The 140,430-nt window shown below is 47.5% G+C and overlaps 9 protein-coding genes, 2 long non-coding RNA genes and 2 pseudogenes across 29 annotated transcripts in view; 9 read left to right on the top strand and 4 right to left on the bottom strand.

Moving 5' to 3' along the window:
• Positions 1-4,749, bottom strand: part of LOC120660698 (cellulose synthase A catalytic subunit 9 [UDP-forming]) — a 4,806-nt gene extending 57 nt beyond the window's left edge. The window contains exons 1-12 of the mRNA XM_039939320.1: positions 4,259-4,749; positions 3,918-4,156; positions 3,735-3,831; positions 3,505-3,625; positions 3,132-3,398; positions 2,666-3,011; positions 2,281-2,544; positions 1,920-2,132; positions 1,615-1,810; positions 1,311-1,507; positions 834-1,187; positions 1-739 (exon numbers count right to left, since the gene is read on the bottom strand). The exon at positions 1-739 is cut by the window's left edge and continues 57 nt beyond it. Of these exons, the coding sequence (XP_039795254.1) occupies positions 152-739; positions 834-1,187; positions 1,311-1,507; positions 1,615-1,810; positions 1,920-2,132; positions 2,281-2,544; positions 2,666-3,011; positions 3,132-3,398; positions 3,505-3,625; positions 3,735-3,831; positions 3,918-4,156; positions 4,259-4,529 (3,153 nt within the window). The 5' untranslated portion in view covers positions 4,530-4,749 and the 3' untranslated portion in view covers positions 1-151. The remainder of the gene's footprint in view (positions 740-833; positions 1,188-1,310; positions 1,508-1,614; positions 1,811-1,919; positions 2,133-2,280; positions 2,545-2,665; positions 3,012-3,131; positions 3,399-3,504; positions 3,626-3,734; positions 3,832-3,917; positions 4,157-4,258) is intronic.
• A 24,008-nt stretch (positions 4,750-28,757) lies between these two features.
• On the top strand, positions 28,758-41,553 carry LOC120660696 (putrescine hydroxycinnamoyltransferase 1-like). Its single transcript, XM_039939318.1, has 3 exons — positions 28,758-29,683; positions 39,582-40,069; positions 40,952-41,553. Exons 1-3 carry the CDS (start codon positions 29,273-29,275, stop codon positions 41,322-41,324), a joined length of 1,272 nt encoding a protein of 423 aa, XP_039795252.1. The 5' UTR covers positions 28,758-29,272; the 3' UTR covers positions 41,325-41,553.
• On the bottom strand, positions 30,559-34,134 carry LOC120660697. 3 transcript variants are annotated; one of them, XR_005669704.1, is made up of 5 exons: positions 33,511-34,134; positions 33,243-33,423; positions 32,493-32,553; positions 30,905-32,081; positions 30,559-30,786 (listed from the first exon to the last, which is right to left on the bottom strand). It is a non-coding gene; the product is annotated as an uncharacterized LOC120660697 (long non-coding RNA). The 3 variants fall into 3 exon arrangements; XR_005669706.1 differs by having other exon boundaries at positions 30,905-31,816; XR_005669705.1 differs by lacking the exons at positions 33,243-33,423; positions 33,511-34,134 and adding an exon at positions 32,920-33,180.
• A 7,374-nt stretch (positions 41,554-48,927) lies between the features above and the next one.
• Positions 48,928-51,101, top strand: LOC120660695 (annotated as a pseudogene).
• Positions 51,102-57,072: 5,971 nt separating this feature from the next.
• Positions 57,073-57,623, top strand: LOC120662671 (BTB/POZ and MATH domain-containing protein 1-like). The gene is made up of 2 exons (XM_039941768.1): positions 57,073-57,366; positions 57,489-57,623. The coding sequence occupies exons 1-2, from the start codon at positions 57,073-57,075 to the stop codon at positions 57,621-57,623; spliced, it is 429 nt and encodes a 142-aa protein (XP_039797702.1).
• Positions 57,624-63,719: 6,096 nt separating this feature from the next.
• Positions 63,720-67,070, top strand: LOC120660693. Of its 8 annotated transcripts, none has more exons than XR_005669702.1 (7): positions 63,742-64,415; positions 64,492-64,550; positions 64,794-65,123; positions 65,348-65,504; positions 65,644-65,707; positions 65,823-66,052; positions 66,192-67,070. It is a non-coding gene; the product is annotated as an uncharacterized LOC120660693 (long non-coding RNA). The 8 variants fall into 8 exon arrangements; XR_005669700.1 differs by having other exon boundaries at positions 66,171-67,070; XR_005669701.1 differs by having other exon boundaries at positions 63,743-64,415; positions 64,794-64,839; positions 65,050-65,123; positions 65,823-67,070.
• A 14,463-nt stretch (positions 67,071-81,533) lies between these two features.
• On the top strand, positions 81,534-82,148 carry LOC120662670 (glycine, alanine and asparagine-rich protein-like). The gene has a single exon (XM_039941767.1). The coding sequence runs from the start codon at positions 81,534-81,536 to the stop codon at positions 82,146-82,148; it is 615 nt and encodes a 204-aa protein (XP_039797701.1).
• A 508-nt stretch (positions 82,149-82,656) lies between these two features.
• On the top strand, positions 82,657-85,408 carry LOC120660691. Its single transcript, XM_039939316.1, has 3 exons — positions 82,657-82,771; positions 83,410-83,807; positions 84,121-85,408. Exons 2-3 carry the CDS (start codon positions 83,424-83,426, stop codon positions 85,222-85,224), a joined length of 1,488 nt encoding a protein of 495 aa, XP_039795250.1. The 5' UTR covers positions 82,657-82,771; positions 83,410-83,423; the 3' UTR covers positions 85,225-85,408.
• A 2,314-nt stretch (positions 85,409-87,722) lies between these two features.
• On the bottom strand, positions 87,723-89,837 carry LOC120662669 (zinc finger RNA-binding protein-like). Its single transcript, XM_039941766.1, has 3 exons — positions 89,750-89,837; positions 88,920-89,191; positions 87,723-88,614 (listed from the first exon to the last, which is right to left on the bottom strand). Exons 1-3 carry the CDS (start codon positions 89,835-89,837, stop codon positions 87,979-87,981), a joined length of 996 nt encoding a protein of 331 aa, XP_039797700.1. The 3' UTR covers positions 87,723-87,978.
• Positions 89,838-90,506: 669 nt separating this feature from the next.
• On the top strand, positions 90,507-92,626 carry LOC120662668 (UBP1-associated proteins 1C-like). Its single transcript, XM_039941765.1, has 3 exons — positions 90,507-90,594; positions 90,735-90,922; positions 91,451-92,626. Exons 1-3 carry the CDS (start codon positions 90,507-90,509, stop codon positions 92,414-92,416), a joined length of 1,242 nt encoding a protein of 413 aa, XP_039797699.1. The 3' UTR covers positions 92,417-92,626.
• A 117-nt stretch (positions 92,627-92,743) lies between these two features.
• Positions 92,744-94,921, bottom strand: LOC120660692. The gene is made up of 4 exons (XM_039939317.1): positions 94,298-94,921; positions 93,548-93,618; positions 93,257-93,452; positions 92,744-93,142 (listed from the first exon to the last, which is right to left on the bottom strand). The coding sequence occupies exons 1-4, from the start codon at positions 94,652-94,654 to the stop codon at positions 92,951-92,953; spliced, it is 816 nt and encodes a 271-aa protein (XP_039795251.1). The 5' UTR covers positions 94,655-94,921; the 3' UTR covers positions 92,744-92,950.
• A 7,045-nt stretch (positions 94,922-101,966) lies between these two features.
• On the top strand, positions 101,967-128,856 carry LOC120660689 (kinesin-like protein KIN-7I). 10 transcript variants are annotated; one of them, XM_039939306.1, is made up of 32 exons: positions 112,109-112,431; positions 112,535-112,624; positions 113,562-113,680; positions 113,981-114,094; positions 114,186-114,267; positions 114,345-114,412; positions 114,478-114,552; positions 115,064-115,209; positions 115,295-115,397; positions 116,149-116,229; positions 116,321-116,389; positions 116,466-116,525; positions 116,605-116,766; positions 117,040-117,096; positions 117,491-117,721; positions 117,870-118,043; positions 118,117-118,221; positions 118,398-118,487; positions 118,659-118,808; positions 119,316-119,429; positions 119,510-119,596; positions 119,682-119,885; positions 119,973-120,119; positions 120,598-120,804; positions 120,907-120,996; positions 125,716-125,853; positions 126,062-126,165; positions 126,693-126,753; positions 127,307-127,426; positions 127,505-127,576; positions 128,056-128,382; positions 128,759-128,856. In XM_039939306.1, exons 1-31 carry the CDS (start codon positions 112,305-112,307, stop codon positions 128,287-128,289), a joined length of 3,681 nt encoding a protein of 1,226 aa, XP_039795240.1. In that variant the 5' UTR covers positions 112,109-112,304; the 3' UTR covers positions 128,290-128,382; positions 128,759-128,856. The 10 variants fall into 10 exon arrangements, with proteins under 10 accessions (XP_039795244.1, XP_039795249.1, XP_039795240.1 ...); XM_039939307.1 differs by having other exon boundaries at positions 117,867-118,043; positions 118,398-118,451; XM_039939305.1 differs by having other exon boundaries at positions 112,110-112,431; positions 117,867-118,043.
• LOC120662667 lies at positions 102,012-104,021 on the top strand (annotated as a pseudogene).
• Positions 128,857-140,430: the final 11,574 nt, after the last annotated feature.

The following is a 140,430-nucleotide window of genomic DNA, read 5'->3' as shown; positions in this document are numbered from 1 at the left end:
CAAACCTTGTCCTTTGTTCGATTCCTCGTCCAACAATTCTGGATCCCAGAACATTACACAAAACATAGCATAAGCTTCAAAACATGAACAATACAAAATTTCTAAATTGTTCTTTCTCCCTATGCACAAGCTCCAGAATTTTTTGACGCGCTCAGCAGTTGATGCCACACTGCTTGACGTCCGGCCCCTTGGTCTTGACGATGAAGGGGTCGATCCTGACCCAGAGCAGGGAGAAGATGGAGGCCAGCAGCACGGACCAGATGACGACAATGGTGGGCGTCCTGTTCTGGCGGCCCATGAGCCCCTTGAGGAAGGGGTAGAGGTGGACGATGACCCAGAAGGCGAAGAAGAGCTTGCCGAAGAGCGGGCCCCAGGACTGGTAACCGTTGTTGATGGCGTCGGAGATGCCGGCGACGACGCCGATGATGTTGATGATGAGGAGCGTGGTGGGCGGGATGAGGAGCGTGGTCCACTTGAAGGCGTAGAGCTCGGCGAACTCGTCGTCCTCGTCGCCGGTGGCCTTGGAGGTGACGGTGAAGTTGGTGTCGATCCCGGCCAGGACCTTGAGCAGGCCCTGCACCACGGCGAAGAGGTGCGCCGACACGCCGCCGATGACCCAGAACTGCTCGTTCCTCCACCACTCCTCGATGCTCACCCCGCTCCACCGCATCTCCAGGATGCCCGTCGCGAAGATGGACATGAAGAGCGCGATGAAGAAGAGGCTGGCGAACGTGCTGATCTGCAATTACGTATAGCGGCCGGGGATGTGTCAGCACGACTGCAGTGCAGAGAGTTAATAGCTAGCATCGATCATATCTGAACTTGTCACTCACCGACGGCATGATGAACTTGCCGGTGAGGAGGCAGACGGCCGGGAGGGTGCAGTAGGCGAGCAGCGGCAGCGAGGTGAAGGGGTAGATGGTGGTGTTGATGTAGGCGAAGCGCTCGAGCCACTTGAGGTTGCCGTTCTTGTAGCCGTACAGCAGCGGGCTGTGGCGGCTGAAGAAGATCTCGACGGACCCCAGCGCCCACCGGAGCACCTGGTTGAGGCGGTCGGAGAGGTTGATGGGCGCCGACCCCTTGAACGCCGCCCGCTTCGGCATGCAGTAGACGGAGCGCCACCCTCGGCAGTGCATCTTGAACCCCGTCAGGATGTCCTCCGTGATGGACCCGTAGATCCACCCGAGCTGCCCATGGAATCAGAGCAATTCGTTTTCAGAGCTTGGTTTCAGAGGTTGATGCCGAGGAAAATGCAGAGAGCAGAGGAGAATTGATGGTTGGTTTCAGAGGTTGATGTCTCTCTTGATTACCTCCAGACCCCAGTCGGTCTTGTCCTCGTAGCCGCAGCTGATGACGTGGATGGCCTCCTTGAGGAGCGCGGCGGGGCTCGACGACGGGGGGACGCCGCCCTCCTCCATGAGCGTCGACGTGACGAACGCCGCCGACTGCCCGAACCGCTTCTCGAAGTTCATCTGGGACATGAGCACCTCCTTGTCGCTGTCCATCCCTGAAGAATTGAAGAGCAATCAAGTTGCCATTTCCTTTCAACAATCTTCGAGACTACACCTGAACTGAACAAGTGGTAATCCGGCCGCGGGAGCTCAAGAAACTCACCGACATCGCCGGCGCCCTCCGGCATGGCGTGCTTGCGCTTCTTGCGGCCGAAGCAGGGGCAGCAGTCGCAGGTCACCATCTTGGGCCGCTTGGGGCCCTTGGGCGGGTTGTAGCCGTAGAGCGCCTGCCGCCGGAACACGCACCCCGTGCCCACGTACACCGGGCCCTGGATGCCATCCAGCCCCTTCATGTTGATCTGATCCATTGCATCACCGCCAACAACGAACCACCAATGTCAGTCAGATTGCTCTGATCGATCAGGAGGAGTGATCTGATTCTGATCAGGCGGCCAGCGGCAGGCTTACGTCGAAGAAGACGGTGTTCCTGTTGGCGTATCGGTCGTGCGCGTCGATGCCGTCGAACCTCTGCGGGAACTGCACGTAGCAGACCTTCCGGCCGACCTGCGGGTCCATGAGGAAGCACATGGCCTCCCGGATGGCCTTGCTGTTGTTGATGTAGTGATCACAATCCAAGTTGAGCATGAAGGGCGCGTTGGTCAGCACGGCGGAGACACGGATCTGACGGCCGGGAAACAAAACAAATAAATGTTCAGAGAATTGATCATCGGCAAAGTCTGTTACTGCTTCTGAAGGAGCTGAAGAGATCTCAGTCAGCTGCTGGCGTGATGCATGTGCATCAGACGGAGATTCTTATGTGCCAGCGTACCAGGGCGTTCATGGCGCCGGCCTTCTTGTGGTGCTGGAACCCCGGGCGCTTCTCACGGGAGACGTAGACGAGGCGGGGCAGCTCGTTGCCCTCGGTGTCGTGGCCGCCGCTGTGGCCCAGGAACACCTGGATCATGCCGGGGTGGTCGCGGGTGTTGTTCCCGGGCCACGGCGTGCCGTCCTTCATGATCCACCCCTCCGCCGGCACCTTCATCGCCTTCGCCACCAGCGCGTTGATCCGGACCTTGAACTCCTCGTACTCTCTCTGCGCAATCCATCAGAGTGTGATCAGGGATTCCGTCCGATTTTGGAGCAGCCATTGATTTGATTTGATGCGCAGGTGATCCACTACAGCAGCAGCAGCAGCAGCAGCAGCAAGTACTTACCTTCATGGCGCGGCGCTCCTGCACGAAGGTCGGCTGGACCTTGTCCTTGAGGTAGTCGACCTTGAGCGAGAAGTAGAACTCGGGGGCGCGCGGCTCGATGCTGAACTTCTTGCAGAAGGGCACCCACTTGCGCGCGAACTCGGCCGTCTCCGACAGCGCCTCGAACGTCAGCATCGACGCGCCGTCGTCGGAGACGTAGCAGGAGACCTTGTCGACGGGGTAGTCCACGGCCAGGATGGAGAGCACGGTGTTGGCCGTCACCAGCGGGGGCTCCTTGAGCGGGTCCACCGTGCTCACGAACAGGTCCACCGCCGACAGCAGCGACGGCTCCCCTTCCCTCTCGTACCTGCAGCAGATGAGCTCGATCGCCAGTCAGAGCTGCCATGCTGGGACCGAATCGACCGGCAGGTCAGGAGCTCGCGACGGATGGATGATGTCAGTCGAGAGTCGAGACTGACTCACTGACCTGAGCGAGAGGCGGTCGAGGTAGGTCTCGCGGTCGATGGGGAACCACTTGGGGAACTGGTCGAGGATCCAGGAGATGGCGAACCAGATCTCGCAGATGATGGAGACGAGCCACAGGCCGATGGCGTCCGGGACGGGGTGCAGGATACGGTAGCGGAGGAAGAAGGCGAGGACGACGAGCCGGACCACGATGACCATGCGGTAGGGGTTCACCTTGCTCGACGCGATCGACACCTTCCTCGACAGCGGCTGCCTCGCCTCGTCGTTCCTGCATGCGCGCTCGCTCGTCAGAGTTGAAATTCAGTTCCTGTTCTTGGGGAAATGCTAGCTGCTGCTGTCATGGATCGGCGGCTAATGGAGCTGTAGATACTTACAGCGGCACGTCGGCGTCCATGTCATCGGGGTCGGCGCCGCCGAGGATGCCCTGCTTGGACTTCCAGTCGTCCATCCTCTCCTTCCAGCTCACTTCTTTCTTCTCGTCCCACTTGGCACTCCCTGATGAAATCAAACCCATCATCATCAGGAAGTGATCGATGTTGTCTGATTTGTAATAGATTGAAGCCAACATTTTCTTCACTAAATTTGATCGTGAACAGAAACGAACCTGGCTCAGACACAGGGTAGGGATGGATGCGCTTGTGCAGGGAAGACGAGAGCTCGCCGTGGCCATAGCCGTTGGTTATCGGAAACTCACCGCTCACCTAGAGACCGCGGTCGGTTAGAACTGTACCTAGAAATCCTGACGAGGAACGGAAGAACGAGAGGGAGATAGGAGAGGCATGCGTACCGGCACGGAGCGGGAGCCGGTGATGATCTGCGGGATCTGCGGGGTGTTGTTGCCCTCGCCGTCGTCGGGCCCCCTCCCGTAGCTCATCTTGCCGTGCAGCATCGCCTCGGTGATCTGGCTGTTCTGCATGCCGCCCGCCTGCAGCTGCAGCTGCTGCTGCTTCTCGTCGTCGATGTTGAACTCGTGCTCCAGGTCGTCGATGTCCTCCTCGTCGTCGTCCCCGGCCACCCTCGGGCTCCCTTGAGGCCAACGGCGGCGAAGCAAGTCAGCATCATCGTGCAGGGAAGACGACGACGAGGCGAGGAGGGCAAGAAGAAGAAGAAGGAAAGAAATGCGCGTACCCTTGAGGCGCTTGTAGCGGGTCTTGCACTGGGGGCAGTTCTGCGTGCCCTCCCGGCGCTCGTACTCGTAGCAGGGGCGGCACACGGGGAAGCCGCACTCGTTGCAGGCGACGAAGAGGTCGCCGTCCACCGTGAGCCCGACCTCGTCGCCGCATATCTCGCAGACCTGCCCGCTCAGCGCGCGCAGCGGCTTGGGCTCCTCGTGCCCCCGGATGAGCACCAGCTCGTTCCGGTTGTGCGAGCCGGCCACCAGCCCGGCGCTCGCCTCCATGGCGAGCAGCAGAGGCTGCAGAGGCCCGACGGCGGCGGAGGCAGGGGGCGACGCCGGGCGGGGCAAGTGTGAGCGAGCGATGCTCTCTGCCTTGTGGCAGGGGCCGGCTTGCTGCTATATGAACGTGAGAGGAAGGAGGCGGGTGGGAGAGGTGAGGGGTGGCTGTTCGATCGATCGGGCTGGCCGGAGTGCGATTTGGTGGGCGGCGACGGGGGGTGCGGGCGTGGCGTCGGCGCTCGCGTCGCGGCGGGTGAGGCCGTGAGGGGGAGCTCGGGTCGGTTCGGTTGGGTGCGGCGTCCCCGTTGCCGCTCAGTGAAGCGAAAGCCTCGCCCTGCCGCCTGCGCTGGCTTGCGCCTGGTGCCGCTGCTGCGGCCGTTGTCAGGCTGCGTCCGGACCAACCCCCTCGACCTACCGAGACTTGGCTTTCCCGCCATCTCATTTTTTTTAAAACCTGCTGGTATTGCTTTTTCTCAGAAAGGAAAAACATCTTTGTTGAAACTAAATCAGCCCGGGTTTGTTCATTAATATGGTTTTTTTTTTGAAAAAACATGTACGTGGGATGCCACTTTTTGTTTTCCCATGGGACCCGCTAGGAATTAAGAAAATAATTTTTATTCTAATATAATAATGGCAGATTTCCACACATGCGCTAGTATTTGTAATTATACTTAGAGACTATTTCAAAAATCTTTTTAATGAGAATTAGAACACCTGAAGAACGCCCTTCCGTTCTTCTTTATAAAGCGTATTTTTGCTTCATTAATACAAGGCGCTGACCGGCAATTACTCTTTTAATACGTCACTTGTGTGATGCAAAATTATGTCACTTATATATTAATAACAGAATAAAAGATTTGAAACAAACAAAGCAAAGGAAATCATACAAGTGAGTCTAGCTACTCTACACTTCCTGAAAGTTATGTCTTCTATACCACATTGGCGCCGAACAATCAAGTGAGGCTCATGACCTGGCAAATCCAAGTGCTCAATCTCGCCATTCATCCAGAAAGGTTTTGAAACGATCATCAGTCTAATTTTAACTCTGGTAGGCCTTGTTCGATGAAATGGTGCCTTAGAGTAGGTGTAAGAACCGCCCAATTTTGATACCGCTTTAAGCAAACCGCCGGCCATCATTCTTAAGATGGGAGCTAGCACACGTTCACCTAAGGGCATGCCACATGCTAGCCCACATCTAGAGACTCCGACAATTGACACGACATTCACTTAAATTGATATCTAACCCGGTAGTCTCGGAATGTGCTCCATGGCATGCCAAAGATCATGCACACATACCGTTACAAAATATACATCACCATTGAACCATAAAGAGCAATTTTAAGCATTACAAGTGTTCAACAACTAAATATTACAAATTCACCATAGGAGGGTTCAAATCTGAAATTATAAAGAGGTTCAAGCTTCCATTACAAACCTTGGGCTCACGAATGACATAATGAGACATGAAATTATAGTTTAGTGTTTCATCATGCTCTCCCAAAAGATGAGTTATGCAGTGGATAAATTGATAAAAACACAACAAAATAAAGGCATCTTGCTCAAGGACACCATCACGGGCACAACGACCTACTCCCCCGCAGCAGGATTGGTGGGATAGAAGTGGCCAAACACAACTTCTGGCTCACCTGCAACTTAGTTTAAAAAGCAACATGAGTACAAAAGGTACTCGCAAGACTTACACGATTAGATAACACAAGGATAATGCAAGAGGGCACAAATAAGGCTTTAAGGTTAAGTTGTTATTGCATAAGCATGAGAACGTAAACCAACATCTAGCTCTCTAGTAAATTAATTGATCTTGCCCAACCCACCAAAATTTTTAGTTGATTATGACAAGGACAAATAATTAATCATAAAGGTGGCATGAACCATTTCCAACGTAATCGAAGCTTTCTACGAAGAATTCGGAGGACAAAGAGCTTGCTCATAACTGAGAGCGTGGCAATTCGAATTGATTTTTTTAACCTTGCAAGTAGGAACGAAAGTGGGATGGGAAATTCCCGTACCGACCGACACCGTTTTCCGTTTTATTATATCGTACCCGACCGTTTCCATTTTTAGAAAAATATAAAAGTTATCATTTTCAGTTATTTTTTAGTCGTTTTACACCGTATTTGATTTTGTTAGTTTCATAAATGCGGAAAATTACTGTACCGACCGCCACCGTTTTTCGTATTATGATACAGAGACCGAAAATGTTTCAAGGTTTTTGTATAATCTCAATGTAACATGTTGACTTTAATAAAATATCCTTTTATTGAAGCCCAGGTGATTTGCTTTCAGTTTTGGCCATTTGTTCCTGCTCTCAGGCCAGGTTGAGCCGCGCACCTAGCTATCTTCAAAACAGAATGGAATCACTCAAGTTTTCGTCAGACTTGTACTCAAAGATGGTTCCTCTCAGGTTCTCGCCCAAAGTACTAAAAAAACTAAATCACCGCCACGCAAGCCAGCACGTCCGCCAAATAAAACCAAAAGTAAGACCGTCTAAAGCTGTCTAAAAATTGGGCATTTTTAGGGACGGACGAAGAAGATGGGGATATGCGCAACATCAAGAAGATATATGCTACCGCAGGTCATTTTGAGTGTCTAACACTTTCACATGTCCATGTCCTTTGCAACCATGTTGATGATGTTTTTATAGGTGTTTCTATCTTATTTCCTTTTGTTTTCATGCTTCTGCAGTAAGCAGCATCTCGTGCTTTCATGATGTTTGTTTTTTGGACTCCTTATCGCTTCTAGTCTCGCTGGTTGCTTGTGGTGTGGTGTAGCTGTTTGGTGTTTGCCATAACCTAGGTCTGCCTTAGAGCAGGGCTAATAACACAAGCGGCCAGCCGGCTGCGTGTGCGGCCTCTGCTTGCTTGTGCGCCCGCTGCTGGCTGCATGCTAGCGGATGAGTGCATACAGGTCCACGCGCAGAGATTAAAACGCCTGCTTGAGCCGGCGGCAAGCGGAACGCCTGTTTTTCTCTCTTACTCTCTTCTCTCTCCTCCACATAGAATTCAGTCTACTTAAAGCCCACTATAATACTTTCTCTTACAATGTTCCCCTTCATAGAGAATGTGTATTCCCCTATTTTCTAGTATGACTAGTGAGGAGACCAACGCAATTGCGTGACTAGCATAAAAAACTATAAGTGTGGACGTATCATCCTGATTTTATCAATTTATATTTTAACTTACTGTTGATATTCTATTTGCCACCAGTAAGTATGCTCCTTGCATTGATAGCCATAATTTGAATTTGTGCCTGTCATAATTTTTTGGGCTATACTATCACAGTTTTGCTCTATTTCATAAAGATTCATCGTTAGATACATCGTTTCAAATCAGATCAACCCAGAGTTGCTGGTGGATGAACAAGGTTCTAGGTTTTATTTAGATGCACCATGTAAAGTTTTTGAAAGAGAATCTTTTCATAGTTAAAGTATTAAACATAGACTAATCATAAAACTAATTACAAAATTAGTCTGTAAAATACGAGATGAATTTATTAAAACTAATTAATCCATCATTAGCATATATTTACTGTAGCAATTTAATATATAATCATATCCTAATTATGCTCATTAGATCCGTCTCATAATTTACAAGCAAACTTTGCAATTAGTTTTTTATTTCGTCTAGATTTAATACTCCATGCATGTGCCGCACACATTCATTGTGATTGTTTTGGAACTTTGAACTTTGCATCTAAACCAAGCCCTGTCAAACATCTGTATTGATGGCCAAAAGAAGGCAAGACCTCTCTATTGGTGGCCAAAAGAAGGCAAGCATTCAAGTGGAAGCTTGGAGCGCAGGCATTCATTTGGACAATTACACTAGAACAAAGGAGGAAAATCTCTGTGCTTAAATCTTTTCGTAAAATTTTTTGGAAAGTGATCTTGCTATTTAGGAGTATTAAATAAAATCTATTTATAAAACTTTTCACACGAATGGGTTGTAAATCGTGAGATGAATCAAATTAACCTAATTAATCCATGATTAATTCATAATTAGCTGATTGTTATTGTAGCATCACTGTTGCAAATAATGGATTAAGTAGGCTCATTAGATTCATCTCATGATTTACAACTCATTTGTGTAAAAAGTTTTGTAAATAGATTTTATTTAATACCCCATGCATGTGTTCAAACATTCGATGTGATGTTTTTTTTGTATTTTTTTTTGGTTTTTTTGGATCTAAACACGAACACAGAGCTGCTCAAAGCAAGAATAATGGTTTCGCCCACGCGCCGGCGTCTCACGGTCCAGCTCACGAGTTGGTTGCAGCAGGCCCCATAATCATTTAATGGGCTACGCAACTCAGCAGCGAGGGAGCGAATGGGAGACCAGAAAGCGGTGATGGCGGCCCCACAAACGTGTATTCGCCTGCATTTCGTCGACGACTCGCGAAACGTCGGCTGAGGGAATCTTTCCCTCCCTCTCTTCTCCACTCAGCTTCTTGGCTGACGAGGCAGGCGAATCGCCCACCATAATACTTGCTCTCAGTGCAGAAACAACACTAAATGCCGGAAATGTTTGCATTCGGGGCACAAGGCCTTCTCCTGCCCCTCTTGGAGGAGCCAATATAAACAGGCTACACAAGAGATCCAATAACACAACAACAGCATAGCCTCTGATTCTTCATACCAGGCTACCAGCAAGCAGCAACACAACTCCGCTCCTCAGCTTCCCCTTGGTCGGGCCGCTCGGACGGCCGACTGCTCCTACCTCCAGGCAGCGAAGGGGGAGCCTGCTCCTATGGCGATGTATCCAGGTGACCCCGTGCGAGGCCGGACCACGCACACTGCGTGATCTCAGCAACCGGGGCTGGCTGGATTGCCACCTTGCTGGCCAGTTCCACTTCAAGAATTTTTGCTAAATGAAGTGCCGGGGAGAAAATTGAAACACGCTCGGGGATTACGCCAGGGCGACCCATTATTGCCGATGCTATTCATCCTTGCAATTGATCCACTACGCAAACTGATTGAGCTGGCGGCAAGTAGAGGTCTGCTACATCAGGTCCTCCCTAAATCAGCTAAACTACATTGCTCCCTGTATGCGGATGATGCAGCAATCTTTGCCAATCCGGACCGTAGAGAGTTAAAGAACATTAGCCAAGTGCTCACAATCTTTGGAAATTGCTTGGGGCTTAAAGTAAATTTGAACAAGACTGAGATCTTCCCAATTAGATGTGTCGAGGAGACTATTTTGGAGGCTTTGTTGGATTTTCTTGGTAAGGTGTGCAAGTTCCCTGGAAAATATTTGGGTCTTCCCCTGCACACGCGGAAGCTCTTCAACCCCTACTTGATAAAATTGGAGGGCGCCTCCCAGGATGAAAAGGAAAGATGCTAACCATGGCTAGTCGAGACACACTTGTCAAGTGTGTACTAACGTCACAACCGATTTATCACCTCACAGACTCCCCGGTGCAAAAATGGCTCATCAAACAAATTGACAGAATGCGACGAAGTTTTTTTTGGAAAGGGGAAGAACCGGAAAAAGTGAGTGGGGGTCACTGTCTTGTAAACTGGCCGACAGTATGTACACCCAGAGACCTTGGAGGACTTGGCGTCCTCGACCTGGAGCAACTAGCAAGGGCCTTGCGACTTCGTTGGTACTGGTACAAATGAAAAAATGATGACAGACCTTGGGCAAGTCTAGACAATCCTTGTGACACCACGGACAGAGATCTTTTTAACGCCTCAACGATAGTCACAGTTGGAAGAGGAGACAAGACAAGTTTTTGGCACTCAAGCTGGATCAATGGGATAGCCCCAAAAAATATAGCCCCCAGCCTTTTCTCGAAGGCTAAAAGGAAAAATGAGAAAGTGTTTAAAGTGCTACAGAACAACACTTGGGTTTCACATGTTTGCCCCCTCCAGACTAGCGAGAAGATACATGAATATGTAACTCTCTCGGAGGAAATTAGATTGTTTCTACGAGATGATGGAGCTAAAGATGAAATCACTTGGAGATGGACAGCAGACGGAGAATACACCACAAGCGGCGCTTACCGCATTCAATTAAAGGGCCGATTTAAAAAAATTTCAATCACCCCAGTTTGGAGGGCAAAAGCTGAACCAAAATGTAAAATTTTTGCCTGGATCCTTCTCCACTGTAAAATAGTCACCGCTGATAATTTAAAAAGAAGAGGATGGCCACATGACCCATTGTGCAAATTGTGCAACTCCGCACCTGAAACGCCTACTCATCTTTGCAAGGATTGCCCCTATACCTGTGCAGTTTGGACAAATGTAGTCAGATTGCTTGGTCTTCAACAATACTACCCAGTAATTCAACAAGCACAGTTTACCGATGGTGGAAAAGGTGCCAAAGGTTTTTAGTAAGGAACAGAAACCAACTTTTGACGGTCTAATGATGTATTTTTGGTGGATTATTTGGAAGGAGCGAATTCGACGAATTTTTCAGCAAGAATCCAAGGAAGTTGTTGATGGCGCGTACCTAATCAAAGAAGATTTTCATCTTCATTAGGCGGCTACCAGTCTAAAAACAAGCTCTCGACCATCTCCCCTAGTGGTGTTTTTGTGGTTTGTTTCTGTGATTTTGCTGCTTTTGGTTTTCCTAGGTCGGAGCTCTTTTGCTTCTTTTCTAGTCGTCTTGAGGCATGATAAGACTTCAGTTGTGTTGTGGTTTGAAGTTGTTTGCATCTCTATTATCTTTCTTCTTCTAATAAAAATTACGGCAAATCTCTTGTCGTTCCCTTCACAAAAAAAACTTGTCTCGTTGTTCTTGCAAGCATGCCTTTTTTTTTGGTTTACGAGGTCTCCAGAAACTACGCTGATGAATGGTCATGTTTGTGCGTGTACTATTTGTTCTAAGAAGAATTAAATCATTTGTCTTTAATTTGTTTCTTCCGCACATTGATTTTATTACTTACACGTTGCTTTTAGTTTCTAATAATCAACAGCGTGTTGTGCTAGGACGTATTTTGTAACACCCCAGGTGTTAATCTCTTGTAATTAAGGATATGCCCGCGATTAACATGATTATTAGCCTTAAACACGCATGAACAAAATCACTAAATAAAATTTTTGCTAGCAAGTTAACTTATGCGAGAAGGAAATAACTTTTAAAATAGTTTTCAATAACGGTTCGAGCCACGTTTGAAATCCAAATCGACCCAATATCAATTTTTCTCCTCGGAATCAACCTAGGCCCGGATAGTCCGGGTATTAGCCCGGATAGTCCGGACTAACGTCCGGATACTCCGGACCTGGATTTTTCTATTTTATAATTTTTATTCTCTGGGCCCCACAATCATTTAAATAGAAAATATCACACACTCTCTCTCCCTCACTCTCACTCTCTCCCGTCACCTCTCTCTCCCTCACTTCCCTCACGTGCACTCTCTCCCTCTCCCTCATGAGCTCCCTCTCTCTCTCGACCTAGAGTGCAAATCCTCCCTCCCAACTTGATTCCAAGGCTAAGGAAGCTTCAATCGGCGTGGAGAACCCTTTCCCTCATGTGCTCCTCCTCGGGGTGGCTTTGGATTTCAAGTTCTTCATTCAAGAAAAGCTCATCCTAGGTATTCAACTTGTGCCGCCCCGATCTATGTTTCTAGGAGGTTCTAAGTGATCTCTTTTGGTCAATCAACTCTATATGCATCCCTCAACTAGGATCTATAAGGGTTTTGATTTTGGTGGGTTGGTTTTTGCCAAAATCAAGATTTCAGTTTTTGGGGGCGAAAATACTGTCGGGTCCGGAGACTCCGGGTATAAGCCCGGATACTCCGGGTTTTGAACACTCCGGGCGAAACTCCGGGTATAAGCCCGGATACTCCGGACTTGGAACACTCTGGGGGGAAACTCCGGGTATAGGCCCGGAAACTCCGGATTTGGGAGTCCGGATACTCCGAGAAGGTGCCCGGATACTCCGGATTTTTGGTCTCGAATCTGAACGGTGGTGAATGTAAAACAAGGTTTATTAGCTTTATATTTTCATGCTCGGTAGGATAGAACTATAAAGTGTGTTGTTTAACAATTTTTACATGTAATTTTTAATGGTGCTAGATAAAATACTTTTATAGTTTATAAATGCATAGTTGGAGTTAGGAGAATTCTAAAAATACAAAACCAGTTGGGTTAACTTTGTGTAGACTCATGTAAGGTTTAATTAACCTCTGTCGGTGTAGTTGTTTATAGTTAGACAATATCGACCTTGTGCTTGTATTGCTCCACTTTTTATTGCATTATCCATGCATTCATACATATGCATCGTTGCACCTCATTTAGGTAGCTAGATGTACGACGTGTGGACGTGAAGCACGCGGTGTAGAGTCGAACCACAAGACGGTGTTTGGCGGATATCTCCAGAAGAAAGAAGGACCCTAAGAAGCAACCGAAGACCCGGCCCAAGGTCAGAAGGGCCCAAAGCCTTGATACCTTTAACACTAATTTAGTGTTACCCCGAAGGCAAGTCCCGGTGCATGTCCTATTATTTTTAAATTTATGACACCTACATATGTTTCTAATACTTGTGCATTAGGTTCAGGAATTGTTTGGAACCCTAGTTGCATGATCCTTAGGTTTTCCTGAGTTATAGTAGTATGTATAGGACGATAGCAGTGCTATGCTTAATGGTTCCCGATAGAAGACGAGTGATCTCTTCTCACTCGCGAGATATAGGATGTTTAGAAGTCGAGTAATTTCCGGTTACTCGCGAGATATAAGATATATTTATATTCCAGTACATGGGTTATTGAATTTGATATGAAAATTGAGACCGGACGGGGGAATGATGAGGATGTTTAGGGATGGCAGCAGGACAGAGTTTCTGGGTGCCTTATCCCCGTCTGTGTCGATTAAGGACCGGTCGTTGTGGCAGTGCTGATCGGGGATTGAACTGTACTAACCGCATATAGGGAGTAGGAGGTAGTCGAAACCGGTAAGCCTAGTACTGCCTCGCTTCGAAAGTACAGAACTTCATCACCACCCCTTAGGGCGAGTCGAGTAGTCGCGGAGAAACGGGATGCATATGTTTACTTTTGGTGGTCTCACGTTGAGCTCGACTGACTATATGTAGGTGGGGCGGTTCTGTAGTTCGAGGCGGGGAGGGGAAGGGTTGGCGCATGGGGTCTGACGGGGCGTGCCGTGTTGGTTAGGTCCACCTTGTAAGGTTAAATCAGATCGATTCGCCGTGTCTCGCGGTTATGAGAGCCATTAGAATGTGAGTGAAATGTGTGTGTGTGTGTGTGTGTATATATATATATATATATATATATATATATATATATATATATATATATATATATATAACACTGAATTATGATTGATTGCACCACCATGATGCTATAGATGGTTTATGCAAATAATAGATTATGGTTAATACATATATATAATCTGGAGCTAAAATAATGAAAGTAAGGATTTATTTTAGTCGTGTTTTCTGAAAAAAACCACCAGCCAAATGTCTTACATGTCTAGACATGTGGGCTAAGTTATACCCACTGGTCGGGTAAGTCTTACTGAGTATTAGTTGCTCAGGGTTTGTTGTTATCCTATTTCAGGTTTAGGAGCTAACTAGGTGTCATATCGGTGGGCTCGATATGGCGCCTTGTCTTCACGTCTCGGTAGTTCTCAATTTATTTAGTTTGTTTTATTTATTCTCTAGTAAAAATACTCTGTAAGTTAGATTCTTCTCCGCTGCAATCTTTTCTTTTGTAAATTTTAAATTTAAAGCGGTTTTGTAAAAGCCTTGATATTATTTATTATTTTTTTAAGTTTTTATCATGTTGGTATCTTCTGTGCTCGCCTTCGTACGAGACTTCTGGTGTGTTTCGATCGGCCTGTGGGTTGAAAACTGTATGTCAAGTTACACTTAATTATGTTAATGCGATTGATGTGTTCAAATGATGGCGGTTATGATTAATTAAGCGATTTAACTGGGCCGGTCTGTCACATATTTGTACTTCGGTCGACGGAAGCGACGCGCGCGACAAGACGATGATATGATTTGCTCTTGAAGCATCGAGTGGGTAGCTAGCCCCTCGTGATGGATCAGAAGCTAGCTTAACGAGTAACGAGGCGTCCTCCCTTTTTCTATGAGAGCAGAGGAAACGTGACCGGGCACCTCGATTTGGTATGAGCGGGCCCCCTCCACCTACCACGTTACGACCGTGTGCGGCACGCACGCGTGCCTGCCTGCTCGAAGCTTCGCCCTTGTCAGAAAAACCGTCACGAGGAAACTAACCAATGTGCAAGGGCATCCCCTTTTCGCGGTCGTTTGGAGAAGAAACGTCCCGGTTTGCGACGTGTAGGTGCGCGGTGCGTTGCAGCATCTTATTAAGTAGGTGTTAGGTGTTTGTGCTTTTCTTATTTTTTTGGAAACGAACCAGGAGAGCTGCCGATTATTATATTAAAAAAAAGAAACGTCCAAATTGGCATGTTTTTACTGCTTTATTTGTTACTATATATGGTAAGATCGTCGTCGTTAATTCCAGCTCGATCAATTGGGCCTCAGATATGATTGAAGCCAAATATGATCAGTCGCATGCTAGCGTCAGGGTTAATTAAAACGATGCCACGGTAGGAAAGTGACTTGCTCCCTTAATTTGTCTTGTCTTGCTTGCTCTGGTGTGGTGTGGGCTTATATATACTAGGTAGGTAGGGAGGCGCGCAGGGTTTTTTTTCCCAACCGGTAACCCCAAACCGGAGCACTCCGGTTCCGGTAAACCGGACCGATTATCGGTAGAAACCGATCAAATTCAAATTTGAATTCAAAAAACTCAGTTCAACCGGTTCGTACCGGTATACCGGTCGGTTTCACCGGTTTGAATTCAAATCCAAATTTAAAATCGCATGTGTAACCGGTTTGGACCGGTATACCGGCCGGTTTGACCGGTTTACCGGCCGGTTAGACCGGTTTATCAAGTGGGCCTTAATGGGCCGTCTCATTTTTTTTCTTTTTTCTTTTAACTTTAAATGCCTGAAAAGTATGTTAAACGAATGAATTTTTGAGAAAATTTGACACTATTAGATTCGTCGCACCTTGAAGTATTTTTAGGAATTTTTTAGGAATTTTGTATTTTTTTGAATTCAAATTTGAATTTTGAATTTGGGCCGGTTTGGTACCGGACCGATTCCCACCGGTAAGGGAAACCCTGGGCGCGAGTTGCCGCGCCTGTGGATGGAGCTGCTGCACTGGTGAAGTGTTAACAGTACAAATATTCTTTTTTAATAGTTGCACACTGTTTTCTTCATGGGCCTGACACGTGATGCATTGATGTATACGCTACACTATCGCTGGTTACATATTGATTGAAGATGTATTCCATCATATTAGCGATGCAGATAATTCTATGATTCTAAGGTGCTGACATTCTACCTGTTCGGCTGGGCTTTCAGCCAGCTTTAGCCGCGGCTGGTTGGCTCAACTGTAGAAGGCTGAGTACTATTGCTACAGTAGTTTCAGCCAGCTCCAGCCGGCTGCAGGGGGATTGGTTTTTTGTGTATATTTTAATGGTTTGCGTTGGGGGTGTCTTGAAAAATCTGAGTACTACGATTCGTAGTTGGGCCTTTTTCTGTGGTGGGTTTGTTGTGCTATTATGCAGGATATTTTTTGTGCCAGGTAATTTAGGCTATTTTTAATATTTCAGTGACCGATGCTTAAAAAAATAATATTTGGACCGCCACGGCAATATTGGTGTGCGTGTATCTAGTGGCCCCGTGTTGGCATGGACCGCTGGCCACAATGAATTATCTCGCATTTAGGCCACCCTGTATAAGTGGGCCTGTTATCCTAAAGCGGTGGCTACCAAAGAGGTTACTTTTCAGAGACATCAAACTTATTATTTCTGGAGGTATCCATGGTTGCGACGATTTCGGGATGAAAAGGGCTGCTGAATGGAATGGGTCCTCACGGCCGGCGAAGCTCAGGCGTCAGGTAAGTTTTGCGTTGCCTGTGTAGTGATGCATCTGTTTAGCATGTGTCGTGGTGACACAGTGGACATCCTTTTCTATTGCTGCTTGCACGTTCTTTTTAATTGGCATGAACATGGTGGATGTCCTTTTCAATGTAAGGGAAGTAGGCCTAGTGACGTATCTGATGCTATGGCGATGGATGTGATTTTAACTGCAGTGGGTGGTGGTATAGGGCGCGTCTATTCCTCGCATGTGCGAGGAATCGACGGCACATCGCATCTGCGCTCCCCCGCTGCCCCCGGCACCGGCGCCGCCCCCGGCGCCTCCGCCGCCGCCCTCCACCGCCGCCACGCTAATCGAGCTCACCGTCGCGCCGTCTAGCCGCCGCCGCGCCGCCTTCTTCTCGCCCCCGCCGCCGGCACCGCCCACTAGGGGTCTGGCCCCCGGCCGAACCGCCGCCGCCGAACCCTCCTCTAGGTCCGGTGAGCCCCCCTCACCCCCAGCAACCCGGATCCATAAACTCCGCCGCCTCCCGCCACCACCCCGGCCGTCGGCGACATCCAGCGGCCGCTCCGCCCACCTACCACCAGTCCCCCCACCCCACTCCCCTCCCGTCCTTGCTTGCTGGCTGCACCGCCTCCTCCCCTGTCCGGAGGAAGAAGATGAACAGAGGAGAAGCTCGCGCGCGCTTCTACGATGGCGCGGCCAAAAAATCGCGCGCGCGATGAATAGCTTTTCCGGTGGTATACAGACAGGCTTCGAGGGGGAGCAGCGGCCAGAGGTGTCGGCGGCGGCATAGGACCAGCGAAGCGAAGGAGCAGCAGGATGAAGGTATGACACAGCAGTAGAAATCTTCGGCAGGCACCGCCGATGGAAAGGGGAATGGGCCACGACATCAGTGAAGGAAGGCCCAGAATAAATGGAGCCCATATTCGCATAATAGAGAAACACCGTTTGGATTGGATAAGGGAGCGTCAGTTTTTTTAGGCGGGCAGCACATGCGTCAGGTAGCGGTAGGAGCAAAAGGCAGGTGAGCTCCCGTTGCTTGGATTCCTTCGGGCATAAGAGTGAGAATATTGGGCTACATGTACTGCTCCCAGTCCCAGTCCCAGTCCCAGTCCTGGGCTAGATAGACGACGAACTTGGCAGCACCTCTATTTGGTGGTGCCGTCGTCATCACGCTCAAGTTCCTGATATCCCCTAAGGCTTTTTCCAACCATTCCCCCCATCCAACTCCCCCCAAACGTACTATTTACTATATTTTACTACCTCCCTCCAAAAAATACCTCCCCCTATAACTCCTTCTCTCCAACCATTCCCCTCATATCCATTCCCCCTATACACTATACCTCACTCTTTAACTATTTATTTATCATTTTTAAATTCTGAAAAAAATAGTACTGTATTTGTACTACTATAATACATATTGTTATCAAATTACGAAATTCAAATAAATTTTTTATCATAAACAAATGACGTGATTTGAGTATAGAGGGAGTTGTAATCTCCCCCTATATGTGGGGGAGATTCAACTCCACCCCTACGTAGGGGGAGCTTTAGGGGGTGCCGTTGGAGGCACCCTTCCCTCTAAAGCTCCTCCCACACAGGGGGGAGGGGGGTTTGGGGGGAGGCGTTGGAGAACGCCTAAGAGAAAAAAAAAGAGAAGCTTCTCCGCTTAGAGTCGATCAATGCGTTGTTTCGATGTGTTTGCCCTATGTCTTCAAAATTCCAAAACTTTACAAGATTTTCCATCACATCGAATCTTTGAACACATGCATGAAATATTAAATATAGCAAAACAAAATAACTAATTACACAATTTGTCTATAATTTACGAGATGAATCTTTTCAGCTTAGGGGCCGTTTAGTTCCCAAAATTTTGTGGCCAAAATTTTTTGTCTCCCTGTCGGTAACTTGTAGCAGGGATACTCACCCCTACTGCAGCAAGACAGGACTCGCGTAGTCATTTGTAACTACGCCATAAGGGGCGGAGCAGCCGGGCCCCATGGGTCAGGCTCTTACCTCACCGGGCCAACGGTCCCGTACCCGCTCCCCGCTCTGGGACGGGTCCGGTGAAGCCACGTGTCTTTGAGGAGGGGAAGCTCTGAGCCAACAGCCGAGTCATGCTCCGGGTAGGTCCGGTGACGCCGCGTGTCCCGAAGAAGGGAGCGCTCAGCCAAAACAGCCGGGGGCCCCGGACCTCCCACGGGGTCCCGGACCACCATATACTATCCGGACCCCTCAGCGGGGAGGGAACAGACACCCCGCCTGGGGCAGGTCCGGAGCCGCCACGTGTCCGCAGGCGCAGGCACGCGAGCGGCCGCGAAGCTTCGTCGGGAAGACTCGCCCACCTACCGCATTCAATACGGGAGACGAAAGTGCGCTCTGCCACAGCAGAGCCCGAGACGACTTTTGCCAGGCTGCACTGTTGATCGCGCGTTACCAAAGCACACAGTGTAGCAGCTGGCGCCGCCCTCACCACGCATGTCAGTCTGCTACGCCAGTTGAACACGATGGCTCGCCTTCGCCCATCATGACGCCTACGCGGTAGACCCAACAGTCTACGCCGCAACCTACACTACCTCAACGGGCGCCTCGCCGACGGGACAGGTCAATCCACTCCTCGGTCAGAGAGTCCACAGGGCGATGAAGCGTATCCGGGGAGAGATTCTCAACCACTGTAGCACCATTAATGCCTTCTGCGCAGTATACTATACATCCGCGTTGGACCCACCTGTCGGGGTCTCAACGCTTGTGTACGCGTCCCCTTGGGTTATAAAAGGGAGACGCCCGTTAGACAAAGCAAGGGCCGAAGAAGTCCCGGCAGAGGCCAGTACCCAGCCTGGGCAGAGGATATATTCATTTATATGCAAGAGCAATACAACTCACAGTGGATGTAGGGTATTACGCTCTGACGGCCCAAACCACTCTAAATCCTTGAGTGTTCTTGTGTTCTTGCTCTCTAGGTAGACCTGCCGAATCGCTTAGCGCTTCCCTGAGTACTCACCCTCTGGGATTAGCCGGGTGCACTACGCCACCCGGCTGTGGGTCTCCACAAACCACAACATTTGGCATTGTCCGTGGGGATGCGCGCAGGCGTAGGCCATATCTCCGCTCACCTCTAGGCTTCTGAGGTTGAGCTCATCCTCTGCAACGACGACGAGAAGATGAAGAAAGGCATGGCGTCACCTACGCCCCATGCCCCGGCACAGAGGCGGCAGTGCCCTCGGTGCGGCGGCGCACGGCAGTGGCGCCTGCTGTGCGTCGCCACTACGACACCTCAGAGCCGGCGCGGTGGCGCGCAGCGGCGACGCCTGCTATGCGTCACCCTACGACACCCCAGCGTCGGCTCAAGGTTTTCTCTCAAGCAACCACCGGGGTTCCCCTGCGACGGCACGGCGTCGGCTCAAGGTTTCCTCTCAAGATGGAGCCTGGAGCCGACGGCTGTGACTCGAGAAAGATGACGGTCGCCTTCTCCCTCACCTGGCTCAAGCCTCTCTCGGTGCTGCTGCAGACAGGCCTCGACCTCTGCCACGAGGTGCGGGGGCCCTGTGTCAACGCCGGGGGGAAGGCGGCGAATGACCGCCCTTCTCCGCGCTCCGTGCTCGTCCAAACGAGCACCCGTCCTTCCGCTGCGCCAGGGTGTCAAGCCGGCTTCAGCTCACTGTGAGCGGCCACCGGGCTGGCTTCCTACGGCAGCCGACGACGGCTGGGCCACTCCCATTCAAAGCCAAAGAATTTGTTCCCATGCTATCTGAGCATGGGAAAGTTCTTGTGCTGAGAAGAGCCCTGCAAGCTCCCGAGATGATGCTGGATGATGCTGTACAGGCATGTCTAGGTCGCCTTTGCCTCTGACGATTGAGAGGAACCCCCAAGGTGGCGATTCCACTCCGGCCAGGATTGTACATGCCTTACGGGATGGCGGCTGTAGGTTGCCCCTAGATAAGATTAATAGTGCTCCTCCTTTGTAATAACGTGGTGCCTACGTGCGGTCCAGAGCGGTAAAGTTCTGCCCTTGTAAACCCGACCTCTGGCTTCGTCGCGCAAACAGGCGACACTAGCGAGTGGTCCAGAGCGGTAGAGGTCCGCCCTCGTAATCCCGACCTCTGAAGTACACCACGCTAACCATATGAATCAAGTAATAAAGGAGGCAAAACTAATTGCACAGTTTGGACGTATACGATGAGACGAATCTTTTGAGCCTAATTAGTGCGTGATTAGCCACAAGTGCTACAGTAACTCACATGTGCTAATGATGCGGTCAAAGGCCTTAAAAGATTCGTCTCGCGGTTTCCAAGCAAATTCTGAAATTAGTTTTTTAATTAGTGCCCGAAAAGCCCTCCCAACATCTGGTCAAACAATCGATGTGATCTTTGAACCAAAAATTTTCACTAACTAAACACCCCTTAGTTAACTTATGGCGGGACAATAATTACCAAATACAAACGAAAGTGCTACCGTGTTTTATATCCAAAACTTTATGCATCTAAACAAAGAGCTTGATCAGGGCACTGTTGCTTGGGTTGTGACCACGGTGAAGAAGCTCAAACACGGCAGGCGGCAGCAGCGGAGCCAGCAGTCTGGCGAGTCATGGCGTCTGTCAGACCTGCCGCTGGCAGGAACCCCATTCCTGCCCCCTTAGAGCAACTCCAGCAGACCCTCTAAACAGCTCCCTATCCCGAGTTTAGAGGGCTAAGCCAAAAAAAGGACTCCAGCAGGCGCTCTACTTCACCCTCTATTTTAGGGAGGCTTCCAAAATTCCTTCTCCACCCTCCATTCCTAGGGGGTCTTTAGGGGGCCCTCTATTATATATTGAAATTGGGGGCTATTGCTGAAATTGAAACAAATTTAGAAGCCCCTAAAAAATAGAGGCAGCCCTCATTTAACATTTAGATGGTTTGATTTAGGGGCTATTGCTGGAGATGCTACACGCGTGTTCGGCATTGTAGCATGGTAGTTGGCTGGTTCAATCTTTTCCAGCCGCATGAAAGTAAATTTTGATCCAAGCTACGCCACTGCAACAAGGCAGGTTAGAGTCGCCACATTGGTTCAAGGTAGAATTTGCTTGAGACGCATCGGGTGGGGGAGCCGCGTATATAGGAAATATCAAATATGGAATTGATCTTCACTGCTCTCGCACCATCGTTGCGTTCCTCTCCGATGTTAGTTGCCACTGTAGTTGTCCATGCAGCCCGTAACCCATTGGCCCAACCCAAGCACAGCCTGTATCGCTGTCCACCGTGCCCGGGCTTGGGCCGTCACCCCAGCCCGTGGGCTGGCATGGCCCGGCACGGAATTAGCAGGGCGGCCCGATGTTAACCTGATGTTGGGAGCCCATAATGTAATCCCCCAAGGCCTCAATCCTCCGGTCCAACCCAGTAGCCTCCGCCTCCCTCCCTCCCTCCGCGCCCTTCCGCTAACCCCCCCCCCCCCCCCCTCCTCATTTCCTCAACCACCATTCCACCAATGCCGCTCACCCTCCTCTCCTAGTCTCTGCCGCCGCCGGTGCCGCTCCCCCTCCTCTCCTCCAGATCTCCACCTTCGGCGCCGCTCCCCCTCCTCTCCTCCACCTCGGGCGCCCGTCGACCGCTCCCCTCCCACACTAGACCGAACCGCTGCCTCCCTCCCTCGCGGTGGTTGCCTCCCCTCTGCGGCTCCGCCCAAGCCTTCCCTCTCCTAGTCTCCGCCTCCATCGGTGCCTCTCCCCCTCCTCCACCTCCGGCGCCGCTCGGCCGCCCCCCCTCCCACACTAGACCGAGCTGCCGCCCCCCTCCCTCGCGGATCCCTCCGCCCGAGCCTTCCCTCCACAGATCTCGACTGCCGGCTCCTCCATAGACCTCAACGGCCGGCGCTTCCACAGATCCGAGCGGCCGGCTCCTCCAAAGACCCCGGCGGCCGACGCTTCGGCCAGATCCCGGCGACAGGCGCCTACCCCAGTGGCGCCTCCACTGCTCCACCGGGCCTGGGCTGGCCGTGCCAACCAGGGTGGCACGGCATGAAATGGGCCCGTGCCTAGGCCATTGCTGCAGTCTATGGGCGAGCACGGCCCGGCCAAGTGGATTATAGTGTCGAGCTTATCCCGGCACAAAGTTAGTCGGGCCCGGGCTAGGGCCGGGCCGGGCCGCCCGTTTGGACATCTATAGTTGCCACATGATGCGTCGCTTCAATTAACTGAGCGAGTGGCTGTTTTGCTCATTCAATCGGTTGACACAACAGAAGAGCACACGTAGAATATCTGAATATGCAACAGCCATTATTGTCATGAGTTATCAATGTATTAGTCCCTTGTCTCAAATTTTGCAATTCCTACATAGAAGAATAGATCCAAGGACGAAGAAGCTAACTAGGCTCTTGCGCCGTCCACTTGTTTCAAACTTGGCAACACTAGTAGCTTAAAGGATTGAAACAATAAATTTCCAGACTTCAGGAATTGAATCGTCCAGGGAATTTAAAAAAAACAAAATCCTAAGATGAAACACCTAATCTATTCATCACCTTTTTTGAGGGGTAAAATTATGGGTTAATTGGATTGGTACCATTACAATTTGTTAAAGTTGGAGATATACCATTACAATTCTTCATAATGGAGATATGCTATTAGAATAGTATGTTTTTTCACTTTGGGTCCCATGCAGTGTATACGAGCTTTGTATTTTTCACGTATAGATCTATTGGCCCCTCTCTATCGATCAATCAGCGCGCCCTGCTCAGGAACCCTAGCCGCCGCCGGTCGCCGGAGTAGGTCGTCGGAGTGCCGCACGGTGCAGACCGGAGCAGAACAGGCGCGCCCCAGTGCGTTCGCCCCCGACCGGAGCAGAGCAGCCGCGGGCCCAGGCCTGCCGCGGTCGCCTGCCTGCCGCGGGCGCAGGCCCCCGCGCGCTTGCTGCCGGTGGAGCGCCGCGCCGCCTGCAGCGCCCGCTCTACCTCCTGCTGCCGGCCGCGGGCGCAGGCGTGCAGCGCCTGCCTTGGTTCCTGCATCGGAGGGCGCCTTGGTTCCTCACGCCGGCCACCTGCTGAGTTAATTATGCTCTTGTCTCTCCGTCAGTCAAGCCTCTCTCTCCCTCCCTCTCAGCTTCAGGCCTTAGGCTTTTAATCTCACCGGCCAGCTGCATCCGATCCTCCTGCATCTGTATGGACGATCACTCCTTCCTGCCATTGCCATCTGGAGCAGAGCGAACGACGTATGGAAGAGAGGATCGATAGGGAGCGGCAAATAGATCCATACGTGAAAATACACAGCTCGTATATACTGCGTGTGGATCCAGAGTGGAAAAAGATGTATTCTAGTAGTATATTTTCAATATGAAGAATTGTAGTGGTATATCTCCAACTTTAATAAATTACAATAGTACAAATCCAATTAACCCTAAAATTATCACTGCTGCAGGTCTGCGACCGAGGGATCGACGAGAGAGAGGCGGCGCTGCTCTCAGCCAAGTCAGCCTTGTGGCCAGGCGATCCTGTGGGCCGTAAGCCCATTTCCAGCCTATGGGCTGGGCGCCTGTCTGTTGGTCCGGCAGGGCTGCTGGCTGACGGGCTGAGCCAGCGGGCAAGCAGCAGCAGCGATCAAAATAACATGTTCTCCAGATGAGCGGGCCGCGGCAGGGGAAGCCCAAAGCTTTCGTTTTGTTTTTCTTTTGTCACAAGTGAAGAGAAGAGCCCAAAAGTCTGACGCGCAGGTGATATCTGCAAATGTTGCTGCTCCGAGAAAGAAGGTCATCGATGGCGTGAGCCCGTGGCCGCGGCGGCCACTCTCCACTAGCAACGCCCGTCCGCGCGGGATGCCGCCGGGTGGGACGCGCGTCCGCGAGGTCCACGCCTCCAGACACAGCAGCTACCCACAGCGCCGGTCGCCCTCGGCCGCCCGCTGCCGACGTCGGGCCATCCCCGCCAGCTCTACCCACCCGGGCCGGTCACGGTCAACCGGTGGCATTAGCCGCGCGCGACGTGTCCTTCCCCCTCGCGCGCCGGCGCCACAAGTCGTGGCTCGCGACGCGACGACGTCAGCGCGACGGGGGGTCCAACCGGCCAAGTTTCCAGCGGCGCCGGCGCCAGAGCGGGCGGCGAACAAGGAGGCGCGCGTGGCATCGCCGGACGCCGGGCGGTCGTCGCCTTTTTCCTTTCGTGTGATCGTACGACGACAGTCAACGTTGACGTCAGGCGAGAGCGAGACTGGCTCTCACTCGCCCCGCCGCCGTGTGTTCCTAGCTCGCCGGTCCTGCTCGTCAGCTGTCAGCTGGACAGCACGCGCTGTGCCCGTTCCAGACTTGCATGCTTGCAGCCACACCATCACCATAGCGCTGGACTCGGACACCTGCTGACCGGCAGTGCACGTTTTCAGTTTTCACGACAAAAGGGTGGCAGTGGACTTCTCGGTGGCTTATCTCTATCTACGATTTCTGCACCAAAAGCGGGCACCCGATAAGGCCACGTCACCCGCTAACCTGCTAGCCGTCGGACCAAAAGCGGGCACCCGATAAGGCCACGTCACCCGCTAACCTGCTAGCCGTCGGATCAAGCCATGGAGCAACCTGAACTGTCTGATGCGGTTAACGGGTCTCTCACCCATTAACCGTTCGCCCCGCCCCGCCCCGCCCTGTGCCGGCGTTCGTCCCCACCGCCTCGCCGCGAAAACATGATCATCGGCTCTCTCGCTTCGCCACCGGGCTCCTCCTCGGCGCGACCGGCGAGGCCGCGCGGACCGCCCGCGCCTCGCGGAGATACCGCCAGGCCGCCACGGAGGAGGAGGAGCCGCAGCGTCGACCTGCCCGACGGACACCCGCGCCGAGCTGCCACGATGACGTACCTCCCGCCCCTTGCCGGTCCGACTCCCCTCCACTTCCGCTACAGGCACGCGGTGCCAGGCCGGCCGGTGGCGTCTCCTTTAGTCCTTCTCCCCTTCCCCGCGGTTGCTGTCACGCGGAGCTCGACTCCATCGGCGACCCGGGCCAGACGAGAGAGGCGGCGGGAGGCGCACGCAGCGGCCCAGCGGCGCGACGCCAGGAACAGGGGAAGCACCGGCCCGCTTGCGCCGGCGTGGCGGAGGCGGCGCCCACTGAAGGGGATGATGCCGGCGGCGATGGCATTGAAGTCCCGATTTCCTCCTCCCACAGATCCAATTCCACTTCAATTGCAGTGGTTATAAAGATCGGCGGGGGACGATTTGGTCCATAGAGGACGCCGTCGCGGCGGGCGCCCATGCATTCTCCGAAGTCTGACCTGGAGCTCGAGCCCCTGCTCGTCGCCGGAGAGCCTCCCCGCTGGCCGAAATCGGCACTACGAGCCTGTTCCCTTGCTTCTCTGCTCGTAAGGTTCCAGCCGGCCCTGGGACCGCGTGGGCCCATCGCAGCTCGCCGGCGACAGCCGCCGCCACCATGTCCGGCCTTGGCACCTGGGCGGAGTGAGGCCTCCTGGATGGCCGGCGGCAGTCTGCGATGCGGGGGTTGTGGCGCAGCTACTCGAGAATCGCGCGGACGGGCGGCGGCGCGGAGGAGCAAGAACCACAGAATGGCTGCGACGCGGCAGCACGGGCGGCGCGTACGCGTGGGCTGCGGCGGCGGGGGTAATCCGACGATGACCACGACAACGTCTGCCTCAGCTCCTACTGTCCTAGCACCTACACGACCATCAGCGACGTGCTCATCGTCGGGCATCAAAGAGCCCACGCCGTATGCTGCTTCCTCTGGCACAACCCCATCATTCTCAATCTCACTCACTCACAGCAGCGGTACGAAATCGTTTTGCCCATGAGCCAAGCTTTCTCTCCCATCTCGAGATTTCTGTTTGAATTTGTGCTGTCCCACTGTACTTCTAAAGCACTATTGCCTGCTAGAAACCAACCCTCACGCAACCTCTAATCAGTTAAGTTCAATTTTCATCTTTCCAAAATTCCAATCCTCTGATTTACACATTAATGTTAAATTCTAATGGAATCCTGATGTTCCGCTACATGTTGTGTACATATTTCTTTACCTTCTTCCTCCTATGTTATGCTCATATACTTCTTCAACAGTTTACATTTCAGATTGATTTACCAACATAATTCGGGGTTATATATATATATATACATAGCCCTCTATTCAACACGTCATATTTCTTCAACAGTTTACATTTCAGATTGATTTACCAACATAATTCGGGGTTATATATATATACATAGCCCTCTATTCAACACGTCATATTTCTTCAACAGTTTACATTTCAGATTGATTTACCAACATAATTCGGGGTTATATATATACACATAGCCCTCTATTCAGCACGTCATATTTTCACTAGATAGTAATTATCCGTTTCAATGTGTATTTAAAAGAATTGGTACTAATGCACTCATTTGCATTTCAGAGAAAACATTGTCTGAATCAACTGAGAAAACATCTTTGCGAAAAAGGTATTCAAACTCAATATATAATGAGAACAGAACTAAACTATTCATATTTGCTTTGGCTGTCACGAATTATCAATTGATTCCAGATTGTGTTCATACAATGTGACCACATCTGAGTAACAAATAAATGGTAGTGCAATGCTTTCTGAATTTTATGCCTAGCATTTGCAGACCAAGAAGCACTGTTTTTTGTCCAGTCACTGACATGGCATTGTGAATTTGCTTGGTCAGATTTCTGAAGTAGGATTTGAAGGTGTCATTGTAAGTTTTTTTTTGGATAAATCAGTGTAATTATTATCTCAAGCTAATGTCTGAATGCTTATAAAAATCATTCATTCATCAACCTTGTGCAGCAATACCTCCATGAACTTTGTAACAGGAACAATACGATATCTCGTTCAGTTGTCACAATTTAAATGAGTCATCATGATTGATCTTTCACTGTTTTATTCAAAATGATATCTTCCAGTGGAGCCAAAGATCTTGATCCATAAGTTGATCTTATTTGTCTCTCCGGTCTCCAATGAGTAGCAATGCTACTTTCCCATTCCTTGCACTCTAACTTTTAAACATTTGTTTCATATATGAAGCTCTGAATTGGTCTATCTGCCGTTGCTTACAACAGAAGAGTTTTGACCTTTGAACCTTAGGAACCATGTTTTTGATAATGTGACATTCATCAACTAGTTGGATCACAGTTCTTCTATGGCTTCTCATGACCTCCACAATAACACATCATGTTTTAATATAACTACTACTTTCTTAAAAAAATAACATGTCGAATAAATTCCAATATGATTTCAAAAATACATTAAGTTTCCAACCAATTGTCCTCCGCACTCCCTAATAGATTATTTTACCCCTTCTTTCACCTTAATAAAATACAACAACAAATATCATAGCCCCATTTTAATACCCAAAATAATATACTACTTAAACAATAGCGTGGCGATAATGAAATGCCCAAAATATATACTAAATGCAACTACGGGCTTAAATACCCAAATATATACGAAGTGCAACAACAGGCTGCATACCATGATACTTATGTGAAAATAACGAAACGTCATATTTATCTTAACTATGTTGATTAAAAAACTACTACACGTATCAACTAAAGTTCGCATCGACTACAAATACTACACACGGTATACGAGCCCCGCGCGGCAAAGCCGCGGACCTTTCTAGTTTACACGACCAGTGCTAGTCGCCGTCCCAAAAAAGGACTCGCGGAAGCAAAAGGCCAAAAGTCTGGCTTATTACAGGACCAATGCTCTATCTTTTTCTTTTACCATTTTTCTAACTGGTGCTGGCTCTCATCTATTATTTTATTATTTGGCTAATAAACGGAGCCTCCACGTTCGCTCTCAAGGCTTAGAAATTCTCACGTTAATCGGAGAAAAATATAAAAATAAAAATTACCCACCACTACCATTACAATAAAAATTAGCCTAAAATACATGTGTGCCTAATTAAGAATTACCCACCAATGTCATTATAAAAAATTAAATATAAAATATCATTTAGCTATGTATCAGTTACAAACATATTGTTAATAAAAACTAAAGCTCACAACAATCAATCAAAATAAAAGAAAATAAGAATGATTATATGCATAATATTATTAAATCTCAATAAATCCAATTGTTATTAAAGGTAGATCATATTTGAATTGTTTTAACCAACAATAAGACATAATTTAAGATAATGAAATGGGTGATGTATGGTAATAAATAGTATAATTTTTTTAAAAATAGTAAGAATACAACAACATACAAATTTTTGAATTTTCAATACCAGCCGCGCAAATGCGCGAGCCATATTAAGTAAGAATACAATGACATGCAAATTTTTGAATTTTCAATATTAGCCGCGCAAATGCGCGGGTTATACGTCTAGTTATTTATTTATATTTAAGAAGAAGGAAACAAGACGAGTAGTCAAGTTCATAGACAAGGTTCTGATCCTTCCACGCGAAGAGAACCACTACTGGAACACAAGGAATCAAAGACGAGCAGATGACCTACCTGTTCCGGGAGCCAGCTCTCGAAGTTCACGGGCGGCGTCCAATTCGCCAAAGATGCAAGCGCGGCACGATCCAGCTGACCAGCAGTGGCTGCAAGAACCAAATCATGGCACCCGCAATCAATCTACAATCGCAATGAGAACGAAACTCCATAGGAGTTTTAACGGTGTCAACTGGATGGAAAAATCCGTGACGTGCGGATCGTTCGCAGTAGTAGGAGTAGTAGTGAGAAGCCGGCCTGCAGTCCCCAGCCAGACTTTTGCTTGTCCGATGGCCATCAGCGACGACCGCGTCAGACGACTCAGGGCTGCCCTCCAAGTTGCTCAAAGAGGTTCTATGTATCTCCCTACTAAAATCGATTGCCTACGGCTGCCACCGCAGCAGTCCTGCCTGAATTCTTCGTTTGTACTCAGAGACATCCGCGTCCGAGTCGAGAGCGAGCGAGAGCGAGGATGAAGGTGGAGGTGGTGGAGACGACGCTGGTGCCGCCGAGCGAGGCGACGCCGCGGCACGCGCTGTGGCTCTCCAACCTGGACCTGGCGGTGCCCAAGACCCACACGCCGCTCGTCTACTACTACCCCAGGCCCGAGCCCGCCGGCGCCATCGACCCGGCGCGGCTGCGGGGCGCGCTGGCCCGGGCGCTGGTGCCCTTCTACCCGCTGGCGGGGCGGCTGGCGGCGTCCGGCCCGGGCGGCCGGCTCGAGATCGACTGCACCGGCGAGGGCGCGCTCTTCGCCGTCGCCCGCGCCGACTTCGCCGGCGACGACCTGTTCCGGGACTTCGAACCCTCCCCCGAGGCGCGCCGCCTCCTCGTGCCCTTCGCCGAGTCCGGCGAGCCGCCCTGCGTGCTCGCCATGGGCCAGGTGAGGTGGTGCGCGCCCTGCTCTCCTGCTCTTCTCGCTGTTTTTTGCCTTCTCTTTTTTACCTTTTCACCGTCGACGTCGACCGGTTACCCTGCCCTCGCGGGCAACTGAAAGTGAGCGTGGCGGACATGCATGCCCCGCCGCTGCAGCTACACCTACACGCCGGTCACGGCAAGATGGTGGCGCCACCGGATCCGGAGGGGGGCGTAGGTTTCGCCGGGAACGGAACCGTAGCGATGGCGCGCCTTCCGCACCGGTGGACGCCGGGGTGCGTTGGCGGTTGGCGCGGCCGAAGGCGGCGACGCGCGCGTCTGACCCCTAAAAAGGGTTAGGGTCACATAGGAGTAGGACGACGGTTCACTGACTGAACATGCAGTGCAAAACGATGGGACCGACCGGGAACATGCGCAACTGTTGCGTGCTGGCCTTCTCATTCATCTAGCCTGTAGCTTTTTGAAATGAGCATCCAACCAACTAATACCAGGGCCTATGATGAGATCATGAGGACACTGATGGACTCCGCCGGCTGTTCTCCTCCTACTAGTAAATGACGCGCGCTATCGCGCGCGAGCCTGTCAAAGGTGCAGAATTTTCTTGACCTAATGCAATTTGAGATTTCATTGCTTCATTTGTTTTATCATTGTTTGGTTTTCTACGTTAGTTTTTGTGCCAAACCTTCAAATATTTGTTCCATGGCCCAATAATCCCCTCATTTGGTACATACAATGGATGTAATCCATGTGCGTGAACGCATCAGTCATGTTTTTTTCTCTAACTGGTCATGTTTTTTTTTCTAATCTATCATAACTTATTTGGTAATTGGTCTTCTATCTGAATAATGGAATTTGTAAATTTAGTAGATTGAGATTGCAGAGGAGAAAAATTTCCTGGTTATATTATAACAAAATATTAGAGTACTTTACAAGAAGTTCTAGCATTTGCAGTTATATTACAATAGAACATAGGGTTCTAGCATTTGTTGAGATAACAGCTATCAGCTTCATAGTCTAAGATAGAAATCTAAAATATACATATGGTTATTCTAGGTAAACAAAGAGTTCCGCAAGGGGCCTGTTTTTGTTCACAAAAGGAGTGAAGATGTCCTGTAATATTATAATGCAAGTACCATCAGTACTATAATTAAGTTAGAGATATTTTGCTATTGTGGGAATAATAAAATCTAAATTTGGTGACTTGGCAGTTGATGGTGTAGAAACTTACCAGGAAGTTAGGATCCCTGTGAGATTTGGTGTTGGAGCAACATTATTGTCACCTTTAGTAAAATAGTTATTAGGTGGGTATTTCTGAAGAAATAAATTAGTAAGAAGTAGAAATATGCAGATCATAGTACATGATGCGATGGTAATAAAGATTTTCGTTTCAAGCTGCTGAATGCCACTACTCATCTTTGGTGACGCAGCTGTTAGAAGCTGAATGATCATGGAATGTTAAAATTTTATCTTAAGAGCAAGGCTTCTTGGCTTTACACAGAATCGTTTGAAAAAATTATTGGTAAAAAAATTACCAGAAGAGGATACATTCGGAATAAACAGTGAGAGGAGAACCTGGAAAAAGCGCAAGTCCACTTGTATGCTACGGATCTGGAATAATTTGTGAGACGTGTGCAAGGTCATCATGGGCCAAGAAGTCTTCTATGACAGACCATATATATGATCAGCATGGCAAGAGAAAGCATAACTTGTCAATGTTTTCATACTTGGAACACAAATAGGTGCGAGTAAGTAGTGAACCGTGTTGTCAGTGATCATACAAAGGATACTTTTTTCCCCCCGATTTTACACCCTTGCACACCTGTTTTCACACTCTTTTGTACCCGGTTTCACACAATCAGCTGAGTAAGCAGCTTTTCTGTCTGCTACCATTGCATCTCCACACAGCACCACATTGCGCACTACAGATCTAGCTGCAGTCAATCATTCCACCTTGCACTGCTGAAATAGAGTATGCAAATGCAGAAAAGTACGGGTAGAGGATTAACTAAACACAAGAGAAGCAGGTAAATAAAGAAAATATGTACTCGATCCTTTGTCCTGGCCATACAAACCAGAATCGAATCAGAAAGAAGGAGATGCACACCTGAGCTACATGTTAGGCTTGTCCTACTGGTGCCTTCTGCAAAGATCAAGCAAGATGTGAACTTATCCATTCAATCTAGACCTTTCTAGAATTAGTACCACAAATAGTATCTCCATGTCCATGAAAACTAAGAGCTAAGAAAATAAATGTAGGTAAAGAGTAGTTAAAATCAGAGCTGTTAGGTAAAACCAAATGTGTGGGGTTAGTTTAATAAAGGTTGACATAAATAATGATTTTTAACAAACTGGAGGAGCTTAGCAGCAACCTCCCTTTTCCTTTATCTGCTGCTATAATTATGCATCTGCAAAAAAAAATAGAAATACTTTTGTTGAAAAATGAATTCCTTCTTGTGGTGAGTTTTGCATGGTTCTGTTGAACCAACTGTTTGAAAGATACTTAAAGGTGCAAATATCGATCTGCATATGTGTATATCCCTATCAGTCATAAGATTAGTTTTGAACATCATAAAAGTATTAACTGTGATTTAGCATTCTAATAAAAATATTTATAACACAACTTTTCTAAGTTTCCCTTTGCCTAAAAAAAAGAAGTGTCGCCATCTGATGTTCTGGCATGGAAACATATACAATAGGTGTACTATTAAACTAAAATGGTCTATAAGGATAGAAGAATAGCAGTAGCTATGATCGAGGTGTGGAAGCACTCAAGAAAACTAATTGGAAAACGTTATGATTAAGGATAGTATCATTACCTTTACAACCACGAACTCTCCTTAGCTAGAGCTAGTGGTACAAATCTTGGCCAGAAAATCTCTGTTTATATGAAATGAGTATGGTTACATCAGATAAGGCCATGTCACAAAAGCAAATGGTGAGCTTAATCGCAAAGGGTAAAGAATGATTGTTCTTTTGTTAATGCAATTATGTGTTTTTCTCAGAGTTTTTTTTTGTGTGCGTGAGACCGACAAAGGAACATCATATCCAAGGTATTTTTAACATGTTTAAATTATTGTTTCAAATAAAAAAGGGCACACCCAGTGCCGTAGGCTTCCCGCACTGTGCGGGTCTGGGAAAGGGTTGTCTTTAAGCCCCAAGCCTTACCCACATAAATGTGCAGAGGCTGGGGCTCGAAAATTATTGTTTCAAATATAAAATTTATATTCGACTTCGAAATATTACCATAGACAAGGCAAGTAGCTTGAATGTGTCTTCTTTTCATCAAATAGGACTCCTTGTTAGCTAAATCTTAGCATGGTTAATTGGTCAGTGTTGCAGAGGCAAACCATCAAACACATAGCCTGCATCCTTCATGGCCGAAGCACAGGTTGCACAAGCAAACCATGAAACACATGGCGTAAATCATACATGGACGAAGCACTTGTTGCCAGCAGGGGGTGGAGTTGCAGCAGTACAGCTGCATGCTGGTCTTGCTACGTTGCATCAGAGAGGCACAAAAGGACGGCCGCGAACAAAGAAAACATGAAGTGTAAGATGCAACTCACTGCTGCACGGATGTTGTTGCTGACTTGCTGTGGCTCCTTTGGCATCAAATGAAACCGCATGAAGGATAGGGGCAATTGCGTTTGGGGTGCTCGATCCAGACCCCTTTCGGCACAATTGTTGTCCCTGTCAAGCTGGCCGTTCGTGTGTTAAGAGGGAGCCCAAAAGGTCTGAACCTGGACCCTGAATTTGAAGAAGAATGATGATCTGTTCATGAGTAGCAAGGAGAGACTGCCGATTAAGGATGAGAAGTATACAGATTAGACATACCTGTAGTTGTACAATTCGTCGTATATACAGCGAGCATGTGCTCGGGTAGTAGGCAGACGGCCTTCCACGGGGGCGCCAATTGCAGCACCGGCGACAACTCCAGGAACACGGCCGCGCGCGGATGCGAGTTCCTCTAGCTTGGCCTCCCGAGCGCGGCGGCGCTGGTCGGCGGGGAGGGTGCGGCGTACGCCTTGACGGCCGAGGCCGCGACGGCCCAGAACGAGGATCTAACAGTGGTGTCTGGGCGTGTGCTCACAGGCGGAGGCTTTGGAAATGGAGGAGGACGCGCCGGTGGGGACGTCGGGAGGCAGCTGTCGGAAGGATAACCGCGGACCTCGGCAGCGCGTCGCGTCCGCCAAGTAGCCGTGTTAGCCGCACTATCTTCTCGATGTGGCTGCACACGTGTCCACACCGCTCCGCGGAAGATAGCTCGCCGCCGTCGACGAGCTGCACCGAATCAGCTACAACTCATCCTCGAGCTGCAGTGCCGCCATGGAATCCACCAGCTCCTCTAGCAGTGCGGCGGCACGGGATGCCGCGGACGGCGCAGAGGCCAGGCGGAGCCGGGAGATCAGCGCGTCCGCGCCAGAGTCCACGCCTCCATCGGCGGCTGAGGGTGCCGGCGTGGCGAGGAGCTAGGCGTGCGTCGAAGGCCGTGGCAGGCGGGGCTCATGAAGTGCCGCAGCCGGGCCCGACACGGGGAGCTGGTGAACTATGAAGCATCGAGGAGAGACGAGAAGACTCTGGAGTTTGAGATATTTCTTGCAACAGTACAGGAGAGGTGGGAGGAGCGTGTACCACTGATTTTCGATCGGATGGTTGGAATATTTTGAGCTGACGTGGATGGCCTCCCTGTGCGCCGTGGGAATCTATAGAAACTCCTCACTGTAGACTTGCTTCGTATAGACCATCATCCACCGTGAGCGCTCAGCGGAGGACAACACGGGTCGGGCTCACTGATTGCGGACCGCGTCGTCGCGTCCTGTCGTCCTGCGCTGTGCGAGATATTTTCACGGCCAAGATTCCTTGCGCCCAGGGAAAGCAGCGAAAAGCAGGACTGCCAGTTCTTGCAAATGGTAGCCGATCCCGTCTATAGTTGTCGCTGGTCGCGGTACTGTACTGTGTGATGGCCAGGTTTTGTCCGGAATTATAGATGTCCATCCGGGCCATCCAGCCCGGTCGAGCCCAGGCCCGCCCTGGTATGGTCACCTTCGGGCCGTGCCTGGCCCGGCCCTATTCCTTAGCGGCCTATGTCGGGTTAGCCCACGGACTGCGCCGACATTTCAGGCATAGGCCCACGGACCCGTTTCATGCCAGGCCTGCTTGTCGGGCTCGGGTCCCCCGCGGCCCACGATGGGGGCGCCAGTACTCGGCCGGCGAGGTGCGGGTCGTGGGAGGCGGTGACGGCGGCGGAGAGGCGAGAGGAGAGCGGGAGCGGGCGAGGAGAGGAAGTGCGGTGAGGCGCGGGTCGCGAGAGGAGGCGCGGCGGAGAGGCGAGAGGAGATCTAGGGGCTAGCCGGCTAGGGTTGCGGGGCAAGGGGCAGCGTCGGGGAGGCGGCGGCCGGCGAGGCGGAGACGAGGAGGCAGCGGGGGCAGACGAGGAGGCGGCGGTCGTCGAGGAGGTGGCGGGGGCGCAGGGCGCGGGGCGGAGACAAAGAGGTGGCGGGGGCGCGGGGCGCCGACGAGGTGGTGACGGGCTGCGCGGTCGCAGACTCGCGGTCTCGCGGAGACGAGGAGTCTGGGGAGAGGGGCGCGGGGCAAGGGGGCGGCGGGGCGCTGTGCCTGTGCGGACGCCGGACAACGGGGCCGGGGACTCGGGGGGGGGGGGGCGCTAGGGTTTGGTGTTAGCTGGGCTATGCATGTGCTGTGAGCTGGGCTGTGGTTTGGAGTTAGCTGGACTGTGCCTTTGGTGTTAGCGGGCCAACATCGAGCCGGCCTGCTAACTCCGTGCCGGACCGTGCTTGGTCCGGGCCAACGGGTCGACATGTGGCGCCCTGCCCGCCGTTGCTTCTTATCGGTTACTTCCTAGCCTGACTGCGACCGGCGAGTCGGCGACTGCCTCGCTTTACCTCGGTCTCCACTCTCCAGGATCAGGATCAGGAGGCATTCTGGATGTGCTCTACCGATGGTGACGCAAGGAGGTCTGATAAGAGCCGGGTACACAAGGGCGAAATAACCAGGATTGTAAATCAACTTGGAACTCATGTTCCCCGACTCCCATCACAGTCACGGTTGGTTCCAAAATCTACTCCAAAATAGTGATTCATCGATATCCCGTATCCGGGTAGGGTTCCTTTGACTAAGCAGCGGCTAGACTAGGCATCCACAACATGCTATGCATTGGTATCCAAGCAAGGTACCCGTAATCTATCATGCACCTGTTCTGAAATGTAAGGTATTTTGATTTGTCCTAAGTCAAATTGTTTCAAATTTGATCAAATTTATAAAAAAAGATAAAAACATTTTGAATGTCAAATGAGAATAATTAAATTCATTATGAAATATACTTTCTTAATTTATTTATTTGATGTGTTAGATGTTAGTATTCTTCTCTATAAATTTGGTTAAACTTAGACTATTTGACTTAGGACAAAACAAAACGGCTTACATTTCAGGACGAACAAGTATTTTATATGATACGGATGCACAGTTTTACTAGTGCCTTCTATGCGTAGTGCAAGACTTCCAAACAAATCTTGATTTTTCTAATGTTCATCTTCATTTGGTGATGATCAAAGTTGTCTATTAGGCAAATAGTTTCAATGTGTATGTTACAAATTTTCAGTATGTCATTTGTAATATTTGCGAGCAAAAAATATGCATCCAAGTATGCTACACTATTTCTTAACTTATTTGATTGTTGAATTTTTTCACACAAATATATGCATCTCGTATGTTCAATAATTTAATACTTTTTATTTGCATAAAAATATGTGCATCTCACATATTTTTTTTGCATGAAAATATATGCATCTCATCCTTCATATTCTTGATTTATTTAATAATTTTTATTTGCACAAAAATATGTGCATCCTGATTGTTAAAAATAAAATAAGTGCATATCATCTTTGAATATTTATATTAGCGTCAAATTAGGATGTGCAGATTTATATGCATCTTGAAGAATAAATACGTTTGTGATTTTGTTATTGTATACGAATATATGTGCGTCACTATGCTGTCAGAAAAAAATGCACATCAATGTGCATCCCTTTTATCGATGCATATGTGCATCTCATCATTACAAAAATATGCACCCAAATACAACTCCGTACACATAAAAGCAGTTACAATAAGGTCGAATCGCCTAACACGTCAGCCTTATCTCCGAGCTGAATGAGAGAGAATCCTCAACTTGGCGCTGAATCTGGCGACTAGCTGAACACAGTTTCCAAGAACTTCAAATTTATTTGCTGGATCAGCCGAATGAGAGAGAAAGAAAGACAATAGGAAAATGATGAATGACAAATGGGTCCAATATAATAAAATAATATGTATTGAAACAGGTGAAGAGATAAGTTATTGTATGAGTTAGACTCCAATCTGACTTGGAGGCTTTTGCAGCCAAATGCTTGTCGCAACTATTAATCGTGCTCTAAGGGCAGGTATAATGGGACACAGTCAGCGAAACACAGAGCACCACGTCAGCCAAATCTGAGGTGGAGGAGTGAGAAAAATAGAGAGCTGGCGGATGCGCTGCTTTTTTTAGTTGCTGGTGTCGCTCTCAGTCTTTCTCCAACCATTCCCCCCATCCAACTCCCCCCAAACGTACTATTTACTATATTTTACTATCTCCCTCCAAAAGATTCCTCCCCCTATAATTCCTTCTCTCCAACCATTCCCCTCATATCTATTCCCCCTATATACTATCACTCATTAACTAACTATTTATTTAACGTTTTTGAATTTAAAAAAAGCATACAGTATTTATACTGTCATAATACACATTATTATTGTGTTACGGGGCTCAAACGGGATTAATATCGTAAAGAAACGGTGTGATTAGAGATATAGGGGGAGTTTCAACTTCCCCCATACATGGGGGGAGTTGAAGGAGTTTCAACTCCCCCCAATATACAGGGGAGCCATGGGGGGAGCCGTTGGAGGGCTTCCTCCCCCCAAACTCCCCGTACGTGCGGAGAGGGAGCCTTACAGGGCACCGTTGGACATAGCCTCAGGCTCTCATTGGTCACCTTTCCTGCGCAAGTCTGAGCAGCAAATTAATGGGACGTGGGGCCTTCGACCACAGCTCAGCAACTCAGATGAGCTGGCCTGCGACATGCCGGCAAGCGAGCGACACTAGCCGTGTTTAGATTTAAAATCTCAAAATTCAAAAATTTTATAAATCGTCTGCATGGTGTATCAAATATAGTTGAAAAATAAATCGTATTATATAAATGGATTGTAAATCGCGAGACGAATCTAATAAGCCTAATTAGAACGTGATTAGACACTAAATTACTACTATAAAGTTACAATAAATATATGCTAATGATGAATTAATTAGGCTTATTAGATTCGTCTCGTAGTTTACAGACGAGATCTATAATTAATTTTGTGATTAGTCTACACTAGTCTATTAACTCGTATTAAAATTAATATAAAAATAATATCAATAATTTTAATTATCTATCTCACATCTCTTTTATGTATTAAATATTCTAACACATACTCTAAAATATATATTTATCATTATCTAGTTATAATAGATTTCATTTTGTATCACACCTCTATATGTATTCGATGTATATTTAGTTGAACTATTTGTTTGTGAATTGATATTCTTATCTCTTCCATCATATATGAATATATGGTGACATATATCGTATGTAGTAATATAAATAATATATTAATAATGATAGAAATAGTAATTTATAATTTTATTTTGGTGCACCTTAATATTTTATTATAATTATATAATTAAAATTTAGATTTAAGAGTAATTTAACTTGTAACAATAATAACATAATTGGATAATTTATATACAAATTTAGGGTGTATTTGTATTATTTTATAATAATATAGGTGGGTCATTTACATAAATATTAGGGGTTACTTTAAATTTTTTATAATAGCAGAGGTGGGTAATTTAGATACATGTTTAAGAGGTTACTTTAGTCTATTTTCATAATGGCAGATGTGGGTAATTTATTAGAAAAGATAACAGATCCGATGGTTATTATAATTAGAGTTGTTGGATTGAAGGCCGGATGTTTCTGATTTTTGTGAGAATTTATCGGGTTTCTCTATTTTTTTTACAGTGTTCACCTAGGATTCTAGGTGGCTTCATGTGGTGGCTCAAAAGGAGCCCACAATTAGTTATAGTAAAATTTAATACTTCAAATGTTGAAAGATTTCTTTCTAAAATCTCAAAATCTAAAATCCAAAGTGAACTAAACAGACCCTAACAGTGGGAGGGATCTCGATTTTTGTGCTGCTTTCTATAGGATCTCCTAAACTAGGCCTTGTTTATTTTCTCCACGCTATTCCATTCTACAAAAAGAATCTTGTATGTATGGTGTACTAAATGAAGTCTATTTGGAAAACCTTTTCAGGTACGGGTGTATCTTTTCGCGACGATTCTAACGACGGTAATTAATCAATAATTTGCTACATTGATGCTACAGTAACCATTCGCTAATCGCACGGTCAAAGGCCTGATTAGATTCTTTAGGGTCACTAGCGCGGGGGCTCTGAAGTTGGTTTTGTAAACTGACTTTGTTTGACACCGTAATTAGCGGTTAAACTATCTCTATTCACTAGCATAGCATAAACCAAACGGGGCCTAGGATACTGTGCGGCTGACATCTCCCATTGTCTCAATGTAACGTGTCACCAATCTGTGGCTTTTGGACCTGTGCATCTGAACGGCTGCAAAGATAGGAGCCGGGGATCCAAAGTTGCGTATTTCTCGTTCTAAACACACAGCCGACAGCCCAAATGCGTGCCAGGACGATGGGTAATGTGGAGATGGGTTGCTAGGGCACGACGAAGCGCCGCCGGCTGCCGCCCGTGATCAGCAGATGTGTCTGCAAACGAGGGTACTGATCGACGTCAAACTCTCTCTGCAGGTCACCTTCCTCAAGTGCGGCGGCGTCACGGTGGGCACGGGCATGCACCACGTGACGATGGACGGCGCCGGCGCGTTCCAGTTCATCCGGGCGTGGACGGCGCTGGCGCGCGGGGAGGCCCCGCCCGCGGCGGCGCCGCCGTTCCACGACCGGACCCTCCTCCGGGCGCGCTCCCCGCCGCGCGCCGCCTTCGACCACCCGGTCTACTCCCCGCGCTACCTCAGCGGCGCGCCGCGGCCCTTCGTGACGCGCGCCTACGCCGTCCCGCCGAAGCTCCTGGCGGGCATCCGGTCGCGGTGCGCGCCGGGGGCGTCCACCTTCTGCGCGGTGACCGCGCACCTGTGGCGCGCCATGTGCATCGCCAGGGGCCTCCCCGCCGGCGCCGACACGCGGCTCTGCGTGCCGGCCAACGTCCGCCAGCGCCTCCGCCCGCCGCTGCCGGCGGCCTACTTCGGGAACGCGATCGTGCGGGACCTGGTCATGGGCGGGCCCAGTATATATTCATGGGTATTCAATTGAATACCCAAAATTTTTGGTCAAAAAATTTATATACATAGTATATAACATATATATGTATCAAAAAATAGAAAATAAGAGCATCTCTAGAAGAATTTTTAAATCCTAGTCTCTAACTCTCTATATCTTACGTAGAGAGTCATTCTAAATATTACTTCTCCTTGTATTATCATATCCCCGTGACAATTTTCTTATACTGCCCTACCAGATATCTTGTATTGTTGTGTTTCCATTACAGTTTTCTTGTACCGAATATCCTATTGTTTGAACCTTGATATAATAGGAAACGTGGCCCACAAATTTGAAGGATGAAAGTTTAAGATCCAGTTTAAAATAACAAGTGTTTGGGGATAGGGTGTGTTTTTTGTTTAACAAATCTAGAAGGGAAGAGATGATTTAGTATGTTGTTACCTTAATGATTGGTTTTAGATAACTTTTGAAGAGGTTTTCCACTAAAAATCCTAAATTCATAATTAGAATAGCCTTTAGGGTGTATCTTAGAGATGATCGAACATTATAAAACAATCTTTCCAATCTCATATTGCCTCTTAGGCTCAAATGGCTTACTCTCCTCCACTAGATCCAGTCGCGACTCCAAACCGGTACTGACCCTGTGTCCCCACACTATCCATCCCGATTCCACTTCTCCTTCTCGTGGCTGCGTCCTTTCCCCTTCCGGCCGGCGGAAATGAACTCTAGCGACACAACGGGTAAATGCTGCTTGCGATGAGACGCGAGCGACCTGCGGCTAAAAGAACGGTGTAGTGCATAGCTACGGTAAAAAAAATCCTTTGAAAATGTTGAATACCCAAATTTTAAATCCTGGGCCCGCTCCTGGACCTGGTGACCGCGAGCGTGGGCGACGTGCTGTCGCGGCCGCTGGGGTTCGTGGCGGAGCGGATCAGGCGCGCGGTGGCGCGCGTGGACGACGCCTTCGTGCGCTCCGTGGTGGACTACCTGGAGCTGGAGGCGGAGGAGGGCGGCCAGGCGGCGCGCGGGCAGCTCATGCCGGAGTCGGACCTGTGGGTGGTCAGCTGGCTGGGGATGCCCATCTACGACGCCGACTTCGGGTGGGGCCGCCCGGGGCTCGTGGCGCCGGCGCAGATGTTCGGCAGCGGCACCGCGTACGTGACGCAGGGCCCCGACAAGGACGACCCCATCAACGTGCTCTTCGCGCTCGAGACCGAGTACCTGCAGGCCTTCGAGAAGGCCTTCTACGGGGAGTGATGACCCCCGACGAGCTACCGTGGCGAGGCTTGGTAGAGGAGGATGAGTAGTAGGAGAGCCAGCCCTCTGCGCGGCGACGTGATGCCGTGGTGACCTCCGTCGGGTTCGTGTTGGGTTGGTGTGCCAAGCTGCTGCTGGTGTCTCCGTGTCTGTAGCATATGAGTAGTTACCAGCATGTGTTGAAGATGCTCCTGCATGCATGCTTAGTTGCTTGCTGTGACATTGTCGTCTTGGGTGTTTGTACGAGTGTGATAACTGATAATTAAGGCGCTTTTTAGCTCGCAAAAAATTTTCTACTGTACCCGTTACATCGAATTTTTGGACAGATGTATGAAACATTAAATGCAGTTGAAAAAAATAACTAATTACACAGTTCAACTGTAAACGACGAGATGAATCTTTTAAAACTAATTAGTTTATGATTAAATATTAATTGTCAAATAACAACAAAATTGTTACAGTACCAAAATTCAAAAAAATTCGCGAACTAAACAAAGGCTAAGGTGCTTGGTTCCAGGCTTCCAGCTTCCTCGTACGCCAGGTCACCAAACACATTTCTGTCCAGGTGTCTCTATACAGGAGAAGAACAAATGGATGGAAAATGCATGGCTGAAGGAGGTCTGCACCTTCGAATAGTCCTCCAGGTCCTGTTTAGCTGACGCAGCAGATCTCCAGGTAATTTGCATGCTCATCCATGACGATTTGAGGCAAGTGTGTGGATGTGTATAGCTGGCCAGATGAGTCAGGCCTGCTGGGCTGGCACTAGCACGGCCCGAGAACGGCCCGGTCCGTGGCCATTTGGGGTAGTGCCGTGCCCGTGCCAGGCCCAGTGCTGTGCCTAGGCCGCATTCGCGGCACGCGGCCCAAGATCGAGCACGACCCGTTTAATGGACCGGCACGAAGATGGCCCGTTTAACAGCTCAAAAGTTTAATAGCACGGGACAGCAGCATGTCCAGCATCTGAAAAATGCCCGAAGCGCTGCTTGAACCTGTCAGAAACCTCCAATCCGGAGAATCGTCGCCGTCTTGCGGCCGCGGCCGCAACGATCTACGAGCAGCCAGGCTTCCAAGTTCCAACCGAGAACCGTGACCCAGGGGCGGCGCCTGACGGATTTATTGGCCTCGCGCCGGCTGGCTTGGAGTCATCGGCTCGTCGCAGTCGCGGGTAATATGACCGGAGACCAAAGATTCATTCGCATCTGGTCATCTCCGATCCATCTCCCTGGTTGAGTACTGGGATCCATTCATCTTCCGCGGCCTGGATCCCGTCTCATTCCGTCCCCGGCGGGGTCTTCCGCGGCCCGGTTGGTGGGCGAGGGTGACGCCGATCACGACGGCACGGGAGACGGGTGGCGCGCAGGGCGTGGGCGGAACCAGATCCGCTGCAGTTGAGTGCCCTGCAGTGGTGTCCCTGACACGTGGGCTCCACACATGCAGGCCCACCTGTCAGTGGCCCAACCGCACGCTGCCGAACTGCAGCGGATCCCTTTCCGGCGTGGGCATGCGCGCGTCAAAGAGGAGTAGGAGGGTTGAGGCGCGGGCGTGGGAGTGGAATCTAGCTAGAGGGAGCTAGCTAATTCGCGCGCCCGCCCCAGCACAAAAACTAACAAACTATCAGACAACTTAGTACATTCCTCTAGCTTTCGAGTTAATTCTCTTTCTTTTTTGGACCGCCCGCATCAAATGCGGTGCACGTTAATTTTCTTTCCCTTTGCACTGCGGCGCCGTGTGCACAAATTTTCTTTCAGCGTTTTGCATTTTTTTTCTGGAATGTGGGCCTCCAAAGGGGTGCAACTAATCAGCGGGCGTCAGGAGTCGTACCAGCTTCGATCTCAGACAGCTGATGATTTTCCTTTCCAGATAAATTTCTTTCTTCGTAAATTTATAATTTTAGAAAGTTAATTATAATATGTCTGTACAACTTTTTTCAGACAACTATCGACTGATATTTTTTCAACATAACTACTAAATGATATTTTTTCAGCATAACTTTTATGATACTTATAATTTTTACACATAATTTTTTTCAATCCAACTTTTTATAGGATAATTTTTTAACACGGCAGGTACAAAATTTTACGCATAACTTTTTTTCAGCCTCCTTACTAGATGATAACTTTGAACATAAACTTCTGTCGGGTACCATAATATAGGGCACCCTAACCTAGGGACTAAGACGCCCTCAAAAGCGCAAAACGCGATTAAGTAACAGGGGAAGAAGGACTACTCGACGGCGATCCTAGAGAGGAAGAAGTCGCCGAAGCCACCAATGATGACAACTCCGTCATCGCTCTGCACCCGGACACTATGGAGCACCTCCAGCTCTTCCGCGGCGCCCAAATCCTCTTCAGGCTCCAAAGAGGCCCAAACACCCCTTGGCCCACGGCCCAATACCGATGTACGGCCCATCTGAAGCCCCCTCAACCCGCGGGGCAATCTCCGCCTCGCTCGAGGTCTCCCCGCCGAGGCCTCAGGCAGCGCGCTCCATCTCCGCCTCGCTCGAGGGTAGGAAACCTACCCTCGGAGGGCAGACAAACTCCGCCTCGTTCGAGACCCCCTCGACCGAGCCCTCCGCGAGGCCTCGGCTCGGGGGGCAACTCCGCCTCGGTCGAGGCTACCCCTCGACAGATGAAACTGCTACTCATCTGCTCGATTGACAAGCGCATTTAATGTCAACTACTCCACCGCGAAGCGCGGGAGTCAGACGGCGTCAAGCAGCCATGCCCCACAGCGGGTGTGACCGGGGGTCCCGTCTGCCAACTCCGGTGACTGTGCCGCCATTCCTAGCGCTATTCCATCCCTGTGTGGATGTGCCTAACACTGCTCTCGCCGCTGTACCGCCAACTTCTTGTACTTCTTCTTCTGCAGAACCCTCGGCAAGCATGGGGACGACCCTCGGACGCCGTACGAACCTTAACCAGCACAAGACCGCCGCCAGAAGGACCCTCGACGCTCCGCCAAGTCAAGCGCAGAGGACAGTACTCTCACAGTAACCGCCATGCCACTCACTGGAGCCGCATGACGCCGGCGCGATCTCTGCATGGCTAAAGGGCTTCCAAGGACGACTGCCATGCCCGACGCCATGCTCTCCAGTACACAGCAACAGCGACTATCCACTGTTCTCCCCCGATTCGGGGGGAAGACGACGACTTCAGCGTTCTCCCCGTACATGTACCCCGCCCCTCCTTGAGCCTATAAAAAGAGGAGGTGGGCTCCTTCCCAAGGACACGACAGTAGCACACTCTCACACACACACGCTCTTCTGAGCCCGATATTGGCACTTGCCTCAATCAGACCTAGCACACGCAGAGACTTGGGAGCCTCCCTCCCTCTCTCGCCTCGCTTGTACCCCCTACCACAAGCACCCCGGTGCAAGATAATACAGTGCTCGCACACCCTGCTGGACGTACGGCCCATGGCCGGAACCAGAATAAACACTCCTGTCATTGTGTTAGCTCTTGCATCAACCATCTAGGGACTGAGACACGCAGCATCATCACTAGTTGGTGCCAGGCCGCGAGGTCAGGACACCGACAACTTCTCACACAACTTTGAGGCACAAGTTCATCATAAGCTTGTAAAAATACAACTTGTCGAGATAACTTTTTCTAAAAAAATTTCGTAGAGGATAATTTTTCAGCACAACTTCTATGAAAAATGTAATCAGTAAGACTTCTCGGACAATTTTTTACGTGTAAGTTTACCATACAACTTTTAAGGACAATGCTCAATATAATTTTTAAGTACAATTTTTCCAAAATCTTTGTCAAGAAAATTTCTCGAGGGAAAACATAGTACAAATACCTTAACATTAGTGACGTACGGTAGTGTTTAAAAAAAAGAAGAATGATAGTTGCTGCTATTCAGAGGAAAAATGGGAAAAAAAGCAAACTAATACATTAGCTTGTCACGTGGGTGGTCACGGACAGGCGGACAGCTTGGATCGCGCGCCACGAAGCTTAATAGCGCACGATCGTTGTTTTGGCGCACCGCTTCAATCTTCTTCTTTGTTCTCGCTTCAATCTTGCAATATTTTCACACAGTATCAATCCATCACATCACTCACCTGCTTAGGAGCTTGATTTGCATGCCATTTTCAATCTATGCTTGCAGATGATTGCCGAAACATCCCACATAAGCCGATTTCCACCAAGATGATGTGCACAGGGTGAGGAGCCTGCTCCAACTGATGTTGGCCGAGGCTTTCGACCAGCACCACCACATTCACCCCCGCACATCACCTAAAATGCAGCAACCAGCACTGTGAGCACCACCAAGAGCGATCACCGCTGCCACTACTACAGAGCACCTCATGCCGCACAACCATGAAAGATGTGTTGGGGGGATGCGACACCCTCAACAGGGAAGATGACGCCCACGGGCACCGCCATTGTCGAGGCTTTTCGCCCATGAAGCCCCAGCACAAATCTCAAACCAGAATGCGAACCCCAGCTCGCCACCACCGCCGTCGTCATCGCCCTATCGTCCCATAGCAGCCCTGCCAGGGGGCGAATACACGGAGACTGGGTGCCGTGCACACCCTACCTCCGGACATTGCACCTCACCGCCAAGGCGCCACGCCTCCCTCCGGCGGGGACGCCGCCGGATCCTTCAGCTCGCGGCATGCCACCGCGCAGACCCCCAGCCCACGACCTAGCCACACCACTACCGCACTCCACAACTGTTGGTCTGCAGTCCTCCTCGCACCACGACCGCCGCCTAGCGCCATCGTCTATGGGCGCTAGGCAGCGGCACGGCACTCACGCCTCAATCCGCCTGACGGTGGGTGAGTACCGCGATCAAGGATTCATGTGAACTCCCGTTTAGAGATTCGGCCAAGGGTATAAACCACGCAAGGATCTCCCCTAATGAAGCGAGTTGAGATGGTGCTTTTCAGATAGGTTCAGGCCGCCCGGAAGCGTAACACCCTACGTCCTGTGTGCGTTGTGATTGGTTCCTTTCTGATCCCGAGTTGGGGAGCCCAAGCCCAAAATGCATGAGTCAGATACCGAAAGAGCCGGTCCCCTTACATGTCTTAGGATATTTCTATTTTATAAACTACAACTGTCTTCTCTATTGCTCTCTAACTTGTGTGAACGCACCCTTTGCACGGCGGGCGCCGTCTTCCAGGCTGTCCTGCCTTTGTCAGGCAGGCAGGCGGCTTGTCGGGCCCACTGTAGCAGGCCTTGGGGGATCCACCGGTGTCGGGGGCATTCCGGGATAACCTCGGGGCATCCCAGGGTGCTCCGGTGCGGCCGTAGGTGCTGACAGGTGGTCCCCTCGCCCCGAAGTAACCCGGGGCAGTCAGGCCGGCCCTCGTTCCCCAGGGTGTCCCAGGGGACATCCGGGGTGACGCGAGGCGGCCGCGTGGCGATCTCCGGGGCTGCCCCGTGGACCCTTCTGGTCCGGGGTGACCCCGGTCAATCCCGGGGTGTCGCCCGGGATGGCTCTGGTTTTTACCACGGTGGGTGCGCGGTAACCGTCCATATTCAAGGGGACGAGTAGCCCAGGGATAAGCTATCCACCGCTTATCGTCTTATCTTCTGAGTGCATGGCATCTCCGTAATTATGATGTTCTTATGGGGAAGCCGCGCACCCCCTCGGGCTCTGCACCGAGCCCGACGGTTGGGCGCCGTACCTGCCTGGTAAAGACATTTTTACCAGGCGGGTGTCTTCGAGGAAAAGGAAACGTCCTTCCCGGGCCAGACCCAGCCTGCTCCTAGTGGGTGCCCTCAATCGTGGGCGGACGTCCCTGGTGGGGGGCCCACAGCTGTGCCCGGCTGACGTCGCTGGCTGACACGGCTGGTGGGTCCCCTCTTCCTTAATTGCGCATAAGTCCGGGGTCATGGGGACCCGTCCTCGTTACACTAACACCACCCGTCCTCACAAACGCCCAGGTCTCACGCCCGCAGATCCGCTAGAGGAGGCTTCGGATCCGCCCCTGGGGGCCACAGATCCCGCTGGCGGAATGCCAGAGCAACCCCAGAGCCGCCGGTGAAGAACGCCGCCGCCGCGCAGCGCGCCAGGACGCTCCCAATCAAGATGCCCCCCCCCCCCGGCGCCCTCCTTAGCTTGGGCAACGGCGAGGAGTAGGGGGAGGATGCCTTGTGGCGGCGCTGGGAGGAAGACAGAGGGAAACACTCGGCGGCGCTTGGTACATTTAATTAAGTTTATAAAAAATTTAGCATCTAAAAATAATAAATAGATAAACTATCACGACATATCTTATTGTGGATTTAGTGAAAGTAATTTGATACTGTAAATATTGATGCTTTTCTTCCAAGAAAATGAGAGCAAAATGAGCTAGAATTTAGAACTGAGAGAATAGTTATTTACTCCTACCTATGTATAGTATGTGCCGATGTGCTTGCGGTTAGCTGCCATGATGATCCAAAAAAAAAAAATCGTTGGGCATACGTCACTGGTCGAAGAGGGTTTGGTGGGGTGCAAGCATGGCACTACGGAAAGGGACGCCACTACGCAAGTCCCAACTGTCGCTCATAGCTCCACGCCTCATTGCCACCTCCACGCCGTTGCTTATTTTTGCTGATGTCACTATCTTCAGTGCCTGCCAACGTGTTGATCGACCGCGCGCTCAACAATAATTGCTGCAGAAATCTAAGGTAAGGTAGGATGGGATAGATGGAGGGGTTGGTGTAATGGTGTCAGGTCCTCCTGTTTAGATTTTTACATGTAAATACAAAAAAGCTTTAAATGCATTAAAGTGAAACAGAATCTTGCTAATTTGAAGTACTAAATGAAGTCTATTTACAAAACTTTTTGTATGGATGGACTGTAAATCGCGAGACGAATCTAATGAGCCTACTTAATTCATGATTTGCAACATTGATGCTACAGTAATCATCCGCTAATTATTGATTAAACATGAATTAATTAGCATCATTAGATTCATCTCGCGATTTATAACCCATCTATACAAAAAGTTTTGCAAATAGACTTCATTTAATACTTCAAATGTCATGTTTACATCTTTACAAGTTTTTGCAAAATGAACTAAACACACGAGCCAGAGCCACGCGGCTAGTAGCGTGACACAGTGACACTACTGTGGCTGACACCATGGACGAAGCCTGCCTGAAAGGCTCGTGAAACAGTGTCCGATGGGGCTGATGAACGGTATGCCAAGAAATTAGCAGCCGGCCATCCTAGCTTAGACTTCGCTAGCTGGCTAGTCGATCGGTATCGTCAGGCGCCCAACCACAAGCTCCAGTATGTTCTGATAGACCTGGCACCTCTTCGCCAGGTTCGCGTCGTCGCATCCAACTACTCATGCCCAGTGTCTCTCATTATCTGTATGTATGCCTGGGTAAGGACCAAAAATGACATCTTAACAGTGTTGAGAGCGGCCGTAAAAAATCAGCGTGTACGCTTTTATGATGCGTGCGCAATCTTGGATGGGTTGAGTCGTCTCTAACCACAAAGCCAGCTTCTGTCCCAGACGAAAAGGCTCGAGCCCAGCCAAGATCAGGGCACGACGCTTCATGTGCTCGAGACGGCGACATTCTTCTGTGACCGCGCTTGAGTGATCGTCGGCCATGACATGAGCAGGCCAGCTGCTGATTAAAGCACCAAAGCAAGGCCGACTCAACAACCCCCTCTCCTTGGAAGATTGTTGCCGGACCAAACCCACATTGCAACCCCTATAAATCCCCTGCCCCCTGCCATGGAGTCGTTGCACTCACTTCCCGCGCCACACTAACTGGAAGTAGCTAGGGAACCACAGGGCCAAAAGCCGCCGGAACACTCTCGACGCGCCACAGACATCCGGTCGACGATGGCCGTCGTCGAGGTCGTCACGTCCGAGCTGGTCCCGCCGAGCGAGCCCACGCCGCGGGGCGCGCTCTGGCTGTCCAACCTCGACCTCGCCGCCAGGAACGGCTACACCCCGACGGTCTACTTCTTCCGCCGCCCCGACGACGGCTTCTGCCGCGGCGGAGCGGGCGGCGGCTTCTTCTCGGCCGACGTCCTGCGCGCGGCGCTGGCCGCCGCGCTGGTCCCGTTCTACCCCTTCGCCGGCCGCCTCGGCGCCGGCCGCGACGGGCGCGCCGAGATCGACTGCAACGCCGAGGGCGCGCTCTTCGTCGTGGCGCGGTCCGCGGCCGCGCTCGACGACGTCCGCGAGGGCTTCGCGCCGTCCGAGGCCATACGCGACATGTTCGTGCCGGCGTACGAGTCCGCCGGCCACGGGGCACCCCTGCTCCTGCTCCAGGTTCCTGCTCTGACGACTTCTCTCAGTTTGAACAAACTGATTTCGTTTATTTTTGGATGGAGTTCGTGCATACGTGCATGTCATAGTTCGTGTGAAACAGTGAAAGTGTAACTAATCCGGATAATAATCACGTGAACTGTGATAAAAAAACATAAGAAATGGGCACTTTTGACTGAAAACGAAACTGAAGACGAATGAGGAAGTGCTTCCACGAGACGAAAAAGTTGGTCAAAGGTGAAAAGGAGCTGAGACTACCACCAAACATGGTTCACAAAGCAGGTCGTTACGTGTCTTCTCGACAGGTCACCTTCTTCCGGTGCGGCGGCGTGGCGCTGGGCACGGCGATGCACCACTTCGTCATCGACGGGCGCAGCGCCTTCAACTTCATCCGCACGTGGGCCGGCATCGCCCGCGGGGACGCCGGCGCCGCAGCCGTGGCACCGTCCCTCGACCGCACGCCCCTCCGGGCGCGCCCGCAGCCGACCGTCCTCTTCGACCACACCCACGAGTACGGCGGCGGCCCGCGCCGGAGCCAGGGCGGAGTACCCCAGCGCCATCCTCCGCGTGAGCGGCGCGCAGGCGGCCTCGCTCCGCGCCCGCGCGGGTGCGGCGTCCACCTTCCGCGCGCTGGCGGCGCACGCATGGCGGTGCGCGTGCGCGGCGCGCGCGCTGGCGCCCGGCGCCGAGTCCCGCCTGTACACGATGGTGGACATGCGCGCCCGCCTGTCCCCGCCGCTGCCGGAGGCCTTCTTCGGCAACGCGGTGGCGCGCGCCTCGGCGTCGGCCCGCGTCGGCGACCTGCTGGGCGGCCCGCTGGGGCTCGCCGCGCGCCGGCTGCGCGCGGCGACGGGGCACGGGGACGCGTACGCGCGGTCGGTGGTGGACTACCTGGAGACGGCGGACCTGGCGGCGCTGCCGCGCGGCGGGCTGCCCGGCACGGACCTGCGGGTGATCAGCTGGCTGGGGATGCCGTCGTACGACGCCGACTTCGGGTGGGGCGAGCCGGCGCTGCTGGCGCCGGCGCTCATGTACTACCCGGGGTTCGTGTACCTGCTCAACTGCCCGGGGAAGGAGGGCGGCATCGCGGTGGCGGCGGCGCTGGAGCCCGAGCGCATGGAGCGCTTCAAGGAGCTCTTCTTCGAGGAGCTGGCCACGCTGGTGTGAGTGCGTGAGATGGACGGCTCATGTGTCTACGTATATTGCGCCCGTCACTTAGATTACAAGTTGTCACGATGTTTGTAATGACCATTGTCTGTATCGTGTACGTCTGCATGTTTGAAGCATGTTCAAACGTGCAGTGTACCCATGAATCAGAAGCATCTTGTTCATACGCAACCATGCAAATATGCAATGAACTAGCAAGGTGACCCGCGCTAATAGCGCGGGTAGCTAGTATTTCTTTAACATTTTTTTTATTTTTTTTAAATTAACTGAAGAGATGTATTTGGCATTTTATTTATCTTTGGTTCGCTCTCATAGAGTACTACCTGCAGTTTCCATGTATAGGCGTTCATATCAATCATCAATTTTTAAGTTGCTTTGTTTCATATCATGTTGACATATTTTAATACTTTAACTTGCAATATCTAAATTTGAGGATTGAATTGAATATTAGGTCACCATAAGTATAGGTGCATATTGTACCACGTAATACTAAGTTTGATGATTAATAGTAATATAGGGTCACCTTGAATACATGTTTGTCTTTTTCTAATTTTTATGTAGTTATTAGATACATTTATATATGTGTGCGTGTACGTTTTATTTTCAAAGCCTACAACATGTAACTTAGATGGTGGAATTTGATTTGTGCCTTGCAATAATTTGATTTTTACTAAGCAAAAAGTCAAGCCTAGTTGGTCTAGTTTTTAGAGCATATGGATAGCATCGAACAAACCTAGATTTCACTCCTCATTACAGTAATTAAAACAGGCATAGATTAAATAAAAAGTTATATTAAAAAATAGGTTGGGGTTCTCAAAAATATTATATTTATTTATTTTCACCTACCGTAGAAAAATTATATATAGCATATATTCTACATTAATATATATACATATATATATAAGTTTTTTATTCGGTCTAACCTATTTGTATTTTTCACACTTTGGTTTATGTACATTTTTCGTCTTTCGCCCACCTAACTACAGAAATTGGCTCACTTCAGAGTTGTGTCATATCGACAATGGATAGTTTCAAACATGTCTTTGTTGTTATCTCTAACTCTTTTCTTGACTTTCATTTTCTCTAGCTATTTTTACCAATTTCACTCTCTGTCATTTTCTTCTTCCACACATTTGAAATCGATTAGTGTGTTTCGTGTCTGATACACCTAAAAGAAAAGTTTCCTGTGGAGTTCGATTCAGTTGGTGAGTTTAGATTGTGTGTCAGAGCTTTTTTCTAAGCTCTTTATTATATTTTATGGTATATTTTTGGATAATAATTTAGGAGAAAATTAAATATTTTTATGTAAACACTGGAAGTACTAAATATTTATATATTTATTTACTATAAATATTATTTTTTAGAAAATACTTGCGATGTACATTTTTTTCTTGATTGTTCTAGTTACCGTACGTGATAAACAAATCACCCTTAGACTTGAAGAATTATATTTAGTTAATTGGTTCAATACATATACCACACCAGAAGTATAATTTACTTTATTTTTAGGGAATAATGTGTTTCTGCCCTTACTCCAAACCTCAATGGTGATTTTACCCCTTATTTTTAAACTTTATGATTTTGCCCTCGTCATTTTCAAACGAAGCTGCCATTTACCCCTGGTCAACGCATTTTTACCCCTGTTTTGACCATTTTCTTTGTTGATTTTGCCCCTGTTTTGTGAAGAGTAAGGGTAAAATCGCAAAGTTTAAAAAATGAGGGCAAAATCACCATTTTGCTTCAAAACAGGGGTAGAAACGCTTTTGCCCCTTATTTTTATTATCCTCCAACCACTCATTGATATAGCCATGTGATGCATGTTCTCATATTGTCTTAGTTATAGTTATCTCCTGCCATTATGCTCCCAAATTCTTTGCACGCCATACCACGATAATCAAAGATGCGTCATTGATAGTGCACGACTGCACGTCACTATGTTTTGTTGAACACTACCTGTGGCATGCAATGGATGAGTGTGCATGTCATATCGATTTTCAAGTTGATTTGTTCTAGATCTCGCACAACACTCCACAATGGTTCTCATCTATCATTTTCTCACTTGTAAAATTTTTTAGCTCTCTATCATCAACTTATGATAATGCTATTGGTTGTTTCATGTAAGTTGTTGCTATTAAGTTGTGCTTCTCCAGTTATGCCCTAACAATGTTCTCATACCTCCAAAAAAGTTCTCATAACACACTTTGCCCAACTTGGCAAATGTTCTTTTCCATTGCGCATCCACAATACAATGAGCTTACTAAATTATTTTAAAAATTTTAATTTAAAGTTATGGTAATAAATAAAATTTTACAATGTTTAATCCTTAATTCTAAAATTTAGCTGCCCTTCATGAGGTGTGCTCCCTCTAAATTTTACCCTAGGTCATTCGAGACTTACTAATGTGTGAGGATGAAGAAGTCTGCAATTAAATCTTCTTCATCATTGGAATATATATGCTAATTAGCTTATATCATTATTTAGGGTTAGAACTCGAGTATGTGACCATCATTATACAACGGTGATCCGTACTGTAGCTATCTATATAATAAGTTAGTTTGTACACTACACACTGGTAAGTAGGACTTGTGGGTGGTAAGAGATTATAGCCCTATTGGTCTCTTCATAATCTAACATGGTCCTTATATTTTGAGCTCAAATTATATAAGATAAGAGCTCGGACCTTTTTGACCATGACACCTAGATTATCTAGATTAAATTTTGAGGCTATCCACCACCCTTACTTGTGTTACCTTCCATGAGAATATGCTCTATGGCAAAAATGGCTGGAGGTCATCTTAGAGACAGGTTTTCTCTCAACCAATGGAAGTTTGGTTGAGGATAGCTTTGTATGTCAGTATTGCCGGCCAAGTCCTGCAAATGCATTCTAAGTACCATATTGTTGCTAGCCTAACAAAATTATTATGGTAAATCATTAGTTGATAATCCAGTAAATTATTATAGATTCTTCTCTCCTCTTGCAATTTTCGATTAGTGCAGTGGATGCTGGCCACCATACAAATCACAGTTTACTTGTCATAGTTTCATTTTTCTGCTATGCTCCAATATTTCTTTAGCCCATAGCTTTATTCGGACGGAGCACATGATAGCATGATATTTTTTTCCCTTCAACAGTTTTCTGTCATGATTCACCGTTTCCGGTTAGTGGCTGCGGCGTGTTAAATAGCGCACCCCTATATATTTTACTCAGCGGAGTCTATTGGTATTTTTCTCTTTGGTTATTGTACTTTTCTTATTTATTTTTTAGCCCATTTAATTATCTGCATAAATTGGTCCACTTCAGACTTTTGTCCTCTCATCGATGTATAGTTCCGGGCATATCTTTGCTGTTGTTTCTAACTCTTTTCTTTGACTTCATTTTCTCGAGCTATTTCGGCTGATTTTTCCATCTTCAATTTTTTTCCTCCATACATTTAAAATTGATTAGTCTGTTTTACTGATGTACCTAATGGAGTTCACTATTTAGTTCAACTCAGTTGCTGAGTTTATATTGTGCCTCAGAGCTTGCTATTTTTTCTGAGCAAAGAGGAAGAACGGCACTGATGTGAATAATTTGTTATGTATCGCAGATTCGTAGGCTATCGACTTAGGGCTATTTTTTCACTTTGGTTACTGTACATTTCTTATTTATTTTTAGCCCATTTGATTGACTGTATAAATTGGTCCACTTCAGACTTTTGTTCTCTCATCGATTTATAGTTCCATGCATATTTTTGCTGTTGTTTCTAACTTTTTTCTTTGACTTCATTTTCTCAAGCTATTTCGGCTAATTTCTCCATCTTCAATTTTTTCCTCCATACATTAAGAATCGATTAATGTGTTTCATGTCCGATGCACCTAATGGAGAAGTTCCCTATTTAGTTCAACTCAGTTACTGAGTTTAGATTGTGCCTCAGAGCTTCTTATTTTTTCTGAGCAAAGAGGAACAATTGCAGCGACTGATTTGAATAATTTGTTATGTATCGTAGATTCGTAGGCTATCGAGTTAGAGCTAGTTAGGCAGGGCTCCAGTTGCAGCTGAAACAACTTTGGTTATATATAATTTCGTATGAAATAATAAAGTAATGAATATAGTTATAGAGTAAACATTTATTTATTAATGAGGGTGAGCATATTTATGTCCAGCGTTGGTCAGGGGTCAGAACTGATCGACCTGACCTTGATTTGCTAAAAAAAAACAGGAATGTCCTTTTTTGATGTTTCCTCTTTTATTTGCGCCTAATTAGAAATGGAACAGACATGTTTTATGATGTCAACTTTTCTTTTCTTTTTCTTTAAACCTGAACGAAGACATGACTACGGAAAGATGGAGTCAGAGTCCTTTTCACATTAGAAAAACTAATAAAGTCTAATTCTAATAGGAAATACCATATTAATATGGACATACTCTTTGGTGTAATATCCCTCTCCTTTTTAGATTAACGTGGAAGTCAATTAGTGTGCGAGTCAATTGTTCAAAACTTGACGTGCTATCAGCTGATTGATGCTCTCCAAATTGATATAGGCTCAAAACTTGATGAGCTAGCTGATTGATGCTCTCTAAATACTTGTGATTCAGTTGTGGAATCCCTGGGCCAGTTGTTTGAGAGATCTAGTTGAGAAACGATTGAGAAATTCTTTCGGCTCGAAAAAGCTGTGCAAGACAAAGTTAATTGTACCAATTATTTTAGTGTTCTTATTATATATACATGACAGAGTCGGTCTTGGACCTGAGCTAAAGCTTTGATGAACGTGAGAATATACGTGATAGAAACGGATATATTTATGAGAATATTAAAAAAATAAAGAATATACGTCTTGCCATAAACCAAGCATGATAGAGTCCTAGTACATGTTTATGATGTGACATTTTCTTATTTTCTTAATCCTAGCTGTATACGAAGCATGATAGAGTTCTAATCCAATGTGGATTTTTTTTTGTGATATGAATTTTTTAATACGAAATGAATTCTTAGAATAATATAGACCGTTGGATCTTCATAAAATCCAACGGTGCAAATCCTTCTCTTTTTTAGATTAACGTGGGAATTTCTAGACCCTCTCAACGAACGTGGGAATCCCTGGGCTAGTTGTTTGAGAGATCTAGTTGAGAAACGATTGAGAAATTCTTTCGGCTCGAAAAAGCTGTGCAAGACAAAGTTAACTGTACCAATTGTTTTAGTGTTCTTATTATATATACGTGAGAGAGTCGGTCTTGGACCTGAGCTAAAGCTTTGATGAACGTGAGAATATACGTGATAGAAACGGATATATTTATGAGAATATTAAAAAAAATAAAGAATATATGTCTTGCAATAAACCAAACATGATAGAGTCCTAGTACATATTTATGATGGGACATTTTCTTATTTTCTTAATCCTAGCTGTATACGAAGCATGATAGAGTTCTAATCCAATATGGATTTTTGGTGTCATATGAATTTTTTAATACCAAATGAATTCTTAGAATAATATAGACCGCTGGATCTTCATAAAATCCAACGGTGCAAATCTTTCTCTTTTTTAGATTAACGTGGGAATTTCTAGACCCTCTCGACGAACGTGGAAGCTTCTTTTGGCTTCTTTTAACACTCCTTTAATAATATAATAGATGTACTGATGTACGTGACCTACGTCCGATCCTAAGCTTAAAACGGACTCATTTGCACGAGCCGCAGGATATCAGTCCAAAGTTCAAATCTGAAATAGGGAAGATTTGTATTGTAGCTACAGTGGCAAATACAAGGTGGTAAGCACACTGAGATTGCAATTCCAAATTCCAAAGCTGTAACATGGTTTACGAATAAACAATCGGGCCGAGCAGACCCGCGGGGTCTGCCCACACCACACTTGACTTACTGATAAGCTTGAGCTCAAGTTCGCACCGGGTGCCTGGACCCTGGAGTGCCTATGCCTGCATCGGGGTGGAGCAAAGGAGGCGTGACGAGTGGGAACTAGGGGAAGGAGAAAAAGGGACGAGGGTGAGGGGCAGCTAGGGCTTGAATTGTAGGGATTACAAAGAAAAATCTGACGGAGAGTTCCTGCAAATGTATCGAAGTCTATATATATACTATAAAGATCGAAAACAATTGAAAACTTTTCTTACCCGGATTGGTCCCGCCGTACCCCTCACGCTGGACCTACTTGTCAGGACCGAGGGAGGTGGGAAGGGGTGGAGACCCATAAAAATCGAGAGTTCGAGGACGTTTCTGCCCAAAACTTAATTTTTTTTTCTCACCGTCCGCTTTGTACCCGCCAGCTATACCCGCTTATTACTCTTTTTTTCCTCCTCTGGTCTCCCTACGATATATCCCCTCCTTGTTCTTTTTTTTCGCACAACCGCCACTCCTACGCTACATGTACACCGACGCCTTGCCGGGCGGCGCAGACGACGTCGACGGTCAGGTTGATGAGGACGCGATGGCAGTGACATCACATCTGCTGGTGGCCGCGGATCGCTACGGCGTAGAGAGGCTCAAGGCCCCGTGCGAAGCCGCCGGCAGCCTGGTGAAGATGCTGCTGTTCGCGGAAGAGCAGCACTGCGACATGCTCAAAGATGATTGCATCGAGTTCATGGCTTCTTTATTAGAAGGGATTGTGAAAGTGGTGGCAAACAAAGAGTACGCGCAGCTGTGGAGTACCCACCCTTCGGTTTTGATAGATGCGCCAGAGAAGTCGAACGAGTTTGCGTAGAGAGTAGATTGAATCTTTCTTTCGGAGGGATGATTATCGTGAACTGATCTTATAGATATGATTTTTTTTTTGCACAACAGCCAGCGCGCACGCCGCATGCCATGATCGGGGACAGGTTCAGCTGGCCGGACGAGTTCCTCGTGTCGCTCGAGGAGGACCTCAAGCTCGTCTCCGTGTTCAGCCTCGGTGACCTGTTCCATCGTCGCCGCTCGTGAACTTAATTCTATTCCTCAGCGGAACGGCACGTACGGTGAGCGCACGCCAACCACCAGAAGAACTTTGAGCTCATGGAATGCATCATCAAACAGCACGAGGAGCGGAGAGCCACCGCGGCGGCGAAAGGCACTGACCAGGAGGAAGGACCTGGTCGACGTGCTCTTGAGAATACAAAATTAGGCTCTGACATGTACTATTAGGGGAATTAGTAATGGGCTATTGGGGATATGTGCTGATTTTTTAGGCTCCGATAGACTGATACTTCTTTTTTTAGATAAAGTATAGTCAATCCGGCCTCTATGACGAGGCATACACAGCCAAAAGAACAAAGTTTGAAAAAACAGGAAGAGCACACCAAACTCTAGAAAGACACATAACTATTGGAAGCGATAGACATGCTTTCACCCTCCTTTAACTAAATCTAGAGCAACTGTCTCAAGATGTCTGCTGAAGCTGGAGAAAGCGTCCTTGGTGTGCACAACACGCTGCAACTGAGCCCAGAACCGAAACCAGTATGTTCCCCTGAAGATGACCTGCAAAATCGAGTTAACTTTGATTTTGTTAAAAATAATATCATTATGATATCTCCAAATCGCCCAACAAATAGCAGCAACCCCCACCCAGATGACATTCCTAATCTTTTTAGATTGATTAGACAGCCAAGAATTAAACATATGACTAATACTTCTAGCTAGATGCTGAATTGTTTCATCATTTATAAGTTGTGCCCAAAGAAGGAAACTGTAGTAAAGCAGTGGCAACATTCCTCTATATAGTTGGTGTTAAGGGGAAATTTCCTAATGCTACTGGACAGATATGTGTATGTGTATGTACCTTTTTATAGACTTGGAGTAAGAAAACTTTTCCATATGATCCAGAACTAATATTTCCTTGACATCCACTTTACCTTTTTATTCACGCTCAAACTCTTTTACACTACTTTTAAAACACAGCTTTCTTCACGATTAAGAACTTTCCTCCTCTCACATTATGGAGTCCCCATCTACTGCTGGGCCTGGTTCTGTGAATATTCCTCATCGAACTTCTGGACTGCAAAGATTGTGCCTATTCTCCCAAGAAAGAGGTCAGTCATTGATTTTTCATCACCTAATATCGCAAAGGAAGTGTATTTTGGACAATCTACTATTATTGAAGATACATTATACCAGGCATGTTTAAGTTCCCAAATCTAATTTTCTGCGGCGAAACCATGTAGGAGATTGGGGTGGGTTACTGGGTACACAGGTAGCAAGCTTCTACATTGTAATCTAAATATTTTATCACTTGCCTTATGTGAAACAAGATGTACTTACGGTTGAACTGCTTTAGTACTTGGTTTGAGGATTGTAGGTTTATAAGTTATCCCCCCATCATTAATCACTTATATATACTATGATGTATGGACAATAATCATTAGTTATAGTGTTCTCATATCTTTAAATCTTTAAGTGTCTTTTTAAATACGTGTGTGCTGTACATACATCCATCTTACCTGTAAGGAGTGAGGGAGGTGGGAGAAAGGGCAGACATATACAAACCGCGAGTTAGAGGATGTTCTGCTCAAAATCTATTATTTTTTTCATCTGTTGCCACCGTACCCACCGGCCCACAACCTCCAAAATCACCACTCACCCCAAACGGATGGAGGCCAGAGACAATATGGTCACGAGCTCGCTTGCAGGGTGACAAAAAGGGCCTCGGCTGCTCTCTCCAACGGCTGGCTCGGCTCGACCCTCAGGTCCAACTCCAAATTTCCGGACGTTCTCATTAGGTGATGTTTGGAGGCAGCAGCGGCGGTCGATGGAGACAATGACGGTGGTGGACAACATGGCCCATGAGTGGCGCGAGGCAGCAGCGGCGGTCGATGGAGACAACGACGGTGGTGGACAACATGGCCATGAGTGGCGCCAGTGGGTAAGGCACAACTGCGTCGAATGACGACGACGGCGTGGCATATGACAGCAAATTAAATATATTTTAAATTAAAATCTAATTATGTTTTTTAAATCACATGCGTGCCGCACGTGCATCTATGCTAGTATTTGTTAATTTTTTTTTCTTTGCATTGAAAAGAATAAAACCGAGGCTATACTTTAGGGGTGTTTGGGAGAGCTCTGCTCCACAAAAAATAGCTCCACTCCACAAAAAAAATACCCAAATTGGTCAACCAGCTCTACTCCACTTCAACAAATATTAACTCTACTTCATATTTTTTAGAGCTCCTCAATAGGTGCTCCACCAATTTTAGGAGCTGGTGGAGTTGGAGTTATTTACCCACTGTGCCACTGATTTGTGGAAGAAAACGGTTCGATCTTCTCTTTTCTTTTTCTTCTCCCCTCCGACGCCTACTACCTCACACCTGCCGTCGTCGAGACACCTCGCCGCTGCCGAGCTCCACCTCCGTCGCCCCAGAGATATCCCTGCCGCCACCGAAATCACCCCCCCGGCAGGGTCCCTCCTCCACCGCCACTCCCTCCTCTGCGGCTCATCTCGCGCCGCCGGATTTCTCGCCGCAGCCTATCGGAGCCGCCAGATCCTCGCCGCCGCCGTGCTACCCCGCCGCCGCACGCTCCCTCCTCCTCCACCGCCACTCCCTCCTCCACGGCTCATCTCGCGGCGCCGCCCACCGGAGCCCTTGCCGCCGCTCGCCCTTCTACTGCCGCACCAGCTCGGGTCTTACCGCCTGCAGACCCCTTAGTTGGTCGCCCGAGCTCGGCCCCCCGCCCACCGGTCGGGGGCCCTCCTGCCGCCCGAGCTCGGCCCTGAGTGCTAGCACCTCACTGATTGGGACAGAAATGAGTGGAAGAAGAAACATGACATGCGGGTCCCGGATGGAAGTGAGGTGAAAGGCGGATGGGCTGACCTGGGTCGAGATGGGCTGGTTGGATATGCTGGGCTAGCGGGGTGAAAGGAGCTGGGCTAGCCTTTAGAGTTGTGGAGTGGAGCTAGACGCGTTAGGCCCAAGTGCAGCATGCCCAACTTGAGGAGTGGAGTGGAGCCACAGAATTTCCAAACAGAATGGACTACAAATGGTGGAGTGAAGTGGAGTTGGCGGAGTGGAGTGGTTATTTTGGAAGTGGAGTGCTCTCAAACAAACCCTTAAAGTCTTGTTTGACAAGGCTCCAAATGCAGCTTCAAAAGCAGCTCTAGCCGAAGCCCTACCAAACGGATGGAAACAGACAGCTCCACCGACGAAGCTCTAGGATTCCTCACTCTCTGGAGTTATTCCGTGGAGGAGGAGCCCCAAATCATGGCTCCGCACGGTTCCTTTGTCTCGCCTGTCGTCTTTACCCCGAGGCCTCTTCGCGTGCTCCACCTATGCGTCGTCCTGCTGCTTCTCCTCAGCCTCGCTTCGAACACCGCTGCTCGGTGTAGCTCGAGACTGTAGTGGCGGGCACGACAACGGCTATACAGGAGGAGAGAGGCGTGTGAGGAACCGGCAGCGACTGCGCGAGAGGTGAGCGGCGACGGGCCGCACAGGAGGCGAGCAGCTGTGGGCCGCGCGGAAGCGATCGAGAGGCGAGTGGCGGTGGGCGAGGAGGGCAGCAGTTGCGCTGGAGGGTGAGCGGTCGGCACTGCGAGAGGCCTTGCGGATCGATGAAGCCGATGGGGGAGTCGGGAAGAAAAAAAAAGGATAAGGAGTATAGAGAAGGCGAGTAATGAAGAAAATATATATATAAAAAGGAAAAGTAAGGGTATTATGGACATTTGATTTATTGGAACAACATGAGAAGATATTTTGCTAAATATTTCTAAAAGAGTAAATTCCACTGTAGGTCCCTAAACTTGTTTCGAGGTCTCAACCAGGTCCATATATTCAAGAAGTGTACCATTTAGGTCCCTAAACTTGTCTCGAGGTCTCAACCAGATCCAAATCTTCTCCAATCCACTCTAACCTGCCAACGTGGACAGCCAGTGTGGCACTAACATGTGGGGCCCACAACATCATCCATCTCCATCCACACGGCACTAACATGTGCTCTGGTGCACGCCGGCCACCGCCGCCTACCCCTTCTCTGCCCATCCTCGTCTTCCGCCGCCCACAGCCTGCTGCCCTCGCGCCCCGGGCCACCGCCTCCAGCCTTTTCTTCCGCCCCTCCTCCTCTTCCGCCGCCCGCGTTCTGCTACCCCCTCGACCCCGACCAGCGCCGCCCACGCGTCACCTCATCGCTCTCGGCCGATGCCACCCACGCCTCGCCTCCTTGCCCCCGGCCAGTGCCGCCTACGCCTCACCTTCTCGTCTCCGGCCGGCGCCACCCATTCCTCCCTTCACCTCGCCTCGCCTCGCCTTCTTCTCTCTGGCCGGTGCCGCCGACGCCTCGCCTCGCCGCCTCATCCCCGGCCAGTGCCACCCACGCCACGCCTCATCCCCTCGCCCTCATCCACCACAACACCATCACCCTAAGCAGCACCAACAGCACACCCGCGCGCGGCCATCCTCCTCCCTTGTCGGCGTCCGCCCTGGCCGGTGCTTCCCTCCTGTGCTGGATCCGCGGGCGGCGGCGGCCGGATTCGGCGCCGCGGCGTGGCCCCAACCGCGGCAGCGGGCCTCACGGCGGCCGGCGCGCAGTGTGGCCTCGCCCCCGGCGGCGGCGGGCCTCGCGGCGGCGCGGACCTTGGCCATCCCACCTGAGCCCGCCGGCGTCGCCCCTTCGGCGCCTCCCCAAGCGGCGGGGCCATGGCGAGCGTGGTGGAGCGGCGGGCTCCCCCTCCCCTCCTCGTTCCTCCCGACGGGCGGCGGGCAGCGTGGCCAGCCGAGCGGGCACGTGGCCCCGCGAGCGTGCGGGCGGCGCACGACGAGCACGCGGACGGCGGAGAGCGCGCGGCGACCATGCCGCGGCGGCGCTCGGCGGGGCCAGCAGAGGCACGTGACGGGGCCGGCGGCGGCGTGCGGCGGCAAGGCCAGCGGATGCGGTGCCTTGCACGAGCCCCTCCTCCTCCTCGCTCCACCCTCCGCCAACGCTCCTCCTCCACGGTGTCGCGCGTCCATGGCGGCCGGCGAGCCCGTGCCCTCTCCCTTTCCCGCCGCCGAACACGCGGCACGGCGGCGCGCATGTGCCGCGGCAGTGGCCTACGGCCCTCCCTCCCCACCGGTGGACCCCCCGGCAAGGTGCGCGAGGCGCTCCTCCGGCCTCCCTCCACCTCCTCCTCCCTCAATTTGGGGTGGGCCGGCGCGGAGGCGGCCGGCGAGCAAGGAGGACGAACGGCCACACGGGCTGGACGGCGGGGACGTGGCGGCCCTCCTCCCCCACGCGCGCGGGCGAGCTCCCGCCACAGGGCAGCCTGCTCAACGCGGCGGAGCGGCCAGATCTGGCAACCCGGCCTGGCGGCGGCGAGTCCGGCGCGGCGCCGCCTTGTGCAGAGCTCGGCGCGGCGGGGCGGCCCGGCGGCGGCGGGGCCTCATGCAGAGCGCGGCAGGGCGGGGCCTTGTGCACTCTGTGCGGGCTGGCGGCGGAGGCTTGAGCGCCGGCGCAGGAGCGGCGGCGGTCGGCTGAGGCGAGCGCGAGCGCGAGCACGGCGTCCCCTTCGGCTCTGTCTCTGGCAGGCGGGCGGGTGCGAGCGGAGCTGGGGCCGTGGATGGGCAGAGAAGGGGTAGGCGGCGGTGGCCGACGTGCACCAGATCACATGTTAGTGCCACACTGGCTGTCCACGTTGGCAGGTTAGAGTGGATTGGAGAAGATTTGGATCTGGTTGAGACCTCGAGACAAGTTTAGGGACTTAAATGGTACACTTCTTGAGTATATGGACCTGGTTGAGACCTCGAAACAAGTTTAGGGACCTACAGTGGAATTTACTCTTTCTAAAATGGTTTCGGCTCCACTAGAGAAGCCTTTTTGAAGAGTCGGAGCTCTGCCTAATAGGCCCAAAGTATTTGTGCGCATTTACTGTTCATCAGTGGTTGTGTTGGCCTGTGATGGAAGGTTATCTATCTATACTATAAAAAAAAGAAAAGAATTGAATACAATTCTCATCCACTCTAACCCACCCACTCCTCTCACAAAGTATTTTTTTAGACCCACATGAAAAATCTTAGTGTTTGAGCAAATCACAAAACACCGTCAAGGAAAATGTTTCTGCCACAAATCGCTGTTTTTTCTCACCACCGCGCACCCTTACCCGCCCGCATACCCACATCGCTAATTGCGCCGCCTCCCACCGCTAATCGCGCGGCCTTCCCTCGCGACGCCGCCTCCCACCGCTATCCGCGCGGCCGCCCTCGCGGCCTTCCCTCACCTCGCCGCCTCTCCTCGCCCTCCCCATCTCCCGCGACCTCCCTCCCCATTCGCTCGATCCTCCACAAGAAGCTGCATGGAGGCGGGAGGCGAGCCATGGCGAGGAGGGGAGACACGGTCTCCGTCTCGCTCGGCGACCTCGCCGCGCGGACGCCCTCCACGCCGCCGCCGCCCACGAAGCCCGCTCGTCGACTCGTCGGCACCTTCCTCTGCGGCCGGGGCGCCCCTCCTCTCGGGTCTTTCTCCACCTCCGTTTTGGGTCGCCGAAGGCTGCCAGGGTCCGGATCCGCCCTCTCCCTCGCTGGATCTACGCATCCCTTGGCCGGATCTACCTCGATGCAAGGTTCCTCCGTCTGGGCGACATGGAGCCGCTCTATCCTTTCCAGCGGCGCTGGCGCGGCCTCCTGTATCGGCGCTCGCTCGCGAGGAGGTGCTGGCCGGCCGCGCGGCAGACCGGCGTTACCTCTATGCCGCGCTCGCACGCGCGGAGGCGCTGGCCGGCCGGCCGTGACCCCGGTGCCCGGAGCCTGCCCGGGGACGCCTCTCTGCCAACCTCCTGTATGGCCGTCGTCCAACGTAGCCTGCGTGTTTCCTCTTTTTAATCTGACGCGAGGTACGTGCTTCGTTTCTGCAGTTATCAGGAGGAAGGAGGAGAATGGTGCTTCTCAGGAAGGCGATTACTTCAAAATCGACGTGAGTTCTCATGAACACTCTTGCAGTAGCAAAATTGGAGTTCGTATGGTTTGGATAAAGATCCAAACTATTCTTTTTTGTTCAAAGTTTGCAGGCTCCAATTATTGAACACTAGGAAATCTACAGAACCTGAACAATGCTTTCTCTTTTTTTCTTAATTGGCATTCTTGGTTATGTATATTCTAAATTCGTAATGTCGATTGCCTGAAATCCGAACTAAGCATTGCTACTCTTGTTCTTCAGGTGCGCACATTAGCACCGTTCACATATCACAACTAAAGCTTTGAAGGTCAAATAACTGTTTCAGTTAGCCATCTCTGAAGATAAGGCCTGTTAATAAAATAGTCATGGCAGATTTCAAGATTGGTAGCCTGGATGGCCAGCCACCAAGGACCAGAAATGTGCCCATTTATTATCGTTTGTTCTTTTGAGTTTCCTTTTTGAATATATAATTTAGCATTTGATATGTTCCAGTAATCGGTTGAGTTTTTTGTTTCAGTTCTCGGAAAGTGGATGCCAGTTGTTTCAATATGCTTATCATGGTGTTCTCAAAAAAAAAAAATGCTTATCATGGTAAGTTGCATCCAGTTTGCTATTCTATTTTTACTCTCACGCAGTGTTGCATACCTGAATAAGTTAATTGGCTAATTGATTTATGTGGTATGCCTGCTTCAGCTGTGCCAGCAGCTTTCCTGGCTAATAGCAACAAGAACATCTAATTCAGTTATGATTTTTGGCCAGTCTGCTCTCTTACGGACTTAATGAATGTTTTCCCATTTTCTACTAATTCAATGCAGGTTACGTGATTGATCCAGTAGCATCTTGAGGGTGTTACTGATAGAGTGATCTGAAGCTACTATGAAAAAGCTTGAACAAACACTCTTGCCTGGGAAATCCAAAATGTTATAACCGAATCTTGCCAAGTGATCTATTAAAGCTAATCTATTAAGCGAGGTCCTTGAACTCTCTTATGTCTACTCTTGCCTCCCTGTTTTTCATTTCTTTGCACCTTATGCTTTTTGTTTGGAAGATACATATTCTTTGCAGCAACGATGTCTCACTGTTATTATTCTCTTCCTTGAATAATATACAGGAAATCACAATCTTGGAACCTTGACAGATAAGAGTTGGACCCTGCTTCGGGGAGATCTGTTGAGGTAATTGAATACGTGTTGTTGTGTCATTCATTTGTACAATTTCTTTGTGGCCATCGTGCTGATATTTAAAAGTAATATAACATGTCTACTATTCTATTTTCCAATAACTTTCTAGAATGGAGGAGGATCTCCAAGAGTGGTTGGAGACTACATGCTCCAGGTGAAGTAAATTTGATGCCTTCCTAATTTCATGGGTTTCATATATTGAGTACTGTGAAGCTTGGGTTTTCCATGTATGATTTGTTTTTGGAAGAAAGACTGGAATGCTTCATAGTTCTGAAGCATGACGTCGTAGCTGAGCAGGTCAAGGCCCTGGAAAGGTTCAGGACATTGCATCTCACTATGGTACTATAAGCCTGCAAATGATTAATTTCGAGGATCACATGTATTTAGTTCAGTATCTCTTTTGAGTCCTCTAATTAATTCATCTATCGCAAATAGTCATTCATCTAATTGTATGAAGGTTTTTTTGTGAGGTGTGAAGCTCCTGCTGGTTAGATTTATACACATGATATTTGTTTGGTAAAGTGGTACTGTCTTCAGGAAACAACTGAACGGTTTGCATACTATGCCATGGGCAGAATGTCACATGTTGTGTCGGCGAGTGTACTTTGACCACTAAACTCCAGTGTCCAATTCCTTTCACTTGTTTCCTTATAACTGGAAACTTTGACTAATCGATGATATGATCCATTTAGTCCCCCACCTATGATTTTCTATGACAAAAGGAAGGAACAATATGAAGTTCTTTATCTGAAAGATTCTCATTTTGATGTTTTGCAAATCATCTATGGAAAAAAAAGCAATGCAAAAATGCTAATTTCTCTACTTATCATGGTTTAATCTGTGTGCAATTTATTGGTTCCATGTTGAAATGGAAATATGCTTGTATAAGAAATTTGCACTGAATGTAACTTATTCATATTATACTGTGAAGCACTGGAGCTTTTGATATAATAAGAAATAAGCTAGAAAGGACTAGGGGAGAGCAGGACATTGGCACAACAACAGAGCTCAAGATGTCGTCAACTTATTCTGTTCTACCATGGTCTCCACTGGCCTTGGAAAGTAGAGGACCATTGATGATGGCAGTACTGATGGCTGGCAATAGATAGTTTCAGTCAAGTTCTTTTTTTGGAGTAAAAAAATTGTAGTTAACTGTTCTTTTTCATGCCATGGTGATGAGAGATTGTAGTTCCTGCCCTGTCAGATGATTTCAGTGAGTAAATTAGGTCTTCTTACTGGTTCTGAGAAAACACGCTCGTGTTCTGTTGCGCTTCAGAGATTGTTTTGGCATCGCAAAAACGTGCCGGTGCATATACTATCTTGTTCTGCTCATTTAGCTATATGCTTGGCATGCTTAGACTGGCTTCTAAGTTTCTAACTCTTGCAATGTACTTTTCATTACAATTATTTGTATGTTTGGAAAATATTCTAACTCTTGTATGCTTAGCCGCTCTACATTCTTTCTGGTGGCAGATTATAGTCTCAGATGCTCTGCAATGCAAGTCTTTTAGTTGTCTCCATTGGTTATCAGTGTAGTGTATCACGGTTCGTATGGATGAATCCATATCTTAGGAAGTATGCATGCATCTATATCTTAGGAACCGTGCAACTGCTAATGTTCGTTTGGTGCTCGAATTTATGGGCTCATATGATTGTGGTGAGTTTTTTTTTTGATATGGGAAGGACGTTTGGCCCCCAATTGAGTTAATTTGTTGTATCTGAATAACTTGGCAATGTACTATCTCAAATCTGAACTCTGGATACAAGTTTTGTTCCACGAGAGCTTAAAGTACAAAGATTTACTATTCTATTGCCATATGATCAACTGCTTGAAAAAATTTGAAAAGAATTTTTCAAACTGTTACTAAAGGGAAATATGCAAAACCACTAAATTAACACGTGCCTCGGCACGTACATAACCACTTTTTGTAAACAGCCCAAAGACGGCCAGCGACCTCTATCGTCCTGGTGGACTCTCGCGCTCCCGGGGCCACGTGGCGTCGAGCAAAGGGTCGAGCGGGGCGGCCGCCGCTCTCTCTGTCTGATGGGAGGAAACAGCGCCTCTGTTTTAATTTTAATTTTCCCGATAACCTCTGGCTCCCGTTGTTTCGGTTTTGAGTAAAGTTCATGGCCGGTCCTCAAACTTGTGGATGTGTGTCATCCCGGTCCTCAAACTCATAAAGTGTGTCATTTCAGTTCTTAAATTCTATTTGGGTCTCATATTAATCCAAATGGGTATAGTTCCACATGTCAACTCTATCCTCTTTTTTTTTAACATAAGGCAGGAGCACTGCCGGATCATATAAGAAGGAGAAGAATGCGAGTCCGTACAATAGTTGTGATTACATAAATAAATAACATACTCAAACTCTTAACTAAGAAATACATAAGAGTATTTAGGTGACTCTTCCCTCGCATGCTTGTCTTCGAATGTCCATTTCTTGTTTGATCAGACTGAGGATTTGTGTCGGGGATTGTGAAGTCCCTTGGAAGATACGACGGTTTCGCTCGTTCCACATATTCCAGGAAGTATAAATCAAGATTGCCGCTATCCGACCCCTGTTTTCATCATTTGCTGCCCGCAATGATGAATTCCAACATTCCTCAACGTCGACATTAGGCGAAGGAGTGCAGATCAAGCCATCTGACCATAAGTGCACTTGCCACCAGACCTCCTGTGCAAAACAACAGTGAAGACAAAGATGTGCCGCTGTTTCCGGTTCCTGATCACACAAGCAACAAATTGGATTGCACTACACTCCCTTTGGCAGCAGGACGTCAGCTGTTTAGATCCTCCCCTGAACTAGCAGCCAAGCAAAGAAATGGTGTTTTCCTTCCGTTTTAGCCTTCCAGATTGCCTGGGTGTTGAAGGTGCAGTAGCTTCCCGCAAACTGGATCTCGTATGTAGACTTTGAGGAGTAGAGGCCATTTGCTGTCCATTTCCAAGAAATTTGGTCCGGTTCATGTGAGAATTGAACCTCCTGCACCACCTCCCACAGCATGATGTATTCAGCCATTTCTTCAGCTGTCGACATCCGCCAAAGACCTGTTCCATTTTCAATTTCTTGTCTGACCGACAGTCCCTTTCACCAAGCAAGTCTGTATAAGTTTGGAGCTAGGTCCCTTGGGGCGTGACCACGCACCTAGGAAGAATTCCAGAACTGGGCTTTAGCGCCATCATCAACTGTCACTATGGTACTGCACCGAACAATTGCTGATTCATTTCTGAACAAGGGACAACAGAGCCGACCCAAGGCCTATCTGGATCGACCCATGTATACCAAAGCCACCGCAACCTCAGGGCCCTACTGAATTTTTCCAAGTCCAGAACACCCAAGCCACCTTTAATTTTGGGCCGTTTTACTTTGTCCCAGGCCACCAAACATTGAGCACCGTTTGCATCTGCAGTGCCATTCCACAGAAAAGCGTGTCTGATCTTGTCGATCTTTTTCAAAGCCCATTTCATCTCCCACCACCTCTCTCATGGCCATGGCTAGCTAGTCAGCGTGCCGCTGTGCGGCTACAGGCAGCTGCGGCGGTGCTGTGCTGGAGCAGGAGGCGTGCGATGGTGTAGGTGTCGGTGAGCGCGCTGGTTACGTTGCGCTGCACGCCGAGAAGGATCACAGCATGCACCGCACGCGCACTTGATGCAGCTAGCAGCCTTCCTCGCCATCCGCGTCGTCTTGCTGCATGCCGTGCGTGTTTCCTGCACACAGCCATATGCATGTATCGATGGTGGTGCATGCGTTTACGTTTACTTCAAAAAAAAAAAAAAGATGGTGGTGCATGCGGAATGAAAAAGCATGCACGCTGACCGTAGAAGGGGAGGACGTGCTTGAGGATGTAGTCCTCGATGTATCGGATCCTGCGGCCGGAGACGGTGTGGTCGGCGTAGAGGAGCGTGCGGCGGCCGAACAGCATCTCGAACACGGCGTCGCGGCAGACGAGCTGCAAACGCACCCACTTGGCGTCCTGGAAAAGTCCGAGCTCGCGGAGGTCGGCGAGGTCCGCGACCAAGCGCAGGAGCGCGTACTCGCGCGCATCGGCGGCGGTGCTTGCCCGTGTGCCGGCGGCAGTGGCTGCTCGGCCGCGCTACCGCGGGGGCTGCTCGCGCGTGCCTGTGCGCGGTGGCGACGGCTCATCTGCGCATCCCAAGTGGTGGCAACGGCAGCCGCTCACACGCACGCCCGCGCGGCCGCGGCGAGTGCTTGTGTGGCGATGGTACCTCCCCTGCGTGCCTACGCGACCGCGGCGGTGATGCAGTCACAAGATGAGAGGAAGAAGATGATTTTTTTTGTTCAAAAGAACTCTTATAAAGTTATAAATATTTGTGTAATTTTTGTGTTTGGATGATTTTACATTTAACCTCTCACTAATTTTTTATTTTAAGCAATCAAGTCTATTATTGATATGTGGGTAGAGATCCATACCCATTTGGATGAATTTGAGACCTTAACAGAATTTAAGGACCGAAATAACACACTTTTTTGAATTCGGAGACCGAAATGACACACCGCCACAAGTTCGAGGACCGGCCATGCCCTTTACTCCGGTTTCCCTCTCCTCCGCGCCGCTATCAAACACGCCTCCCGCAAATCCGCAATGGAGTTCGCCTACCTCCGCCGACCCACCCCTGCAGCAGCCGACGACGTCGAAACCGGCTGTCTCCGCCGCTTCCCCGACCTTCCGCCGCCGCCGCCGCACGGTAATGGGACTACACTCCCGCCGTTGCCCTGATCTTTGTGAATATCTTTCTCCTCTACGACTTGCAGATTTCCACGAAAACGAAGATTTTTTTAGGGCGGTGGATGTTTTCTTTGTGGGTAAAAACTTGGGGTTTCTTGCGGCGTCGATGAGTGGTGACCCCGACGTTTGCACTGTTGGTTCAGTTTTCTGTCTCCGTGTTTCTTTTATCACGAGATCGCTAGATGTTCGATTCGACGGTGAGCATAGAGAGATCTAATGACATCGAAGGATTTTTCTATGTGTGTGTCGAAGAAGATGATGAGTTTAACTTGGTAGAAGAATTTGTTCCTTTTAATCCCGTTCATCTGACAGTGCTCCTGCCTCCGGGAAGCAGGCGACGCCAATGCATCCCCGGTGGACGCCGCGCTGGCGAGGACGAGGAGGAGGGAGGAACTGCTGTGGGAGCTCCACAAGGCGCGCATCCACCAGAGCACGATCTTGCGCGAGCTCGCCGAGACGGAGCACGCCATGGGCTTCACCGCCGCCGGCCACAATCCTGTGCCAGCGCTCCCATCGTCGTCGCAGGACTACTGGCGTTGCAGGACGCCGTCGGTGCCTCCGTTGGAGGAGGAGCCTCCTCTCCGCACGCCACGCTCAAGTACCGAGCATCCTCCTTTCGGCTGCAGCAGCCCTGCGGCGGTGAGAACGCCTCCAGTATACCCGCACGTGGAGTGGTTGCCGTCACCGGTGCTGCAGCCGCGGCCAGCCAGTGACACTGGAAAACAGCAAGATTGGAGATCGTCTGGGGCCAGGATGCATCCATTTGAGGACAATGTAGAATTGTGCCGGTCTGGGGACAAGCGGGCTCCGGTACAAGAGCCCTCTGTGCCACCGGGGGCTAATGCTGGGGCCCAACCTACGCTGCATGAGGTGCCACCAGGACACAACGATGCTGGTGGTGGAAGACATAAGGATGATGAGAAGGATGGCCGTGACATGCACCAGTTGTGTGAAAGTGGAAGCCAGAGCAATAGGCACATGAGGATTGCAGAAACCACTCAGGTGGATGAGATCAATGGAGCAATGCTGCAGCCTGGTCAGTACAGGATGGTAGCTCAAGAGAGCGCTGCATTCGATCAGCAGAAGAAGGGGCCAGAGTTCATTGTGGTGAGACTACCATTTTCAGTTGTTACACTTTCATTATCGTGTTTTCTTCCTAATATTTCTGCAGGAGAAATTGATTAATGATTATCTGCTGCATGTTTGTTGTGGTAAAGTACACTCTTGAACAATACCAGTCCTTGAACCATGGGAAACTCTTGTGATCATATATGTAAGACTAGCTTAAAATTGGAAGTTTGGAGAAACGTGCAGTAACATTCGTATTGAGCTATTTAGGCATATTGAAAGTAGAAGCTGTATTAGTTTTTCTAGTTCACTAGTGAAGTTTGGAATGGATCAGGAGACATCCAATGGAGTTTACCTGGAATCTATCAGTCAATACTAGATTGCTTGTTCTCTCCACTTTTTGCAAGGCTTCAATATTTTTTACTTAAGTGTAAAAAAAACTTTTGTTTCATACAGGTAGTACCTAAGAAGCGACAGCTGAGCAATGGCGTTGAGCAGCAGCAGAAGTGCAGGTCACCTGGGGTGGAAACGGGAGCGCATTTGTTTAACGGCAATGTGATACTTTGCCTACCACCAAGCAAAAGGTCTCTGGTGGGGGAGACCTTGGTTCCAGTGGCAGCCAAAGCCGAGGAAGCGGCATCAGGACACCAACAGGTCTTTGGTGGGGAACCTAAGGCCGATGTGGAAGATGGACATGGCTTGCAGCCATTGGGCGAAATCAGGAACCAGAGTAGTGGGCAGAGGAAGGATGCGCAGTCTGTCGTGGAGGGTTGGAGTGATAATCCTGCCCGACTGCCTGGTCAGCACATGCCGGCGGAAAGTGTGGATTGTAATGAATGGGCACTTTTTATATTATTTTGAGTGATTTTGATAATCGTATGACAACGCAATCAATGTGACTAATGGTTTTGTTAAGTGAACATTTCTAGATTCCAGAGATGAAGTAAAAATGTCATACAAAACAAAACACGAAGAAAGAACTCAAAAAAACGCTGAATTGGACGAGTTCTACTGAAATCAGTAGCACCGGAAGAACCGATGCCCATAGCATCGGTGCATCCGATGGTTGTCGGAAGATCCGACGAGCGCCTCTGGAGATCAAGTGAAGAAAGAAGTGAAGCACCGGTTGAATCGACGGTGTCAAGTAAAGCATCGGTGCAATCAACGTACTATGTTTCAGAGACGTTGTCAAGCGTGCAGCAGCCAAACTTTCAACACCGGATGAACCGATGCCCCATCGGAGCAAGCGTCGGTGCAATGACGTCAGCAAGGTGCAACAGCTATCTGCGGATCAAGTGTCACCGGAAGAACCGACGCCTAAGCATCGGTTCAACCGATGGTTCCTGAAGTTGCTGCAACCATATCAGAGAAGCCAACGGCTAGTTCAGTGCACAGAGTGACCGAAAGAACCGATGCCTCTGCACCGGAAGTTCCGATGCCTGCGCAGAAATCTGTCAACGGCTACAAATGGCTAGTTTGACTTAGAGGCCTATATATATGAGCTCCTCCGGCCATTTGAAGTTTGCTGGAGTTGCTGGACATCCTACACACACCCAAGAACATCTCCAAGCCATCCAAGAGCATAAAGATCAAATCCTTAGTCATTAGCACAAGCTTTGTGAGTGTTAGTGCAAGGTTAGCTCTTGAGTGAGTGATCAAGCAAGGTTTAGATCCTTGTGCTGTGGTTTTAGATTGAACTATTCTTGTATTTTGGTGCGCCGGCCTCCTTGGAGCTTTGGTGGCTTGCTGGCAAGTCAACGACCCTCCGGCTTGGTGTGGAGCGGCGTCGACGACATTGTGCGGGGGATGGAGACCCCTCCTTCGTGGGCAATCTCCCTTAGTGAAGATCGGGATCAAGGTGACCATGATTGTGTTCACGGAAGAGACTTGATTGCCGGGAAGCGATACTCTTTGTGAGTGCTTCAATAACGTGGACGTAGGGGCGCCTTTGTGGCAATCTGAACCACGGGATAAATCCTTATGTCGAGAGTTCGCTTCCTCTCATCCCTCTCTTTAAGTTTCCGCATTTCATATTGCAACTTGTGTGCCTTTACCTTCTTAGTGTAGTATCTTGCTAGGATTGGCTATAGGTTGCAAAACTCTTTTGAGATGAGGGTTACACACTGAGGTGAACTGTAGTTGCACACCTAGTTAGCTTGTTTTAGTTTAAGTTTTGTGCAAACTAGTTGGAGCCATAGGTTAAGGTTTTAATAGTGTCTAATTCACCCCCTCCCCCTCTTAGGCTAGAGCACCCAATCACTTTCAATTGGTATCTGAGCCGGAATTCACTTCTCTCACAAAGAAAGTCAATTCCATTGGCAAATTTGTGTTTACCGGCTCATTAGATCGGTAGGCTTCACCGTCTATTGAGTTAGCTCTTAGTGGAAAAGGATGGATTCTTTTAGACCCGCTCTACGGTTCGACGGCACGGGCTTCCAACGATGGAAGGTCTTAATGCAAGCCCATCTCCAAGCAACCGGGCTAAATGTTTGGAGAGTAGTAAGTGAAGGGGTAAAAAATAATGGTCAAAAAGAGAAGCAATATGATGTCACCGCTAAATGCATAATCTTGTCTTCTCTTTGTGATAATGTGTTCAATCGTGTTTATTCTTATGAAAATGCTCAAAAGCTATGGTAGACTATAATTGAGAACCATGAGGGCACGGAGGATGTTGACAACGAAAGATATCATATTCTCCTTGATAAGTTTAATAGTTTTAAGCAACTTGATGATGAGAATGCCGAATTAATGTACTCACGCTTGAACACTCTTGTGAATGAGATTAATTCTTTAGGTGGGAAGCAAATTGAAGATTTGGAACTCATTCGCAAGATCCTTCACTCATTTCGAAGGCCGGACTATGATTTGCTGACCACAATTCTATATGAGAAAGAGCTCGACACAATGACAACAAATCAAGTCCTCAACAAGGTGATCGCCCATGAGCTACGCAATGACATCAAGACAAAAGCGACATCTTCTTCACCAACACATAGTGCACTTGCATGCAAATAACTCAAGAAGTTGAAGATGGCCATCAAAGGTAGCTCAAGTGATGAGGAAGAGGAGGATGCAAGAAGCTCCTTAAGTGATGATAAAGAGTCAATGCACCCCAACCTCTACAGGTAAGTAAAGAAGATGAACAAATGCTTTAAGGAAATCAACTCAATGGGGTATATGGTCTTCCTCAAAGATGGGCCTCACCATCAACTTATGAGGATTGAGAAGAAGTTCAAGAAGAATAAGCAAAAGAAGGAGAAGAAGCCCATGCATGAATCATTTGTCATATTTGGTGAATGTGTTAGCGGTGGTGAAGAATCAAGTGTAAGTTCAAGTGATGAATCAAACAAGAAATTCACCACCCGCATGGGATCATCATCCAACACTTACTTTATGGCCAAAGATATGGATAGCGATGTAAGTGATGATGACTCCGATTCTTCTTCAATTGACAAACTTTTTGACCTTGTTCATGAGCACCAAAAAGTCATTAAGAAGCAATCAAAAGAAATTAAAAATCTTAATGCTCTCAATGATCTAAATGCTTCTCTTGCCACAAATTTTGAAGATTTAATGTGCAAATTCAAATTGCTTAGTAAGGAGCATGAAGAGCTCAAATTAAAATTTAGGAGCATTAATGATACAAATGACTCTTTGGAAATGAAGCAAGCTATCCCTTGTGCAATTCCTATCTCTAGGGTAGATGCTTCAACTTCTTGTATTGATTTAATTGATGAATCTTGCTCTAACCCTTGCAATGAGAAATACAATGAGAATGTTGTTGTAGAATCATGTGATGATCTCATTGCCAAGGAGAATGATAAGCTCAAGTAAGAAGTGGAAAGGCTCATGAAGGACTTGTATAGATTGAAGGGCAAAGGCATAGAGAGCAATATCCAACCTTCTCAAGATAATCGTGAAGACATGGTGAAGAAGCTTGAGAAGGGGTCCACCGTGACTTGCTCAAAGTGCCACAAAGAAGGCCACAAGTCCAACAAGTGTCTTCAACTCAGGAAGAAGCTTCCGGATGAGAAGAACAAGAAGAAGCTCACAATCAAGAGTTCTCTCATCTACACCAAGTCCAACCGGAGAAACAAAAGCAATAGCACCTTCTATGTGATCAAAAAGAAGACCAATGTCAAGGTGGTTGCTCACAAGGTTGGGAAGAAGGAAATGAGTTGGAACCACTCCATTTGGGTGCCCAAGGATATCATCACCAATATGAAGGGGGCTCAAATGGTGTGGGTTCCAAAGGAGACTTAGCCAACAACGGTTTCAGGGAATTTGGAGGCTTAGCTTACATGGTGAAGTGAAGGTTCAAGCCAAAGAAGCTAAGCTCAATACTTGGTCATTTGTTACCCAAGTCCCCATAATAGGGTAATGGTAGCTAGATTTCAATTCAAGCATCATGTATCTCTATTGCTTTTGCTAGGATGTTTGCATGCATTGCATCTCCTAGTGTTATATATGGTGGGTTGCTTGTGCCATGATTCTAACCCATAAGCATCCTACATGGTTTGATAAGTGTGTAGAAAGCTACACAAGGTTACCCTTTATGGTACATGGACTTCATGAGGTATGTATTTCATATGTGTACCATGAACACAAGCTATAGGGTAAACTTCCAAATTATGTCAAAATCAATGTGCATACATTTGCTTGGTGATTCAAACACTAAATGCACACATTTAGGGGGAGTTCATCCTATGGCTTGTGATTTTGAGACTAACATGTTTACAAGTTTATCTTTTATAGTCTCACGTGGAGTTAACACTCTAAGAGAATGTTTCTCACGATCAATGTGAACAAACAACTCTATAAGAGTGATTAGATAAATTGTGCTTTCATGCATATTGAGTCATGCTCTATTGAATTTAAATGCTCATATCTAAGTTCATAGTCTATGTGCTTATACATTTATTTAATCTTGGTGTACCAAGTACTCTTTGTTTAAAAACTTTCAATTGGTTGCAATTCATTTTCAATTAGTACATGCAAGGTAAATAAAGTGTCCCCCGGAGGTATGCAAGGTTCTAAACTCATTCAATTGGTATAATTGTCAATCTCTTATCAATTTTAGAGCTACCTCCGTACATGATATGGCCTAAGCTTTCTAATTAAAACTTATAGTTGTGTACTTGATTTTCACATTATTATTTTGTGCACATACTTATGGAAAGCTTAGCTCATGTCATGCTAGTTTCGTAATTTTGTGATCCACCATAGTGAATTTTTCAATTGGTATCTTCATTGATATCATACAATTGGATCATGAGTCATGGAACTAACTCCCTAGGCTACTAATCTTCTCTTGAGTTATATTGTTTTGCAAGACCTTTTAGGTGCAAGACCTTTTAGATGATTTGATTCCAAAGGGGGAGAAATGTGGATCAAAGCAAGTCATGTTCCCGAAAAGAGTTCGAGATGTTCCCAAGAAGGAAAAGTATATTCAAAAAAGGGGAAAATGCCGACTGGATCAAGTCAACATATGAGAGAAGAGTAGCAAATAAGGGGAGGAACAAAGGGGATCATGGTTTTAGGGGGAGCCCAAGCCATCATTGGATAGTGGTAAACATCCAAGCGAGGGTAAGTGGTTCAATTTGTTAATTTTTTGTAAATTTTATGCTTGTTTTGATTGTGTTGTCATCAATCACCAAAAAGGGGGAGATTGTAACGAACGTGGCACCTTTTATACCATTTCGAGTGATTTTGGTGATCGTATGACAACGCAATCAATGGGACTAATGATTTTGTTAAGTGAACATTTCTAGATCCCAAGGATGAAGTAAAAAGGCCATACAAAGCAAAACACGAAGAAAGAACTCAAAGAAACGCTGAATTGGACGAGTTCTACTGAAATCAGTAGCACCGGAAGAACCGATGCCCATAGCATCGGTGCATCCGATGGTTGTCGGAAGATCCGACGAGCGCCTCTGGAGATCAAGTGAAGAAAGAAGTGAAGCACCGGATGAACCGACGGTGTCAAGTAAAGCATCGGCGCAATCAACGTACTATGTTCCAGAGACGTTGTCAAGCGTGCAGCAGCCAAGCTTTCAGCACCGGATGAACCGATGCCCCATCGGAGCAAGCGTCAGTGCAATGACGTCAGCAAGGTGCAACGGCTATCTGCGGATCAAGTGTCACCGGAAGAACCGACGCCTAAGCATCGGTTCAACCGATGGTTCATGAAGTTGCTGCGGCCATATCAGAGAAGCCAACGGCTAGTTCAGTGCACAGAGTGACCGGAAGAACCGATGCCTCTGCACCGGAAGTTCCGATGCCTGCGCAGAAATCTGACAACGGCTACAAACGGCTAGTTCGACTTGCAGGCCTATATATATGAGCTCCCCCGGCTATTTGAAGTTTGCTGGAGTTGCTGGACATCCTACACACACCCAAGAACATCTCCAAGCCATCCAAGAGCATAAAGATCAAATTCTTAGTCCTTAGCACAAGCTTTGTGAGTGTTAGTGCAAGGTTAGCTCTTGAGTGAGTGATCAAGTAAGGTTTAGATCCTTGTGCTATGGTTCTAGAGTGAACCATCCTTGTATCTTGGTGCGCCGGTCTCCTTGGAGCTTTGGTGGCTTGCTGTCAAGTCAACGACCCTCCGGCTTGGTGTGGAGCGGCATCGACGACATTGTGCGGGGGACGGAGACCCCTCCTTCGTGGGCAATCTCCCTTAGTGAAGATCGGGATCAAGGTGACCGTGATTGTATTCACGGAAGAGACTTGATTGCCGGGAAGCGATACTCTTTGTGAGTGCTTCAACAACGTGGACGTAGGGGCGCCTTTGTGGCAATCCGAACCACGGGATAAATCCTCGTGTCGAGAGTTCGCTTCCTCTCATCCCTCTCTTTAAGCTTCCACATTTCATATTGCAACTTGTGTGCCTTTACCTTCTTAGTGTAGTATCTTGATAGGATTGGCTATAGGTTGCAAAACTCTTTTGAGATGAGGGTTACACACTGAGGTGAACTGTAGTTGCACACCTAGTTAGCTTGTTTTAGTTTAAGTTTTGTGCAAACTAGTTGGAGCCATAGGTTAAGGTTTTAATAGTGTCTAATTCACCCCCTCCCCCTCTTAGGCTAGAGCACCCGATCACTTTCATGGATGATGCAGCTTACAGTGAGCAGAAGAAGTAGAGTTCAGTGAGGTAAGCTCATATTTTCCATTAACCCTAATTTATTTTGTCATTTATCCCCTCATAATTTTGCTAAGAGTAATTGATTAATGATGACCTCCTGCTTGTTTGTTGTGATTGTGATATACAACTTTCCTGAACATTGTTTATGCCAATGGTTGTAGTTTGACCATGAAAAAACTCCTGTGTACTGAAGTACTATTTGAGTCAAGGTAGAGTACATCAGGAGTACTGCCAATGGAGTTTACCTGGAATCTATCAGTCTATAGTAGATTGCTTATTCTCTCCACTTTTTGCCAGGCATCAGTATTTTTTTTACTTAAGTGTAAAAAAAAAATTGTGTCATGCAGCCGATACCTGAGCAGCGACAGCTGGGCAATGGCGTTGAGCAGCAGCAGGAGTGCAGGTCACCTGGGGCGGAAACAGGAGCGCATGTGCTTAACGGCAATGTGGAACTTTGCCTATCACCAAGCAAAAGGTCTCTGTTTGAGACCTTGGTTCCAGTGGCAGCCAAAGCCAAGGAAGCGGCATCAGGACATCAACAGGCCTTTGGTGGGCAACCGAAGGCCGATGTGGAGAATGGACATGGCGTGCAGCCATTGGGCGAAATCAGGAACCAGAGTAGTGGGCAGAGGAAGGATGCACAGTCTGCCATGGAGGGTAGCAATAAACCCGCCCGACTGCCTGGTCAGCATATGCCGGCAAGTCTGGTGAATGCAGCTTACAGTGAGCAGAAGAAGGTAGAGTTCAGTGAGGTAAGCTCATATTTTCCATTAATCCTGATTTATTTTGTCATTTATCCCCTCAGAATTTTGCTAAGAGTAATTGATTAATGATGCCTCCTGCTCGTTTGTTGTGATTGTGACACACAACTTTCCTGAACATTGTTTATGCCAATGGTTGTGATTACTGAAGTACTTTCTGCGTCAAGAATGTTGTGATACACAATGTTTTAATTGTGATTGTGATTACAGTTCAATATTGCAAGTTTGAGAAAAGTTACTATCAAACGCGCGAGCTAAATTTGCTAATTCACTAGTGAAATTGTTTAAAGAATAACACAAAACCCTCTAGAGTACACTTGGATTCTCTTTTGGTAATATGAAGTAAAGTTCCTTCAGATGTACATCACAATATAAGACTATGTTCTCCTTTGTCCTTTAAGCAGATTCCTTGTGCATGTGGAAAGTGATGCTGGTAGACATTATTTCCAGTTTCATCTTGTGGTCAAATCATAAAATAAACCCCGATGTTGATTGCATATTTAAATAATTGAAACAAGTGACCCATCAGTGCACGCATCATAAAGATATAGGCTGCTTGTTCTGTCCAATTTTTGTTGTTGTTGAGATGCAGTTCTCGGTTACCATTCCCTGGATTCTAAATGAACTTTCCTCTGAAACAGTCTGCGCATGAAGGAACATCCGCCGGGGTGAAGAGAAAGCTGAACGCAGCAAGTCCACCAGTCAAGAAGAAGAAGAACAAGAAGAAGAAGCTCTGGAAACATAGCTGCGCCATCCGCCATGTGAACACGCCCAGCCCGCAGCACCTGGAGAGGCACCTGGCCAGCAGGATGCACGCCACCGCACTGCAGGCATCGAGGAACGGCCCCGCCGCGCCTAGCTCGGAACCGACGCCGGATGGCAAGGAGGACGCGGTGGGGAGCGGCGGGCCACCGCAGCAGGGACAGGGAGGGAAGCCGCCGCACCGCCAGGATGTTGCCGGCTCGCGGAAGAAGGCGAGCTGGGAGATGAACCCCGACTGGTACTGCAAGCTCTGCGACGTGCAGTGCAACGGCGAGAAAAATCTGGCGGAGCACCTCGGGGGGAGGAGGCACCGTCAGAGGTGCCCGGACGGGAGCGCCGCCTGAGATGCAGGGGCGCGGCTGCAGTTGCCTTGCTGCCCTTTTCGCGGGGGAAGAAGAAGCTGTGCGGGAAGACGTAGTTTCTGGGTATCTCTGGCTTGGCTTGCGGCTGCAGCTGCAGGGTTTCTTTTGATTTTGCCATGCATTTTGTGGCTAACGAGGGTCTCTAGTTTCTAAAGTAGGTGACGCCGCTAGGTTAACTTCAGCTGGATCCTAATGCAGTTCTCACGTTGGTAGCTTTGCGATAGTGCTCTGCTTGTAAAGAAATTCAGGCTCAGATGTGCGTCGTTGTTGATGACAGGTGCCGATGGTTGGCAATGGTTTTTATCGGTGTAGCGTCATTGATTTCACAGAAACTGAATTGCGTGCGTGACGCGTCCACCTTTTAACCTCCAAATAAAACTTAAATCTTTTTAAAATGGAACCTTTTAACTCTTGCAGACTTGGCTTGAAAAATTCACCCTCTCAATTTGCCAAGCTGGCATCCCGGTTGTCAAGGCTCGTCAAATATAACAAGTTGCAAAGTTCAAAATTTCAAAAAATTTTCCGTATGGAGACTTAAATCTAGACAAAATAAAAAACACATTGCACAGTTTGCCTGTAAACCGCGAGACGAATCTAATGAACCTAATTAGGCCGTAATTAGACGCTAAATTGCTACAGTAATACTACGGTAAATAATCTCTACTGACGGATTAATTGAATTTATTAGATTCGTCTCGCGATTTACAGACGAGTTCTGTAATTTATTTTGTGATTAGTACTTCAAATATAAAAAGATGTTCTTTCAAATACTTTACAACCTGCAACTAAGGCCTGTAGCACGATTTTAAAGTGGGAAAGCGGACCCCGGCGGCCGGGTCTTCGGGCTCGCTTTGTCGCTAACCGTGTGTTTGGTTAGGAGAATGAGTCCAACCCGGATGGGTCGGACCTCTTTTTGGAGTGTTTGGATGGAGGCAGTAGGGGACGGAGCGGACCCAAGAGAGGTATATTCGGTGGATATGAGGGTTAGCTCTGTCCCACGAAATCTGGCGGACGAGTTCGCTCCGCTCCGCTCTGACGCGGCGTCTCTCTCCCGTCACTGCCCCATCTCCCTCCCGTCTCTCCTCTCTGCTGCCCCGTGCCCCATCTCTCTCCGTGCGGCCGGGCAGGGAACCGCGGGGGCCGGAGCTGCAGCTCGCCGGCGCGGCGCGGACGACGGCAGCGTGCGGGAGCAAGAGCTGCAGCACGGACGCCGGCGGCGCGCGGGAGCAGGAGCTGCAGCAGGGGCTCGCCGGGCGACGCGGACGCCGGCGGCGCGCGGGAGCAGGAGCTGCAGCCGGGGCTCGCCGGGTGACGCGGACGCGGGAGCGGGAGCACGGACGCCAGCGGCGCACGGCGGGGGGGGGGGGCGCTCGCGGGGGCCGGAGTTCGCCGACTGCTCCTGCGGCCACGGCACCGGCGACGGCCACGGCGGAGGAGGCCATGGCGGCGGCGGCGGCGCGAGGGCGGGGCCGTGGTCGGCCGGCTGGCGGAGGCCGCGGATGGGGCCGGCGGGCCGAGAGTGTGGCGGCCGGCGGCAAGGCAGGGCCGGCAGGCGAGGTGGGGGCGGCAAGGTGGGCAGGCGCTCGGGCTGAGGAAGAAGGAAAGGGAGAGAAAAAAAAGAAAAAAAAGGGTGAGAGGAAAAAATAAAAAGAAAAAGATGAGAGCTTGACAGGGGGGTCCATTGGTTGCAAGTGGGACCCTCACTAACGGTGTTATCATGCCATCCAAAACGTATTCCCAGTTCCTTCAACCAAACATGGAATGGGTTCACTCCGTCCTCAAAATCAGAAGTGCAACCAAACAATGAATGGGTTAGCTCCTTCCCCAAAATCCGGGTTGGATCCAATCCAACCCAGTGATCCCGCAACCAAACACACGGTTGTGATCCCGCAACCAAACACACGGTAAGCAAACCGTCGGCGGCGGGGCCTCCCACCGATCATCGTCGTCCTCGTCGGCATCACCAAAGGCTCGACCCAACTTTTTCCTCCACCTGCTACTAGTATTTGCTTTCGCACGCCCCACTTCCCCCCTCTCTCGCGCGCCCTCCGTCTTGGCTCGCCCACCGGAATCCCGCGGCACCCATCCCCGTTTCCTCGCCAAAAATGCTCCCCCCCCCCCCCCCCGGCCGACCCATGCCCATGGAGTTCGCCTGCCGCGGCCGCCCCGCCGCGGACCAGGACGGCGACGACAGCCGCCGCTCCCCTGCCGCACGGTACGTGACAATTCTCGTTCTCGCCGCCGCCACCCCCCTCCCCCTCCGCGGCCGAGTCTCTCAGGAAACAGACGGATCTTTTCGGTTTTGTTCTGCTCAGATTCAACATGCAAGTGATTCTCTTGTGCTCCGTGCCGAGAACCGGGGAATCTGCAACTGCTTTGCGAGCACCTTGCCTGTGCGTTTGGGACTGGAAACCCAATTTTGGAACTGTAGTTGCTAACATCATTGATAGAGCTACGGCCTCCTAGTTTCTTAAAAATCCATTCAAAAGCTCCGATAGCGATAGCAAGTGCAAGTGCAAGTTGATACCATGGCAGTTGTACCAAATCCACAGTTCTGCGCCTTTTAAAAAACGATAATAGTAGGTACATGTGGAACTGTTTACTGTTGGCAATGCTAAGGTGCATGCAGTCCGGAATTTCTTTATGTGACAGGGTAAAAGTTTCTGCTTCCGCCCGAATTTACTGGGCACTTTGAAAATATGCACGAGTACTGCCACTTAAAAAGAGTCTTCTTTCTCAAATATGAAAACTTTAGTCGTTATCTAATGTCCATTCTATTTGTTCTAAAAAATAATAATGTCCAGTCTATTTTGGTACATTGTGTTTGCTGACATCAATAATTAGACAAGGCAGACGCAGGAGACGCCATGCTGGTGATCAGAGATGCGTTGCTGTTGCAGCTCCAGAAGGATCGGCTTCGCCAGGAGATCATCATGGCAGAGCTGGCCAATTTAGAGAGTGCCATGGCTCTGCGCTCCGCTGCTCGTACTGCCTATGTGGAACAGCCTAAGCCATTGTTCTTCACCTTCAATGAGTTCATGCCGTACTTCAGATGGACAGAACATTGTTCCAATGTGGATGGGGTCCATGATCCGAAGAAAAAGGATGTAAAGCATGGGGGTGTGCAGCCGATGTCCGGGAAGCCTGCCAGTGAAAACCGATTCTGTGTATGCTCGAGGCCCTGTTGTTCCAATGGCAAGTCAGAGGAGAATGAAGCATTCGATGAGAAGAAACTTCAGGAATCCAATGAGGTGAGCATCTTATCCTTTACGCATGTTTTTTCTTATCTATTTTCTTTTTAGTTGTAAATTTAATGCACACTTCTTTAGAGTGCTGCTGAGAAGCAGTTTGTTCAAACTTGACTTTTGATCCTGTATATCTAGACCTTGGTAGGTGAGTATTCAGCTTTTACTGGAAACTTTAGTTGCCTTGTTTTTCACAATTGGCTTCCTGATGGGGTAATCAAAATGCATATAACATAGTGCTAACATCTTTACTAGCCTTTCTCTCATCATTATATTTCTGATACCAATGTTGTAATCAAATGTCAAATACTAAATACAGCCCAAGAAGACGTCATCTTCACTGAAATGGGAACTAACAGGAATAACTATACCTGTTAAAAAAACAAAGCTACCCCAGAGCTGGAGTTGTGCAATCTGCCAGGTGGGAACGCCGAACACGGAGCACAACATACACGAGCATTGTGCAGGGAAGAAACACCGATCAAATGTAGCATCATTGGAATCAAGAAACGAGGCCATTAGTCAGAAGGCACAAACAACAGCCGAATCTTCTTCCTGTGCAGGGCAGAAAACATCCTCTTTAAAATGGAGCTGCAGCATATGCCAGGCTAATGGTAGCAGTGAAGCAGATCTGAAGGAGCATCTCAGCGGAAGAATACATCAACAGAACACTGAAGCACAATGTCAGGAAGGTGACGGTATGGCTATGAACACTGAGCCACAGGAAGCGAAGGCTAAGAACACTGAGCCACAGGAAGCGAAGGCAAAGAACACTGAGCCACTGGAAGCGAAGTGTCACAAGAGCAATGTGCAGCAACCTTTAGAGAAGCCACCTAGTAGCATTTGTCAAGATAACTTTACCACTGATTCAGAATTGGGGAGTCTAGTTTTAGCAAAGATTCAGGCCCTATTGGATGCAATCAATAACATGGCAATGAATTCCGAGTCGCATGAAGCTAGGTCGCCTCCAAACAATGTGACGCAAGAAGCAGATCTGACTTCAGAATCGAATTGCAGCACTTGTCAAACTGGTACTGATTGCCAGTCATGTTGCTCTGAGCCTCAATCTGCAAATTCCCGTAGAATCAGGAAACGCCGAAAGAAAAGAGGAGCTCTAAAGGTAGAAGGCCAGGATGCAGAACCCGGTGACATGAAGCCAGCGGATAAAATATCTTCAGATGGTTCTTGCAGCAAGAGTGCAAGTTCAGAAGCGAAGCAGGCAACATATTTTTGCGAGGTCTGCAATTTGGATCTCTACAGCGAGAGCAAGCTTGCAAACCATTGCAATGGGGAGGAACACTTGGAGAAACAGAAGTTACTGAACTTTTGTGAGGTCTGCAATTTGCAGTGTAACAGCAGAAAAATGTTCGCTCACCACTGTACTGGGAAGAAGCACCGGAAAAATCTCAACGCAAATAAATAAAATGGAACTGTCTTCTGCCTGTTAATAGGGATTTTTTTCTTCTTCTCTAGGTGTTAGATGTGAGTTTGTAGAGCAAGATGCCAGCACCACGTGTGATTTTACGAAATTGTTTCAGATCACACTGTGGTGTCATAACAATTTAGTCAGTCAGTTTTGGTGCTGAATGCAACTGTCCTTTTCTCTATTGCAACCAGTGCTCTTATTCCATAAGTCTGCATAAGCTATTACAGAATAGCTTCTAGTGGTACATACAAGTACATGAATAACACACAAGCACCGGAAGAAACAATACCCCTTATGTCCTGCAACACTCTTAGTTAGGAGAAGAATGATGCAACAACACAACATTAGAGAGTAGCAAGAACAATGTTCCGATGCTGAACTTGGGGATCTCATACCACAGAAAAAGGCTCTTGACCTGATGAAAAAAGGTAGAGATTCTATCTAAAATATTTGCATGATATACAGGATTTCCAAACTGTTGCTATACTTTAGAGAAACACATGTTCAAGACATAGGATGCACTTGGGAGCACTTAAATGAGGACAGTAGGAACATCTCTCGGTAACCAATCTTTGCAAGGTTTGTGTACAGTATCAATTTGTACTTCATCAGACGGTGGACACTGATTGCGAACGAACTACTTTAAGCTTTGATAGCTTAGGATGTTTAGTGCCGTGCCACTGCCGCCATCTCTTAAACCTAGAAAGAGTTAGTAAATGGAAAATGGAAATCGCCGGCCACCGTCAACTCGTCACTGTTTCCTTCCGCTCACCATTTCACATTTCCCCTCCCAAGCTTCCTTTTTCCTCACGGCGATACGGCCCCGGGCCCTCCCCGGAACATCAATTTCTTTTCGAAAAATAGTGTATTATCGAATTGTAGTATACATAAATCCCTAGTAGTTCAAAAGTTGAAATCCCAGTCAACATCTCAAATCGTTTAACTAAGGGTCGAAATTTTGAATTAACAGGTTTCTAATCCTAGTGGGAAGACAAGTCCCACAAAGGCATTCTGCATAGTCGATCAGAGATATGATTTTAAATAGTGGACTATAGCCCTGCTATATAGCTCCGCTATAGTCTTTTTCAAGGGTCTCCGCTACGCTATTAGTATTTGTGCCGCGATGGCAGCTACGGACGCTAAATCCCGCTATAGCTGCGTTAAACGGTATAGCTTTAGTGCCGCTATAGCCTTAGGCTTAGCTCTATGCTACTGATTTGCTTATTTGGATAATTAAACATTTAAATTGTATGAATCTTGTTGTATTGTTAACTTAAGCAATGTTCCTTGGATTCTTGTAGCCTTGGAAACATATTTGTGATTATGATATTTTGTGCATCTATTACTTGTATTTTATATGATTTGATAGTAAAACCGTTATTTGTCATAGCCGGCTATAGCTTCCGCTATAGCTTTATAGCCTCTGCGAAAATAACTCCGCTATTTGTCATAGCCCGCTATTTAAAACCATGATCAGAAATAAATATCAATGTCAATGATGCCTGACCGCATGGTTTGTATAGCTCTAACTTGTTGAGTATGGATTTCATGTTAAATGAGTAGGATCAGAGCAAAAGACAGTTTCAACCAAATGAATCCAGAATCATCCACATGTATACATCTCATTCTCTTTCCGTTACACATTACAGTAATCTTCTTGTGTTTCTTTCCAGAAGGATAGTGAACGAGCATTTTGGCATAGTTGCACTAGGAATTGTGACAAAATCTTTGAGGAGAAAAAAGACATTTCTTTCCTACATATGTGATTCGGGGAAAGGGATCGGATAAGCGTAGGTAATGGAAGTCAAGTAACAAAACTCGCTCCTCAAATATTCAATAACATAAATCCCGAAGGTAAACCCAATTATACTGTAAGGTGAATTTTTGAAATCCTGGTTTTTGAAATTACGATGTCAAATGGATACTTTTGCAATGACAAAGGAGTGAAGGATATACTGTGATGTCAAATGAATTTTAACTTGGGATCCTTCGTGCAGAAGTGCTCATTTTACATTAAAAACTGGTCTGCTGGCATGAGTTCAGAGCGTTGCTTCCTGGTAGCTTGCAAAAAGGTTTCGACACACTATTTGCCTTAGTCTGCTGGCGGATTTGGAAGGAGAGAAATGGCAGAATTTTCAGAGCACAAGTTTCTACACTTCCTCATATGTTAATTTCCATCAAATCCGAAGCTGAGCTCTGGGTGCTAGCAGGAGCTAAGAGGCTAGGTCGTTTATTTTCTGAGTAATCAGCTTTCTAGTTTTCAAATTTGCAGCTAACTATTTTTTGTAATAGCGGCTGCACAACTAATGCTGCGCGTGTTTTGGCATTGCGCGTTGTAAAAGCACACCTTTTCCTACCTATTAATACAAAGATACGTAGCTCTCCTGCGTATTCGAGAAAAAAAACATTAAAAACTGGTCAAAATGTGTAGAGCATGCCAACAACCGACACCTTAAGAGAAAACTGAAAGGGATGGGAGGCTGCACTTTGGTCAATGTGAAAGTAACTTCACAGTAGCATTGAACATATCATAGCAGCATACATATTTCATAACATAGATATCAAAATATGTTGTACTAATGATAAAAGATATAGTTGCAGCCATTCCACAAAATGAGCGGAAACCGCCATAGCATGATTGAAATCATGGACACATCCATCGTTCCAGCTCCATGCTTCAAATCAGCCACATAAGGCCACGTTCGGTTCGGCCCGTTCCGGGCCTGGAATGGCCTGGAACCGTTCCAGACATTATTCTACCTGTGAAGGCCTTCCTGATCTGGAACGTTTCCTGCCAAGACCCGAACGGGACCATAGGCTTGCATTTTTCTCATTTTTCTGATGCTTCTTCCCAGTAAGATGGTTGGCGAGCATCTCTTCGCTGTTGCATTGCACCTTGCAGACCTTGCAGAAGGCCATCACCTTCTGCTTCCACACCTTCCCTCTGTGTTTCTTGTCCCGACGATGCTCCTTAAACATAAACTCATCGCTGCACTGCACATTGCAGACCTTGCAGAAATATAGTGACATCATTAGCCGCGGCATCTCCGAGCTCACAACGCTATTGCTGCTAGAACCATTCAAAGGTAGTTTACCCCAAGCAGAGGGTGCTCCTAGGTGCCCATAGCTCATTGCCATACTCTTGCTTTCTTCTTGCTGCAGTGCACGAATCATTGTCTGGTGCTGCTGCACGATGTTCCTTGACTCCAAGCTTGCCACATTTGACCGGTGCTGCTGCCCTGCGAAATGCTGTTGTAAGTTGTGCTCACTTGTTGATTCCACCTGGCAGACGGTACAGCTCCATCTCTCTGGTGTCTTTGGTTGCTTTACTGGTAAGGTTATTTCCGTCAGTTTCCATGTCTGTGAACGTGGTCCGGGCTGGTTTATCTGCATGTTTAACACACACTTCGATTAGATCATTGTTAGTTGAAAAGCAAGCAAAGCTAAGTTGGTACTAAGAACAGTATGCAGTTTATTAATTGGAACAGTAAAATGTATGATCCATGGAAAAGAAAGAAAGCAAACTTTCTCAACAAATCCATGTGTATACAAAATTTACCAAACAAAAAAAAAAGTCAAATCTTTGAGGACATCTTAATTAGCAGCCTTGTGAAAGTGAAGTTAACAAATGTAGATGGAATAATAAAAGAGAAAAGACCAAAGGAAAAGAAACATTACAGTAAGGTGCTCACCTCAATCGACTCTTGTTGTTTGATCTCCGTGACAGGCTTCAAGGGCTTCAAGTCCAAACTGCCACTCCTTTCATCCTTTTCCTTGGGATCTTGGACCGCACCCAAAACCCCACGGTGCGGCACGAAGGGGACAGGTTCACCCTGTTGCACATCAGCCATGCAGTTAAGGGCGCGATCTATCTTGGCCAGCTCGGTCTCGATGATCTCCTGGCGAAGGCGATCCTTCTGAAGCTGTGCCTGCAGCGCGTCCCTAATCACCAGAGTCGAGTACCCTGCACCAGTCACGCATAGAGAAGTTCTTCATGGCCAGTCAGCATGAAACATAACATCAGTAGATGTAAGTAAAATAAAAGATCATATATATACTTGTTTCCTTGGTGGCAACTCATCGACGCATCACAGCATTGTTCACGCCCTTTCCACAATTTTACATCCAATTGGAAGTTTGGAACTTGCTAGACTATGTACCTCGCAGTCATACTTGTAAGAGAAACAAGTAGTTTCTAAAAAGAAAAGGGAGAAGGGAAAAGCAATCTGACAAATTACAGCTGCTCGCTTCGTAGTACTATGATACTATGATTTTTATCAGGTGCAGAGCTACAGGTAAGGTCAAACCATCCTACAAAGTACTGACATCATTGCTAATGCGCCATGAAGATTGAGGTAAGAACCACTTGCATTTTTCCGAGTGATTGCTAGGCGTTGCATGGGTACGGATTCGCGGTCATGGAAACACAAGAGTGTGTGCGTGATTCCGAAAGAATCGAAACTGCATGGATCACTTGTTTTTCTGTTGTCGTCTCACAAATCGCAATGCAAGGTGTGCGTACCGTGCGACGGAAGGTCGCGGGAGGGGCGGCCGTCGCTGACGCCGCCGTCGGCCGCGGCGGTCGCCGGGCCCCGGCGCGAGAACTCCATGGTGATCGGTCGACCGCGAGGAGCGGAGCCAGGCAGCCGCGCCGTTTCGGTGGGAATGGCAGGCGGAGGGCCGCCGCGTGGATTTAAAGGCCGCGGCTGGCCGTCGCGGGCTCGCACCGCTTCCCCTTCGCGGGCTCGCGTTTCCGCGCGGCGGTTCTGTTCCCACAGCGCGCACGGCGACTGCCCGCGGTTGTGCTAGCTCTAACTGCCATTGGCAGCTCTAACGGCGACACACCATTCGCAGCCAACGGCGGTGCCAGCTTTAACTGCCATTGGTGCATTTATTTTCCGATTGATGAGGGCGCGCGGAAGCCGGGGACGCCCGCGGTTGGATTGGTGGCGCCGTGGCGGGCGCTTCCGGCTTCCACGTTCGCGCGGGAGCGCGGCGAGTGAACGGGGTCTCGGAAAGGCGAGCCGTCGCGCGCGCATCGCCCGAGGCAGCGCCGGGAACAGGCGGACGCGAAGGCGAAGGGGAAGAGAGCCGCCCCTACACTGGATGGACGGCCGTGAAGGCGCCTTGACTTGTTTCGGACGGCGGATGCGCGTGCCTCCCCGGCCTTCAAATGCTACGCGGCTTCTTTCTGCCTCACGACGCGCCCCCTCTCCACCCTGTCGCTCACCGAGAAACCGCTCCATTGATCTCCAGCAGAGCACCCGATCGGCAGACTGATGGAGTTCTTCGCCGGCCGAGGCGTAGTGGCGGCTGCGTCCGACGACGAAGGCGGCGGCAGCCGCTTCGCCGAGCCTCCGCAGCACGGTGGGTGTTTTGCTTTCTTGCTGACAACACGGGGGAAATCTCGCCTTCTCTCTCTCTCTCTCTCTCTCTCTCTCTCTCTACTAGGAGTTGCTATGATTTGTGCTGATCAACAGGAATCCCACGCTGCTTGTGTTGCGCAGGAGACTCGTCGATGCTGGTGATCAGGGACGCGCTGCTGTCGCAGCTCCAGAAGGACCGCCTCCGCCAGGAGATCATCATGGCCGAGCTTGCCAGGATAGAGCGCGCCATGGCCCTGCGCTCCGCCGGCGGCGAACGGGCTGATCCGGTGCGCCTCCCCTCGAACGGGCATGGCGTCGGCGCGGATGAGGTCCATGATCTGAAAAAGAATGATGGAGTAGCGCACGGGGGTGTGGGATTGGAGCCCGAGAAGCCTGCCATGGAAGATCACCCCGGTGAATGCTTCAAAACTTGCTGTGGTACCAGTAAGGCGGCAGATCAGGAGAATGCAGCACTGGATGAGTGCAAAATGCAATAATCCAGTCAGGTGAGCTCCTTAACATTATCTGAACCATCTGTTTTGCCTCTACGTTTCTTATTTATAGTATTGATTCTTCAGATTGCTGTTTAGCTAATGTTCGTGTTCTCTCGAACTAGATTTGTATATGGAGATTTAAGCAGAAAGTTCACATGCCCTGTTCCACAATTTCTCGTTCTAATCTTGTAATCGAGCTGCGCAAAACAACGACTTGGTAGCAATTTTACTTGTGTTGCTTTCTCCATTACTCTGAATTGAGTAGTTTCTTTTTGAGACCATGCTTTCACCATTAATTCAGTTGGTTACTACTTACTAATGCTCTGAATATCCAACTAAACTGCATGCCTGCATGCCCAACAGACTATGCTGCCCAAGGAGACCCCGCCATCATCAATTAAATGGAGTTGCGCCATCTGCCAGGCAAAAGCAACCAGTGAGGGCAACTTACTGCAGCATTTTGCCGGGCAGAAGCACCAGTCGAAAGTAGCAGCTCTGGTATCCAGAAAAAATGCCAATTTTCAGAAGGCAACGCCGACAGCAGAGGAAGCAAGGAACGTGAGGCAATATGCAGCAGAAAGGCCACATCCAACATGGCTTTGGAGGTTCTGCCAATCCAATTGCACTAGCAAATCAGACCTGGAGAACCACCTGAGAGGCAAGAGGCACAATGCAAAGATCCAAGCCCTGCTGGAAGAATGCAAGAACATGATGATGAATTTCGGGTCGACAGAACTGAAGCCGTATCCGACCAATGTGACAAAGGATGAAGAGAACACGGCATCGACATGGAACTGCAGCCTTTGCCAAGCCAAGTGCACTCGTCAGTCAGAGTTGGAGAACCACCTCAAGGGCAAGCGACACCAACTGAATTTTCTGGTTCTACAGGTAGAAGCACAACAATACGTTTCGGATTGGCGTTGTGGAATCTGTCTGGCCAAATGCAAGTCTGCATCTCAATTTGAGGATCACTGCAGTGGCAGAGGGCACAAGCAAAAGATAGATGCTCTTCTGAGAGGAGGCACTAATGCGAGATCCAGTGCCTTCCAGGCTGAGAAGAAGCCACCTTCAGATGGTTCTAACATCAAGGGTGGAATCTCAGAGACGGGGGCGCAGAGCACACTGTATTTTTGCAAGCTCTGCAATTTGCACTGCAACAGCAAGAACACGCTTGCTGAACATCGACGGGGGAAGAAGCACATCGAGAAGGTGGAGAAACGGATGTCATTGAGTTATTGTGTGGTCTGCAATTTGCAGTGCAACAGCGAGAAAATGCTTGCTCACCATTGTACGGGGAAGACACATCTAGCAAAGGTCAATGGCTGCTGATTGGAAATCTGCAGAGCAAGATTCTGGTACCATCTTTCATTTTAGGAACCGACTAGGATATGTGTTCATGCAGTACTATCTAGTATGCTCATCTGTTGCTCATGCTATGTTATTGATGTTTTTGAAGTGGGGTGGTCTCTAACACAAATCTTTAACTTTGACCACCCTTCTGCATACTGGATCTGTATAAAAAGTATTTTCCACAAGCTACGTGCAGGTCTAGTATATAATTGTGGAGGTACAACACCCAAATATAAAATGCAAGGCTAATAAAAAAAACTACAATACGGGGAATTTAACCTCCAAGCTTACACTCGTCCTGAAATCTGGATAGAACTCACTCATAGCACAACAATTCTCACGTCAAACTTGCATAAGAGCAACCATCTGAATTTGTCAATCAGGCATTGCAACCATGTCACCGTGCATATAATATAACTATCCTTACTGATTGTTCCTGTACAAAGACTACTGAGCATTTGGGGGTATAGCAAGGGTAATCAATTATCATAGAAGGTTATTTCTTAACCAATATTAGGCCTTCAACGCCATCTGGTCTTGCCATGGGATCGCCCTCTTATCATCACTTGCCGGAGAGTTTCCTGTATCCCTACAAACAGATAATTTGACATCTGCTGCAATCATCTCTTCTTCCACCCCAACTTGATCAAACTTATCAGGTTCTAGATGGCCCCTATGCCCTTGGCAATCATTCCTCTCATCATTCTGCACACAAAGAGGTGCCTTTAATAACCAGAAACCTATACTAAAGCTTTTCTACCAGAAACTCATACTAAAGCTTTTCTCATACAATTTACTTCACGAAGTCCCATTACATACCACTAGAGATCCTTGATTCAAGTCAACATTTGGGTTTTTGCTGGACGAAGGCCCTTCAGTCCTGGCCACATCATGATCTTCAAATGCTGAAGCCCTTCCCAACGGCGATGGAATGTACCGAGCCTTCTTCTTCAGCTTGTAATGTGTCTTCTGCGAATTGCCCTTGGCAAAGGATCCGTACTTCCTTCGCAAGAACCTTGCAACATAAACCAGTTTACACAGTCACGAAGCTGAAAGGTGGCAGTGCTGTCAGCGTGAAGCGATAAACCAAGAACAGAGGAACTGTCATACTTGACTTCAGCAAGGAGGGCGAGCTTTGTCCGGTTTGCACTCAGTAGCCTCTTCTTCTTTGCCTCAGTCTCCTGCAGCAAATGTTGTACATATATCAGATTCAAGTCAGTAAAGTATATGATTACTACAAGATCCATACCATTGTGTCATTCTACAACTGGAATCATACAGTCACTCCCTAGGACCCGGTTGTACGACAACAAAGAATCATAGAGTGTAAAACAACCCCCACTGCTAACAACAATAGATGAATAGCTGAATCATACAGTCACAACCTAGCTCCTGGTTGAACAACAAAGAATCATACGATCAAACAACCCCCACTCCTAACAACATGAGGTGAACAATCAAATCGACTCCCCGGAATTACTACCGCAATGACTAATCCAAGAACACGCTAAACATCGACTAGAACAGGGATAGCGTGAGAAATTGCATTCAAGCAGGCAGGGCACACCTAGTCAATGAAGCTGGCCGTAAATCCAAACAACATTAGATGAACAATCAAATCAACTCCCTGGTATTACTACTCCGCAATGACTAATCCAAGTACATGCTAAACATCGACAAGAACGACAGGGATAGCGTAATAGTTTGCAATCAAGCAGGCAAGACATACTAGTCAATCAAGCTGGCCATAAATCCATAAACTAGGAGCAGCAAGAAAAGCAGGGGGAAGAAAAAGATTTGAAGCTAGATTGAACAGAGGAAGAGTGAACTGCCAGGGAAGACGGCGCGCGCGCTGCTCACCTGCACCAGGTCGTTGTAGTCGCGCGAGAGAGAGCGGAACCTGTCCCCGGCACCGGCGTCCCTCTCCGCGTGCGCCGCCGCCGCCGCGGGCCTCTTCTTCTTCTTGTCCTTGCTCCTCCGCACGAGCAGCGGCTCCCCGCCGCCGTCCATCGCGCCGGCGAGGCGGGGCGCGGCCGGCAACCCGGCGCCCGGGCTCGGGTCACGGGAGGCCGGGAGGGCGAGCACGGCGGCGGAGGATGGGGAAGGGAGGAGGCGAGATCCGGGCGGGGACGGGGAAGAGGAGGGGAGACCGGGGCCGCGTGGTGGCGTCAGCAGGGCGTCTCCTTTCCTTCCCCGCTCCCCACCAATATCATCCATGTATCCGGTGCGGTGCGGGGGACATCGCGTCGTGCCGGGGGCAGGTCAAGGGCGAGGCCGAGAGGCGGGGCGCGTGAGGCGACACAGCAGCCGTGCTTTGCTCCGGAGGACCATTGGATTGGGTGGGTCGGGGGTCGGAGACGAGGGGCACGCTGCTGGCTCTCGCTGGCTGCTGGGCTCGGAGCCGGAGCTGGATGTGGATGCAACGGCCACCACCTGTTTTTCCGCCATATCCAGGCGGTTGACGGTGGACCTCGGGCACCCATGAGGCCATGAAGCTTCGGTGCATGTTTTGGCGCCGGTGATTGGTCGGGGCTGTTTGTCTTCCCCTCTCTCTTTCTGGCGTCCTGTCCACACGGCAAATTTAACCCATCTTCTCCTCTCAAAAGCTTCGATCTTTTTCCATCCTCGAGCTTCCATCGCCGGAGGCTAGATCGATTAGGAAGATAGCAGTACGGCCGTCACCGGACGACGACGTAGGAATGCAGTTAGTTGCTTGCCATGGAAAGCTTCTTTGTTCGCATTGTTTCGCACTCGTACCGGCATTTTGATTACGCCAGACCAAAAGATGTCACCGATTCTTTCCAATTGTGCATGTGTGTTGTGTTGACGGCTGAAATCTAAGGATTGTTGTACAGATGGAATCGCAACTTTCTTCTAAGACTTTTGACGCACAGCTACTCGTGACTTTGGTTTGGCGTCAGATTTTTGCTGGAACTTCTCTTTTGTAACCTACAATTTATTACCAAATAGAGTTTTTTTTCTTCAAAATTGCATCCGTGTACTGCGGTCGCTACACGGCATGGTGTACTATCGCGCTCGTTGCACGACATGTTGACATGTTGTTCCACCTGTCAAATATGTGGCATACTTCTTTCTCCAGGACTTCATCCATATACCACACTTGTTACACGACATGTTGTATCCACGTGTCACATAATTCCATTTATGAAATTCTTCTAGGCCAAGATTTTCGATGCAAAGCTACTCGTGACTTCGGTTTGGGGCCAGATTCTTGCTGGAACTTCTCTTTTTATAACTTGCAAGTTATTACCAATTAGAGTTTTTCTCCAAAATTTCATTCGTGTACCGCGCTCGCTACGCGGGATGGTGTACCCACTTGTCACGTGTGTGGAGTCCACTCCTTTCTTTGGAATTTCATCCACATATCGTGCTCCCTACATAACGTGTTGTTCCACCTGTCAAGTATGTGAGTCCACTTCTTTCTTCAGGACTTCATCCATATACCACACTCGCTACATGACATGTTGTATCCACGTGTCACATGTGCGAGGTCCACCTTTTTCTTCGGGATTTCATCCGTGTACCGCACTCGCTGTCCGACATGTTGTATCCACGTGTCATATGTGTGGGGTCCACCTTTTTCTCCAGGATTTCATCTATGTACCACACTCGCTACACGACATGTTGTACCCACCTATCAGGTTCTTAGGCCCACTCTTTCCTCTGGAATTTTTATACCGTGTACTACATTTACTACAAGATATGTTGTACCACTTCACTTTTCACTTGGGTGCTCAAAGGATGGGGTGAAGATTACAAGCACTCCACTCTCTTTCCAATCTCTTTCTCAACCCTAGCTCTATTGTCTTCTCAGAACTCAAGATAATGTAGAGAGAGGAGGTGAACTTTGGCCTTGGCGAAGCGATCTTTGTGGGTAGCACTAACAAGAAATGAAGGTAGAGATGAAGAGACATATATACTCGAGTTCACCAAAACTTCTTATTACCCTTATTCAGTTATGTGGTAGATCCTCCAACACCTTACCAAACCATTTGGCCTTACGACCTACGTTCAACGGCAACCCACCTAAATATTACATGTAGGAACATGAGTCAGCCCTCGTGACAGTAAGATATTTGTGGACTCAAATATAAATAGAAAAATGTACCAATATGAACTTCAAGCCATTTTCTTTCATCATCTTGAGGATGCCAACACCATTTGCATTTCACAATTGGGACTACTCACATTACTGCCCATGTAATAGTGACATTGTCAATACTAAATGCATAACAATAAGTTATTTTAGTTCTTTTTGCTAATAAAATACTTGTAGGTGTAGAAGTGAAATGTCACATGTGTTGGTGCCACTTACACCTGGTATGAACCACAAGCTCACAGATTAGTGTAGCTTTTGCCTTAGGGTTTTCCCTAAGGTTTATCACCTCAGTAAAAGTGGTTTATGATTCAGCTCTTTGTACTAATTCTACTGACTGAAGAAAGCAAATGTGTACAAAATTTAAGTAAAGACTAGATTCATACCCGTGCGTTGCTACGGGTGGCACAAGATATAGTACAATACGAAGAGGATTCAGTAAGGTAATAATAGTGTTTAATCATGATATATACCATTTTGGTTAATTCAAGAACATATTTGCAATAATTAAATATCAGGTAGGAGTTTTGAATATGCATTTCTGATATGCATTCGCCTCGTGCCAACACATCAATCAAAAAGTTTCGCATATGGTATGCTTCACGACACTCCTTGTTTATCTCACTCCTCCATTGGCTAGACATTGCTGAAAGTCTATAAGTAACTGGAGCTCTGACCATCTCTCTTTTCCACTCATTAGGGTCAACCATTTGTGGTAGGCAATTCTCTGAACAAATATCAGTCGTGAACAAATATAAATGGAATGCTCTTCCCATGGATCTAGGATCACTTGCATACACTCCCACAACACAAATGATATTTATCTAAGAATACCAAAAGGTTGGGCATGAGTTCGACCTCTTCCCCCCCCCTTACCATCACTACATAGGAGAAATCAATCATGTCAAAACAAGCACACTATGATGATTTATGTAGAATAACAATAACCAGAAGGTTACTGCAAACGTGCTGAGATCGCTAGCCAAGTACATGAAGTGTTTATCAACATTGCTCTATGATATCATAACGATCACGAATATGAATGTAGCAATTATATATCGAAATTCCCCTTTAATCCTAGGAGAGAATAGAGACTTTACCATATGATCTTAAATATCTTGACACACGAATGGGGTATGAAGACTCTGGAATGTAACTAGATCGAAGATGGTGGTGACATGAGGCGAAAAGGGCCTAGGCCAATCAGTGTGGAGCACACACCTAGCCCAATTGGCCAAGGGTGTTCTTTCGTCCTTCAGTGGTTATGATCCAATCTTCTATCTATTCCTTCACTTGAGGTGGTGGGGGAATGGCTAAAATGAGTTGTATTCACAAACCCTATATCTCTTCTACATGTGGTCCTTTAGGCGTTGGTCCGGAGGCATATCTAGATCAATGGTTGGACCGTTATGGGCTTCAATATACAAGAATGGGAGCTTGATTGGGATCCAGAATGGGCTAGGCTGATCGAACCAATCACTACAACAAATATCACCTTTTTGTGACAAATATCTCATGACATTGGGTCTATTCGTTGTTATGGTGTTCAGTTTTATGACGTTCTATATCAGGCACTATTGCTTAGTGACAAAAATGAGGTGTTTGTCATTAAGACTAACAAGAAATCATCATAAACTACTCCAATGCTAAATAGTAACAAACTTTATTTTGTCACTAAGGGTAGCAATTGAATGTCACTAAATTTTCCAAAAGAAAAAGGCGGGGTTTGGGTTGGTCCCACTACCACTAATTTCTACTTTCTATGACATAAATGAAATGTCATAAAAGGCCATATGTGTTGTAGTGAATGGATGCCAAGCTAATTGTCTTGAGCCCTTTCTAGCTCCTCTATTGCTCGTCTTCCTCATGTATGCTCTCCTTGATGGTCCTGATCCACGTGTCTATCGATCTCGTACCAGAACTACCTGTTTGTGTTGGATTTCTATGAAATTGCAATATGCTCCAAAACACAGCATAGATATAAATATGAGATTATTTCAGACTCCAAGTGACAAGTCAGTATAAGAATTAATCCAAAGTCACCACTAAAATAGTACATAAAAGGTGTATTAATATCAAACACCAACAACATGTAAATGGAAAGATGAACTGATCTGATCCACCGTGGGATCATTTTCATGGAGAATCCAACTCAGATTCACTTTGGCATTTTATATTTAAGATTTCACAATCACATGCCACATATGGAATGGTATTAACAGTAAAAGGTTCCCTCCTTTTACATTACATGCTATTTCTCTCACTACATGCATGTAGAGACATTATTTTGGATTCTAGAGACATTTTATATATTGTCTCTATCATAGAGTCAACTATGTCGTAGAGGTGTCACTATAGCCGGTGTCACTTTGATAGAAGAGACACTCTGTTACTTATCTCTATCTTCTATAAGACAACTTGTAATGGCGCACTATGTTACTTATCTCTATGTTCTATAAGACAACTTGTAATGTCACACTATGTTACTTATCTCTATGTTCTATAAGACAACTTGTAATGGCACACTATTATGTCTCTACCCTCTAGGTGCACTAAAAATATTAAAAATATATATATGATAATACTTCAGTGATGGAGATTTGAAGCTTCGAACTCAAGACCTCACACTATATTGTATAATCTTCGACTTGCTAGCCATCTCAACCTTACAGCAATTGTTACACATATACTTACTTAGTATAATTCTTATGAGTATTCCATAATATGCCTCAATGATTTAAATAGTGTCTCAAGATATTAAAAGGAATGACTCAAACTATGCCTCTACGGTGCTATGGTCAAAATTTAAAGTGTCTCGAACTTGCCCCTAATAATATGCATTGACATTTTTATGAAATGACTTAACAAGATATCTCTATGATTTAAAATCATCAAATAGTATCTTAATACATGTGACGCTTTATAAAGTGCCATAAAAAGTATCTTTACAATATATGTGATATATTTGTAAAGATATGTTATAAAATATATTGACAAAAGTGTCTCTAAATTAGATTTGTGTTGTAGTGTCTGTAAGTGGAATGTGCAACCCATTGGTCGAGTTAGCCATAGTTCCTTATAACAAGGCACATGTAGAAAAAGAAACATGTTTAGTTAATATAGTAAAACTAGGCCAGGACACTCGAATTTAAGATAAGAGAGCTCAAACAGGTGTATGAGGATGCAGCAACATTCAGGTCTGAAGTTACGCAAAAGTTTCCTATTTTGTTAGTAATGTGTTTATCACTAAAGCACTGCTGAGGATGTGGAGTTTGTTGTGGATGTATAAATTGTGCTCTTGATTGCGTGAAGTTTCAGATTTCGCCGTTATGGATGTGTTCGGTACATAACCTGATGATTGCTGAGTGGAGTGCGAGGACTTCTAAGGCATATGCTCATTCATTTGGTGTGTATGTCTGATTTGGGAAGTTGTTTTGCTAGGTATGTCATCTTTGGAAACGATACTCTGCTCCTTCCATGACATTTGACATCATAGAATCAATGAAGCCAGCCACTCTTTTGCTCTTGAGGTATGCTACATTTGTCTCTTTGAGAAAGCTGTATTGACGTGAAAGTTTCAATGTTAAAAAAGACCACGAAACGTGCAACTAACATCAGAGGCAAAGAACAAAACATAGAAGAAAAGCTGCATTTTTCCCTATAGATTTTGATACGTACATGAGTGCGAACCAACAATATAGTGACATCCAACAAAGTTGAAGTAACCCACATTGCATCAGACTGTTGCATTTGTGTGCGTTGATTTGGAAATCCTCTAGCCACATGCTTCAAATAGCGCGGTACCACCTGGAGCATGAATTTGACATGCATGATAAAAAAAAAAGCATTCCTTCTTGTAATCATTAATCCTCACCACCTGGAGCACAAAATGAGACAGATGATTTGAAAGCCACAATATATGCCACCAAGCTTGGCATTTCAGTGAGATATTTACGAACAGAGGTCCAGTCATCTCAACATGATTATTCTTTTGTGTGGTTACGGCGGATTTGAGCTTCACAAATTTCAGGTAAGTGGGTATTGAATTTAAACTCAAATTTGAACTTAGCTAATCGATGTATATGTTTAGTAAACACATAACAAATACAAGTATAAGTGAAAAGCTAACTGGGATAATTACATTACGTGTCCCTGGTTCACAAGGACCAGTGGTTCACCGGTTCAGCCGTGTGTTGAGCGCTAAGAGCCGGTGCTTTCATGCCATTCTGCAGTGCTGGTTGCAATCGAATCTAGCTACCTAGGACTGAGGAGTAGTGCTGGATGTGTCTGCATAATGCACCCACCACAAGATGTTGCGGCTCATGTTCCTGCTTGGACCACTACCTTGTTCATCAGTAACTGCTCCATTTCAATGTGCTAGTGATGCTGCTTGACCAAAATCTAAAATGGAGTACGGTGCTGCAGACTCGGGATTCAAAATGAAAAATTCAGGCCAAACTTTATGCATAATTTCAAACCTGTGCTTCGGACGCATAATTCCAGCATTCAAACCTGTGCTTTGGGACTAGAGCTGGGACTTGGGCCGTGCAGTGCCGGCCCGGCCCGGCTCTCTCGTGCCTCGTGCCGTGTCGGGTTTAGATTTTTAGGCATGATCGGCACATCGTGCCGTGTCGTGCTGGCACGACAAGTCTTTTATCGAGTCCAAGCACGGCCCATGGCACGCCGGCACGCCTTCGTGCCGTGCCGGCCCAAGCACGGCCCTCCGGATACTTGCAATTGGATTTATATGCATCGATGTAGAAATATTATTATTGCAATTAGAAAGCACGTAAACTATCCATGGTATGAAAATTACATGATTTTCTTGAATGAATAATATTTTCTTTCATGATTATTATTAATTAGAAAGGAAGATTAATTGTCATAATAGAACAAGGGGCTACGTAATGGCCGATGGGCTGTTTTCGTGCCGTGCCGGCCCAAGCACGGTCCAAAATGCGGGTCGTGCCATATAGCCCGTCGTGCTGAAATTCTAGGCACGGCCCTCGTGTTCGTGTCGTGCCGGCACGGCCTAAAATATTTCGTGCCGTGCTATGCTTTGGGTCGTGCCAAATGATCGTGCCGCGACCCGCCCAAAAATAGCACGGCCCAAGTCCCAGCTCTATTTGGGACAGACACTGATGCTTACGGATTCAAGGAAACGTCCTCCTTCCCTTCCAAGTTCCAGTGCCTCCGTCGATGACTCCAGCAAATGTCCATGAGATTCCATGGAATTCATCAAAAACTGGCGGGGAAATCTGGCACTGGGTTTGCTGGAAAAGCATAAGCAGGCGGTACTGACGGTGGAAAGGGACTAAATCGAGCGCCAATATATGTGGATTCTTCTTTAATTTCTTCCCTTTGAGGCTTTGCCAAGTCGGAAAGACGTCTATAAAAGGCCAGCCACGCGCGGGAAGCCAAGGCAAGGCGGCAACGGGCCTCTCGAGCACGCCAGGCATGGGCCCTAAGGAAGAAGGAGGCGCCGCCGAGGTCGTCTACCTCTATGGCATCCTCGAGGTGACGGTGTTCGAGGCCGAGCACCTCCACAACGCCATCCACGGCCGGATCATGGAGGTAAAGCCTGACAGAACGACATGCACGCCCGCCTCTGATTTTCATTCTTCCTGCTCGGTCGAGTCGCAGCATGTACACACAGTACAGTAGCTTCCCTCTGCACTGTAGTGAGTTCGTTGTGCTTCTCTTTGCTTTGCACTCATGCATGGCTTTGCTTGCGAGCTAATGGATTGGCCGTCAAGGATGCTCTCCCCTTTTTCGCAGTTCGTGGTCACCAACCGCCACAGCCTGTTCGGAGATTATCCTGACGAAACGCGAACGCATCCTGCACCGTCTCTTGAATTAACAAACAAATCATCAAGCTAACCACTGTCATGACTGGCCTAAACCTAAAAAGAGCCTATGCTTAAATAAGTTGCTGTCGCGGTTTAAAACCACTGAAGAAATTTTCGTAAAATTGTCTAGTGCACATAATAGGCTAACTGTCAGATCGAACAGAGTGAAGATTTTTAAACACAGAACAGAGAGAACGGAGTTACTTTCAGCTTTGTGAAAGATTCTGTGCGTAGCGATCAATGATGGCACGGCTTGGGCAGGCGACGGAGAAGCTGCAGGAGACCATGGGCGTGCACTGCCTCCAGCACAGCCGGCTCTACGTCGACGTCGACGTCGGCGCGGCGCGGGTGGCGCGCACCCGCGAGGTGGAGTTCCACCCCACCAGCCCGGCCTGGAACCAGTCCTTCCGCCTGCACTGCGCCTACCCGGCCGCCGCGGTCACCTTCACGCTTCACCGTCAAGAACCAGCACCTCGTCGGCGCGGGCGTCCTCGGCGCCGGCTCCGTGCCCGCCGCGCGCGTCGCCTCGGGGCAGCCGGTCGAGTGCTGGCTCGGCCTCCGCGGCGGCGAGCACGCCCACGAGACGCACTACTGGCGCGCGCAGGTGAACCGCCGCGGCCCCATCTACGTGCACGCCAAGCTCATGATCGGTACGCGCTCGCTGTCCTCAGATTCTCTCGCCTTATCGTCGTCACCTGAGAGCTAGCTCTCGGTCTGAATGCCTGATCTCACTGTCTCCTCCTGCTGGCAGTGGACGACGAGTACGTCATCGTCGGCTCGGCAAACCTGAACGAGCGATCGCTGGCCGGCAACCGGGACAGCGAGATCGCGCAGGGGAGCTACCAGCCGGCGCACCTGAACGGGCCGTGCGGGCGCGGGGGGGGGGGGGGGGGGGGGGGGGCAGGTGCACGGGTTCCGGATGTCGCTGTGGCACGAGCACTTCATGGCGCGCCACGCCGGCGAGGGCGGTGGCGATGATGACCGGGCCGTGTTCCTGGAGCCCGAGAGCGTGGAGTGCGTGCGGGCGGTGCGGCGGGTCGCGGAGCGGCTGTGGGGCGCGTACACGCAGGACAGGGTGGAGAACCTGCCGGGCCACCTGCTGCCGTTCCCGATAACCGTGTCGGAGTTCGGCGAGGTGGCCGACCTGCCGGCGGACGGCTGCTTCCCGGACACGAGGGCGCCGGTGAGGGGGAGGAAAGCGCTGAAGCTTCCTGACATCCTGACCACCTGAGAATCTGAGATGATGATCCCGCTTTCGCTTGTACGATCATGTCGGTCCTAAGAACCTGACAGGAGTATGCTTAAAGGATTCATGGCCAATGAGAGCGCGAATTAAACGGGGCAGAGATACCCGCACGCGTCGCATCTAGGTCGTGATGGATGTACATAATTGCCCCTGGACCGCTTATGGGCTGTCCGAGCCTCCGACGGAAAGCCTGTAATTTATGTCGCCGCCCCATGGTTTTTCTGGTACCCGTAGACCGTAGTATAAAATGAATGCTGAGTGTGGTAAAAGAATATATATACTTATCTTAAATGGAGGGATATTGTAAGGAAAATGGCTATTAAGCTGTTTGTGATTTTGGTAATTGAATAATAACATAACTACTGGAACTAATGTTTTGTCAAAATATATTTGTTAGGTTCCAAGAATGCAATGAGAAAACATTCACGAAGAAACAAAGCAAAACAACCGCAGAATACGGACTGATGCAATTGATCGATTTTGACCGATTAAATCGGCCAAGCCAAGAAAGCGGCTCTAGAATGACCAATTAATTCAGTCATGTCCATAGGGGCATCGAACCACCCAAATTAAACCGGCTTAAGTGCGCTAACTATCATCTTAAGCGTTAATCAAGTAAACACGCACTTAAAACAGTGTAATCCGGCAGCCTGTTGGGTTAAGGATCGAAAACACTGGAAGTCTCGCACGAAGACGAGCACAGATGATTACAAGCAGAAAAAAAATTCTCAAATTTAATTTACAAAGCGGAGTTTTACAAACAAGTTTACGTAAAATATCAGAGTTCAAAATGCAGCGGAAATTAAATAGAAGTTTAGTTTAGAAAAACAACGATTACTACGATGACGTGAGGACGTCACATTGAGCCCACCGATGTTGTGAATCCTGGTTAGCTCCAAACAGCAGTAGTTACCTGAAAACAGGGTGACAACAAACCCTGAGTATACTAATACTCAGCAAGGCTTACCCGACACGGGTATACTTAGCCCACTATATAGACATGCAAGCTTTTGGCTCTGGAGTTTATTTTTGCTGGAAAGCGACTAATGGTGGATCCTTGCTTTCAATATTTTAGCTCAAGTTTAATGTACAAATATCAACTAGGTTTGCATAAACATCTAGAGCAAACATGGTACATCACATTATATTTTCCAAGAGTATCATAAACATATATTCCATCCTCATCTTTCAATTCTTATTCCACTTCTTTACTACGATGTGACGCAGTGACCAAGGCTCTCATATCCGCGAGTCACGGCGAATCGATCCGATTTAACCTTGCAAGATGGACCTAACTCACACGACACATGCAAACCACGCCGGGCCACACGCGTCAGCTGTTTCCATCATTACCACGACATCTGAACCACGCCTGCTAAAACCCAGGTGAAGGGCCCCTCACGGCGAACTCCCGGAGAACCCGGAGGCGACATCCAATCCAACACCCGCCATCATTCCACGCCCAGCGTAGCAGGACGGAATTCAGAGTATCGTCGTAAAGTGGTACACAGTTTATCGGTTTCGACTACCTCCTACTTCCGGTATGTGGTTAGTACTGTTCAATCCTCGGTCAGCAGGGCCAACAACGGTACGGTCCTCAATCGACACAGGCGGAGGCTTACTTTCCAAACATTCAATATCCGTAATCTAATTCCTCTCCGTCCGGTCTCCATTTTTCTTTCCTCACAGATTCATTCTCAAGCCACTTTTCCATAAGTAACAAAAACCTATAGCTCGCGAGTGACAGCAATCACTCGACTTCTACCAGATCCTAGTTAAGCATGGCAATACTAACGACACATGTATACTAGTATAGACTCGTAGGTACCTAGGGAGAAACATGCATACTAGGGTTCCATACAACTCCTAAAAACGTAAATGCACAAATACTTAAATAAACATTGAATACTCAAATTAGGGGTTATGCTCCGGGCTTGCCTGGGTTTGACACAAAGTCAGTGAGTTAGCTTGTAGTCTTGCACCGGCTTGACATCATCCCAGTCCAAGCATGCACTCCAGTCGGTCCTTCCGTCTTCTGGATTGGTCCATCCGTGCACCATCTTCTGGCTCGGCTTCACATTGCCCTCCAGTTCCATGTGTCACACATCTAGTGTACCTAGATGATATGAAACGATGCAAATGCAATGCGATTAAAGGAAAGACATGACTGTGCAATCATTTATCGAGCAAGCACCGCATACACACTAAAAAGGCAACTGGGTTGGTGTTACAACACGAGAGTTCATTCAAAAAATTTAGCCTGAAGTGTTTCCTACTAAAAAGCATTACTAGCTTGCTTAGAAAAGGCTAAGCAAAGATGTAAAGCAAGAAAGAACAATTAGGACAATTTATTTAACCAGCAAGACATAAAAGTAAAATAAATACAAGCAACCCATGAACTAATTCTCGCGAGGTTAACATAACTTATACAGGACTAACTTATATTGTTGGAATTAACAAGCAACCATGATTTTCCAGCATTTATTGATAACAGAGGGTAATTAAATTTAACCTCAACATGACATACAAGTTAACTTAACTCAAATCATTGCAAGTACTCACCAATAAGAATTTGCCAAACATGTCTAGTCAAACAAGGGTTATTATACTTCACCCAAAAATGACATAACTTGATGGATTGAAATATACAGAAAAGAATGGCTTAGCAATACTTTTGGAAAGTGAAAGATATAGCTAGAAACTAAACAAATGCAAAAACTTAACTTGAGGACATGATCTAGCAACCAAAATTTGCCAGCATGATGATCAATTGATAAAGCATGAAATAATATTTTGCCAACATTTATTGACAACAGAAAACATTTAATTTAGCCCTAGCAAGATAACAGAACAAAAATAGATTTACAAACATGCACATTGCTTCTGGTACTGAAATTTTTACAATAAACTAAACATGCAAATAGTAAGCTACTGCATAAATTTCATAATTTTTCTACTTCCAAAACTGCAGATATTAAATAAACAAGCTAAAACAAGCATTATTCATGATTAAATCAAAACATCACAAAAACATTAAACAACCAGCATGTTAAATATTTTACCTAAGTTATACATGTCAAAAAAAGCTAACCCAACAATTTTTCCATTTTTTTCCATTTTTCTTCTATTTACTATGCATTTTCAAAGCTTGCAACCACTTAAAATAATATTTAAACTAGAGCAAAAACTATTTAGAAACTGAAGATCAACCTGTAAGGAAAGTTGTAGATCTTAGAACAAGGAATCCAACAAATTTTAGTTTGCATTTTTCTGATTTTTTTACGATTTACTATGATTTTTCAAAGTTTCAGCCAATTATTGCAAAACAACCCTTCGCAGCACTATTCATTTGAGTCTATAGCTATGCAGATAACCCCCTGAACTTGCTTCAATTCTTGCCCGAGGTCCCTGGGAGGAAATAAAACAGAGGAGGCGCACAGGAAGGGCGGCGCCGGCCGTTTCCGGCGAGGGGGCTCGCCGGCGGCGTGGGGGAAGTTGGGGAAAAGCTAGAGGGCGACGAGGGCAACCTGTGGACGTGCTCGGTGTGGGTTGGGATGGCCGGAAAGGGGATCCCCCACGGCGAGCAGTGGCGGCGGCGACGGCAAGCCACGGCGGCAGCGCTCCGGAGGCCCTGGGCGGCGGCGAGCGGGCCGGGGAGCTTCACTGCGGCAAGAGGATGCGATTTCCGGGGTCGTTTGGGGTTGAGGAGGACCGGTGGTGGGGGCTCCGCTGTGCTGCAGGGGCGGCAGCCATGGCAGACGGCGGCGAGCTCGATTCCGGTGAGCTGGAGGCCGGAGCGGCAGTCGGGGAGCTTCTCCGGGATGAGGCGAAGCTAGTGGGGTGGCTTGCTCGGGCATAGGAGGGTCGGGGAAGAGTGCTCCGCGGTGAGCTCGGCGTGGAGGTGTGGCGACGCGGTGCGCGCGTGGCGTTCGCGTAGGGATGGCACCCGCGGGTGTGGGTTTGGCGAAAACCCGCCCGCAGGCAAACCCGCGGGATTGGAAAAAGCCCGCCCGCGAGCAAACCCACGGGTGCATTTTTGCACCCGCACCCGCGGATTTCGGGCGGGTTTCGGGTGCCCGCGGGTCTAACAACTGATATAATAAAAATGTACAAAATCATCAATTTAAACAGTCAAATAACACATTTCTATAAGTAATAAGAGCAAACTAGCAACAAATCCATTAGTTCAAAGTAATAAGGACAAACTAACAATAAATTCATAAGTTATGTGCTCATTTTGTAGTTAGGATAGTTGGGATGGACCTTATCTAAGTAGGTTGGGTTGTGGTTTTTTTCGGACGGATGCGGGTCCACCCGCGGGTGAAATCTCAAATCCGCACTCGCACCCGCAATATGCGGGTGCGGGTGCGGGTCCACCCACGGGTGAAATATCAGACCCGCACCCGCATCCATCGGGTTTAAAATCCGCGGATACCCGCATCCCCGGGTGGAATTGCCATCCCTACGTTCGCGCGCGAGTAGAGGAGGCATGGCGTGGTCGGGGCGGCAGCGGCGTGGCTCGGCTCGTGGCTGCGACAACCATGGCGGGCGACGGCTCAGGGCACGCGGGTAGGTGGCCGCGCGCGCGGCTCGGTGCCGCGACAGCAGCGCAGGCAGCAGCGGCAGTGCAAGCGAGTGGCGCTCGCGCATGAGAGAGAGAGGTGAGGGAGAGAGAGGGGCAGCGGTCGAGCAGCAGCAGCGTGTAGAAGAAGGGGGAAGCACCCAGAGGCTCACTTGGCCCGTCCTCTCGACTGCGAACGCGTGGAGGTGAGGTGGCACGGCATGTTGACGAGCAATAGCGAGACTAAGGAGAAGGCTCTCGGCACTACAGTAAAAGCTGATATTTTCAAAGGATTTTCTTTCCTCTCTCTTTCCTCACTCAATCGAGGTAGTTGGAGAGGTGCAAAAATCTGGATATTTTGTACAGAAGTAGAGGATAGCTCTGGGAACCCATTCCACCTAGATTTGAAAGTTGAAACCTTATAAAATTTGAAATTCTAAAGAGAGAAGAAATCAAATTTATTTAATATCTTTATAAATGAATGAATTAGTGCTAATTATCATGTCAAGCATGTGATTAACCCTAATTACAGATAATTAATACCTGGGGTGTTACACCCCTCCACCCGGGGCATTTCAAGTGTGTTAGAGCTTGGGGATGTTGTAGATTTATGTTCCACACATATTCAAGTCTAGCCATCAAAGTGCATAAGAGAATATTAATGCAATTAGCAAAAGTCTTAGGGCTTGATTAGTGCTAGTTTAGGCCTAATAGTGCATTGCTTTAGGGGGTTAGTCTAGATTTAGGTGATGTTTGCACACCTACATTGTATCGGTGCTTGCGCGCACCAAGAGTTGTAAATCCAGGGCTTGTAAGTCTTGTGAGGCCCTCCAACCGAGTTTGTGGAGGGGCCATCGGTGCTTGTGAGAGAGAAGAGAGATCCTCAGTGTTTTGCCAAAGCTCTACCTAGTGAAGATGGCGGGGAGCATCCAGGAGGGCAAGCGCAGAGACCCACTTTGCGTGTAGGGGAGGCCCATCGGCTATCCATGGAGTTACTCGAGCGGGGCGTTTATAGCTTTGCGCGGACATTCCCTTTGATCGGGGCTCCAACAACGAGATCTAGTGAAAAGCCTTGATTTCCGATACCTCGGTAAAAATCACCATGTCGCCACGTCGGAATTTTGCATTCTCTACCTTATTAACTTCCACATTTACTTTGCGTATACTTTCTACATTTACCTTTCCTAGATTACCTTGTGTAGTTTATAGGATTAGAACCTAGGGTACAAAACTAGTAGAGATGGCAATACATAGAAAAACATAGTGCACATATAGATATAATTTGAAATATGTTTTTATATGTGTTTAGAGCTTTAGTTTTTAGAACACCTAATTCACCCTCTCTTAGTTTGCCACGGTCCTTTCAGGTATATTACCTTCTCATTTCTATAATAAAATAAAACTTAGCTTGCTGCTCTTCTTTCTTGCTATCCTTGCCTCCATGCTTGCGCACTCTTGGTTCTGTCCAACAAGGCAACAAGTGTGCTCTTTTGGACTTATGCACCTTTTCAAAATATAGTTATTTAATTTTTCTAGATTTATAGATTTTATTACGCGCCATATAAATTATATCTATGTAGTAAATACTATAAGTCTAAAAAATAACAAAATCTACAATTTAAAACGGAGGGAATAGATTGAAAGCTTAACTTCACCTATTAGGCAAAACCATTGTTATTCTGAACACCCCAAGTGTGCGCTGTTTGTCAGTCAAACTCAAGCATACCTTTTTTTAGATAACAGACTTACATTCCGGCCTCTGCGGTAACGCACCCAGCCAAAGCCTCTGCGTGACCACACACAGCCAAACTTATTACAGAATCTAAGAACAAAAATAAACTTTAGTACATGAATATATGTGTACTAAAGACCAACTAGCATCCATGGCGTCGAAGAATTGAAATCCAAGGACATCCCACCTCAGCGCGCCCGACGAGAAGGCAAAGTGGTATGTCGCCTTCCGGACATCCCCCACTGCAGTTGACAAACTGGCCCACGCTCGATCCAAAAGCCAGAATGTGGATCATATCCGGCGATGGATATGCCGCCGACTCTTTGCGTTACCGGGTCGCCAAGGTGCATCGCGATGCCGAATGGTCGCCATTGGAGAAGCACCTGTCCTCGGCGAAAGAGAGGTCGTTGCTCACTGTTAGAATGCGTGAGCAACAGCCACCGTCGTCGTGTCGGCGAAGACGGGAAGTCGCCACTGGATCTGCGACCCCATCCTCTCCTCTTCGACCTCCTCCTTGGGCACCCCCGCCTGCAGCTTATGCGCGAGCAGCGTGAGGTGCTGCCGCCGGCATCGGATATGCTGGCGGCGTGAGGTCTGAATCATGAGACACTTCCTTGCAAGGTCTCTAGCGACGAGTAGGAGTGCCTCAGCAACACCTCCAACGAGGGACACGGCACCAGTGGCGTCGTTGTTGTCGGAGTTGGCACAAATTGTACCAACACAAAGCTTTCGCCTGGCACTCCTAACGCTCGCCGCCGTGGCTGCGGTGTGACTTCCGTGGGCCACCGAGACGGCCGTCGACGCGGTGGAAAGCCTGGGCCGTCGATCTGGCCGTCGGATCCCGCCGCTTGAGAAGGTGGGGGGGGGGGGGGGGGCGCAGCCATGCACACCACGATGAACCGGCCTTGGGTGTGGTGGATCAACCCTCAGGACGGCTAGATCCGGTCAAGGAGAACCGAATCCGGCCATGGAGGCGACGGATCCGATCACGAGACGATGGATTTGGTGGAGAACGGGCGCTGGCTCGGACGCGCGGCGAGGACCGGGTGCACCACATGTTAGGCGACGGATCCGGCGAGCGGAACACCGGATCCCGCCGACGGCGGGGGAAACGCCTGGGGACACCAAATCCGGCCATGGGGGATGTGGATCCGGCCATGGAGATGATGGATCCGGCCGTCCTCCTCTTGAAATCCGACGACGACGGAAGGGTCGGGGTGGGGGAGGCGGAGCTTGCCCGGCCGCCACCTTCCTTGCGGCTGCTCGGCTTGTTGGCCAGCGAGCCGCTCCGGTGGCGGCGGGGCGAGGTGGTGGTGGCGGGGGTGGCCTGCTGACTTCCAAACAAAAAAAATCAAGCATATGGATTCCACGAGCGCCTAACGAGCTCTTCCCATAAGTAACATCTCATACCATGACGTTGAAAGATTGAGATGCATTAATCTTCCTATCGACACAAATGTAATGCTAATTCATGTTCTCTTAGGCCCAATTCCAGAAGTTCTTTTATGATTAGATCATGATTGATTTATAAATGCAAAAGGCAAGAATGATTTTTCTTAGACCAAAAGACGAGGAAATTTTTGGAAGAAGATGAAAATCTTAGCTTCTCTCTGGAACGGACAATCCAAAGAGCCTCATAACAGACTGGGCTTTTTTGAACACACGGACTGGGTCTTTTTTGACATGCCACTGGGCTTTTTACTCACAAGGGCCGGACGACGTTCCTGCCCACAAACTGAGGCTTGCTCCAACGGGTCCCTGGAAATCGCCCCCCACCCTACATAGGTGGAGTTTGGGGGGAGAATTTCCCCCCAAAGCTCCCTCTATATACGGAAGAGTTGAAACTCTCCTCATATATAGGGTGAGTTTCAACTCCCCCTATATTCTAATCACACTGTTTTTTCACGATATTAATTCTGTTTGAGCCCCGTAACATGATGATAATGTGTATTATGACAGTACAAATACTGTATGATTTTTTTAAATTAAAAAATGATAAATAAATAGTTAGTTAATGAGTGATAGTATATAGAGGGAATAGATATGAAGAGAATGGTTGGAGAGAAAGAGTTATAGAAGGAGAATTTTTTTGGAGGAAGATAATAAAATATAGTAAATAGTATATTTGGGGAGGGAGGAATGATTTGAGATAGCCTCAACTCTCAAGTGACAACGGCACGTCAGCCTCCCACTCTCTCCTCGGTGTCCCTCTGACTCACGGTCTGATTCTCACCGAGCGGGAAAACCAAAATCGAAACCTCAGCCGCCCAAATTTCTCCCCCAAAATCCCCAAGCTCCAGACCCTACCGGGCACCGTCGCTCCCGTCCTCCCCGGCGCCTCCCCGACCCGCGGCGGTCGGCGATGGAGCGGATCCACGTTGCCGTGCGCTCGCGGCCGCTCTCCGCGGAGGACGTGCGGAGCAGCCCGTGGAGGATCTCCGGCAACACCATTGCCCACTCCGCGCAGTCCTCCATCCGTTTCGAGTTTGGTGAGCCTTCGCCCTTCCGTCCCGCCCCGCTTTGGCTTCGCTTCCATGCCGGTTGATACCGTGGGGGGTTCCTGATTGGTTGAGCTCCCCGTCGTTCTCGCAGACAGGATATTCGGTCAGGAGTGCCGCACCGCCGAGGTCTACGAGGCTCGCACCAAGCACATCGTCGACTCCGTGGTCCGAGGGTTCAATGGTAATCTCGATTCCTCTGTTCGCTTGGTTTGTTGCTTCCGGGGGCAAACAAGTTGGGCACAAACGCATTTCAGAGTTGTATACTGTAGACAATGGTCTTTAGATTACTGCAGGCAGGCAACACCCCATGGGATTAGGTGATCCACTATCCCTTTGATCAGACTCCTTTTCCTTGACTTAATATCGGCTTAATTTGCCATTGACTTCTGTGCTCCCCCCCCCTCCCCCGCGTCCTGTTTCCAGATAATCCATAAATCCATAACCTTATTTCAATATTGCACTAGGTAGAATGAAACCCACACTTCCTCCACAACTTAAGGAATGTAGTATGACATCCTTCCCATGATTTGTGGCCACTTGTGAGTGACCTCTTGGCATCTCCTTTAACCCCACCTGGCGAACCATTGAAGCATTTTGGACGTGCTAGGATAGTTTAGGTCAAGTCATGTTGAGTACGATATATATTGTTCTGTAATGTCAATACATGCACGCCAACTTCAGTTGAATTTGGGTTCGTAGCCATTATTTCAATCTTGATTACCTTGTCATTTTAATTTTACTTTAGAGTAGTATTATGGCAATCTTGTCATGAACCTAGATTTTCTATAGTTGAAGAACTGAAGTTGGTTCTAGTCTCACAGGACTGTAGAATTCTAGCAGCCAGTAGTGTCTACCTAGGAACTGCAGGACAGTGCTATGCTCTTTGTCTTCCATTTGCTGTAGTTTTCATCGTTCGGCAAGTCCAATACTGTTTATCTGACACCGACTGTATGTTCATATCATTCTCTTTTATTTTTCTTTCCTTTTTTATGTTGTGCTGTTTCTTGTCTTCTTAGTTGCCTTTCTTTGTTCTTCATGAAAAAGATTTTTCTCAATCTATAAGGCAATTCGCTGAGTCTATACGCATTGAAATCAACTGGTCTCTTTCATTATGACAGGCACTGTTTTTGCATATGGTCAAACTAACAGTGGGAAGACCTACACGATGAGAGGATCGGCAAATGAACCTGGAATAATACCACTTGCAGTTCACGACTTATTCCGGTGTATTGAAGAGGTTAATTCTACATCACGCTGCTTAACAACCACTATTTCTTATGCTTACTTTTGTGTACACTATGAGAATTGTGCAACAGATATGTTCTTCTAAATTTGTGTGCAAAAGATTCTTGATGTAATTTCTCCTGAATGCTGTTAATGTTTGCTTAATATGTTTTACAAAGGCCGCCTAGCATAATCCTTAGCCACCTTTTCCTTAATTATCATAAATTCTGCATTACTATATTGAAGCTTGCCTAAAGTTTTTATTCACGTGCTCTGTATTCTGTTTGGCTTATTTGTTTTAGCTATTGTGTAGCACATTGACAGAGAATTTCTTGTCCGGATGTCTTACATGGAAATTTACAATGAAGAGATTAATGACCTTCTTGTGCCAGAACATCGAAAGTTGCAGATTCATGAGAGTAGTGAGGTGAACATCCCTTCTTTTAACATGAAATTGACCACTAACACCATTTTTGAATAGTAGTCTTAATGTTACATGTTGCTAATTTTGATTGAAGAAAGGAATATTTGTTGCCGGTTTAAGAGAAGAAATTGTTACATGCGCAGAGCAAGTCATGGACTTTATGTCTTTTGGAGAATGTAAGCTTTCTTGAATGTCTGCTGGTTCAGTTACTATATAATTAATTCTTCCTAATAAACTGCTAGCAAAATTGCAGCTCACCGCCATATTGGGGAGACAAACATGAATCTTTACAGCAGCCGTTCTCACACTATATTTCGCATGGTATGATTATATTCCTTATTTTCCTATGGATTGCAATTTTGATTCTTATGCTACTAAGTGCCCAGGTAATTGAGAGCAGAGAAAAAGGCGATGATAATGAAGCTGAAGATTCTTGTGATGCTGTACGAGTATCAGTATTGGTATGTGCAATTACCACTACTCCCTCCAGTAGATGATGATTTGCTTTTTATTGGAATACATGCAGTTTATCTTTTAAATTTTGGTTATCTATATTCTTAAGAATATTTTAGATTGGGAATTGTATTTTTTAGATTTGTGTTGATTGTTGAATGATACTCCCTAGTCCGTGCATTCATATTTATTGATCTCTTAGGCTTGTACACAGTTATAAAATAGCACAAAATGAGTAGCTGAGCATATGCCTAAGAAATTTGTCTCTTTCTGCCTTGTTATCAGTGAACAGGGAGAATGGTGTCTTGTAAAATGTTGCAAAAATTAAATAAGTATGGAAGATGTAGTCATGTCTATTATTGAGTTTGTACAACAACTGAAACATCAGAATTGTTTTTTGGGGACCATTGTCCGAAACATCACTTATTTTTGACTGGAGGGAGTACATATTTAACTATTGATGTATAAGATCCTGGTTTCTCGCTTTTCTTCCATTTATTTGAATTATTCACATTTCAGAACCTTGTCGACTTAGCTGGCTCAGAGCGTGCTGCAAAGACTGGTGCAGAGGGTCTGAGGCTTAAGGAGGGTTCTCATATTAACAAAAGTCTCATGATTCTTGGTACGGTTATAAAGAAACTTAGTGAAGGCATAGAGGGTCAAGGGTAAGTTATTAAATTGTTTACAAGTGGAGCCTAACTTGTTTTGATATTTTTTCATTACCGCTTTAATAATGGATTTTGTTCTCAGGGGACATGTTCCATACCGTGACAGTAAACTGACAAGAATATTGCAGCCTGCTCTGGGTGGAAATTCTAACACAGCTATCATCTGTAATATAACACTTGCACAGGTATGTCATCTCATTATCTGCTACCAGCCGAGTTCTCAAGTTGTTTGGACTATTGGATTATGGAAGTAGAAAAATTTACTGCTTATGTCATTCTTGCAAAGTTGTATCCTGAAGTATGAACTACTGAAGCATCTTATATTGCATATTTGAGTACGTGGTTATTTTGCTTACTGATTTTTGTTGCGTTGTGGGAATTAAGTTGAAAGGTGTCACTAACATTTCTTTTATTTTTTTCACATTTATTTAACAACTCATAGCAGTTATTCTGAATTTTCATCTATTAACTCAAGTATTATCAAAGCAAAATTGAGGGTGTGTTTGGATCTTAAGCAAGGATGACTCTACCCTTGCCAAGCAAGGGTTGGCGTTTGGTACAAAAGAAAAAAACTCGCTTCTGATGGCAAGCTGGGCACTAATGGTAGGAAAAAGCTTGCTCACGACGGAGAGCCGAATTGGCTCGCTTGCAAGAGCAAAAAACGCTGCGCAAGAGAAAAAAAGCTGGCAACTGCCACACCTAACGTGCTGTACTCAGTGCAAGTGGTAGCATCCAAACATTGAGCATCTCTTTTGTGAGCTATTGCCCATACGGGCTAGCTGGGCATAGTCAAGCTAGGCAAGGTCAATTAAGAATCCAAACGTACCCTTAGTATTCAAATGCAATCAAGCAACAACAAAGAGGAAAGATTATAGTCATAAAACTAACACTATTGTTATTTGTATCGTGGTAAACTATTTATTTTATATTTTGTAGGTACATGCTGATGAGACAAAAAGCAGTTTGCAATTTGCAAGTAGAGCATTGCGTGTAACAAATTGTGCATGTGTTAATGAGGTATTAACATGTTTCTGTTGCCAGCTAGATACTATTTCTATTCATCGTGCTATAATTGCATAATTCCTTACATTATATATATATACTGCAGATTTTGACAGATGCTGCGTTATTAAAACGCCAAAGGAAAGAAATAGAAGAGCTCCGCTCAAAGCTTAGGGTACGTTTTAAAGTGTGTTTAAGCATTAAATCTATACAACTTGAAGATACAAACTTGCACTCCTTTCTGTCCTTAGAACTCTCAAAGTGATCATTGGGGGGAAGAAATTCTGAATTTGCGGAACACACTACTGCAGGTTGCTTTCTCAGCATTTTTTTCCTACAGTGATTCATGACTATGTAATACATCGATTAATCTGGTTATTATTTTTCTAGAGTGAACTGGAAAAAGAAAGGATTGCATTAGAGTTGGAGGAGGAAAAGAAAGCTAAAGAGCAGCGCGACAAACGCTTGATTGAACAGGCAAAGAAAATTGAGAATCTTAGTTCAATGGTACTAAATTCAGAGAGAGATGACAGGAGTATTGCTTTTAGTAAGGTTAGTTGTCACAATTTGTTATGTAATATGTAACAGTTGTCCACGGCATATACACTGCATGGTTGCTCATTGTTCCTTCTTCCAATTTTTCTTCATAATAGGTGTTCTTTCTTTTCTGCTGATAACATGAAGTAAAATCTGTTTAAACTTTAGACTTTACAAAAATAGTCATAAGATGTGTGCCTCTTTTAAACATAAGACCAACAATGTACTGCTACTCTTTATCCTACTAATATTTTTTTTCTTACGGAAAAAAAATTCTTCCTTGAACAGGACAAAAGAAGGGTAACATGGTGTCCTGGACCAAAAGCAAGGCAATTTGGTATTGAGGTATCATTAGAACTGGCGCTCTTCAACATGTTCAATTTGGCATTCTGAAAGTCTACTGACACATCTTTTGTTTTTGGTTGGCTCTGCAACATTGTTTATTGACCCCTTATCGTTTTTGAAATGTTATTCAGAAAGAGTTTCACCCAGAGTATTTGTCTAGATGTTCTTCTCTCTGTGAATGCTTTTGCTTTTCATCCTTTTTTCTTAGGATATGTGGATAGTAGATAACATATGCGGTGGACTAGTGTCATTTTTCTGGGTGCATGCCATACATATATATATATTAATACAATTCTTTTCTTTCAATCAAATCGTTGCGAGAGTATTAAAATTTATGCAAAAGATGACTGATTGTGTTAAGAATATATTCTGAGTATCTATACGTAATGTTCAGGTTTTAGGACCTATCGAGGAAGGCCCTACAAGCAGCACAGTTAGAAATGAACGCAATATGGGAATGCCGCCACGTTTTGAAGAGCTAATTCAAGAAAGTTATGCAAGTAATGATGAGCCTTGTGCTAACGCTTGCTCACCTATTGATATGGCCGAAGACAGTGAAGATGTTTCTCTACCTGATTCACATGCTTTGCTGCATGTTACCAACCGAAGAAAGACAAATACAATGGTGATTGATTCTGATACTTCTCGTTTTGAGCTTTTGAGCTTTTATTAATACAAGATGCCTATTCAAGTTTTGGATTTCTTTCTCTAAAAATATTTTGTAATTTTTTTGGTTACATATCTGATTGTTGAATACATGGTCTTGCCAGAAGAAATCAGATCAAGAGCAATTCGGGGGGACAGCTGGTGAACTAATAATACCTGAAGACGCTCTTGATGGGAATAATGCTCTTCAAAGTCAGGAAAGCACTGTGCCTTGTGTAGTTAGTAGCTTATCTGCTCGAGAGTCTGAAGCCATTCTTGTCATTAAACAACTTCAAGATCAGGTGGTAGTTTGCCCCCTATTATTGTGCTACTCTGAAATTAAAAAAATTAAGTATTTGAATACATCCCAAGCAGATCAAGTTGTTGGAGGCAGAGAAGAGTTCTATTCAAACTAATTTGGATGATGTTCTTGAATTGGCAACTCAACAGAAGACCTCGTCTGATGAGAAGTATGAAAAGGTGAAGGATGCTACACTTTGGAAATTGAAAGTTATTCTGTATCTGTAATAAACACAACATTCAATTCAAGTTGTCACACTCTAAGAAGTCCTTAAGATCGATGATGATTTTCTTATGAAATTTATGCTTTACCTTGAAGCTGTTCTTACATTCTATACCACTTTGCCTATTTGCAGCTTCAGCAGAATGCTCTGGCCGCACAAGAACAAGCAAAAGTTGCTAATGAGAAGGTTTCCACACTGTCTGCTACTATAAAATCCAATCAGGCACTTCGTTACCCTCTTCCAGTTGTATTATATCCCTTTTTTCTTTAAAAAAACCATAGCTAGGAATTTAGTTTCTTTCCATCTTCCTGCAACCATTTGTCCACTTCATGTTATTGCCTGACTAATTACATGACTGGATACATGTATGAAACATTTTTCTCCAACTTCCAGGAAGTAGCATACGGATTCCTCAGTAATGTATTGATTGAGACCGAAGGAATAAATTTGGAGACGCATCAGTTGAGAAACTCAGTTGAAAGCGCTCTTTCGTTTATTGATGAACTTTCTCAGAATCTCTTGATGATGGCACAAGGCGTTCTTGTATGGTTTCTATCATTTTTATGACAGCATCTCCAGATTGGACTTTCTTGAATAATCCTGTCCTTTAGTTAAATTAAATCAACTGTTTTATTCTATATTCAACATTGAGTATCAGCATGCATTTTAGTCCATTATGCACAGTAGTTCAGTTGTTCACCTTAGAGATGCAAATTGTCAATCTGATCCTCCCTATAATTTTTTTCACCTATATGCTAATATGCTACATTCCTACTACCACAAAGCAATATAATGTGAATGGCTGTCATGATCTTTGAAGGTTGTGAACCAATTGCATTGCTATGTTACTGTTATAAGCTTTGAAAAATCCTACATGCAGTCTGGTGAAAATGTCTCATCAATGGAACACTATGTTATGCTATTTATTGATTTCCAAGTGGATTTATGTTTGCTTAGTGTAGTACTGCATCTATCTAACTGTCTGAACACAGTTCCCATCTTTCAATCCTAGTATCATATGTAGTTGATGTGCACTTTTGCTTTCCATAGGAAGTAAAGCACTCTGCTCATGAAGATATTAGACGGTTTGGTTCTATGGTCAGGGATTATGAGAAACTGTCAGCCTGTTTGATGGAAAAAGTCTGCAAACTTGAAACAGAGAAGGTATCTTCAAATTCTCGTTCCTAATGCACTCAAGTTTTAAGCAGTTATTTTTTTTCAATGTTACTCTGATTTGAATGCAGAAACTGTTAGAGGAACAATCCCAAGATCAACAAAATGAAATTGATAAACTGAAATCCAGTCTGGCAAGCTGTGAGAAGGCCATAGATGTTTGTTACTGACTAATCTCTTCTCAAATATTTAAATTCCTAGTTCCTAATCCCGAACTTACTGAAAAAAAAAACTTATACTCAGGACTGTACTCTTCAACATGAACTGGAGAAGGATGGGATTCTCTCGGAGCTCCTAAACCTCCAAAAGGAAGTATCGACCTTGTCATCATCCTCTTTGATGAAAGAAAAAGAATCTATCCGAAAGGAACTTGATAGGACTAAAACTAAGTTAAGAGAGACTGAGAACAAACTTAAGAATTCCATTCAGGAGAAAATAAAACTTCAGGTTGGTTATCAACTTTCTGTTTATAATTTTTTTTACCACTTAAAAGCCAGCTGTTCTGATGTACAAACATACATGTTCTTTTACCAGAGTGAAAAAGCAGAGGCCCACAAAGAAGTTAAGAAATTGCAAAGCCAAAGAACTTTGCTTGAACGTGATTTACGGAAACGTGATTCAGTTACTGTTGAGAAAAAGCATGAGCTGAATTGCACGCTCGATCAAGCTGTCCAGATGCAGGTATTCATTATTCTTTGCAAATGCCACATCTAGGATGTACTGTCATCGTAGCTTACATATTGGAGTCACTAGTCCTGCACTGTTACCAGTTACAACTATTCATAGATCAGTACAGATGCTTAAAACTTATAATAAACATTAGATTTTGCTTTAAAAAATGACTTAAGTTTTCTTTCCTTTGAGATCGTATCTGCTGGAGAACCGAGCAGTGGTAGAGCCTCATGCTCGGATGCCCAACTAGGCTTGAACCCACCTTTCACAGTTTTTGTGTTGTTGGTACCTCCCTAAAGGGTTTCTATTGAGTGGCATGCACTTCGAGGCAAAGCCTGGAAAGTCCCCTCTTTTATGGCAAAGCCAGGGATGTCTTCTTCTCCTGTGGCCTGAGTTATATGCTGGGAATATAACATAGTACAAAAATCCCTTTCAGGAGCTTTGTGGCCATGAATCTCATTTCCCTCTTTTTTTTACATATATCCAGGAGGAGTACCAAAAGCTTGAGATGCACGTTTTTGATATGGAGGCGGAAATTTCTTCTTTACAAGAAGCTTTAACGACTTCAGTCACTGAAAAGGATGAAGCATTGTCTAAAGTAGAGCTTATTACATCGGAACTAGAAGATCTCGCGAATAAATTGAATTCAGCAGAATCAGAAAGGAATTCCTTAAGTGATGAAGTTGCACTTTTGGTATACATAACATGCCTTTGCAAATATCCTAACCTTATTGCTTTTTCGCATTCTTTTTGTCTACTCAATTTTTCAATCATGAAACTGTATTTTGTGATACAGACCAAAAGGTCAAAGGCATCTGAATCAACCCTTAAAAGATTAGAGGCTTCTCTTAGTTCTGTATCAAGGGAAAAGGAGGATATGGGAATGGTAAAGCACTATACTTTAATCTATGATGAATTTGGGGGAAAACTCTAGAACTGCTCTCTTGATTGCCTTGTGGTACATATATATATATACATTGTTATGGGCTAGGCCTAACACATACATGGCCCAACACTCCCCCTCAAGATGGGTGATAGATATCTATCATTCCCATCTTGTTACATGCTAAATTACATTCCTTTACTCCTAAACCTTTTGTTAAACAGTCAGCTACTTGATTACACGAGTTTACATGGCCTAATTCCAATATACCATCATCTATTTTCTCCTTGATGAAGAAGCGATCTATCTCCACATGCTTGGTTCTATCATGTTGAACAGGATTACTAGCAATGTTGATAGCTGACTTGTTGTCGCACCAAACTCTCAAGGGGCCTTTTCTTAGCACATTTAACTCTGATAAAAGATTTCTCACCCATAACATTTCACTCACCCCAAGAGACATTGCTCTATATTCTGCTTCAGCAGTTGAACGGGACATGATTGATTGCTTCTTGCTCCTCCATGACACTAAGTTTCCCCCAACGAAGACACAATAACCTGAAGTTGATCTCCTATCATCAAGGCAACTCGCCCAATCAGCATCACAATAGCCTTCAACATTCAAGTGACCATGACTTTTAAAGATCAACCCCTTTCCTGGACTACTCTTGAGATATCTTAGGATCCGATAAACTGCATCCAAATGCCCACTCCTTGGGTCGTGCATATACCGACTCACAACACTTACTGCATATGATATGTCAGGCCTTGTATGACATAGATAAATAAGACGCCCAACAAGCCTCTGATATCTTTCCTTATTCACTGGATTGCCCGATTCAGCACATAACTTGTGATTAGGATCAATTGGTGTTGATACAGGGCGACATCCAAGCATGCCGGTCTCACTAAGCAAGTCCAGAACATACTTTCTTTGTGAAAGAACGATGCTTTTGGATTTCGTGCAATCTCAATACCAAGAAAATATCTGAGTTGACCAAGGTCCTTGACTTCAAACTCCTTACTTAGTTTTTCTTTAAGGTGAATGATCTCTCTTTCATCATCACCTGTAATGATAATATCATCCACATATACAGCTAGCACCGTGATCTTGCGTCCCAAATGTCTATAGAATAGTGTATGATCTCCATTGCATTGTTTGTATTGCATACCACATAATGCACGTTTGAATCTATCAAACCATGCTCGTGGAGATTGCTTGAGGCCATATAGGGACTTTTTTAGTCTACATACCTTTCCAATCACTTCAGGTTTAGAATAATCAGGGGGTATCTCCATATACACCTCTTCTTGGAGCTCACCATGCAAGAAAGCATTCTTTACATCCAATTGATACAAGGGCCAACCAAAGTTTGCAGCACAGGATACCAATGTTCTTATGGTACTCATCTTTGCTACCGGTGCAAATGTTTCATCATAATCAATCCCATATGTCTGGTTGTACCCTCTTGCAACCAATCTTGCTTTATATCGTTCCACTTTCCCTTCTGCATTTTGCTTCACTGTGATTCTGTGAAGACCCACTTGCAACTAACAGTTTTCTTTCCAGCAGGTAGTTTTACAAGATCCCATGTCTTGTTCTTTTCAAGAGCTATTAGCTCCTCCAACATAGCCTCATGCCATTTAGGATCCTGCTTTGCTTCTTTCCAGTCCTTAGGGATTACTACGGACTGTAATGATGCAACAAATGTTCTATATGCAGGAGACAGTAATGCATAAGAAACATAGTTACTGATATCATGCTCAAATCCATACCTTGGTGGAGGCATACCAATTTTAGCTCGTGGTTCTTTCTGTAATGCAATGGGCAAATCATCCAAACCGGATTCTTCAATCTCAGTCGAAGAAGTCGTGACACATCAACAATTTCTTGAGGGATTGCTGATTCAGGAGTTATTCCTGGAACCTCTTCTTGAGATGTACGTGTCCTCCTCGTATACACTCTCAATGGGCCCTTATATCGTGGGTCATCACCTACAGAACTGTCCTCTTGACAAGGAGTTGGATCCAAGTCACTTGTCATTGTCTCCATTCTTGGTTGAGGAATAGAGCCAGTAATCACTCCTTCCATTCTCCTTTGATTTTGCTCAGTTGGACTACTTATGACACCATGGTTCTCCCCCTCTCGATCATCTTGATTTATGCTCATATCACCAAATTCAAACAAGGAGCTTAAGTCGGTCTTTTCACCATAATAAGGTTCTGATTCCCTAAATGTCACATCCATACTTACAAAGAGACGACGTTCAGTGGGACATCAACACTTGTACCCCTTTTGACTTGATGAATAACCCACAAATATGCATTTGACTGCTCGAGGATCCAACTTTCCAACAGAAGGCCTATGATCCCTGACAAAGCAAGTGCACCCAAATACCTTAGGTGGAACAATAAATTCATTAACTCCTATTAGCATCTCATATGGGGTTTTCCAACCAAGCAATCTAGAAGGCGTACGATTAATCAAATATACAGCTGCCATCACTGCCTCACTCCACAAATTTTTTGGCACATTCATAGTATACATGAGTGAACGTGCAACTTCCAAAATATGGCGGTTCTTTCTTTCAGCTACTCCATTTTGTGAAGGAGTATCTGGACAAGTGGTTTGATGCAATATCCCCTGGGCCGATAGAAAATTACCAAACTCATTATTCATGTACTTTGTTCCATTATCTGTCCTTAATACCTTAATCTGACCATCATACTGATTCTTGATGAGTGAGCAAAAATCTTGAAAACATCTAAGTACTTCGCTCTTGTGTTTCATGAGATATATCCAAGTCACACGTGAATGACAATCAATAAAGGTAACAAAGTATCTCATTCCACTGACTGAGACAATTGGGCATGTCCACACATCAGAGTGAATAAGCATAAAAAGAGATAGACTTCTAAGTCCTCTGCTTACATATGTTGCTCTTGTATGCTTCCCATACTCACATGCATCACATATAAGTTTCCTCCTGTCTGTCTTACTCATCATCTCTGGAAACACTTTAGCCATAGTGTCAAATGATAAGTGGCCCAATCGACAATGTTGAAGCATCACTCTTGCTTCATCTTCATTCATACCTGCTACCAAAGCAGCATCTATAAGCCTGCCATCCTCTTTTCGATCAAGGTACCACAATCCGCCATGCCTAACACCGATCCCAATTTCCTTTCCTGTCCTTTCTTGAATAGTGCAATGCTCTCGATCAAAAGTGACTCGACAATCTATTTGATCAACTAGAGCACTCAATGATAACAAATTTACAGGAAATGATGGAACATGTAGAACTGATGTCAAATTAATTGATGGCGTGCAATTAACAGTACCAATACCTTTGATGGGTTGACATGTCCCGTCAGCAGTTTGGATGGTCTCCTTGTGTGTGGATGGATATTGTTTATATGTCAAAAACTCATTTTGAGCACCTGTGACATGTTTGGAAGCTCCATAGTCCAATATCCATTCAGAGTGAGGGATTCCCATACATGAAAGTGCTTTACCATGAATACCTTCTAGCTTGATGTTATTTGACATCACTTCCGCCCTTTTTTCCTGTTCTAAATTCGCCACAATTTGCTTGGTATATGATGGCATCTCCTCTGTCCGCACAATGAGCAAGCTGACCAATTTCTCTAGTCTAGCCAATTTCTCAAGAATTTGTTCAATTCTTTGATTTTCCTCCTCCTTCCTCGCAGCAGGCATCTCCATCTTCATTTCATCGACCGCCGACTCCAATTCGCTGTTCCTAGCAATGGCCGCTAAGGCCACCTCCAGAGAACCGATCTTCGCCTCCACATCCGCCTTCCTAAATTGAAGAGCCTCCAATTCCCTCAATGTCTCCTGGAGCTTCTCCTCCATCTGATCCTCAATGGTACCCTTGCTTCCTGCAGCTTCTCCATCAGTAGCAATGTTTGTCTGACCTTCCTCTCCAAGGCTGCAACTCTTCCTTTCTTCTTCCTCAGCAGCACAATCCCGTGCCACAACTTCCTCCTCCATCGGTGCAAGTGCAGGTGCACGAGGTCTCCCCCGGCGGCCGCCAGCCACCGCGGGCTCATGGCTGCCACCGGCTGTGGGCGGGCGCAGAGGGCCTCCCAGGCCGCCGCGCGGGCTGCTGCTCTGCTCTGCTGCGGTCCCGCGCCGCTGCTGCTCTGCTTTGCTCCAGAGCAGCATCCTCATCAGCGTCTCCCCCGTGCTCTCCTCTGTGACCAGGCCCAGCAGCATCCGCACATCCTGCTCCGCCGCCTTGGCCAGCTCCAGCCCCGCCACGGTCTCAGCTCGCACCAGCGCCTCACGCGCTGCCTCCGCGTCAGCACGCCTGAACACCTCCCGCGCCGCCGCGAGGCAGGCCCCTAGCACAGCGCGCTCCTTCCCCTGCTCCGCCTTCTCTTTGGCGTACTCTGCCTGCTGTGTGTTTGCGGCCGTCGTCGACGCGGTCTCCACCTCCGCCTCCTCCAGAATCGCCACCGTCGGCTCTGACACCATGATGAATTTGGGGGAAAACTCTAGAACTGCTCTCTTGATTGCCTTGTGGTACATCTGTACATATATATATATATATATATATATATATATATATATATATATATATATATATATATATATACACACACACACATTGTTATGGGCTAGGCCTAACACATACATGGCCCAACAATCTATTTAGCTGTTATGTGAGATTCTTTTCATTTTGTTTAAATGAAATGCAGCAACTTACTGATGCACTTCTGGACATGGAGTCTGAAAGATCAGTTTGGACAGCAAAGGAGAAGGAATATCTAGATGTTAATCAGAGATTGAATACTTGCCTTGATGAGAACAACAAACTATTAGAAGATTTGATTAAGGTACCTTTAACAGAGTAATGTGTTTAGTTACCATAATTTACGCATCTACGGTGTCCAATTTACCTATCTGGGCCTTGCCCAGATGGGTAACGACATTGTTTAGCAGGTTTATAGAGGGGCTTTAAGTTTAATATATTATTCATTGCCCTTCACTACTGATACTCCAAAGAACTTCTGTATTAAATAAAATGTTGTCATACACTACTAGGTGCGGCAAGAGCTGGCATCTTGTAGAGAACAGTGCAGAATTCTGGAGGAAAAACTGGCTCATTCCATAGAGAGTAACATGAATGGGAAAGAAATAAAATTCTGGTCAGTCTTCCCATCGAATCTTTTCCAACAAGCATCTGTGCCTCCATATATGAGATTTAGTGTTGTTTGACTGAATGATTAACATGATATGTATGAGCTTGTACATGGGCTGTTTCTATTATTTTTATATCATCATTTTTAACATGCAGCTAAAGGCTTCCAAGTTTTAGAAAGAAGCCTGTTAATGGGAGGTACTTTCAAAATATAAGAATATATTCAATCGAGCTTTGCATCAAAACTGCAAAATTTGCTTTTCAAAAAAACAACTGCAATTTTGTATTGACGTGCTCTGAATTGTTTGGTATACTTTTAAAATGTTTCAAGATAATTTTTATAAGGCAAAAAATCAGTGGGGTTATATAGACATGTTTGCAAAGTGAATAAATAGCGAGTTCTGGGCAATAACCAATAAGTAATTGTTTAACATAATGGATCTAGTAGAAAGAGTGTGCATGCTTTTCTAGACAAAAGATGTGTTTGCAAATTTGCATAGCCTCACTACTGACAAGTAGTTTTGTCTCATGCAGCAGCGATGCCGACCAAGCTTTGGAAAAAGGAAGAACCATTGATGGTGATGTAGGTGAAAATGTAAGTCTTGTAGTCTCTTTATTTTGCTCTACTTCTCTTTGGGGCTTCAAAGTTTTTGAGCATTATGAAACCAAATATTTTTTTCCCCTCATCTCCTGTGTGTCATTGTGTCAAGCCTCAAGAATAAAAAGAGGGTTAAGAGTAGGAAACAACCTCGTGAGCAAGGATTGACTAAGATGCTAAAGATAGGGTCCTGACCCCCTTTGCTCCAGCCAAGCTCCACAGCTGCGCCTTACCCTTTGGGCTTGTTTTATTGAACACGCAGTCCCATATCCACCAGACCCCTTACCCTTGCTCTGAAACCATATAAAATGGTGTGTTTTACATCATATTGGCATGGGAAATTATCACTAGAGCAGCTATTTAGTTTTCAGTATTTCCCAATAAGCAACAATTGCCCCAAAAAATTCTTGTTGATACTGTTGTCTATACAACCAGAAGTGATGTCACTTATTCGATATTTCCAATGATATTAAATGCTACAGTTATTTTTCCAGGTGAAATTTTTTGGTAGGTTTATTTTCTACATTTCTGCTGACTCCATTTTGAACAGGAACTTCATAAACAACTTTTGATGATTACTGAAGAGCGTGATAGTTTACTTTCTGAGACACAGCAGATGAGGTTAATCGTCAATGAAGCAGAGGTTTCGAAAGAGAATTGTGACAGAAAGGCAAGTGCTTTATATATTACTAACCATAAGTTAAGTCATTAAGAACTAACTTGTTTTCTGTTGCTTTTTATAATGCAGTTAATACATGCCAAAGCTACAATAGATGAGTTGAGCTCTAGGATATCTATCATGGAAGTCAATATGAAACAGGTAAGAACCATTGAACTCATTGTGTCTACTATCGCTTAAGGCTATAAGGTCATTGGATTTCATTTTGAAAAAAAAAAGTTGTAGGTTGCTTTGTCTGTTTCACACTGCATTTTAAAAATAAATTCATAGCACACAACTGGATCCTGTAAAAAGACTCCCATGTTTTATTGCTCTCACTTCAAGTATTTTGGAACACATCTTTGAATACTATTTTCATATGCCCAACATGAAGTTCTGAACATGAAAGTGTTGATCTTGGATGAAAATTTGGAAAATTTGACTGAATCCTTTGTTAACTGGAGTTTTTCACTTGGTTTCATGTCATCTAATTTTCAAAGGAACTTAAATCAAATTTCCAAGTTGGCCTCTCCAAATTGTGCGTCAACTTATCAATTCAGTAGTAGTTTTTCTACGTTGTAGCTTAGGTAACTTGACAGTTATGTGGAAGTGCATATTGCATAACATTCTTGTGTTTATAGGATGCTGTGGCTAATAACAAAGAGAAGACAAAGCTTCGCATGCAGATTCGGTCGCTGCAACCAGAACTTGAGGCCCACCGTGGACGGCTCAAAGAAGCGGTGAATGAGATGAAGATCATGGACACCAAATACCAAGAAGCATCCACTAAGCTGAAGAAGGAGCTTTTTAATAGCTGCCGTGAAGTCCTGAGGTTGAGAGAAATGCTTAAAGAAATGCAGGGCGCATCAAAGTAAGATTGTAAATTTGTCGCATATCTTCTTATGCGCAGCTCGCGTAGCAGAAATGTAAATATGTGATGGACCATATGGAAGGCACACCCTGTATTTCCTTAGGCTGTTTCCAGCAGCGCTCGCATCGCGTCGCGCATGCGGAAAAAAAGGTACGCGAGGCAACTGTAGTAGTGTCCAGCAGAATGCGAATGCGAACACGCAAAAAAGGAGACGTCCCCAGACGAAGCGCAAATCCATGCATTCTCTCTCCTCCCCGCATCCTTCCCGGGCTTGAGCTGGGCCCTCCTGTCCGCGCCTCGCTAGCAGGAGATGACAAACTTGAGCTGGGCCCTCCCCGCCTGTGATGCCGTCTTTGGACTTTGTCGTCCGCACGCTGCTGGAACAAGCGCTCCCCTTTCTCAATGGAAGATGTGGGCCCTGTTGCGAGTACGCCGTATTCTCCGCATCCGCATCCGACCACTGCTGGAAATAGCCTTAACCAGTAAGGGTATGTACTGTACTTGGGAGTTGAGGTAACAATCCCGGATTCATGCATCCATCGTTGTTTCCAAAGGATTGAGTATTGTCTTGTGCTCTTGTACCTAGTGAGATTGGATGGATTTCACAGAAAAAAGGGATGGCCATGTCGCATGGATCAGCAGAGCTGGGAATCTTGTTTACCGTTCACGAATACCAAATGAGTTATTGGCCTGGCTGCTAAGGATGGAGCGCGCGAATAAAATCATTTTGAAAACCTGGTCCGAGCACTGCTGTGTCGTAGCTATCGATTGTTGAGTCGCCAGACACCCAAAGCAAATCTGCTGTAGTTCAATCTGAAGTTGGCTGCGTATCGTAGGAGGATTAGAAAGCCGGTCGGGAATGCGACCCGTCTTCATTGGCGCAGCTTCATGATGAAACTGCACCATCCATTCTCTCCCACTGCCAGTCCTGGAAGCAGCTGCTACGAGAAACAATCACCCATGGCTGCCCCTTGGGCCTTTGGACACCCGCTCGCCTGGTCAGCACGCTTATCCAATCACCTCGCGTCCTCGCCTCTCCCTCTCCCCTCCCTCCTCGATGATCCCATCTGACAAAGGAACGGGCAGAGGGCAGGGTGAGATCAACAGAGGCGCGCGTGGGGCGGACGGTCATGATTCGCGCAATCACGCACGCATGCCTGCCCCCGCGGCCGCCCCGCTCTCGTACTGGTTTTCAGCGGCGAGCGCGCGGTGCCGTGAGGCCACCACACCAGGGACCGCACGCACCGACGCACGGCGCGTGACGCGTTCGATCTGACGATCTCGTCCGTCCGAGACTGCCTGGGCGGCCAGCGGACCGGCCGAGCCTGGCACCGCCGGAACAGTGTCGGCGGGCGCGGTGCGCGCTCTCATCAGCAGCGCTGGTCCCGTTCACCGGCACATTCGCGAACCATGATCGCGCGCGCGTACGAGAAAGATTCTGCGCGGATCTTGCACGGCCCGGCTGAGGTTGACACGCGGGCCCTCCCCAGTTGCTTGCTGGGCCCGCGTGTCAGCAGCTCGCACGTGAGACTATACTGCTTGCGGCTGGTAAGCTCCCCACAGCACCCCGTGCAAACGAACGGAGGAGACCCTTATGGCGAACGACTCGATGACGGGAGTTTTGCGAGAGATTCCACGGCGGTGATCGGAGCGGGCGCGACGATGATTGCGCATGAAGATTAGATGCCGCGCGGCCGGCCAGCCGGCAGTGCGCAGGCTGCGGCCTGTAGCCATCTCGTCTTCGAGGAACCCAAGGATCCGGCGGAGACGACGATCATGGACCCCTGAAGCCCTGCTGGCGAGGGCCATCGATCGGTCTGGCGTCGAGCTCGAGCCCCTAGCTACGCATCTTGACCGCCTCTAGATACTACGTTTCGCGTCATCGGCTCGCCGGCAATCCGTCCGGTCCGATCCGTCGCGTGCCGCTGGCGCTGGTCCTGGCCCGGGTTGGACCGTCCCTTTCCCGAGGCAAGACCACATCATGCAAGCAAGCGGCCACACCTCGAGGCGAGGCGAGGCGAGGCGAGGCGGGGCGATCTCATCCTCCATCGGGGCGGCGGCGGACCCGACCGGGCTTCGGTTTGGTTGCCTGTCCCCGTCCCAGAAAGGCCATGCTCCCGCTCGCGTACGACGCGCACACGCTGATCCGATCGTATCGGCTGTAGACACACTGTGTGGGGGCACGTCTCGACAGGTGATGAAGTCGCCGCGGCCCCGCACCTGCACGGCGCCGGTCCACACCGCACGTGTGAGCACAGCGCCGAGGACGGCCGACCTCCCACCCACCGTGCCGAGCCACGCGGCCCTCGTCTCTCGGCTCCGGCGGCCAGCTGGCCGTGGTGACCGACCGGTCGCCGACACGGACGGCCGCAGGGACGCCGGCCACACGCGTGTGCCTGCCCACCTGCATTGGGACCTTGCGGGGGTCCGGAGGAAGGTAGGCAGAGTGGCTTGTTTGTTGGTCGACCCATCACGCTCCGCCGACGTCCGCGTTGCTCTGCTTTCACTGTGCACGTACCTGAAACTTCAATTAGAACAGACTGTCTTCTGGCCACTCGCTCGATCAGGTGGTGTCCGATCGACGATCATCACGCCAAGGTCTCGCCGCGGAATAGCACGCGAACGATCCGCGGTTCCGTGCTGCACTGCCGCTGTTTTGATCGAATTCGGATGCAGAAAGAATGTGCATGTTTCAGGTTTGGATCCCCGGCCTCTGAAGGAATTCAGAAAGATGCATGGCAGTTTCAGTTTGGAAGAGAGGAGGGAGATCGAGAGCAAAACGGCCCATCATCCGATGTAGTACAGTACGTGTGGGGGCAACATTCTGTTGGTCCATCGTCCGCATCCGAGCCTAGATTCTAGAGAGGTGAGCACGCCGCCTGCTGGTGAGGTCCCCGGCCGGCCGGCCGGCTTGCCGGCGAGCGAGATCAAGCGTCCCGTCCGTCTGTCCGTCATCCAACAGTACTTTCCTCCCATCGATGGACTGATCATGGAGAGCCCGTCCAAGCGGGGTGACCACCGAACAACGTCGGCTTCCGCTTGTCCCGGCCGTAAACTCCAACCACCGTGTTCGCGGCCTACACGCACGGACACGAGCTGGCCAGCTTTAGGGTGGCATCTAGGAGCAGATCGAGCACATCGATGTGTGGGTGGGGCTGGCGGCTGGGGGTGGGCTACCTTGCTGACCTTTACTGGGTGGAGCGCTTGGCCGGCTTGGGGATGTCGCTCTCCGCCTACACGACCGCACGAGGAGGTATCTCCGGTTAGGTCGCCATGTTTGAGACACGGCACCTTTATGCATGGTAGCTTCGGCCCCCTTGCAGCTGGCCTGATGTGCCACCTCAAGATTCGTTTGGAGGGGGAGCCCAAGAGGATCAGTTTGAGTGCAAATGCGCAATGCATGTATAGATATATATAATGTGCCTCGCTGAAAAAAAAATCATTTCGTACTATAAAGAACTGCAGTCGTTCAGCTGAGTTGAAAACCCGCCATTAGAATTCTCACCAGCTACTAAGTAGCATTCACTGCGTTCATGTTTAGAACCAAGAATTTTCATTTGAACCACTTTGTATGTCGGAACATAAAAGGGCAGGAATTCGGTGAGCGACATAGATCATCTAGCTATCTGTTCCTCGTAATAAATCCGTTTAATTAGTTCTCTCTTGCTTACCTTATTAGGGGGTGTTTGGGAGAGCTCTGCTCCACCAAATTTGGCTCCACTCCAAGAAAAAATATCCAAACACCCCAGCTAGCTCCACTCCAATCCACTGAATATTGGCTCCGATCCATTCCACTTTTTTTTTTTGGGAGAGAAGCTCCACCAAAACATAGAGTTGGTGGAAATTACCCACCATGCCACTGATTAGTGGGAAATAACGATTCGATGGGTTCTTTTTTCGTCCCCGTGCGGTTCTGCTGCTGCCATGGAGCCTCCCGCCTCCGCCCCTGGAGTTCCGCCGCTCCGGAGTCCTGCCGCTGCCCCTTGGAGATCCTGCCGCCACCGTCCATGGAGGTTCCGCTCGTCTCGAGGTGCGCCGTGGAGATCCCGTCGCCGCCGCCGCCGCCATGGAGGTCCGGCCGCACCCTGGAGTCCCGGCGGCGGCGGACGCACGGCGAGCCGCGGCGCTCGCGGCTGCGGCGGACCCAGGGCGGGGCGGACGCGCGCGGCCGCGGCGGACGCGAACGCGCGGCGGCAGCCGACACAGGGCGGGGCGGACGCGCACGGCGCACGCGGCCGCGGCGGACGCGAGGCATGCCGTGGCGCTCGCGTCCGCTGCCTCCGCGCCTCGCCTCGCCATCTCGGCCAAAGACTTTTCGCGACGAATCTAATGATGGTAATTAATCAATGATTTGCTACAGTGATACTACAGTGCCATCCTCTAATCGCGCGGTCAAATACCTCATTAAATTCTTCAGGGTCGCTAGCGCGGGAGTTCTGAAATTGGTTTTGTAAACTAATTTTGTTTGACATCGTAATTAGCAGTTAAAATATCACTATTCATTGGCGCAACCCAAACCAAACAGGTCTGCGCCTCTCGGTCAAAGACCTCATTAAACTATTTAGAGTCACTAGCACAAGAGTTCTGAAATTGGTTTTATAAATTAATTTTATTTAACATCGTAATTAGCAGTTAAAATATCACTATTTACGCGCAACACAAACCAAACGCGTCTGCGCCTCGTATCTGCGCCGAGGAGGTGACCTCAGCGCAGGCCGTGTAGCGTTGCGTGCGCGCGCGCACCGCCGCCCACCCGACGCGACGCCCCCACGCTTGCACTCCACTCCCACCGCAGGAGCCAAGAGCCAGGGCGCGCACGGCGGAGGCAGGCAGCAGCGGCGAGACCCGTCAGCCGTGGGCATTTATGGCCTGGCGTCCGCACCAAGCAAACTGGTGGAGTGGTGGTGGTAGTGGTCTACCCTCTCCCCTGCGACGTAACCTCACGCCGCCCCTCGAGGCCGCGCACACCCGTACCCCAGTTTTTTCCAGCTCCCAGGAGCAAGCGGATCGAATCCGAGGAAGGGCCCATGCCCATGCTGTATCTCGGCGCGGCGCATGGGGCGCCTCACGCCGACCTCGCGGTTCCCTGTCGTTGGGAGGGACCGGAGGACGACGACGACGATGGCGGGAGAGAGCAAGGAAGATTCTCGCGATGCGGTTGGTGCTCATGAGCTCCTCGTTGGCGCGGCGGCACTAGTGCCCAATGCCGGCCCTGTTTGGTTGGTAGTAGTACAAGTAGCACAAAAATTTTGACTAATAATTAGAGGTACTAAATAAAGGCAATTTGCAAAACTAACTCCACAATCCTGCACTACTTCGCGAGACGAACCTAATGAGGTCTTTGACCGCACGATTAGAGAATGGTACTGTAGCATCAATGTTTCCAATCATCGATTAATTACTGTCGTTAGATTCGTCGTGAAAAATTACACCCATCCGTGAAAAGATTTTGCAAATAAACTTCGTTTAATACTCCATGCATGTGAGATTCTTTTTTTCCAGAAATCGTGTGCTATAATATGATAGGGAAAACCAGGGCCCAGATCCCGGCGGCGAGATCAGCTTGGCCGGGGAGACCGGCCAGCTCGATCTGTGTTTCGCTGCTTCCACATGTAGATCGACCGGCCTTGTCCACGCGGGAGGATGGCGATTGGACGCTCGGGCGCGACTTAGTCGCACCTTGCGTTTCTCCCTGTAGCTTGGTTCTATATGCATGGCCGCCGGACGGACAAGGGTTGACATGCATGCTCTGCTCCAGCGTGTTGACTTTTCACGCGCACCGTGGGGGCTCGTGCGGTCTAGTCACCATGCAGAGGTCCAGTAGGTGGGCGAGCAGCTCACACGTTGGAGTGTGCAAGGGGAGGACCAACGGGCGTGTTGTGGCCTTTTTGGTTGTGCTAGTTTTGTACCACGCACACTAAAAAAATCTCGCATGCATGAAATATTAAATGAAGTCTGTTTACAAGATTTTTTTAAGGGATGGGTGTAACTTTTCGCGACGAATCTAATGACAGTAATTAATTGATGATTGCTACAGTGATGCTACAGTAACCATCATCTAATCGCGCGGTCAAATGCCTCATTAGATTATTCAGAGTCACTAGCACGGAGTTCTGAAGTTGGTTTTGTAAACTGACTTTGTTTGACACCATAATTAATGGTCAAAGTTGTTTACTATTCACTAGCGCTACTTTCTTACCAAACTAAACAAGGCCTGTGCCTCGGGGATGGCTGCGGCCTCTATCCATCGAGGGTCAGGATGAAAATGGGTCGGCATTGGTTGACCCAAACACTAACCCACTATCACAGCGCAGAAAAGAAGAAGAAGAAAAAAATTCCCTCGTCGGGCCCACCTATCAGTCTCCTCTTCCTCTCCTCCTCCCTGCTCTGCTTCGGCGCGTCACACGCATCGCCACCGCCGCCGGCCCGTCAACGCCACGCGCCGGCCATCCTCGCGTTCCGTGCTACCTCCTCACTCCTCTCATAGCCTTAAGGCCCGACCGGCCCCTTCCCCCTCAAACCCAAGCCCTATTCGTCCCCAAATCCTCCATTGCCGCGCCACCCCGAGCTCTGTCGCCACCGCGATTCGTCGTCCCTGGTGAGCCCCTCCTCGATTCCTTGCATGGGGAGCTTCCCCTCGTCGTCCTCCTCCGATTCCCCTCCTTACTCGGTCCGTTCCCTCGTCGTGTAGGGCCGCCGGCGTCGCCCTCCGCCCGCAGCCGCCCTGTGCCGTCGCGCCGCCTCCTTGTCGCCGCTCCTTGCCTGCGCCGCCGCCGGTGAGGCTCGCCGCCTCCTCCTCATCCCCGTGCGCGCCTCCCCTGGCCTGCCTTGACTTGGCCCGGGGACGCCTGCCCGTGGGGCCCACCTGTCGGCCTCTGGCCTGGCGGGTGTGGCCGGATCCGGGTGCACTTAGCATTTTTTGCTAGGGTTTTCTTAGGTTTTATTTGTCTGCAATCTTGCAAAATCCATAGAAATTAGTGTATAGCTCTAAAAAAATATGAAACTTGTTTTGTTGGGCTTGTATCACTATGATCTACTTAGGAAAAATAATATTTCGTATGTTACTTTGTTGTAGATTTATCTATAGGTTTATTTTGCAAAAGTGAGTTTAATGCTTAGTTATTTGATTATTGCTCTAAAAATTCCAAACTAAAATTTTTTAGACTCCTTGGGAGGTGTAGTTTTCAGTGGTGCAACTTGTTCACATGCTTCCTTGCTGTTTATCAAAGTTTAAACTTGTTTTCTTATGCTTTGTCTGAAAATAGTTTAATATAGAACTTTTTGCTGGAAAGTGATAAAATAGTAAAACCAGTTTTTTTAGCTTTGTTTTCATGCCTAGTATCTAAGATAATTCACTTGGATTTGTTTAGATAAGTTTGCATGTCTTTTTCGATTTATTTTATTTTGAAGCGCTGAAAACTAATATATTTATGATTAATTATAGGAAAATGATTTTGCTACAAATTCAATTTTCATGAGTTCCTTTTAATGTTGTCTGCTTGCTCAATTTATTCCATGATTTATGCTTGTTATTTATTTCATTTCTTAATTCTTACATCACATTCATACATTATAGTGACCGAACCGTCGGAGGTCGAACCCGTGGAGCCCACCGAGTCCATTGAGGCTGAACCCGGAGTCCCGTTCGTGGTCGAGCCCGAAGTTAACCAAGGCAAGCAGTTAAGCATAATTCCTTGCACCTATTTAATTTGATTAGTTTAGTTATCTCATCGGGTAATGTTGGGTTTATAAATTATGTGCGTATTGCATTCTTGTACCCACTTTAATGCATCGTCCTTCCTTTATTGGTTTATCCATGTCCTTGTCACTTGTCAGTCAGATAATTACTTAACTAGACTAGATGCTTAGCTCTGCTTAGAATACTCATCTTGCTTACTAGAAAGAACAACTGGAGTATCACATTTACCGGTTATTCTTGATCGCACTGGTTTGGTTTGGTTGTTAGTGAAGTGGTAGTACCGAGATTCGAGCGGAATGGTAGGACCTAGAGAATGAAGTCACATGGACATAGTCCGCTTGGATCGATTAAGGACCGAGTGGATGCCATCGGCCTTGAGCATCTTTCCGTGCTACCACATATCCAATATAATAGTACGGATGAGCCAATTACCTTCTTTGACTTAACCATTGGGGTCTGGTCCCAGATACGTGGCCAAGGGCTATGCAGGGAGGCTTAGCGGGTCCCCGAGTGTAATTATGTATAGGAAAATTTAGAGATGTCCTCGGTGAAACTAAGTCTCCACGCGCAAGCTAGGCGTACCCTCAACGGTTGAGCCTTGTTGGGAACGGTTGACGCGAGTACCCCCTTATCCAACTTTAGCGGGTTGGGTGAGTCGCATGGTCCTTGCGTCTTGTGGGTCTTTAAGTAGTACACTCTTCGCATGGTCCTTGCGTCTTGTGGGTAAAGTAGTACACCCTTCAAGGTTATAAACAATTCGAATTGCCGGGCTCTCGGATATGAGCAAGCTCTTGGTTCGCCGAATTCCTTTTAGAGAGTTTCGGTATTGTTGGTTTTGGACTCATGTCTTGTCAATGATCTATTGAATGTTATGCTACTCTTTTAATCAACTAAAATTATTTAGGGGTTTCGAGCAACACTAATTAATTTTGCTAGGAGATATTCTAGGAAGCTCATGCTTATGTAATAATTACTTACTCTTAAAAGCTTTTACTTGAGCCTTGCATGATCCTTGTTTATTTTATTGTGTAAGTCTTGCGGAGTACCTTTGTACTCAGATTGCTTCTAAACCTAGTGTGGGGGAGGAGTAGGTCGATGAGACTGGGATGGTGCCCTTGAGTAAGACACCATCATCGTAGTTTTTCCGTCGCAGCAGAACTCCGTGAGAGCTTGTAAATATAATAATCTTTAAGTTTTTTTATAATATGACTTTCGTGAGCCCAAGGCTTGTAATGGAAGTTAGTTGAACCCTCCTATATTGAATTTGTAATACTAAGTTTCGAACTCTGGTAATTTTTAAAATTGCTCTTTGTGGTTCTTTGGTGATGTATTTGTTTGTAAACGGTATGTGCATATGCTGAATCCTGAGCATATATTGGAGCACATACCGGGACTACCGGATTTGATATTATTTTGAATGAATGACGTGTCGGTTATTCGTGTCTCTAGATGTGGGATAATACGTGACATGCTCTCCGGCAAGAACGTGTTAACTCTCATCTAGATGATAATGACCGGCGGTTCGTTTAAAATAATATTAAATTGAGCGGTTCTCACACCCACAGTATCCAACAAATATTTACTGGGTTTTTGGTCGACCCAATCTAGACCTCCACTAGGTATTGGTGTTTTGGGTCAACCCAGAAACATCAGCGAGCAGTGTAGGTTGCCATAGGAATCACCGAAGTGCCAACCTGCTTCTCGTTCTCCACCTTTCCCCTCCTCGTCGCCTGACGTTTCCACGCTCCTCGTCCACAATCCACATCCCCAACATACGGCAGATGTGATGCAGTCGCCGTTGCTGCTGTCATGTGAGCAAAACTAGATGAGCGAGCCCCTGCCATGCAGTTCAAGCGATGGATGTTGCAACTACTTGAAGGCATCCAAATCCAAAAATACGAAACAATCATGGATTCAGAGTTTCAGACGGATTGAGTATAGAGAATTAGCTTCTCTATAATTAAATCAATTAGCAAAATCATTGGGGGAGCACATCAACCATGGCAGTGCAGAAAACCACACCGCAGGGCGGGAAAAGGTCGCCTCCGAGCGGTGGCCTTGTGGTGCCAGTGATGGCCTCGCCAGGCAGCCCTTGGCTTGGCTTCCATGGCTGCACGCCTTAGTTCACAGATTGGAGTAGCAGAAGCGCACAGAATTAATGCCGTGTTTAGATGTTTTGTAAAAAAATTTTGTGATGGAATCTTGCGAATTTGAAGTACTAAATGAAGTCTATTTATAAAACTTTTTGTACAGATGGGTTGTAAATCGCGAGACGAATCTAATGATGCTAATTAATCCATAATTAATTAATAATTAGCGGATGATTACTGTAGCATCACTGTTGCATATCATGGATTAAGTAGTCTCATTAGATTCGTCTCGCGATTTACAGCCCATCTATACAAAAAATTTTGTAAATAGACTTTATTTAGTACTCCATACATGTGTCGAAACATTCGATGTAACTTTTTTTTTTGCATTTACGGGTTTATGGGGGTGGGAACTAAACAAGGCCTAAATCATTAAACCAGGCAGCTTCTTCTTCATGGCTTCCGCGGACTTGCGATCACTGGCAACCAGTCGGCGGCTACCCGCATGCCTGCACTTGCATGCGCAGCAGTGGCGCAAGCTCCTTTAACCACTGCAGCATGTGCCCCGCCGTTAAATCCGCCGGCGTACTGACTTGGATGTAGAAGAAAACGGCGCTAGGGTCACCCTAGTACGGTGTAGAAGGAAACAGCGCCGGCGAGACGGCGAGACGGACGAGTTGACGACGCAGGTTGTAGCGTCGGGGCCGCGGCGACGTAGGATATAGGGATAGCGATTGGGTTACCCAATAAACCCAGTAAACTCGACACCAATTGGAACTAAAATTAAATTAAGTGGATTAACTTATTGGGTATTTACACTACACTCAGGGGCGAAGGCAGTGTTAAACTGACCCTGGTGCACAGCTCAAGGGGCTGACATGATTTTCTAGAATTGCATGGTGAAAATAAACTTGGCTAGTGGAAAAAAAGAAGTTTATCCTGGTGCCGGTGCACCAGCGTCCCCCCAACGTGGCTTCGCCCCTGACTACACTTTATAGTTTGGATATTGGGTCATTGGGTTGACCCACTAAAACCTGCATCCTGAATCGAGTGCATGGGTCGATTAATATAGTTGTTGTTGCTCTATATTTTTATAGATTTGATCAACATTTTTTTAGATGCTGATTACTCCCTCCTTCCCTGTTTATAAGGCATACACGTATATCAAGATTCAAACCTTGTCATCTTTGACCAATAATTTGACTATTAAATTTTTATTTTTATAATGCAAATTTCATATGATTGGATTCATAATCAAATATATTTTACAATGATTATAAGTTTATAATCAAAAGTGATATAATATATGATAAATAAATGGTCAAAGTGTTGTTTAGAAGACCGTGTCATGTTCCACCATGCCTTATAAACGGGGAAGGAGGGAGTATATTAAAAAGAAGATGAAGCCTAGACTGGACAAACAACAAATGAAAAAAAAACCTACAGAGCAACACCGGGTAGATGGATTGGGGCATCAGCATGCACCGGGCTCAACTGAACTCCAACAAAATACCCGGTTGGCTTGGGACATCATCGACCCGAGCCTCGACAAGAACCCCGCTCAATCGGATTGGTTCATCGACACGAACCTCCATAAACTTTGGCCCATCGGATTTGGCCAAAGTTAGACAAAGATAAACCTTACAACATGTAAATAAACACGGATGTAGTATATACAATTTAAGTTATCGCATCAAGTCTAATCTCAATCTTCATATTTCTTTCATATAAGATCTAACTAATTAGGAATCGTCGAAATAAATACTAGCCGTTTAAGCCAGGATCAAGTTTATACGTAACGTGTGAAGGAAAGAAATTAAAATACTAGCCATATTATTGTCCTCATACGATCAAGTGGTTTTAGAATCTCTTGACCTATCGCGGTACGGTCGGTGAGATCATCAAGCCCACGGCGTGCGTGGCACCTATATATATATATGTAGTTTAATCAGCCACGCACGCACAACGGCATTTGGTCATCCGATCCGTTTCGTCCCTCCCTCCGCGAGAGACCCAGTAAGCCAAAAAAAAAAAAAATGCTTGCCTTCGTACGAACACTGGCGTGGCGACAAGAGGCATCATCATTGTTGCAGTGTCATATCATGCGATTACTTAACAAGCTTGTTAATGCGGCCTGATTGATCTAGATTTTTTTTTCTTGCCAGTAATCAGCGGCAGCGCGTCATGCCTCACGCATGCACGAGATTGTGCGACTACATATACGGCCGGTGTGGTCCATGCAATGCAGCTTGCAGTTGCAGCAACAACGCGATGTTACTCCAGTGTACCACCACCTTTAGTTTCGCGCGAGCTAATCATTAGCAGTTAATGATGACGGGCATCTTCGTTAACTCCC

Source organism: Panicum virgatum, chromosome 2N (assembly GCF_016808335.1).
Source record: "Panicum virgatum strain AP13 chromosome 2N, P.virgatum_v5, whole genome shotgun sequence".
NCBI classification, from domain to species: domain Eukaryota; kingdom Viridiplantae; phylum Streptophyta; class Magnoliopsida; order Poales; family Poaceae; genus Panicum; species Panicum virgatum.
The sequence above is the reverse complement of the archived record's forward strand: the minus strand, read 5'-3'. Positions and strand labels throughout refer to the sequence as shown.

What these genes read in the sequence shown, in the direction of transcription:
- LOC120660696 (XM_039939318.1), top strand. Translation starts at nt 29,273, where the DNA reads ATGAAGGTGGAGGTGGTGGAGACGACGCTGGTGCCGCCGAGCGAGGCG. An exon ending in GCGTGCTCGCCATGGGCCAG is followed by an intron (nt 29,684 to 39,581) that starts GTGAGGTGGTGC and finishes CTCTCTCTGCAG; the next exon opens with GTCACCTTCCTCAAGTGCGG. An exon ending in CGGGACCTGGTCATGGGCGG is followed by an intron (nt 40,070 to 40,951) that starts GCCCAGTATATA and finishes GGTGACCGCGAG; the next exon opens with CGTGGGCGACGTGCTGTCGC.
- LOC120662671 (XM_039941768.1), top strand. Translation starts at nt 57,073, where the DNA reads ATGTACACCGACGCCTTGCCGGGCGGCGCAGACGACGTCGACGGTCAG. An exon ending in TGTGGAGTACCCACCCTTCG is followed by an intron (nt 57,367 to 57,488) that starts GTTTTGATAGAT and finishes TTTGCACAACAG; the next exon opens with CCAGCGCGCACGCCGCATGC.
- LOC120662670 (XM_039941767.1), top strand. Translation starts at nt 81,534, where the DNA reads ATGAGGGTTAGCTCTGTCCCACGAAATCTGGCGGACGAGTTCGCTCCG.
- LOC120660691 (XM_039939316.1), top strand. Translation starts at nt 83,424, where the DNA reads ATGCTGGTGATCAGAGATGCGTTGCTGTTGCAGCTCCAGAAGGATCGG. An exon ending in AACTTCAGGAATCCAATGAG is followed by an intron (nt 83,808 to 84,120) that starts GTGAGCATCTTA and finishes TACTAAATACAG; the next exon opens with CCCAAGAAGACGTCATCTTC.
- LOC120662669 (XM_039941766.1), bottom strand. Translation starts at nt 89,837, where the DNA reads ATGGAGTTCTCGCGCCGGGGCCCGGCGACCGCCGCGGCCGACGGCGGC. An exon ending in CCGCGACCTTCCGTCGCACG is followed by an intron (nt 89,192 to 89,749) that starts GTACGCACACCT and finishes TGACTGGTGCAG; the next exon opens with GGTACTCGACTCTGGTGATT. An exon ending in AACAACAAGAGTCGATTGAG is followed by an intron (nt 88,615 to 88,919) that starts GTGAGCACCTTA and finishes TTAAACATGCAG; the next exon opens with ATAAACCAGCCCGGACCACG.
- LOC120662668 (XM_039941765.1), top strand. Translation starts at nt 90,507, where the DNA reads ATGGAGTTCTTCGCCGGCCGAGGCGTAGTGGCGGCTGCGTCCGACGAC. An exon ending in CGCCGAGCCTCCGCAGCACG is followed by an intron (nt 90,595 to 90,734) that starts GTGGGTGTTTTG and finishes TGTGTTGCGCAG; the next exon opens with GAGACTCGTCGATGCTGGTG. An exon ending in ATGGCGTCGGCGCGGATGAG is followed by an intron (nt 90,923 to 91,450) that starts GTCCATGATCTG and finishes CATGCCCAACAG; the next exon opens with ACTATGCTGCCCAAGGAGAC.
- LOC120660692 (XM_039939317.1), bottom strand. Translation starts at nt 94,654, where the DNA reads ATGGATGATATTGGTGGGGAGCGGGGAAGGAAAGGAGACGCCCTGCTG. An exon ending in ACTACAACGACCTGGTGCAG is followed by an intron (nt 93,619 to 94,297) that starts GTGAGCAGCGCG and finishes CATTTGCTGCAG; the next exon opens with GAGACTGAGGCAAAGAAGAA. An exon ending in GCCCTCCTTGCTGAAGTCAA is followed by an intron (nt 93,453 to 93,547) that starts GTATGACAGTTC and finishes TTATGTTGCAAG; the next exon opens with GTTCTTGCGAAGGAAGTACG.
- LOC120660689 (XM_039939305.1), top strand. Translation starts at nt 112,305, where the DNA reads ATGGAGCGGATCCACGTTGCCGTGCGCTCGCGGCCGCTCTCCGCGGAG. An exon ending in GCTGTGAGAAGGCCATAGAT is followed by an intron (nt 119,597 to 119,681) that starts GTTTGTTACTGA and finishes ACTTATACTCAG; the next exon opens with GACTGTACTCTTCAACATGA. An exon ending in AAGAGAATTGTGACAGAAAG is followed by an intron (nt 127,427 to 127,504) that starts GCAAGTGCTTTA and finishes TTTATAATGCAG; the next exon opens with TTAATACATGCCAAAGCTAC.